Here is a 126,279-nt window from a genome sequence, read left to right as displayed (position 1 = left end):
GTCTTCTTCCTGCGGCAAAAGCTCTATCTGTACGCGCGACGAGAATTCGAACCATTCCCAGGTATCGAGGTTGGAATGCTCTGACGGAAAACATATGTTGACGAAACCCGCTTCCGTCCTGCACCATGAGAGCATCGGAAGTATGGGGTCCAGAGTTCATGTTCAATATGAGTAACAAGAGAAGACGGGGAGGAACGTACAATCCGAAGATAGAGTACAGGTCAAGCCCAAGCTTGACGATCTCGTCACCGACGGATTTCTCCATGGGAGCTCCCCCATAGGTCTAATTCCACAACTTGAGCACACAAATCTTTGAGAGGAAAAGTAGGGTGCTCACGATCGTGTGCACTGACTTCATGGCCTTGAAATTTGAAAGGTCTTGCGCCCAAGCCTGTTGTAGAGAGAAAATCAGATCAGCTCAGGTATTTACTAGTGGAAGACCATGCCGTACCTCGATGAATGAAGGCACGGAAAACACGACCTCGCTTTTCGTTCGGATAATATCCGCCATGAACGCTTCCGGAGTGGCGATGGTCGGTGGAGACGCAGGCTTGAAGACGGCCATGATCAAGCCAGACACGCACTATCGATCGAAGTGTTAGTGGGACTGCCGGTTCAAAAGTGGCGATGTAACAATCGTTGAGACTTACAGTCCAAAAGATGCTGACCATTCCCATGCCGTCTGTCCAAGAAATTCAGAAATTCATAGCACGGTAAGCCACGTATAACACATTCGGTAGCGGGTAGGTCATGGCGCAAGAGAAAAGAAAGACGCACGGTAAAGAGGGCATGCTTGCAGAGTCATTATGGTACCGCACATATCGCGCTGCCAGTACACTGGAAACAGAAAAGAAAAACTCGTGAGCATGATCGATACTTTCAAGTGATGCACAGAAACCTATACCCACATGGGTCCTTGCACCATGACTGCGCTATCACCCTATGGGAGAGGTAGACGGCCTTGGGAAACGATGTCGTCCCTACAAGATGGATTGGTAAGTACGGCTTGACGGCGACGATATAAATAGTATCCGTATACCAGAAGAATGTATTATAACCGCTGTATCGTTCATATTGACCTTCTGGAGCTTCAGCTCCTCCGTCAGCCTCGCCACATCATCGACCCCAGTACCTTCAAGCTTATCCTGCAAGTCTTCGAACCGGATCATATCCATGACCTCAATGTCGAGACCATCCCTCTTTAAAATATCCCTAGCCTCTGCCACGAGCCTCTGCATGGCCGGGTCCGGAGAAACAAAAACCTGAAGGAGTTGCGTCTTCTTGATCAGGTGCGCTACGGCGACAGGTGAGTTTCGGACCGAGAGCGGGAAGGGGGTGAGTCCGAGGCGCATGGTGCCAACGATGGTGCAGAAGAAACTGATCGAGTCTGACAATTACATGGCAAAACAGTGTGAGTGTCTTTCGTACAACAAGACGAAATGGAATCGAAGCCTGACCTGCGTTTGCTAGTATTCCGATAGCAGGCGGAACATCTTGTGGCATGCCGTAGACTCCAAGACTTCGATCCTGCAGCGCATACTTGTCCTCGAACCGTGCGTAGTGGCCTTTGACGATCCTGGCAGCTCTGAGAATCATACGCCAAGCCTCGGGGTACTTGATGGTCCTTAATTGGGCGTCCGAATCACCGGTATGACCGTCGTTACCGTCGAGAGATCGAGCGGTACTATCTGCGTACACAAACAATGGGTGCTCCGGACTGTGTTGTGCATGATACTCGAAGAGCTCGGGGACGCATAACGTCCCTACGATGGGCGGAGGATGGAACGTGGAGCTGTTGTGACCATGCGCAGTGGTAGGAGGTGAAGTCAGGGTATTCAAGTCAAAGAGCTTGGGCTCGGAAGTCATTGTGGTTATCAGTTCAGCTGGATGAGTGATGTTGAGGGATACAAGTGACCTCTCCAGGTCTTTTATAGAGGTCTATTAGGGATGTGTAATCGTTCTGTCGGAGTGAGTAAGTAAGAACAAAGTAGTCACGACGCAATTCCCGCGGTGCTTCTGGAGAAGCCTGCCCAATATGGTCAATTCAGCGGACGTCCACGAGCACAATGAGAGTTCTGGTAAATTAGGACTCACCTTTACTCCCACCCGTTGACCAACTCATAGCAAGAAATAACCCATCTCCGTCGCTAGCCACCACATCGGTTCGGATGTGAACGTATAGAAGAACATGAAACGTCACTTGTGATGTACAAATTGAGCCTGTAAAGCAGCAAAGTGGAGGTCGAGTCGAACTCAGCCGATGAAGAGCGGAGGCGTCTACAAGGATACGCCGAACGTCAGCGACAATGCCTTGAGCAAGCCGACATGAGGTTCTGCGGAAAGCTTCAGCGTGATCCTTAAGCCTAATCAGTCGGTCGTTCACTGAATGAATAGTGCTTCAATGGGTCATGAGATACTTGAGTACTAGTGCCATGGGAAAGCGCTGAGATTTCAACTGCAAGAGGCCTAAGCGGTGAGTGTACTGACGCGCTGAGAGCTCAGGAAAGGTGCGGGATCTACATTATCTCTTCGGTTCGACTTCGCTCCAACGATGATCACAGACAAGTCTTCTTCCGAAACTCATCGAGCGCCAGCGAGAAAGGAAGCTTGGGCGTGGAACTGGCCGCCAGACCTGGCAATATGAGCGTTGAGCTTTGTATATAAATGCTGATTTGCGTCCCGGCATGAGTCAAATGATACACAGAGCGGCAGACATTGATGGCGGGGTGTAAGCATTGAGGACACCCCATAACACGTGGACGCCGGACAAGAAAGAGAACCAAAAGAGAACGAAAGTCGGCTGCATAAATTGCGCTCAGCGCGCCGAGTTGTGGGTTCAGACTCCGCGACCATGCGAAACAGAGCGAAACGCGCATCCTCATCTTAAGCTTTCTCTGCCCTCGAAGAGCCTTCCCTTTTCCTTGATCCATCTTCATCAAGCTTTCCCTGCAGGTACCCGAACTCAAGCTTCTGCACATTTAAGTACTGGTCATTGGTCACGTCGCAAATATCGCTTACTATAAGGTAATTGTCATGACCGCTGTCTATGACACGCCTTTTTTCCCATATTTAATTCATTTTCCCTCTATTATCTCTACCATATTACTCTCGCCACCACCTACAAACCTTCACGTGGGTCCCATGACACGCTCACATTTTCCCCGGCATTTATCCTATTTTATTTCGTCCTCTCAATCCCGTCGAACCCGCACAGAGCGTCCGTGAGATCTACCCGGCAACTCCCGCCCTCGCGCGTCGCGTCCAAATTCTTAAGTCTCAGACCGCGCGAAATGTCTCCTGTGACATTTCCCCTATCAACACACGAGGGAATGAGTACCCGCATGGACCAATACATGCCAAGGAGACCATTGTAATTTTCGGAGAGTTTCTACGATTTTATCTGAGCCACGCAAGCCATCCGATTGCACTACGGAAGCCGGCACCGAGCTACCGGTTCCTGTAGAACAGTTCGAACTCCGACGCGCGACATTTCCACACACCTTCGGGCGAAGCTACAAGTCGCTACACTGGGACGTTCGACTCCAAATAAAATCCTAGGCTGTACTATCAATCGCTGGCTTTCTATCTATCCAAAAATCTCAGCGATTGAACCACTCCTCAATTTACGACAAGACGTTCTCCACCCAACTCAAGCCAGGGCCATCAGATAAGACTCCAGCTCGTGTTGCACGATCGGTAGTCGCTCAAACACCGACGATTCGTTATGGAGGGTTAGCTATTGGCTTGAAGTGGTCGTCGACGTTGTGTCTCGGTTTTATCTGTGCCTGAGAGGTCAAGGATAATTGTTTAAGTTCGTGTCTCTGTACCCATTGTCCTCTACATCTATTCTTCCTGTCCATTAGCTCGTTCCTTGTGTCTCGTTTTCTCGATTCGTTTTGGCTACCTCTCTTTGCATGCTACGAGTACGATACACGCGTCTCTCAGTGTTTCTTGAAGTGCTCATCCTTAGTGTACATTTCATTTGTCTTCTCCTTTGACCTACCCTTCCAATATTCGACTTTACATTTCGTTCTACTTACTAAACTAGTGGTATTGGAACTGTATAAATACTGGGCTGTCCCATCATGTATTTCTCCAGTTTTCTGGATCGTCTATTCCTGGGCCTTTCAATATACTCATTATTTCTCTTCCCCTTTTTCGATCCTCTCCCTCTTCGTTTCGTCTTGAGCCGTGGGGTAGCCTTACACCCGTATCGCCCGGTCGTGACAGTAATCCGGCGAATAGTCACACATTGGAACACATGTGGCCCGTGCTGGTGGGGCAAGAAAGAGGCGGAGTTGAACGGAGATGGTGCGATGATCCTGACGAAGTTCGCTGGCTAAGGGATTTCGGAGGGGTGAGTTATTTTACTCCTGCTTTCTTGGTCCAGGTGTCCTTTGGAACCACGACACCGACTGCGTTGGTTCTATTGTACGTAGCAATCTGGTTTCAGTGATCAGTTTTCATATCCTGACAAGCTATACTGTGAGCGTCAACTCTATACTGTGCTTTTTTGAAGTCGAGAATAATATGGCTCGGCTTTGATGGATGTGTTGCTATTTCTGAAGTCAACGGCGTGCTGTGGCGTAATCGGATACTTACACTAACGATGTGCTCAATCTTCCAAGTGACGAAGCGCAGCAGCCTTGATCTTTGGCTTCCCATATCTCCTGACACTGACTCGACATTCAAGGGTAAAAATACATTTGCTCTTGTGAGCAGGACGGTGAAGTTGTCTGTGTGGCACCGGAGGGGTACTCTTTGAATGGTATTTGAAAGTGCTGATGACATGCAAAAACGCCGGTTGGCCAATGAGATCCCATGTGGTTATCTGATTACTTTTCGGCTGACCCGATCAGACCAACATGCGGCTTGCGCCGAACGCGGTACGCGTCCTGCTCAACGAGTCAATGATGCTCAACGTTACCGTCGCCAGCGACCACTCGCAAAAGCCCTGCCGAAACTGCTATAAGACACGATGCCGCGCACACGTAGACCTGTCTTCACTTCAATTCTCCGGCCCCAACCCATCAGAAGTCACTCGAACCTGAGCTCCGTACACTGACCATTCAAGCTTATAAACGGAACGAGGTGCGTCCGATAGGCCCGCAGCAATTTCCCCCTGTTCCTTGTGGTTGTTTCAGTGTGGCATGTTTTTGACGTCGAACTTGACATCTCAGACGAGATATAAGTTGACCAACTCGAGATTACTGGGAAGCAACTCTTTCGCGTACATTGCTAGGTCTTTCTTCAGTACACCCAGCGGCAGGCAGATGGCACAGAACAAGAAGAACATTGTCGTTATTGGTGGCTCCTATGTTGGTGCGTAACTCGCTATCGTCATCGTCAGGGCTATTGACAATTCGCTCTACTTTGTGCTGATGCATGATTCTGTTTGGCGGACTTACAGGCGCGAAGGTAACCGAACTCATCGCGAATAAGATGCACGCCACACACCGGACAATCATGGTCGAAAAGAACACCCACTTCCAACATCTCTTCGCCTTCCCTCGTTTCGCCGTCGTCCCAGGCTACGAACACAAAGCCTTCATCCCTTATAGCAATGCTTTCTCGGACTCCACTCCGCCGGATTCCACCAGCATCGTCCAAGGCAAGGCCGTTGAGTTGCTCAAGGACCGCGTGGTCGTGGAGACAGGAAAAGGCGAAAAAGAGGAGATAGAGTACGAGTATCTGGTGTTGGCGACAGGGACGAAGTTGACGCCTCCTGGAACGCTGCATACGGAAGGGAAGGTGGATGGGATCAAGTATTTCCAGGATCATCAGGCGGCAATGAAGAAGGCGGAGAGGATTGTCATTATCGGCGGTGGTGCGGTCGGCATTCGTAAGTCTCGTTTATTTGCACGTCTTCCCCCGGCATTCCGGTCGTATCATCTCGTCACTGACATCAATATCTCGCTCGTAAAGAAATGGCGACGGATACCAAGGAATATTACCCCACTAAATCTGTCACTCTCATCCATTCCCGACCGCACCTGATGAACAAGTATCACCCGAAGTTCCATGAACTCATTCTAGAGCGCTGTAACGAACTCGGCATCGAAGTCATCACGAACGACCGCGTCAAAATCCCTGCCGAGGGCTTCCCGTCCGATAGCAGCTCGCGCTTTGACGTCGAGCTCACCTCGGGCAAGAAAGTTCCAGCTGACTTTGTCGTACGCCTTCCACCATCCCTTTCTAACAGATCCTCGAAACTCACAATAATTTTGAATGTTCCACAGGTCATCGCAACCGGCCAAACTCCCAACTCCGCCATCCTCGCCTCCCTCTCCCCTCAATCTATCACAACGTCCCCACCCGGCTTCATCTCCGTCAAACGCACGCTCCAACTCACAGATCCGGCCTTCCCTAACGTCTTCGCTCTCGGTGACGTCGCACACACGACGCATCATAAGGCCGCGAGACCAGCATCAAAGCAAGCCGAGATTGTGGCGAGTAACATCGCGAAGCTCGCTGAGGGGGGTGAAGGGGTGACTTTGGACGAGTATCCGGATTTACCGGCGGGTATTCACATGAGTTTGGGGATGGTCAGTGTTTTGTCTATTCTCTTTACTTCACGGTCTTGTCCCCGGAAGTAGTGTGCCGTATAGACTCGTGGGTGAACGATAGGCTGATGATTTCTTTTTTCCTCGTGTAGACTCGGAACATAGTGTTCAGGAATCCGGAGAAGGAGGGCGACGAGCCTGCATATAATTTGAAAGATGATGGTAGGGAGGACATGAAAATCGATAGGATCTGGAATATGAGGGCGCCTGGGGTTACGGACTATCATCTGTAGGCTACAGCATTCGACGGTCTGCTTTGATGTAGAACCTGGAAGTGATATAGAGTTGTTGATGACATTAATATTACGGTGTGTGAAGTCGCTTTCGAACGCTCCTTTTCATGACCGACTGCATAAGTCCTGTGTCAACATTGCCACCGCCACCAAGAAACAAGTAGATGGACCAGCAGAGTGGCCTGTTGTGTCCCTGTTCGCATTCCGCAGCCGTTTGGGCCCGAACTCTTCCAAGAGTTCTTCTCCCCCAAGTGGGAAAGCGTTTAGAAGTCACCTTCGCGACCTGACAACGACAACTTTGCCGGCTCCCCACTCTCTACCTCTGGTGCTACTGACTACGCCCATATTTGCAGAGGACATTGGCCAAAGTCATCCTCTCAGCGATGAACAATATCCGTTACGCGATTGGTTTGATCGACATCACCCCTCCCTCCTCGTCCGATGTCGAGCACGCTGAGTGCTTTCACGTCTGTGTAGAACAAATCCCTCGAGGTCATCGTGGGAATCTCCTTTGCCCTGTACCGTCCTGCCAACAAACTCGCAAGTCGTACAAGCAACTGCACAAGCACGTCCATATCGACCACCCCATCTGTCGTCTCTGCGATCCAGGTGCAGATGTAATACCCACTGCCCGATGGTTGGACGAGATTACCTTGGCTAGTCACATGCAAAGCGCGCATCGAGTGTGTATGTTCGAAGATTGTAAGGGGCGATACACATCTGTCAATGGACTGATAGTGCATTATCAGCAAGATCATCCTTTGCAATGCTGTTTGGAGTACGCCAGTTTCCCTTGCGTACTGAACTCCGTTTTTTGCATGCTTATATTATAACAGGTGCCACCGCATTCCTTTGCCATCTTCATATCACGTCCTTTGTGGAGACTGTGCACCCAAGGTCTTTGGTCCAGGTCCGTGCGCATTGCTACTCAGTGAGGTAGACCTCCGAATAGATCGTTGATCATTTCCTGCACGATATTGAGCAGCACCTACTCTCCTCGAGATCCCTGAAGGACATGAGGTCTTTCGCAATGGTGAGCAGTCCGATCAGCTGCACCGCTCTCGTAACGTAAATGAATACCACGCTGACCAGAACCTTGGGTGAACCAGTATCGAAGCAATTTGAGAGAGGTTGGCTTCATTCAGAAGTACCTCTGGTTGCAAGGGTAAAATTTAATTAGGCTATCATGTCTATATCCTCATCATCCGAACCATGCTCCGCTGCACAGATATGGAAGATTTACGGCCAAAAAGAATATGTGTACAAGTACATGGAATACAAGTACGTCGAATATCAAGATCCTCCTTTCCATGCTATGAGACGATTTATGAGACACAAAGGCAGAAAGTCATTCAGAGCTCTGGATACGCAGATGGAAATGCTCAGCGACGATGGCACGGGACCACTCGGACCTGCCGTCTTGGAGACAGCGTAAGTTCGACTAAAATATTATGTCGTGACTCTAAGTGTTCACTGTGTCGTATCATCGAGGTAAGTGACTTGATTGCCTATGTTACTTCCTTTGTGCTGTCGCTAAACGGCGATGTGCTCGCCTTTCACGTCAGACGAATTTTGATCTCCAAAAATTCGGGAGAAGAACTGGGTGGGGACGGTTTGGGAGAGGGATCTATACGTCGGCTACCTCATCAAAGGTAAGAAGTCTTCGCTATTGGTTGTCATATCCATAGAATACCGTGTAAAATATGGGCACTGACGATCATGGCCAATTTGTCGTTGTAGGCAGACTGTTACAGCGTCAATCTCAAAGCTTCGAAAGATTCGCCATACGACGTTATGCTTCTGAGTGCTGTTGTCCTAGGGCGAAGTAAAATCCTTACTGAGAATAGACAGAAGTTGGAGCAGGTAAGGGATATTTTATCATATTACTCTCATTGGTCTGACTTTGCAGGCATATAGCCCCCGGCAGGATATGAATCTGTGACAGGCATACCCGGGTACGACCTCAATTATGACGAGTGTGTGGTGTACGATGTGAGTAGTATGAAAGCAACGAAACTGTCTTTACTATCAGCCATCTGACAAACTGCACTAATAGAGCGATGCGATCAGGCCAATGTATCTTGTCGCCTACATATGTCTCTAGACTGGGTTTTAACTCGGAGCTTCGCGGTTGCTTGTAGTGAGTCCGGCCTTGAGTTGAACTGTGGTGTAACAATCCTGTGCCCGTTTAGTGTTCTACTTTGTTTTATGATTTTGCATCATCAAGTGTCTGGCTTTCTCTCGCTCTTGTTGGTGATCTGGTGTTGCTAAAATCATGTTGAAACTATTATACATGAATGCTTGAGCTTGAAGTGTGGCTCGGTAGAGAAGTGTGGCGTGCAATTGAGGCCGAGGAAATGGCGAAATCCCCGGCAGGTTGGCCTTGGGTTGGCCTCTGAACTTTCCAAGCCTCCGTTCCGAATTCGATATCTCTCAATGTTCCGAGTCAGGACCCACCCCCACGAGCCCTCCAGATCAGCTCATACTGCCCCCATTGATCCCCTCTATCTTCGTTCCATTACCTTCTCCACTCAATTTACTGCCAGTGGTTTGAATCCATGAGCGCGGTGGCTCGGAGCTTGCTCAGGAACAGCTTCGTGTCTGACTCCCCTCTCGAAGCCCCTCTGTCGGAGGGCGAGATACACGCCAACTGTCTTGAAACATGCGTCGATGGTATCCGGAGAGGTCATCGCGACCGTTTCTACTGTCCGTTTTCGTCCATGTGCAGCTCAGGCTTTGTGACACTTGAAGAACTACACCTTCATATCCACAAGAACCATCTCATATGTATGCTATGTCACGGAACTCCGGCTCTGAACGGTGTCCCTCGATACCAGGACGTAGATGCATATGCAGAACATTTTCGAACGAAACATAGGAAATGCGTGTTTACGGACTGTAGCCGTCATTTCCCTGACCACAACGCACTACTGCAACACTATAAATATAAACATCCTCTTCAGTGTTGTTTGCGGTGAGTTCATCTTTCCTGTATATCGAATGGATGGCAATCTCAATGATGAGTTGGTATATTGGATATACAGATGCCGCATAATACCTCTGCCAAAATTCAATGGCCTCACAATACGACAGGTTTTGTGCAAAGAATGTGCAGTTAGAGTCTTCGTCCGAGGTATGCGTCCCTCAATTCATAAATTTACTATATCGTTTCGATTTTAACAATCGGTTTGTGTTCATTTCTAGCCCCAATCATGCTCGAAATTCCCTATGGTCACGATGTCTTCGGAGACGGTGGGCATCTTACTGGTGCGGGATAAACCTGATTATCGGGTTGACCTTGTTCGCTCCTCAACAGTAGAGGAACGATTCTGCAAGGATTGGAGCCACCGATCTCCAACACCCACCGTTATAAAGGTAGCTTTATTGTACTCTCAGGCTCGTAGCACGTCCTCCTCCTGATTTTGATGCATTTTACGAGCAGGTCTGGAAGATCTTTGGTAGGAAGGTCTATGTGGATAGGTACAATGCCTACAAGTGCACTTGGTTTCTTCTGCTATACTACTTCGACCTTCGAATTCACATTTGTCACTGTCTCAGGAAACAGGTCACACAGGCCTCTGCTTGCATCAATGGCAATGCGCGTAGACGATGGCATGGAACCACTCGGAAATGCCGTCTCGGAGAGGATCACTCAGTGGGTATTATTTGTGATGATCCCCAATGTTCACTGTGCCGGATCATCGAGGTTTGTCTCCTCTTTTTGAGAAACGTCCGTATCCAGTCCGAGTCGACTGACGATCATACATCTGTTCTTATCTATCCAGACAAATTTCGACGTCTGGAAGTCTGGTACAAAAACTGGCTGGGGTCGATTTGGAAAGGGGGTATACACGTCATCGACGTCCTCCAAGGTACTGGCGTTCAGCCTGAGAGATCTGATACATCCGGGCCACCCATCTGAATATAATTTTTTTCCCGTAGGCGGACAGTTATGCCAATGACTTCGGTGATTCACCGTACCGCACGATGCTTCTGAACGCAGTAATCCTAGGACGTAGCCTGGAACTCGTGAGAAATGATCCAACCCTACAACAGGTAACGAATCTGCCACTCAACGGCTCTCTGGTAACTGAATATTTGGTCATATAGCCTCCGGCAGGATACGAGTCTGTTACGGGCGTACCGGGTGGCGACCTCAACTATGATGAGTGTGTGGTGTATGATGTAAGTGAGAACTGCAGAAATCGATCGTGCTATCCTGACGTTGTGATTTAGAATGACGCGATACGGCCCATGTACCTCGTTGTTTACCGTCCTTCAGCGATCTGAACTTCGCGGACATTGGGTCTACACAAAGGCAAGCCCATGAGGGTCGGGACTCATCTGGCGTATCTTGTTGTAACCAGACCACTATATATACAAGGACCTACAAAGGTAGCTGGAATTCGCACAATATCTACGGGTAAACAATAGGAGGTTGGTGAGACTTGGTGTAAGATAGGGCGTGTGTATGGTCCGTCAAGAAAAAAGTTCCATGTAACTTTTTCAACATGGTTGTATGCAAGCCCGCAATAAAATCTCAAGAAGAGGAAAATGGTTGAGATGTGGCTCGCGCCAATGAAACATTGAGCGGCATACAAGACTTCCCGTTGACCATGGGTGTGACAATATTGGTCGACTTGAAAGAATATTTAGTCTCAGAGGGAGAGAAGCGGAAGGTTGAGACCAAGAGGCAGAGGGCGATTTCTACAATGTCAATTGGGATGCACAGGTGAGCGAGCACCTAAAAGCGGTACAATAAAAACACGTACTCATCTCCAACTCGGAGAACTTGAAACCACTGTGATATAGCGCGAGAGAACCGAATATAGATATCAACAATTTATATGTCCGAAAAACCAATCAGTGTCGCACTTACATGCAGGCCCTGCTGCCTGCCAAGAATGTCAACCTAAACATTCGCTCTACAGTCAGCAATGAACCTTCTCGGGTGTAATAAGAGTTACACGTTGGCACGTAAAGCCCAAGAAGGGTCCATACGTACATGTTTGAGTATACTCCAGGGATTCCAGCACTTGTCACAGTTTCAGGAAGAGGAGAAAGCCACCGTTCGGGAATCCACTCATTAGCTGTTGAGCCCCAGATCGCCTGGTCACAATTGAGGGCTTTGATACCGACGATGACTGTAGTATTTTTTGGGATGAAAACTGCGGTCTCTTTCTTAGTATTGACGGGTCCAATGGGAAGGATGGCGTCTTGTTGTGTTCTGTAGGCAGATGAATCAAGGGACAAGGGTCCTTCATTAACCAGCGTCATACATAGTAGGACATAAAGCGGCGCACGTTCGGAACATTTGAAGGAAGGGAGGATGTCTGCGTATGATACACCCTAGATGAGGAAGTCCATTTGAATTGAAAACAGCGTAAGTGGCTCACAGGCGAAGAGTCTCGCGACAGACGGCGTCCAGATACGGCAGTTCAAGCAAACTGTCATAATCTAAGTCACCTTCTGCCACTTGACGCGCTTTGATGAGCTCCTCACGCAACTTCTCCTGAGCTTCTTGATTCTCGGCAAGCATATGGATGATCCTGGCCATTGCGCTGGACGTTGTGTCCATTGCCGCAAAGATGAGGGTGCTATGATATTCCCCCAGTTTAGCTATGTGGAGAGGAGAGAGCTCAGAGCGAATCAGGACGTACGACATCTGAGCTATGATCTCCGACTCAGGCAAGCGGTCCTCCTCAGCGACCTCCATATTCGCTTTCACTATCCGTCATAAATCAACTAGAGCCCGAAAATGTCAGGGTGAATGGACCCACTGAGGATACTCAAGATATCTTTGCCCTCTCCAACCTGATGCATGATCGCATCGTCGCCTTCTTTTAACGCAGCCTTCTTCGAGTCCAATATCTCTCTCGACATTTCATCCATAACATCCGTCAATCGTACTGCGCGATTGAGTCTCTTGATTGGAATATTCTTCGCTATCCAACGACGGACGCTAGGAGGCCCAACGTCGTGGAACCATGGGACCAGTTGGCGGAGAAGCTGAAGGGAAGCCACGGTAGGTCTGGTTCGAATTGAAGGGTTTTTGTCAGTGTCGTGTAATCGAGAGGAATATACGCTAATGACCATACAGACATAAAACCCTTCATCGCATTGCCGAAGTTGTTAGATGACTCCTCGTTGAGGGACTCAAAGGAATATCCTAGACCTCCTTGACCGACAGCCTCCAGTGCCAAACGAGTCATCCAGTCGAGAATATCAAGTCTTTGGGTGCCATCGCTGACCTTTCTCGTCAAAACATCACAGAGCTACAAGAGCACAGTTGCTCAATGAGACAGTCTGAAATGTAAAGGAGAATGACCACTGTACTTGGTGTGTGATTGTGTAGAATATAGGCACCATGCTTTTCATATGCTTGGTCGAGAATACGGGGTTGAGAAGTTTTCTCTGTCGTCGATGATGCTCACCACGCGTGGAAAGAAGGCCTGGTCCAAAAAAGAGGTTGTTTGACCTGTTCGTGTGAAAGGAAGAACTGGGTTAGATTATGTACCCAGACCACACAAACGGAAACAACGGGACCTACATGACGAACATATCCGACTCGTCGTAGACATCCTGTTCTTTGATCAGGATATGGTGTAATGCCTTTGGATCACTGATATGCAACTGCGTATCCTATCACAAAGGAGACGTCAGTGGCAGAAAAGAAAAGAAGAAAATGAGAAGTACGCCAAATAAACCGCATATACGAACAATCCTCCCATGCGATGCGATTTCTTTTTGGAATTCCCATGCATCTAGGTCGAATAATTGGTTCAGGTTGCCTATATTAATTAGAGACCGCTTCGTCAGCTCTCAATAGTCTCAAATCGCGGTGGGGTGCTCACCAGCAATAAGCGATGTCCGCGGCGGTCCGGGAAAAGCACGCAGGTGAGCCTGTCTGGACCAATGCCTCACGGCTTTCAACAACACGGACATGACACTCAAAACAGGTAGAGCAGCCAGTCCGAACAGGACAGTATGAAACATGGTACTCGGAAGTGATAGAGACCGCAGGCAGGTATATAGCTGACAATCAATGCTGTTTTCGGGAGGTATAGCGCAAGAACAGGGCCGGGATTTAAAAAAAACAAACCCAGGGATGAGAGCAAGGTTTTTAAGGTAGTCATCGTAATCGCGGGTGGACCGGTATAAGTAGATGACAGTAACGCCAAGCTGGAGAGCTCTGATCCCTCGAAATAGAGTATTGTGGAGACCAGTCGAGGGGCCCACGGGATAAGAACACGACTTCTGTTCATCACGTCGTTGGTGGATATGGAGCTCATATAGAGACCGCTGATGTAGCGCGCGTCCTATCAGCCTTGCGATTGGAGGCAAGACCCGATGACACGAGGATGATGGTAGTGTGCAGTTGATGTCACTAGAATGAATGCGTCAACGACAAACTCGATATTTCAAGGAATCCACTGCTATAAGCAGGAAGTGAGATACTTACCATGACACGGTTGCAGAAGCATCTCGGGCTGATAGCCATGCAAGAAGAGAGCCTACGACAAAGAGGATTACTTATCATACCAATTGTGCATCTATCACGATGGTGCAATAAAGTACGAGAATGGAATAGTACACGGAGCAACATGATGCTCCAGTGTATTCAGTAGCTTAAAAGGAAGACCTACGGTAACAACATCCTTCTATTAGCTAATAGCTCAGCAAAATGGTCCGTGAATGGCTTGATTAAATGAAACTAGACGTACTGGACCGATGCTGCCCGCATATTACTCCGACGTTCTCCACTTCATCCCCTCTTGCCTTCTCGTCGTGAGCCCTCTGACGACTTCGGTGCTCTTATTTCTATCTCTGTCTCTAACTGATCTAAGGCCGTGTAAGTTAGCTCACACTCAAACCTAGAACTCGTGCTCAAGGCTACTCCATTACCATTCAGGAAGAGCGTTCCACAGAACCGAAAGTGACATGCCTGAGAAATGATCAAACTTGAGGCAAATATGATGCCCGTCAGAAGCAACGGCAGAAGCGAATGGCGGGGTGTGTAGTGCGAACGAACAGCTCGTTTTCTGACCATATATACTCAACTAGCAAATATATCGGTTAGTGGTCAGTTTTCCATGCTAGCAGAAGCTATCTGCGCTCGCTCACTGCCTTGTCTATCGGATGGCCGCGGTGTTGAGTTTGATCTCACGGATTAGCTAGCTTAGTCTGAACGCTTGAGAGTTATACCTGTCCTGATAAATTTCTGGGAAGACCCGCCAATTCACACGAGAAATCTCATCGAAATTATCAGAGCGGGATCGATACAGATTTGTGGTAGAAATAGTCTATTCTCACGATGGTATATGAGCAGATGCTTGGCAAGCTAAAGAGACCGCAAAGTACGCACATATCAAGAATGGGACATTGTCCCTCACTACAATGATTAAGCCTTAGCGTGCTGTGATTGTGGCGGTATAGCCCATGGTCCAGATATAGGACACCCGTGAATCCCCTCCGCCAAACGCATGACTTCTTCATGACCATCTATTTTCAACCAGCGTCAACACGATGGAGCACATTCAGCAGGACGAGTGAAGGTGAAGGGACTTACGCTGCTCAAATCTCAAAGGGCCCTGTCGTGACAATAAGATTGTTTCATGATGAGTGATAGTGTGCGAGAGGAGGGATCGTGGAACGAGACACAACGTACAATCTCTTCCAGCCGGAACCCTTGAGACCTCAGCTCCGGACCTGGAACCGCATTGGGTTTTATTAGACCCACAGAGACGGATATTTTTTCCACGAGTTTCCAGATTCCCTTGGGCTCAGGCTTATACCATGGTCTAGCAGCAAACCTGGCGTGTCGGAGGTATTTTGGAATTAATACAGCACTCCTTGAAACTGTGCGGTTGAGAAGATCGGGGATACCGGGTGCCACTCACCAGGTCGGGTGCATACGGGGAAGAGAGCCTTCCTTAGGCAATTCTGCATCTGCGTCGTCCGGAATGAGCACGCGAGGTTTGATGCGTGGGAGGCAGAGGTAGTGTTGGAAGACGGATACTGCGGTCAAAGAGAAGTAGACGAAAGCGTGGATGATGCGAGGCTGTTCCGGAAACCTAGACGTATGTGTGGTACGGGTTGAGATTATTGACGAGACTACCGATCGAGAGGAAATACACACATCATAGCGACCCGTACTCTTTCCTCCAACAGAGAAAATGTCACACGTCTTCCAAAGTTCTTGAGGCCGAAGATGTTCGGGATCATGTCAAGAAGTTCTTCAGTAGTGGCGACGGCTACGTCGTGATTAGATTGAGCTGGAACCATGGTCTCCTTCTCATACGCCTGTGTCAGCATAGAAAATCATCAGCGTCACTCCGCGACCGAGACCTGGCAGTATGACAGAAAGGATACAGTAGGGCGTACCTCGCTCCAGTCCTTCAGCTCGTCCAACGTGGAAGGAATATCCGTCAACCCCATGTGATGACCAATGTCGCGCCAGAAGACAAAGAAAGCCTGAAATAGATTGTCAGTCTCACGTCCGGCGATGAACAGGAGGCTCTGACGATGAGCTTACCTGACACTCAAGGGGTGAGAGAGCGCGCCACCCCCAAAGGGCTGCCCATTTCTGCGAGAGGATTGTTTCGAAAAAAAAAATCAAGTCTTGGCCTGGCCCTTTTAGATATATGGCTTACAGGTGGCTCCAAGACGAATAAGGCCATCGTATAGAGGTAGTCTTCATTGCTCTGGAAGATGAACCGTCACCTCAGGTTGGAAGATGCAGAGAGGTGAGATCGAACTGACGATGTTGTACTTGTTATGCAGCCAGTTCATCCGGGCGAGCGCAATTGCGCCGCGTGGATCATCCTGTTTACCGCTGGTGCCAGCCTGAGCTTCATCACGACTGGTCCCAAGGGAACCCGAGACGACTGGACATTTCATGTAGGTACCTGTACCGATTATCAGGATTTCCTATCTGGGTCGGTAGGAGTCATGAGGGTTCGACGAACCGATTAGAATTTCGGTCTGTGGGAGATAGAAGTGGATGTGAGTTAGATCGACAGCTAATATTTCTAGCTGTTAATGGATTCACTCACATCGGCATAACGCTTCGACACCGTACCGCTCCCGCTGAGCTCTCCCGTCTTGCGCAAGAGGTCCGATATAGTGGGCTATAATTGACAGCGGAGTTGGTCAGTCTTGAAATCATAAACTCAGATATCAGGGGAAGACACGATGCAAGATTGGCTCACAATTCCGTACGTCTTGAACAGCGCAAATGACAACGAATACGTCGAGAGGTTGGGCATATCATAAAAGAAAGACAGCAACATGATCTCCTGCGCCTCGATCGGGGTGAGTGTCGCTGGGTCCCTGCCATTATACTTCCGGTGCAACGCGTTGTATCTCCTCCATCGAAAACACCTTACCAAGGCGAGATAACCTGCGAATGCGATGCCCCATGGTAGGATGCCCTGCCGAAGACTATCGGTGGTGAATGTCCAAGGGATTAGAGATGACATGGGTGGAAAGAGGATCGCGCTGGGAGGCGGCAGGGCATAAAGAAAAGACCTTTAAACAAGGTTCGCGGGAGCCACTCCCCGCGAGCGCCATGGTCGATATCAATCTGAAACCAATACCAAGTGGAAGGATAGTAAGAGCAAATCCAAATAGAGATCTCAGACGCCGCTCAGCGGAGATCTTCCCGAATCAAGCCCTCGACGCGCTGCGAGACAAGAGCAAGACAGAAGCCGAGGCGATCGTGCGTTTCGAAACGCAGCATGAAGCTAAGACCGCCACGAATGGAGATGTGGCATTGAAGCTGCTCTTGTATAAATATGAAAGGCTCGTAACTTTCTGAAATGAGCTCGAAGCTAACTACTTTGCGAGTTTTCAGGAAAGGCGGACGTTCTGACATGCCGGGTGGGCAAGTATTGGACGGCCCCATTTGACCAAAACCTCTGTGGAATTTGAGGTCTCGGTACAATCGTGGATACAGTGATTGAGTGACCAGGCACCGAGGAGGCGATCGCGCTAATGATACCATAACACGCAGCTGCAGCCTGCAAAACAGAGAACAAGAGCAAGAACAATTTCAACAAAGGTCACCACGAGGCAAGGAGGCGTACGTTCAAAGTCCGATTCTCACGGGAGACAGCGGGAGACAGCGGGAGACGCGCCCAAATTGAAACCCAGCTGATGGTCGATAGTGTGGCACCAGATCGCAGTAGCCGTAGGCAGACAAAAGAGCGACGGAAAAAAAGATGCAAACTCTGCGGATAAAAAGTTCCATCTCTGCACTTACACTTTACCCATCCTGCGAATAGACGACCTTCCCATTCCCATTCCCCACAGCATGCTTCATGGTGATCAACCTATCCAGCATCTTCTTTCCCTCATCACTCAAACCATTTTTGAACCTTTCATCCTTCTCCATCCATTCTAGCCCATGCTGCAGAACGTTCCGGGCGCGAGTGGACCCACCGCGAGTATCGCCTACTGAGGCATGCAATGTGGCGCGGGTGGCACGATGATTGTAGATGCCGGTGTGAAGGATGTTATTGTTGTAGAAGACAGTATCACCGGCTGTGTAGATCGCAAGACAAAGGGAGACGGCGTAAACGGGTTCGATGTTAATGGCCAAGGTGTGTGAGCATTTGTTTACGAGTTTGATTAAAACGAGCGACGCACGATAGAGTGTCACAGAGACCGCTCCGGGCATAATGTTAGGGTCCTCGGGAGCTTCAAGGCCCGTAGACTGAGCTCGCTGCTCAGGCGTTCGGGGAACCTTGTGCGATCCCGGAACGACGAACAGGCACGAGTCTTCATAAAGAGCCCTGTTCCCAGCGACAAACTTAGGACATTATGATGCTCGCGGCGGAGCAAAAGGACTGCACATACGTGTTCCATTGAACCTGCGGTTATTTAAGGCAGAATTAGCGTGAGGATACATGAAGGACTACGATCTATGGAAGTGAGGATGCATACCCCATAATGCCAGATGGTGAGAGCTTCGATTTCCTCCTCCTCAGTGGCCGTGCCCTTCACATCATCTCGGTGCCACCTCAAAGCGAACTCATGCGACTCTGGGTTGATCAACAGGTTGAAAAGTTCTGTGGTAATTGAAACTCTTAGCTCCATCCGTGAATGCAATATGAACCCAGAAATATACACCTACCCATCTGCAATTCTTCATCGCTACACTTCAACAATCCCTTTACGACATCCCTCACCTACACATCGATCCATGATCCTTGAACTTGACTGTTCACCACAACTAAACGGCCAGAGCAACATACCGCTTCCGAAGTATACCACTGCGCCAGAACCCTCCCTTCCTCCCCTAGATCCGGATGCATAACGTGCTGCACCCCCCAACTATCAGGACTATCATTCCCAAACGGCGGGAACTGTTTCCCCACGACCCTCCTATGCGGCCACTCTCCACTTCTAGTTTTCTTAATAATCGTCCCAGAGGCATCGCGTAGAGCTTGTAGGAGGTCTGGGTCGGAGGATGGTATGAGGGAGGAAGGCGAGGAGGCAGGGATTATGACGAAGCCTTGGTCATCGAAAGAAGATTTGAGGGACGGGTCGAGTATCATGGTGTTTGGTTTAACTTGCTGTTAGTGAGGATTCTAAGGAGGATGGAGATGGTCAGATTGCAGAAGGCGACGATGGATGCGTGCGAGTTCATGTTGACGATCATATGCAAGGTCACGATGGTGGTAGTAAGAAAGATAAAGGTCTAGAAGGTGCCAAGCGCCACACAACCCGACACGGCTTGGAGACTGTGGCGCACTCACGTTCTCGAAGTTCTGCGTACGACGGTAAGGACCGGGGGGAGCAGAGAATTATTCAGACAAGATCTAGACACGGTCTGCTTGGGTGAGGTCTGCTTCAGAGACTAACGGTCTGCAGGAAAGTCAACACAACGGACAACGACCATATATAAGTCCCTTCGTCTCGAGATGCTCGATTTCAAAGGCTGATAATACTGATAAGCATAAGCTCGAATCTTCGCTCAACCGAGCTGTAGTGGGTGAATAAGTGGATCACACCCAGAAACGGAACGGCTCTCAACTCTAGAAGAGAACGTTGACATGTGATACGTTGTACGTCGTGATATGGGTCACTACTGCAGGGAGAATTTGAGTCTATAGCGTATTGGCGTTGGCGATTTCATGCAAAGATGGAACGGAATAATTACACAGTGCACTATCAAAAACGATGTAAAGTACGTGTGCAGTTCGTAACGTGCAATTCGAGCGAGGAAGAGAGGGTAAGCAGGATGGCAACCAGAACGACATTCGTGACAGCGGTAGCCCATGTGAGAAACAAAGAACAGAGAAAAGTTCGAAAGGCAAGGCAGCCGATGGATGCCCATTTCATGTATCGAAGTTGAGCAAAGATCTCCTAGCCGGAGGAGAACGATTCAACTGCGATTTATGCGGTGGTAGCAGTCTCGACAGTCTCGATGACCGTAGTCGTAGTGATCTCTACTCCCTCGATAGGTCCTGCTATTTAAAAGATAAGCCTGTGGTCTTTCGAGCATAACAGGAAAGCGTCACATACCAGCATCCAATGAATTCATCGGCACAAGGCCTTCTGTCGCTGTCTCCTTCGTGAAGACGCCAGCAGCTTCATACTCACCATCCGGCTCACCCTCTGCATCTGCTTCGCCCTCTGCGTCGGCCTCTCCATCCTCCATCTCAGCATCTCCGCCCGACCCATTCTCGGCCAGCGACAGACCATTCACACCGCCATTCACACCTTCCTTCTCCTCTTCTTTCTCAATGTCCTCTTTATCTTCTGCGTCCTCAGCCTCGGAATCCTTCACCTTCTTTGGTCGGCCCCTCCCCTTCTTGCTCACAGGCGGGACCGACACCTCCGCCTTCTTCCTCCCTCGCCTCCCCGTTGGAGCCGTCTCTTTCTCCTTTTCTTTCTCGGCCGCCGCTGCCACTGCCTTGCTGCGTTTTGGACGACCCTCTGTGATGGGTTCTGTTGTTTCGTCGCCGTTCTCATCGTCCGTGGGTCGACTACGCTTCGCGCGAGGTGGTTTTGGCGCAGTTGTGTCTGCTTCGACTTCGGCTTCATGCTCTTTTAGGGCAACCTCAACTACAAGCGATGGAGGTATGATGAGGGGGAGATGACACGCAAAAGCAAAGCAATGTCGCGTCAGTAAATGCATGCAATGATGAACAAACGAGGAGTGGGGGCGAGAAGGAGCAGATTGTTCGCCAATCTCAGCCTGGATAATAGGGAGTGGGAAACACGGTGAGAATGGGTAGGAGGGAACAACAACGCACGTCCTTTTGTCTCCACCTTCCTCAGAAACTCGATAGCAAGCTCTCTCGAGCCTGTCTTCCTCGCGCTCGCTCCTAAATCATGGCATGCGCGACGGAGCGTCTCCGCTTTTAGCTCTGACCATGGAAATTCGAGGGACATGGCGTCAATTGGGACTTTGGGCGTCAGAGATGACTTTTACTCCGAGTGATTTCGAGAGTTTTTAGAACCGAGGTTTGTGTAGATGAGGATGGTAAGCTGAGGAGGAGACGGTAGAGGGGTCGAGCAGAAAGTGGGGGATTTGTCGGTCTGTCTTTGAGGAGGCCAGAGTGGTCCACCGCGGCGGATAATTCATCGGCCCTCGTCGTTGGTGGGAGAACCGGAGCGGCGGCGCAACGCGGATGTGGCACGCATTCACGTGCGTGGTGGTATGTATTGTGGCCCATTAGGAAACTGTCCACAGTGGTTGAGGGTAAAAGAAGAGAGGATCTGTGTGTCGACAAAACCCAGAGCGGATCTTTATAAGTGGTTGTATATTTACGATCTCATCAGATGCAGCGTCGATCATACATCATGCATCAACTTGCCTTCCCGTCATGCCATACATCCATACAGCCTCATGTAGCCCCAATCAGAGAAATCATCCTTCCGGATCCTCACTACAGGCACCAAGAGACCAAAGACAGTACGGTACGTAAAACGTTTACAGCACCAAGTTCCTATCCCATTCAAGCAAAGTTCCAACCACAGCGAGGCGAAAGCAAGAAGTGCACAATAACGGAAGGAAACGAAGCATGCAACCGGAACAAAATCTAAAAGAGTGTGAATGTATCATGAAGGTCCCAGACCACACGCCGATGAGTACCCGCCCTCGGCAGCCAGGTGCCACACCGAGAAAACCGGCTCTCGGGGTCTTTCGCCCTCAAGCCCAATCCTGCTGTTCAGAATCTTGGCCAAACCTATCCTTCTTCAGTCCAACCTGCAAGTTCACTCATCTACCACTCTCCTGCCTCCATCGCTCTATATTCCTTGGGCTATCACACCTACGGCTGTAAACCCTATGCCTATTCCAATTGCATTTCGACGTGTTGCTCGGGCAGTTGGCTTTGCGTAGGAGGTCGATACAGATGCGGTGATGAGGACTGCGGATGGTGAGAGGGTGGTAGTCGCAGACGTAACGGTCGAGTTGGCAGAGAACGTTACATTTGTGGCCGAGGTAGACTGTTACCACGAGTCAGTGTCATCGTCACGTTCTCACCACATTGTGATGAAAAGGAGAATTGGAAGGAAGTCAATTCACAGTCGCAGTAGCATTTCCCGTCGAGATCAGAGGCGGCAACACTCCACTATTCAGCGAGGTGATCAGCGGAAGAGAGCTGGTTCCCGTGCCCGTCCCTCCCTGCACCGTCCGTGTCGTCACAGTGATAGTAGTAGTGGTTGTGACGAATGTTGTACGGACGACTTCTCCTGACGAGGTTGTCGTTGCATTGGTGCCAATGAGCTCGCACAGCGCGATGCCGTCCTCCACCGAACATGACATGCCGAACATAGCATCGAGCGAGGTGTTGTCGTAAAGCATATACGAGTCAGAGGAGCCCGCGACAAGGGTGGCTGCGGTGATTCAGTTCATAAATTCCGTGGTTATGATTGATGAAAGAGGCGTACCTGTACCCGTGAAGGCTGATACAGCTGCCCCAGATGTAGGAGTGGCGGCAGCGATTTGCCACACCGTTCGTCCTGCCTCATCCGTGCCGACCGGTGAAGCACTTAGGGCCACACCAGAAGCCATCCCTGGGATCCATAGAGCGGTATCGGCACAGACATCTTGAATACAGTTGGACCATCAGCGAAGACGAAGGCAGGTGCCATTCCGAGTCGCATCGAACGAATTGAGCCGTGGAGACTGTCGTTAGCTAGGCCAAGACTGCGGAGTTGAACGTACGCGAATGCCGCACTCACATGTAGCCCTCAGCACAGAGACGATAAATAGATAACCCACAAGACGAGCGCGCATCCCGACAGACAGACGAAGACAAAGAAAGAGGACGTCGAGAAGTCAAAGAAAGCTTAGTGAATAGACCTGGTTGCGTGCACCTGTAAAAGAGCGTGCGACGTTGCCGTTTAATACAGTGACCAGCATAGACCAGGAGACTGTTGGACCGGCGGCAACGGCTGCAATTGCAGGAGATCCTTCGAGGATTCGAGAAATGTCTTATGTCGAAAACAGAAGAGAGTTGAAGAACTTTATATCATCCTGAGAGGTGCCGGGTGTTCCAGGGTCTAGGCGACGATTCGAAGGCGCCGAGGCGGGACAGGACGCGCGGATGTTGAACTTTGATGCGATGGAATATTCTGACGTGTGGCCCTCGCAGCTGCCGAGGACAGTTACAAGGGACGAACGCATGAAAAAGCTGGAAATCTGTGGCAGGCAAAGAAGGGTCAAATCAAAGCTGAGAGTTGACGTTAAGCTCGAGCTTTGCGGTTCATCGCGGAATTCAAGGCGGGATTCCGGACCAGAAAGATTCGGAAGGAGAAAAGTTGCAAGAGCAACGTCAAGATGATGCATGATGATGCGCTGATGCGCCCTATGTTACCGACCGAGTGGTAACAAGCAATTACAGCAGGGCGTGCGTGTATCGAGGTCATATTGTGTGAACAAATATATTTGCAATATATAGTGAAGAGCACTCAACATGAAAACACCTACTCCTTTCGATAGCGTTCAAGTGAAGCGCTCGCTCATTACAAATGCCCTCAGTGCGCGTTCACCTCCAAGTGAAGCGAGCTCACTGCCATCAGGGCATAGCATACTAGCTCTGATCATAGACGCTGTCTGCCAAGACTCATAAAGGGCGCCCCAAAGCCACCCCGTCGCTGCGTCAGCTCGTCATTTCCTTGGCCCAACTTATATTGCCCATGATGGTAGCTTCTCATGAACAGCACCCTCTTCTTTCCCTCCACCATCCTTCAGACTCCATGAGTTCTGTTCCTCCTCGCTCGACCCAAGCTCTGGACGACGTAGAGCAAGGCAAGGCAACCTCACTCTCCGAGAAACCAGGCGTCACCTCGCGACCATCACGTTCACGGTCAGTACGGTCGACACGCTCGGAAACTCAAGTGTCTGGAAGTTCAACATCTGGAGAAGCTGAGGTCGGTCTCCCTGGACAGCCAACAAGGCTGAGGAGCGCGATCGGGGGAACCCTGCGGCGGAATCCCTCTCCAGCTAAGAGATGGTGGGCAAGAGTACGGGGAAAAGATCGGAAGAAAATTGGATGGATGGCCAGCCTGAAAGCCATTGTGCTTTCCTCTTGTACGTCCATCTCTTGCAGCCTATATTGTATTTTGTGGTCTTGGGCGGAGTGAAGGACTGCTTGTTGAGGTCTATTTCGAGGGTACAAAAGTGTCCTTCTCAATCTTGGAGACGGGTTTCCGTTCTGATCTTGCGAACGAGGAACGTGTTCGGCGCTTGGATGTGAGCGCCTCCGAGTTGCCTCCGAGTTGCCGTTCGGGTGGCACAGGCGCTTGTTTGCATCCGTTCAAAGCTGTTTCTTCCTGTGGCCCATTTTTTATACTCCTCCTCTGAGCGAGCTGTTCCTAGCGAGATTAACCTCAAAATATCATTTTTTAGGGCTGAACATATTCTTGATCTTCATCCCTTTCGCATGGGCTGCTCACTTCGTGCAGGACTCAAATCCCGAAGCGTTTGGTGGACATGCAGCCTCCTTCGCATGTAAGTTTCATCATCTCCTGCCGTTATATGGTGCTGACAGATGTAATGTCCGAGAAGTCGCCTTTTTGGCCATTATGCCGCTCGAGAAGCTTTTTGATTTTGGGGGCGAGCAGTTGGCAATGTACTGCGGAGAGGACATAGGCGATTTGATCCTCATCACGTTGAATAAGTAAGGCTCCATCTGCCTTTGAGCATCGTTCTAGGCCGTTAATTCCTTGTGCAACTAGTGCTGTAGAAGCGACATTGGCTATCATTCTTCTGGTCAAATGCGAGTAAGTATTCGTCTGAGACCTTTCCCGCCAGAATTACTTTTGCTGATTAAATTGACAGGCTCAAGTTGTTGCAGTCTACGGTTGTCGGTATGTCGCCAACGTTGGCGTCACAAAGTACTTCCTGAACATCTCTCCCTCCACAGGAGTTGTTCTTCTCCATCTACTTCTTATTCCTGGAACTACCTTTTTGATCGGTGGTGCGAGGATTATCGAACAAGTAATGCCACCTCTTCAGGCTTCTACGTCGCTCCTTCTCACTGATCCAAACATTGAATTACAGCAACTTCATCATCAACGGACGCAACTGAACCACACTCTTCTCACATTTGGGTCCGTCCACCTTCCTTTCCGTAACTCGCTGGACATGTCCATTGATCATAATACAATCAATGCTGCAGAATATTGTCTCTTATCGTTCCAGCAGCCTTCTTCGCAGCCCTCGACCGAGGCGAGCCCAACACTACATCCACTGCGACCAGCGAAGATGTCATCACGGATGCTTACCGAGGCGACTTCCTCAAGATAAGCAGAGGATCTGCAATTCTTCTCCTCATCATATATGTCTTTTCACGCTGGTATCTTCACAACCCACCCGGCGAGGGTAACGCGCTCCAACTTCCACCGGATGCGCCTGCTGAGCTGAAAGAAAAAGAAGAAGAATTGGCTGAAGCAGAGCCGGAGGTCAACCCGTGGGCTTGTATAATATTGTTGCTCGTGGCGAACGCAATAATGGCCGTGACTGCAGAATTCGTAGGTGACTTCCACATGGTCATATCACAAACGCTGAGCCGTCGAACTATTATCCTCTTACCAGCTCGTCGAATCTATCGAGTTCGTGCGCGAATCAGGCAACATCCGTGAAGAATGGTTTGGACTCATCCTCCTCCCCATCGTGTCTTTCGCCGCCGACGGCGCCGTCGCTGTCGTCTACTTCCTCCACACCACCTGTCTCGTTCCCACCGTGACTGTCTGGCGTATGTATGGCTGGCAAAAACATGTCGACCACTCTGAAGAGTTCAAGCTCGCGATGGACCCACCCACGAGCGTGGCAGAGGCTAGGGCTATCGATCTGAGTATCCAGTTCTTACTGTTCTGGATGCCGTTCTTGGTGCTGTTGGGGTGGTGGACTCATAAGCCTATGAGTTTGCTTTTCGGTCGGTTGATCTTGCTATCACTCCAAACTCTCCATCCATGCTCATACCTTTTTAGACTTGTTCGAGGTCACGGTTCTTATTGGCTCTTGCTTCCTGGTCAACTACGTTACTGCCGACGCAAAGACGAACTGGGCGGAAGGAACCGTAATGATCGCATTTTATCTCATGATCGTGCGTCTTCTTACTTTCCTCTTGCCTACCCCCGCTCTGACACGGAACGTTTTCTCGAATATAGGCACTCGCTGCATGGTTCTACACAGGCCAACCGGAGATCGAGATCATGAATGTCTGCCGGGAGACCATTGCGGCTGCTCTGAGTTCGGGTGAAGTGCCCGTTGGAGAATGAGCTGGGAGTATAAGTGCCCACCTCGAGGGATGGTATCGATTACTGACCAAACGCGTTCAAAACCATGACCACGGACTCTGCATCGCATTTCTGACCACATCATACGGCTCAAATGACCCCTCACAATGGACTGCAAAGTCATCATGCTAGTATATATCTGAATCTACTTTCAATCTCTGACCGTTCACGCCTCATCATTTTCACTTACCCACTGACCTCCCATTCTCGTACATCCTTTCCGCTGCAATTCATATGCAAAGTTTGTTCGTGGTACACGTCTAGCATACTAATTCTACATAGCCCCGGAGGGAGTGGAGATCCTTATTTGCTTGCATTTCTTCTGTATATATATGACACCTTACGTTTCATGACCTATCACCCATCACGGCCGTGCGAGTACTTATGGCTTGTTTTATTTATACCCATGCTCTGCATGTTTTTAGATCCGGAGTCCCCGATTGATTGCACTCATCCCACAGAACTGATGCAGTCAGACAGGACACGCATATCAGTACGAAATCAGATGGCAGGTTCATACATGATGCCCCCGGTCCTACATACTTCGAGTCACCCGCTCACGACGTCGCCACCTTCAGAACCACCCTCACGAACGCCATCAAAATCAAGACAGGCAAGAACAGCAAAGCAAGCAACATCTTCCAACTAAACAGACCTTTCACGTCCTTGAGAACCGCCCATATATACTCGTTCCCCGTCGCACTGTAAAGTGTAATTCATCATCAGCCTCAGCGCGCCACCGCCACACCACGGCGCTAAAAACGGAGATCAACGCACCTCTGGATCCAAGAAACCCGCTTATTCATAACCTCATACACTCCGCTCTTCATAACCTCCTTCTCCAACCTCAACACTGGTCCGTCATCTAACAACAAATACGCAGAACCGCTCGTGGACATATCGGGGTCCGTGGCGGCGTTGAAGATTGCGTATGCGATGCGGAGGACAGGGGCGAGTGGGACTCCGGCGACGAAGAGCTTGGTAGGCGTGTCGAGGATGTTGGTATCTATCGAGTCGATGGGGTGGTCAGGTTATGAGAATAAAGAGAAAATTGGAGAAGAACGGACTGACCTGCGTACCAGGGATGTATGCAGGATACCCGGATGTGCTTCGTTTCGGGTTGTCCAGGGAGCGAGGCTGAGAGGTTACGCATCGTGCCCAACATGGCATGCTTAGATGCTCCGTAAAGAGGAGGACCGAATGGCAGGGAAATCCAGGAGGCTACAGAAAACAAGCGTAGTAAGTTGAACATGAGGTGGAAGGACTTGCGGAGGGAGGTCGATGATCACCAACCTAAGGATCCCATTACGACTAGAGACTTCAGATCCTGCGGGGTAGACTTCTTCACGAAATAATATAACGCGAGCCGTATGGCTAACAGAGTAAAAGGTCCTCAGTATACATGCTTGGTCGTGCATCAAAACAAGACAAGAAGGGAGAAATGTTCAGGCTCACTATACAGCGCTCCGTAGACATTGACGTCGATTACCTTCAGGGATGGTGGCTGAAGGCGTCCATCAGAGCCCTTCAGTTCGCCAGTCCACGAGTCCGTGAGCTTGTCGAGTATACCGGCGTTGACGACCTGTGAGTATAAATAACTTCAATTAGGGCCCAATATTTCGACACCGTGCGGTATTGTGATGGGAGGAACCTACGACGACGTCCACCGATCCATACCGCGACAGGGCGAGCTCAAACATGGACACCTGATCGTCCCAGCTGGTGACATCACAGCGTATAAAGACCGCATCACTATATTCCCGTCCAAACGACCAGAAAATAACGACATGAATGACGACAAGCATGTATGTAGACGTCAGAAGTGGACGTACCCTCCGGCGCTGGTAATGTTCTCCACGACACCCATGCCCGCCTTCTCGTCCACATCTCCGATGACGATTTTCGCACTACATGTGGTATCAAGAGTGTGTTCGAGGTGAATTAGACGTTCCAGCGGAACTCACTGTTCTGCTGAATAAATTCAACAAATGATGTACTTACCCATACTGTGCGAACAGAATGCACGATTCCTTGCCTATACCACTCGCGCCCCCTACGTATAAAAATCCATCGCATACCTTACTGTCAGCTCATGATCGGGGACTAAGCATACCAACGCACCCGTGACGATCACAACTTTATCCTGCACTCTATCAGCATGGACCAAAAGCAGGTCGTCTGTCAGTGTCGTCATCTATGAATCGCGGTGAATTTTAACAAAATCGACGTCGAAAACGTGGGGGTGGAAAAGTGTTGGAACTGACATCGTCCTAAGAGTAGTATACGAGGGCTCCTCGAACGCCTGACTCCCTCGTCTCTGTTTATGTATGGTGTGAGAATGGAGTGTAGACTGGAAGGAGTGCCGGCACAGGGGCCGAGGTAGGGCCGGATGAGTGGAAGCAATGCGATCTCTGTGAGGCACTGAGGCATAAATCAGTGACAGCAGGAGCCGAGGCGAGGGCGAACGTAGTGCGAGGGAAATGCGTTCGTTTTTAAGGAGTTGAGGCGTAAGTCCTTGTATACACATGACCATAATTGTGCAGGCGAAACAACTTCCACAAGGTTATAGTTATAGAACTATTCGGGGAGTCGAAGCATAGGGCAAAGGAGAGCGCCCCCGACGGACGATGAAGGTTTGAGAGCAGACCATGGTCTGTCCGGATTTGAGATAGTGAGTAATAATAACACTCTGTGCACACACTACCTCCTTTGACCGCGGTCCAAAAGTGCGAGAGACGAGATTTTACGTACTACCTTACCGCCGTCATGTGTACAGGCAGTGTGGACGATGAACCATATCGCAAGTCCATCATCGTCGGAAGGCCATGGAAGAGGAAGCTATCGTAAGAAGACAATAAATGCATCGTTGAGCGCTGAGCGCCCAGCGTTCCATGTTCAGCACTACCGGACTCAGTCGAGGTATCGCCTTGGGTCATGTTTTCCGGAGGGAACATGGATGATCCCAGACTCCCAGCATTGCGTCCAAACCCCACGAATACGCAAGATATGCCGTATGGCATCGAAGTGTTGTGACGTTGAATAACGCCCGACGCTTGCATCAATTGTTGCTGCAGAGGATTCGATGGGCACGGCAACACTGGATGATGATCGAAGTGGATGACGTCCTGTAGCGAAAAGTGCATATCTATTCCACGCTACCACTGCAAACGCGATCTGCTGGCCGATGTCGTCCAGCGACCAACCATTGGGATGCAATGATCACTTCCGAAGTCCGCAAGACAGAGGGCCGCGTCGAATAAACATCTCTCCCCTACGGAAAGTCATCATCAGCCAGCGGACGCATCATACTTACACCCAATCCATAAAACCCGCACAACCCCCACGTATCCTTCTCCCCCACATCCTACCTCCCCCCTCCCCCCCTCTCCATCTCCCTCCCTAACAACTCCCCAGAAACCTCCCTCCCCAATCTCTCCACCGCATCCTGCACGACCTCCGTGACCCTCTTCCTAATCACACCTCTCCTCCTCTCTTCTTCGCCTCCTAGATCTAGACTGAGACTGTCTGCCTGAACCTGTGATACGACCCAGCTCTGGCTATAGCTAGGGCCTCCGTCTATGTCCGATGAAGCTGCTGTGGGAGAGTGTTGCGGCTGGGACTGGCGTTGTGACTGGGCCTGGGATTGTGAGAGAAACATGGTCGCGGGGGAATGAGGGCCACGAAGCGCGTTCGTGATGTCTTCGGGGTTTATGGGAGTCCCAAACGTAATACTAATAGGAACAGGGGCGGCGAAAGGCGGTATGCGAGGGATGAAGTTGAATGGGGCGGGTCGGCCCTCGGGCATTAGTTTGTCGAACCCTGTTGGAGTTGGATGGTCGAATGAGTATGGGTATATTACGAGGGGGAAGAGTGAACGGGCGGGAGAGTAGAGAGGGAGAGGAGGAGGAGGAGGAGGAGGAGGGAGACGTACCGGTGATCCACATTGGTATTATCATGGGCGGACGGGGAGTTTCCATGATGATACGACCGCTGGACAAATATTACGCGCATCAGTATTGAGATGAAATAGATGGATGGACCAAAAATAAAAGGGAAGTAGAAAGGGAAGTGGAAAGGGAAGAGGAGGACTGACATGCCCCATTTAAATCTCCTCAGCTTCGCACGTCCGTTCTCGACGATATACGTCTTCGGCTGACATACCCTCCCCTCACCAAATAGATGGACCTGTCCAACCTTCGTCACGACATGCTCCTGCTCTGGGAGAACGGATAAAACAGACGTACCCAGTCACCCTGGCTCAGTTTTGAGATGGCTGTGTCAACTGAGGGTTGATAGACGCCTCTACCGCGAAAGGTCTCGAGTACTTGGCCGTTCCGAAAGAATGTGGAGAAGACACTTCCTGCCGACGATCTCGTCAGTACGTGCCATCCGAGGACGAATGCAGGGGATATGAAGGGGAAGGCAAGTGTGCTCACGGATTGGTGAACATGATGTCGTGAGCGCCGAGGGACCAACGGGTGAGACGCGGCGAGAGGTATGTTTGTGTTGGCATGATACCCCATGTTACAGGATCGTCCAGTCTAGTGGCCGTTTTCGCGCGTTAGTGTACTCTCTGCTATACCTATAGGAGGAACGAGTGACATACGTGGAAATGTGATTTGAGACTGAACACCAGCTGAATATCAATCAAAGGAAACGTGGGTAGCAGAAAGAGAAGCAGTAGACTCACCAGTAACGATACCCGTACCCTCCTTCCTTTTCTCCTCGTCTTTCAACGCGTCAAGAAGGATGTGATGGTTGTTGACGGTAAGCTCGCACAATCCAAGGTTTAAGAAAGCTTTGCACGTGAGACCGATGGTGGCCACCGTGGCAGTTGAAAGTAGATTGCGCATGTACCGCGCAAGGGAGATGGTCGGATGAATATTATATGGTCGTCTAGAGATATTCTAATGCGGCAACTTTTGAGGTAGAGTTCCAGGTAAGACACAGTACCTTTCGGTCCGTGTAAGGTGAGCATTTGGATGATGACTTCGATGATGGGCGTAGAACAGACACACACTTGTCTGGGTATAGTCTATAGGCTCCTACGGACAACGTAGAAAATTGGCGATGAATATTTTAAATAGCGTGCTCGAAGCAACCACTGCACGCCACACGGGCAGTTGGAAGAGGAGGAAGAGGTGACGTCGGAAGGAGCCGAAAGGGCTACCGCGAATTATAGCGCAAGCCGACATCAGCACCACTTCTATTACCGCCGTCTGCTATCCCCTTCCACCCATTTCCCTGGTTATGTTTTAGAGGTCCTAACAATGACACAAACAAAAGACAAGCACTACTGGACCCAGCTGAGGTCGGCCTTGACCAGCGGAGCATGGGGTTCATCTGCACCTGCTAAAGCGTACAACGGCACACCCACGTCCTGGCCAGAACTCTTCCGTAAATTCAATAAACACAACCATGGCTTCACCGAGGTCGTCGAGATCGCGTCTCAGACGCAGGCACTCGCGCTGCAGATTGCTGGAGGAACGGCAGACACGGACTTGGACGGCGAGGCACGACGGCGGAGTGGGCCACTCGCGCTGGACGAGGAGTGCATCGTGGACGAGGGCAGGAGGGACGAAGCCAGGGCTGGCTTCGAGACGCTGAAGAAGCTGGAAGCAGGCTCGCCCAAGTCGGACGTACGTCTTTCTCTGTGTTTTATGCGTTAGGCACCCATTCATTCATGCCCAGTCGTTGAAACTTGCGCTAGCGTACTATGCGTACGCGCTCGGACAGCCCGAAGAATGTGTCCAGTATATTCTTCAGGTGCGGGATTTGGCCGATTACCAGAGTCGAATGGACCCGGCCTCATCTGTCAGGACGACGTCGACGCTTCAGGTGCCGCCTTCGGTGACTGCGACCACGACCAGCTCCACGGCCTCGTTCACCGGCAGCTTCGTCACCTCGGACTCGACGACTACGATTGCGGACATCAACGATGGAAAGGCATGGGCCATGACCGAGCTTTTCCGCTCCGTCTGTCTGCAAGGTAGTCCATGAATCGCACTCAGTAGACATCACTATCTAATTTGTCCCTGCAGGAATGTCCTACGAGAAAACGGGCTCCTCGCCACAAACGATCCTCCAAACCTACCTTCCCGCCACCCAACTCCTCCCCGCCCTCGAAGCCGACATCTCTCGCGTATCCCCCTCCAACCCATCCAACCCCGCCTCAGGCCACGGCCATGGCCGCCTCGACGTGCCCTCCTTCACGCGCTACCGCGAGCTCTGGCGCTGGGTCGAACGACTCCTCTGGCGCGCCATCATCATCGCCTCACACTCCTGTCCCCTCGGTTCCCCCGACGAACAGATCCTCTTCCAATTATTCACGCAATATCAGAGCTGTAGTGCCCGATGGCCACCGTCGTTTCGTTCTGAGCATCGTTCGACCGTGTCGACGTTACATCTTCGCGCTCTCATCATCCGCAGCCGTTTACCGGGCTCTGCACCGTTATCTTCTTCCTCCGCCGCATCCGTCAGGACGACGAGCTCGCAGGAGACGGTTGCGTGGTTGCCTATCGCACGTCGGGTGGTGAGGGATTATAGGGACGTCTTGACTGCGTGTACGCAGTTCCCAAAGGCGGGGACGCGGAACGTGAAGGTAGAGGAGTTTGTCGATCTTTGTGTGGCGGTTTGGGAAGCTAGTGGCGCCGCGGGGGAACATGCAGGTTGGGTCATCGACGTACGTCTTTCCTCTTTCCGTGTTTATGCCGCACTACCCTACTTACTGAGACTGTTCTGTCCGTCCATTAAGGTCCTATGGTGGGCCACACGCCTCACATTCAACTCCTATCGCATATTCCGACACATGTCCCGTCTCTTTGCTGCCGCGGGCGACCCTGAACTCGCGAAACGGACGCTGAGGCTATACGCCACCGTCGTCGAAAAAGCGCGCGAAGCAGGAGAACAATCGGTCGCAGACGCTGACACAGATGAGAACTGGGTGATGACGCTCGTGGACGGGTCGAGGATGCTGTGTAGGCTTGCGTTGGCGGAGGAGTCGGGGCGGGATGTGAGGGGGATCGAGGATGTGAGGGAGGCGGGGAAGATGATTAGTAAGGCGAAGGGGAGGTTAAGGGAGGGTGACGGTGACGGTGAGAGGGAGAGGGAGTTGAGGGGGAGCGTGATGTTGGCGGAGGGCGTCTGGGAGACTGTTATGGCGATCAAAGGTTCGCTTTGCTTTATCTTCGCGTGGATCGAGGTGATCGTCAGTAGCTGATGTTTTCGCACTTCGGGGGTTGCATATAGAGCAGGATCACCTCACTCGACCCGAACGCCTCACAAACGCACTCACCCTCTTCGAATCCTCAATTTCCACTCATCCCACAGCACAGGGCTATTACCACCTCGCCCTCGCGCTTTCACAAGCCATACCCAACCGCGACCTCGACCGGGCCATCGAATGCGCGCGTGCGGCCGTCGAGGCGGAACCGACGGAGATGCGGTACTGGCATTTATTGGGTCTGTTGTTGGTCATGGCGGAGGATTGGAGGGGGGCGAATACGGTGTTGGAGGTGGGGGCGCAGATTGGGGAGGAGGGAGAGGTGTTTGGAGGAGGGGGTGGGGGTGGGGGGGTTGCTGCTGCTGCGGTGAATGAACATGTGCTAGGGAACGGGAATGGGAATGAGGAGGCAGATGGGACTACCACTTACACCACGGCCACGGAGTCGAGCACGATCGAAACGAACGGGGGAGAGACTAGCACTCCCAGTGAAGCGGAATCCACCGCCACCGCCACTCCAACCTCACATCTTCCAACGAATCAACCAACTCGACCTCCCGAACCCACAGCCACGTCCATACCCCTTCTAGACCCCAAAGCAACTGATATACCCCGCGCGAGCTCGCTACTAGCTCCCCTGAAAGGCCATCCGACACCTTCGAGGATGGAGCGGTTCGAGCAGGCGGTGCAGTTAAGGATGACGGAGTTGGCGCTGGCGGAGCTGAGAGAGGGAGCGGAGGGCGCGGGGGAGAAGTGGGTGGAGGTGTTTGGGTGGTTTGCGGAGAGGAAGGGGATGGTGAGGGAGCATCAGCAGAGCCGTACGTTCATTTCATTTCCCCTTCTCATCCTGATAAAAACTACATTCAGATTGAAGACTGATTCGGGTTGGTGTTGTAGAGCGAACCTCGATCGATACGACGAGGCGGTCTGTGGATATTAATATTAAGATCCAGACCGAGGGGTCGGAACATCATCAGCATGATACGGCGCACCAGACAAGCGATACGTATCCTGGACCCGCGCTTACCATCACCGTCGCCTCACCAGGACAAGCGGACGGTCAAATCGTAGCGGTCGATGGCTCTGAGCGACCTTCGATAGGGACGGACAGGCCGTCACTGGATGGAAGTGTAGGTTCGAAGGACACGACGAAGGAGAAGGGCAACGCGGGGAAGAAGATGCAGAAGATGTTGAAGAATGGGGTGCATCAGAGTCATAGGCGGATTACGACGATTAGCAAGAGGATCGGACATGGGGTGCAGAAGGGCGGGAATTTGAGGAGGCCGAATTCGACGCCCAGTGCGTATAACCCATTTCCTAAGATTCGCGGGTGCCGATGCTGACTATCTGTCGTCGAGCTTAGACTTCCAGTCGTTGCTCAGCCAACAGTATCAAGCCTCTTCAATCCACTCACGTCGGCAGTTCAGTCCGTTCGCGTCCACGCAGGACGTCACTAGGCCAGAATCTCCTCCGCCACCGCCACCGCCACAATCTGTGCCTCCGCGCGATCGCGGAGAACGTTCGAAGAGAGAGCGAAGGATGTTGAGCGATTTGTGGTTGATGAGTGCCGCGACGTTTCGGAGATCGGGGAAGATTGAACAGGCGAGGGGTGCGATCCAGGAAGCTGAAGTTCGAGACGACGAAAATCCTGGAGTATGGGTCCAGGTGCGTCACCACATCTCTCCTCTAACTCTGTTCATCTCGCAGCTCGAGTCTCACCCACATATCATATTATGTGTTTTTAGCTCGGCCTATACCACATGGCCCTCAACCACCCACAACGCGCCATTCAAGCCTTCCAAAAAGCCCTCTTCATCTCACCCGACCACATCCCCGCCACGATCCATCTCTGTCAAGTCTACCTCGGGCTCTACACCCCCTCGGGTTTCGAGCCCAACACCACCCACCCTGCCCCGAAACGCGACAACATCGACCTCGCGGCGGGGCTGCTTTCGGACCTGACGAAGGGAGTGGGCTGGGACTGTGCGGAGGCGTGGTACTTTTTGGGGAGGGCGAATGGGCTGAGGGGGATGAGGGAGAGGGAGAGGGAGTGTTTGAGTTATGCGTTGGGGTTGGCTGAGGGGAGGCCGTTGAGGGATTTGGGTGTTGCGGTGGGGTGGTGTTTGTGATGAGGGTGTCGGTGATGGGATGGACAGTCTGCTCAACTTACAGCAACAAATTATTGAGATACCCTTATACAGCATCGCCTCATGTCGCGTTGATTACTGAACGATCAATATTTTAATGTTCGTAAAGACCTCTTTGCATACAGGAGAGAACGATATGGAATGACGTGGCGACACGCAGCGCTCTATTAGGTCCAGAGTATAAAGGTTAAGAGAATCGTATTACTGTCTGCTGCTATTTCTGATTCGACGAAAAGAAGTGCATGGGTGGTTTCGCTTTGGAGGTTGAGTGATAGGTGTATACTGTGTGTGATACAACGACTTCTATATCTCTGTAGACAATGGGTCCGTAAGCAAATGGAGCAACCTAGAGAGTTCGGACATGCACGGAATTATCGACCTACCTTCTACAATACAGGCTCAAAACTCTCCACATGATCATAGAACTCTGGTTGTGGCTCTCCAGTATCTTCTTCCTGGTCATCCGACTCTGAAGACGTTGCTCCCGAGTCCCCGGTGGCTTCACGCTCGTCTTCGTCCGCAACCTCCCTCTCCGTCGTATCGTCTACCTCTGGTGACGGGCTTGGAACGAGAGAGCACACCCATTTCTCGTCTCTTCGGAACCACAGCTGTCCCTTAGGAAGGATGATGGTCTGCAATGTCGGGCATGCTTCATGCCAACACTCTGCCAAGGAGGCCTCATCTGGGCCACTTTCCGATTCTCCCGACGCCATGTAAGTGATATATCGGAGCGCTTTGAAGTGCTCGAGACTCGGGGCTGAGGCTTGAAGAGCATCCTGAAAAGGGTCCATGGATTAGAGGGCGACTGTATGTAAATAAACCATCAAGGAAACGGGAATTCGTACAGAACTGTCCATTCCGAAAGGCGAGACGACGTGCAAGGCTTCAAGGAGGGGCATATACTTTGCAATGTTGAGGAAAAGCTCTGATGGCGGTATGGAGCCCAGGATAAGCACGGTCAGACGTTTGATGGGCGCCGAGGTACGCGTCACAGCTTTGAATGAGTAACAGTAATCTTCGGGGAATATCGAGAGCGAAAGTCCTGTGAGTGGGCGTCCTTTGGTCAACTGAGTGGGAAAAAAGGTGAGTGCTGGACCGAATGGCGGCACTTGATTTCCTAAATACCTCGACGAGAAGACCGGGGCTAGCATGTACAGTGCGACAGGTCGATAGGTGCGGGAGGGCACCTGGGGCGAGCTTGAAGGGGAAAATAGTTTGACACCCTCGCAGAGAGAGATGTCGGATGGTTGGCTGCCCATTCAGGAAGTCTGCTAGGGCGGGCACGAAGCTGATATGAACCCGTGAGCTAGCGTTAGATTGCGCGCGGAGCGAAAGAACAAAGGAACACAAACTGTAACGTGGTCGTGAACGTCTCCAATTGGAAAGGCACGTCCGGCGGTAAGACCCAAGCGTATCCATTGTCCTTTGCCGATAGGTCAAGAACTAATGACTTGAGCTGTGGCAGCGTCCGTAAGGCTCGATAGATCAAAGTTGTCAGGGCCTTCAGTGTCGTTATATTGCCGAGATGGATAAGCAAACTCTTCACGAAGTTATGTGGTGGCGGGCATCGTGAGGGCCGATCCTGGAGATAAGAAAATACCAGAGACTGCAACAGGCGTACAGTTCTGGGAGGAGTCCACGGCCGTAGGTTGCGATAAAGAAGGCGGATAGATAGAGCGTGGAAGTGGGAGTTAACCAACAGAAGACGGTAGAGTTCTGTGTGTCTGGCAGTGTCTAGTTCAGAGAAGATGTGGTCCACTATCTCGACCGGTAGTCGAGACGTTATTGCATGTGCCATCATAATTGGGGTTCCTGCACGAACAATGGGCAGAGCCAACACTGGTATGATAATTATCATCAGAACTGGCTTCAAGGCAGAAGTGATCCAGAAAATACTGCCTCCAAAAAGACGCACATTGGGTGGTAGAGGTCCACTGACACTTTGTATTACCGCCTGATAGAATAGAGACAGCTAGAGGTCTAGTGTAAAAATGACTTCAGTAGAGTATTTATAAGGAATATATCTATCGGAGATCCTTGTTCAGCCACAAGCGTCGCTTGCCAAAGGCTTCGCCATCAACCACTAGTATGGAAGTCGCCGCTCGACTCACCGGAATACAAATATTTCGAGTTGCTGCTAGTAAACGGATGAATGTCTCAACGATCCTGAGCTGAAGCGATTTTTGGCATTCGATTAGGATGCGTAACTCACCGTCGGAGAACTGTCTACCTCAGTAGCAATGCTGAGTCCACAGCGTGGAGTGGGAAACCAGAAGCGACAAACGGTTTATGGATCAAGTTTTCGGGATTTCAAATGCCACAATCGGAGTTTCATTGTCCTATCGGTCCGTGGCGCTGCCACGGTGCCACCTGCCTCCTTGTCCTCCACCTTCATCTGCTCATCATCACACTGACTGCTTCTTCCGAATTCTCAATCACTCTCGAGCAGTCAAGTCTGGGAGGACTTTTGCTCTGTCAAAATACGCATCCAGCCTTGATTTTCTCGTGTCTACCTAAAGTGTTCCATCTACAGTGGCTAACGCGATGACGCAAGCTCACAGAAGGCCATTCGAGTCTGTTGCAGAGAATCTTATGAAATTGGGGACGCTAGCACTGGATCATTTTCTGTACTCTCCATCAGTTGACCCACCTCTTCCCGATCCTTCCATATTTACCAATATTCCGACGCGTGAGCCACTGTCTTCGAGTTCAGCAACAGTACAGGAAGGAAATGCGGCGACTGTGACGCCGCTCATGGTCCTACATCAAGTCTGTTCACAAACCTTCGGAAACCTGGATCCATTGAAATACGAGATATTGGCAGAAGGCCCTCAAACGAGTGAGTTGGCATTGTGTGTTCAATGCCCCTTAATATTCACCCTCTTTGCAGAAAAAGCTTGTATCCTCACCATCTCTCGTCCAAATGGATCTTCCCGCTCTTACACTTGCAACGCGGAATTCTCTCGTAAGGCAGAAGCCAAAGCTGCTGTAGCGTCCGCGGCAATAGACCTGGGTGCTCTCGATTTTATCAGAGAAGGAGCTCCAGACCACGCCAGCATAAAGAGAGGTCTCATTCTTGCCCCTCTGGATGCGCCGAGCACTCTTGATCATGAGACTTCTCTTGAGGGAGAAGTCCGCCAAGATGCTGAGACTCATGTAGCAGTGAAGCAGATAGAGGATTGTGCTAAGGAATGGCGTGCTGGTCGCGTGAAGCCTTATTGGGTTGAGCTCTCGGAACAGAAGCTTGTAGGAAGCAAGTTGGAATTTCTCCGGTCGGTGTCCTTCTTATGCTGACGTTTATGATGTTCCACAGAAAGAGGTTGCGCATTGCGCATCCAGCTTTCACCTCACTCGGTGAAAGTATTCTCGACCCCTATCCAATACGGCGAGTACGCAGACGCCAAAATAGCCTGTGCTCTAGAAGCGATCAAACAGGGTGTCCTGGAGTTCATCATGCACGGGAATGGTCAGACACGCCCGGCTGACGCGAATCCGCTTCTCGAGCCGGACGAAGAACAAAACGCCTCCACATCATTATCTGCCGCTGTCTCCCTCCAAGGCTTTTTCGATTCTTTACCTCGACCTTTCCCTGAACCCATCGAAGGCAAGACTGTGCAGGACATCAACGCTCCGGCTTGGCTACACGGACTCGTGCAAGCTGCGAGAGGTGCTCGCTTACGATTGAATTTTATCTGGACTATAGAACCCAAATATGGCTGTGCGTAGTTATATTGCATTCCCTTGAACCATCGACTAATCGATCCAACAGTGCATGGTGCTGTGCTCCGCGTCGAGAGCCCTCATGATTGCAAGACATTTATGGTCGACCCAGGTTTTCCGAAACGCGTGGACGCCAAAACTGCCGTTTGTCTTCTCGCCATGTCCCAAGGCGTCGGGAAACACATTCGCCAACTTGGCGAAGAAGTCGGCAGTAAGATCACACCTGAGATGAGACAAGACGCACAATCTATCATACCTCTTCTCACCGCCGAATATATGAAGATCTGGCCCGAAAAATGTCCCGACCCGTATTCATACTCGAGAGAGCAGGACGGTAAATTTCTCCGAGCCCCTGTCTTGATATAGCCTCTGACTATGTGTCCTCAGCCATAGGATGCACCTTAACACTCCGCCTCTCGGAAGACGAACATCGCTCATGGACAGTGCAGCCAGAATATAGAAAAAATAACGACGCCAAAATCGCCGTCGCCATATCAGCTTTTCAAGAGGGCGCCATCGAGTATCTACGCTTCCGAGGCCAGTCACCGCCTCCCGGATACGTCGTTCAATTGCCGTCGAGAGTGGGTAATGCAGACGGTGGTACGAACGAGGTAACCGGGAAGAAGCGTAAGGCTCCCGGAGATTTCAATGATTCCGCGCAGAATAAGCGACAAAAGGGAGATTCTCGCGGCCATTCCTCTCGTTCGCCCACAAACCACCGTGACTTTAAAAAGTCGAAATACGACAGACGTGTTGGCGGGAAAGGCGCTTGGAGCAGGCCCAACCATGCCGGTCCTCCCTCAGGTAGTCGTGCGTCTGGTTCTTGGAACAGAGATACGCGACGACCTGACTGGGGACCCGCACACGGTGGCCCTGGGTTCGGTCAATATGATTCTCGTCCGGGACCGTCGGGTGGTTTGAACGGCGACACTATTCCCTATGTGCCTAAGCCCTATGGTGGCTTGCCTCCCCCTCCCCCTCCCGCTCTTCCGGCACACCTGCCTCATCCTCCTCATCTTGCTGTCCAGACTTCGAAAGAAGACACTCGTGCTCCGCCACCCAAGGCAGACCCACCGCGAAACGAAAGATCAGAGCGTATTTGGGAGCCTGGTCCACATGCTTCTGTTCCGCCGCGTCCACATCAGCCTTCGAAAGGCCAGCGTGGGCCTGAGACTAAACAGGGCCCTGCATCTACCCCGCACATGTATCAAACTGCGTCGACGAGGGAGCAGAAGAGGGACCACTCGCAGCATTATAATGAAAAACAGCAGCAGCAGCAGCGGACCTCTTCTTCCCGCCTCCCCGATGGTCCCCGTCGGAGTGTAGTTCCCTCGAAGCCTGTTGTCATTTCCTCTACTCCATCGACGAAATCGATGCCTGCTTCAAAAGCATTAACTCATACCGTTCCTGCCTCAAAATCAATGACTCCAGTCGTGTCCACGTCTAAAGCCGTCCCTCCTAGTGCTCCTCCGGTTGTAAGACAGCCCATCGCTCCACGGCCTGTTATGAAAGCTTCTGTGCCTCATACCACACATTCGGTAACCCAGGAGGCTGCAAAGAATAATTCGGCTCCGCCCGTCGCGTCTACCAGCGCGCCCTCAGTCCCAGGGGCAGTTCGACCTAAGCAGAGGACGATCGCTGCGCCGAGGGTCTCTGTACGTCCAGGGACATCTTCTGCAGACCGGCCCACTGCGACGAAACCCTCGGCGCCACAAGCGGTGTCTACTAGCGCGCCCTCAGCGACAGTTCCACCCGCGAAGGTGACGGCCACACCTATACCATCTCAGGCAAAGACCTCGTCATTCAGATCCGCTCTCCTTGGTGCGTCTAGTTCCCTTTCCCCGTGCTCTATTGGCATCTTTTTAGCTCACCGAGAGTACATGCCTCGGTACAGAATACTGCTCGAAGAACAGCCAAGCGCAGCCTCAATTCTTCAGTGCGGAAGATACTGGTAAGGCAGATGGTGGGAGCAAGCAGTACAAACTCTGGGCCGTCATGGGCAAGGAGAAGATGGAGCTGCCGAAGACGTTTCCGAATGTTGCGGAGGGCCACGAGCGGTTGGCGAAGCAGATTTTGAAAAGGATGCATGCGCAGAGTCAGAAGCCCAAGGCTTAGGCTTGATGGAAGGAAGGGATCTCGAGTTTATCCTCTATACTTTGTTTCGACGTTTTCTTGGATGCTGTCTTCGCCAGCAGTACTCTTGCTTTGAACAACGAATATTTGCAAGGGTTGTGGACATACTGCTACCTTTTCTTGAAACTTGACATGACGAGGTCTGAGGCTGGCTTACTTGGCGTTTCTCCGTGTTACCTGCATATACGCGCTATCGCATAGGTCCAAATGCATACAGTATTCTAGCTTACCTTCTTGGCTATTGGATGGTTTGAGGAGAGAAGACGCAGTGGATCGTGGCCCTAGAGACAGGAAGAAGGGCTCGAAGGTGACCGGAAGCAGGAGTGGAGGTGGTGAATGATGACGAGGATGATTGAGTGCAGCATTCATCGTTTATACTGGGAACAAATTTGTAGGATAAGAAGCCAGCGCAGGCATCCGTTTGGCTATGTATCAGAAAAGACTGATATACAGGAGTGTGACAGCAGAGTACATCTGGGAGGTGAGATCTGTCTCAACTCCCGGGCCCTACGGGCACACAGACATTCTCGCCATACAACGTATCGCGGCGAGGCATCAGTTTGCACATCCAAGAAATATTCAAAGTGGAACCTGGGAGATCACATCTCCTATCCACCTCTCTGCCACCACCACCACCTCCTCTTCGTCGTATTCGGCGTCAATCATGACAATTTCTTCAACTCATCCTCCACGGCCCCATTCCTCAACCAATCCACCGTCACGTCCTCCAAGTGATCATCGAAATCTCCAAACTTGTCCTGTAGGAGTCCTGGTGCGCGAGCCAGAGCCATGGACAAACGAAGGATATTTGACGAGAAATCCAAGGTGGAAGTTGATGGACGCCAGGACGCAGGAGTTGAAGATGAAGAGGGTAAATAGGGCTGATACGGTCGAACGGGAAGACACGATGTCAGATGAAGAAATATGTATCATGGTCCAGAAACACATACCACCAGAGGTGACTCCTCAGTAGTCAGCTTCCCGCCATCAACCTACGCAACCAAAAGCACGACGCTTTCAGCAAGCATTCCCGACATCACTGCGCCACAAGCCAACAAACACGTACCACAATGGCCACAGCGTCAGCGAATCCATCCCTAACACTCGACGCCACCCTCTCCCCCACAGGCTGTAATACGGCCTCCGTGATGCGGTCTGTGGCTTGATAGTACCCGACAAGTTTCAGGGCGCGACCTTCAGCATGGCTTCGAGCCTCCCTTCGCAAATAAAACACTCAGTCCTCAGTGTTTGTACGTCATGACGCGCGTCCAACGCGCCGAACGCGTTGACGGTAAAAGAGGGAAGTCCAAATGTGAAAAAGGGGTATGAATATACTCACCAAATCCAATCCAATTTCCATCATAGGGCTTAAGCTCGTCCAATGATGTAGCAACGGGATCGTGTCCACAATTTCTACCACACCTGACGAAGACGGTGATCCTAGGAGAACACCATTCACGGGCTGATGTGGGTGTTTGAGCGCGTGAAGAATTATTTTGGTGTAAGCCAAATCAGACACGGCATACGATGGTCCTGAAGACATGGTGCTAGAAGTCGACTCCGGGTCGATTCCGGTTGGGACTTGTGTAGATGTAGAGGGTCCTGCGTTGTCTAACTGCTGAGCGGTACCCTGGGTGGCGTCTGTGGCGGCAGTGGTGGCAGTCACGGCTGGAGTATGAGTTCGACGACGAGGGGATGGGGTAGGTCTGGCTGGTTGAGCGGTTGAGATGAGCATCTTCGTCTTGCTGTGCTTGTGGGAGGCGTGGGACTTCGGCATCTTCCTGATTTTGAACGGCGACGTCGACGGGAACAGCGAGCAGGTTTGCTACTGACCACTAGCTCCAATCCTGTCTGCTTCTTATACCATCTCGTCGCGCCTATATCGACACCATTATGCCATGCTCCTCTTGGACTGAAACTCGCCCTTTAGTTCCACATCCGAGTAGTTCGCTACTATCACCTTCTGGTCACCAGGAAACTCACCCCCCGCTAATTTCCGCTAAAATGCCTAATCGGGACGACGCGTCGAACCCGTGTGGCTGAGCGTTGACCGCGGGGTCATTCGGTCCACTGTGACGACGTTTTCAGTTGTTTTCACAGCTTTTATCCTCATGTATGTGAATTCTACGAGACTTTAGAGTGCTATGAACCTATATGATGTATTTAAATACAATGATGCGAGGAAATCTTTCGAAGCCTATCATACAACTGGAAGTCGAGTGCAAGACTGCCACGGTAAGTGTCACGGCCGGACGAGATGACGCCCAATCCTGGGTAAGCCTCCCTGGCAACGTGGGGTTCTCTCAAAGAGCGAGTGGGGTGTCCGCGCGCTAGCTCAACACACTAGCGTACCGACGGGGACGATCGAGAGCTCCGAGGCAGTGGCTTCCGTAAACGTCGGGCCTGGTTACCTTAAGATTCACCTGGAAGGTTGCCCAGCGCGAGATCGAAGGACTAGCTAACTACGCTAGCAGCGACGTGAAGACGTGAGGGTGAAGAGGATGAGCCTCTGTTCTGAGTTGTTCGTCCAGGAGTTGACGATCTCGAAGCTGGGGTATGTACATGCAGACTACTCTACCTATATACCCAAGCTGAGAGGGACGCGTAAGCCATGACGAAGGGAACGCGTAAGTGGGGGACGCGTATGCGTATCGAGTCATAGTTCGTAAGAATGAACGGATGGGGATGACGAAGGGCCGCGCGTCGAGTATGAAGGAGAGTGAAGGGGAGCCGCATCGTAGAGGAGAGAAGGTAACGGATGGAAAAGGAAAGGGATGCGTAAGCTAGGGGTGACGCATACCAGGAGTCCGGGAGTCCGTGGGGGACGCGTAATCATAAGAGTCATCGTCGGGATATCGTAGGTGTGTCATGAGGGTCGTGATGTCATGGGTGCTTCGTAAGGGGACGATAAATGGGTGGGGAAAAGGAAAAGGGAAAAGGAAAGTGAAAAGGAAAAGGAAATGAGTGTGGCGAGTGTGGCGAGACATACGAAAGAAAAGAAAATAAATTGTCCATAACCGGCCGTTCCTAATAGTAAGACGTGATCTTTCTATACAGTTATGACTAGAACATCGGTTTTGGGTACCATTTTCTGTCGGGCACTATTACTTTAGTGTCAGGACATATGTACGTGGCATATGCTATAAAAGGTGTACATGACAGGTACGCTATGGAGCTGTTCATGTGTTCACAGCACAAACATCCGTCACCAACGAGTTTGCACCAAGTCGTCGTCCGACCCAATTTGGCGACGCGGGCAGTCGGTCCGGGAGCGCCGCCCTACGTCATCAGAGGGCGGGCCGCATCACCATTGGTCCGACTATATAGTTCGTCGCGTCTGGGACATTTTTCGGCGAGCACTTTTCTCCCCTTCCACCATGTTCGCGTTCTCCTCCATAATCCACTCGCCCGCCCGCCCGCCCGCCCGCCCGCCTACGTACCCGCCCACCTATGTACCCGCCAATATTTCATTCACGTCGCTCTTATTCCTAACAGTTCGATGAACCCGCCGCCACCATCCTTCGCCACCCATACGTTCGCCCGATACTCAAACCGCTGTCCACCCGCCCGGTTTCTTACACCGCTATACGGTCTAGTTGAATAGTGTGCTCTCTCATGTACTGTAAACTCGCACATTTATGCTGACCTTTTCTTCAACATTCCTGCTATGCCTCAGAGATTGGACGACAGAGCTATTAGAGCGGGTTCAATGTTGCGGAGTAAACCTGCAGGTGAGTGTGCCGTATTCGGGCCTCTCTGATCATGACATTACTTGTCAGCGTGCAGAAGCCTCCATCCAGGACAGGTTCTCCCCCTCTCGTAAGTCCCTCTCTTTACGAGCCGCTCTAATCACTTGTCTCCATATGCAAGTGATCTTCATGCCATGGTCTGAGTACTGTACATTATATACTGCCCGCTGCCTGACAATCTTGTTTATTTTACTCGATAGCCTCCCGGCATATGTCTTCCGCTTGCCGTGGGACCTGGTGCGCACGCTCTCTCCTCTATCATGTCTTTTTTGTTCTCGAGACGCGAGCTGCCTGTTTGTATGCGGTGAAAAGCTGGTGGCGGTAAGGGAGGTTACGTGGGTTGTTCAGATTTGACAGAAGGTTGTGTGGGGGTTGTCTGGTGGCGGGTTTGCGTACTTCTGCATGGTGTAGGCTGATCGTTGTGCAAGAATCTGTAGTCTATAGTGTACAGTAGTTAACATGTATAGTACTGTACATTGGGCTCCGATAAATAATATGTTTATGGACCCCCTATCATATCCGAGCCGTGCAGCGTGAACAGAATGACAACCTAATCCATGCTAGAGGAAGGTAGGGAGCCAGCTACTTACGGGCATTTTAGCTGGAATTAGGACTAACCACCGCTATTTAGCAGCCCATTAGGAGGGCACAAAACTTCTGACGGCTAAAGCCGTTTAGGGCTAACGAGCCTCGTTTACCCCAAATTAGGAGGTCTTAGGAGGGGAGTGGTTTCCTGACGGTCACATTCTTTCGACCGAGGTTGATGGACTGATCGTCACTACCTTTCCTGGTCGTATGTCGACACGATCACTGAGTCTACATCGTCCGGTAAATTTTACTCCCGTTGAATTCGGTATAACCGACGATGAATGGGAACCTTGATTGACTCGGATGGGGAGGAAGACCGTTGATCGTGTGGTACATTGATGAGAACTTGCGTGTTGGATTCGTCGTGGAGGGACCCGAGAACTTTCCGGCGAACTATCTGAAGGGGTTTTTCTCTCCATTTGACAATTTTGTTCCTGTCTTTAGGACGTCGAAGTCGTTGCGCTCTGGCCGGCCTGTGATGGATACATCGCTGCTACATAGATCATGTTTCAGCACTGCAACGGGTTCGGGGACGCTACCACTTTCTGATCGACTACAGCTGTAGGTCCTTTGGCGCTTTGAGGCTGGTGAGCCTCGATGTCTAAACTCGGGGCCCTCGCTGCAGATATATAAGTTATTCATAGCTATAGCGCACCTTGTGCTGGCTGGCACAAATAACATTCGCCTCGATCACTACAGCTGTAGGTCCCGTTTTAGCCATAGCTCGAGTTGTGTCCGGTTTTTCTGCCTCTTCTTATCAACAGCCTCATGAGTGTCTTTCTTGCCCGATCTGTTCAATGGTGGCCCTCCTCGCTGAGTCTGCAGCGCCGCTCTGTCGGACAGTGTGGCGCAATAGGGGCAACTCCGCCACACGTGAAGCCGAACAACTTTTATTAGGTTGGTTTGTTGTTTATTCGTATATTTCATTGGCCTAACCAGTATTTACCTCTTCCCTCAGTTGAACCGCAAATTCTCAAGTCGAATGAGCAAAATGCCATTCTTCCCGTTGTGGAAAGAGCATAAGAAACATCCAGTCTCCAGTCTGCAAGACCTGCCCATAATTATCGCATTGACGTGGGCACTCGTATTTTAATTCGTATTCACAGAGCCTCATCACAATTTCAATCAGGCGTCAGATGAGATAGCGAAGCAGGAATGAGTACATATAACTAGTACTACTCGCATGGAAACGATAACTGCTGGTACTTTTTGCGTAGGTGTCATACCATCTGTCCATCATTTTGTGTGCTGAACGTACAGATAAATAGCGCATATGTTAGAACACATGTTCATGCGCGCAAGAGCGTCTATTTGTGATGGTGCAAGTGAGTCCTTATGATGTCCTTGAGAGGGACACGACTCTAGTTCTTCAGAGACCCCGTGCCGTCGGATCTACCGACAATGACTCAGAGACAACTTTTGCTGACCTTCACCTCCGTTTATGTAGGTAGGTGGGCTTCCGGCTCTACCTGATGCAGGACGTGTCACTGTTGCCGATTTACGTTCGAGGGAGACGCGTCCTTAGGCCGGAGTTTTGCGGAGTCAGCATCTACAGTGTTCGCTATACTTGACTTGTGTGAGGTTTGTGTTATAGAGTTTGTTGTTGCGCCACACAGTGAGAATGCGAGGCCTACCTCAGTCAGCGTCTGTATCAGCATCTTCACATGGCTTTCTTTGAATGTCTTACAGCAGCCGTCATGGGCAAGGTTAGTATGGAAGAAGTACGGCTACCAAGGCTCATGCCTGAAGTCTGGATTCGATCTGCGTTTGAGGAGCATAAATACTAGCAGAGCTCACCCCCTGTTGATGCTTCAGCGCTCCATTTCCCTCTTTCGTTTCCGCCAGCATAAACAAGTCGAACGTACTCTCGTGGAAATATGTCTGATCCGATCTCGCAGGACTACCTCTACACTGTCCCGCTCGTCTCTACTGGACAACCCAACATTCCTGGCCCTGGCCATAACAGCACTACCGTACTTCTGAAGAATCTGAAGCATTGCCACACAGCTTGGCATATCTACTTCAATGACAGGGGCTTTCACAAGTACGTCCTCATAGCCCTCTCATCTTCCATATTCAACTGGGGTTGATGTCTTCGGCGAATATGGTACCCTTGCGTAGCCATGCGACGCACCAGCTGTTTGCAAATTATGCTTTAGGTGCCTCTGGCGAGTTACTCGAGGAAGTTTATGCCTCTCATACGGCATATTTACTGCCTGCTAAGCCGAGTCCTGAGGCTATCACTACTAAGAGCTTTTTCAACCACCTCGAAGACCCCGAGTACGTCGCTTTCCCCTACTCTCCTACCGATGTCTTTGTTTCAAAAGTTCTTGCTCTTTTGATTCTCACTGATACGAAGGAGTTATGCTGATAACGTATTGACATGATTAAAGATATTACAGCGGCTACGTCGCGTTCTTCGATGACTACCTTGCCACCCACTCGTATACCGAAGCAATTGAACACTTCATCTTCTCCGATGAGTTTAACTACGGCACCACCATCAAGTCCAGCGCCGGCGGACAGGCAAAGCCTGAATATCCTGAGATGCTTAACAGACTATTGGGGGGCATCTTCCATCCGATGATCCACGTTGGTTATGGGATCGAATTCGGCGTCAAGGGACAGCTTGCGGAAGGTCAGCCATTCTTACATTCTGGTGCCCTTGAACCTCAGCTGAGAAATACGACTGATTAGGCCTGGGTCATACTGCCGTTCACATCAAGCACCAGTCGTCCCTCATCCCCCCTTCTCTCTTCACATCGGCAAACAACTCCGATGACACGCTTAGCAAACTCACTTCCTCGCTCTCGATCTCCAACGGCACAAACGGAACCAAGGCCTTCTCTCCTACTCCGAGGCCCACCCTTCAAATCTTTCATCGCATCCTGACTGACCTACGCATCACCACCTGCGTTTCCGAATTGGCCTCCGTGAATTTGTTGAAGCGCTATGTTCACGTCATCGACAACTATGGAGAGCGCATCCACGAACTCGTAAGTGAGTGGCATGAGGGCTGGATAAAGGACTCTACAAGTGAGGCTGATGTTGAGAGGAGGCTGGAGGCGATGGTGGAAGAGGTTGTTGTGGGTTGCACGCTTTGCTTTGGGGTGGGTGGATGGGCTGGTCGTGGGGATAAGAACGACGCGATGAGCGCGGATTTCTTTTTGTATGTCCATTCACTTTCACTTTTACCTTTTTGACGATCAGTGTATCAGAAGCTGACTTGCGTTGTGCGGATACCTGTGATAGGAATCACCTCGTCACCTCAGCCCTCTTCCTCTTCCCCTTCCTGCTCCCCAACACCCCTTCCGCCTTCGACCCACCCCTCTCGCTCTCGAATCGTCTCCTCCTCCTCCGTACCTACCTCTCCACTTGTCTCGCATGGTACATCTCCCGCGGCCGTCCTGCTCTGCCCATCTCTGCATTCTACACCTCTCCCCTGACCGCCAAATACTTGACCGCCCCCCCTTCTGCCCCCTCTCCCGACACATCCGAACCTACCATGACCTTGATCATGGGCGCAGGAAGGCAGGATGTCGGACCACAGAAAGCATTCAAAGCTGGGGGAAATGCATGGAATAGGATCGTGCAGAGTGCGCTCGTGCATCCGGACGAACATTTGTGTAAGACACAGAGGGCGTTGGCTGAGTTCGCGAGGAGGTATGGTGGGAGGGCTCCTGGGTACTATGGTGACAGTTCTGGTAAGGAAGAACAACTGGACGGGGTGGAGAAGTTGGATGGGACGGTCTTTGTGAGAGTGGCAGGGCTGTGTGGCGAGAGGCTGGGGTGGGCTTATGAGGGGGGTGAATTGAGAAATTGGGATCGCGATGGGTTTTTCTAGGCATCCGATAATTGTACGGTAGTAAAATATCGTCACCTGCGAGAGCTTTTGCGTATGTGATGTGTAAACCAGTAACTTGGTACAATGAAAGACACTCCATGCCCCCACTCTACTTAATCTGTGTGGCACCCTCTCGGCGCCACAATTACGTACTGCTGTATGTTACCAACTTGATCGTTTTTCAACTTCTGTCATGTTCGTTGATGCCCGTTTTTCACTCAGTGGATCACATTATTTTATCTCCGTCCATAGCAGGAACTAAGGACCATCCCAGACGACCTGCTACCCAAAGAAAATGGTTCTTAGGGAGATTTCGCGACTGGATCGTCTATATCTAGGCTTCCAGAGACCGAAATAATCATTGCTGCCAGGGCCAGTGGTTCACGAGACTTATATGGTGGAGCGCTCGTCCGATATTCTCAGGCCGGAAGATGTTTGCTCAGGGCTTTCTCAGCGAGGTGAACCAGCAGCTACAATCGTCCGACGGTATGTTACTCGGCTGTAATCCTCAAACTCTAACGTGTACACTTATATCGTTGTGTCTAGTGCTCATAAACCTCTAACAATAGGCTCTCATTCCCCGTTAACGAAAGCGCATCGTTGGCTACCCGCTGGACACTCCCACATCCTTATACTTAGAAGCCATATAAGCATCGAACGACACTGAGAGAAATGGCGTCTGAGCTTTGGACAAAGATGGCGGGAACGTATCAGTCGACGCCATTGGAAGGAAAACTAGTTCTTATCACCGGGGCGACGTACGCTCATCGTCCCTTTTGTGCACCGACTACCTTGCTAACCATCAGGACCTTTGTTTGCCTTCGGTCCTTATCCTCCTAAACCCACAGTGGAGGCATCGGTCAGGCCACAGCACGTCTCCTCGCATCTCGCGGCCTCAATGTCGCAATCCACTACTTCTCTAATTCTGCCGTCGCTGACTCGCTCGTCTCTGAGCTCACATCGCCAGCCAACACAGCCCTTGCACATGGTCCAGTCAAATCCATAGCCTTCAAGGCCGATCTGGGCGACATGGATCAGGTGAGGAAGATGTATGAGGAGGTGGTGGAGAAGATGGGGCACATAGATGTGCTATATAATAATGCGGCGATGAGTGGCAAGAATTTGGGGATTAAGGGGCGAATTGGGGATATCGGGTTGGAAGAGTTCGAGACCGTCTGGAGGACGAATGTGCAGGCGAGCTTTTTGGTGAGTCTTATTCTTCCGGTTTGTGGCCCACTCGAATTAGGCAGATAGGGGCTTTGTGGCGAGCCATTGGCATAGTGCTGATCATAGATTTTCTTGGTAGTTGACTCAGTTGTGCATACCCCATATGGAGGAACAGAAGTTTGGACGGATCGTGTTCTGCTCTAGTATTGCTGCAGGTTCGTGGCTTCGTGACATCACCCTGCTTTTCGCGCATCCTCTCATACCCTCTTCTTCATCCTGTTAGCCACAGGAGGCGTTGTCAGCCCGGCCTACGCATCAAGCAAGGTACACCTTCTAACCTTCTGACCTTCTGGGTTGCACTTAAACTGTAGTCAATCTTCCTGTCGTATCAACAACAGTCTGCTCTCCACGGCATCATGCATTGGGTTGCTAAACAATACATTAAATGCGGAATCGTAAGTACTTACACTCTGATCCTCGGAGTCACATAATTTATACACCCCGACTTGCAATAATCTCACCTACTTACCCCTCGCGAATAGACTTGCAACGCCGTCGCGCCGGCCCTGATCGCAAACACTTATATGTTTCCCGATCCTACCGAGGACCACAAAGTACATTCTCCCCACTCCCTCTCCTTCCGCCAGACACATTGCCTAAATTACTCCGTGTGTGTAGAACCTCATCCCAATGGGCCGATTCGGTATGCCTGAAGAAATCGCGGCGGTGGTCGAGCTGCTGATTAGTAACTCGTACATGACGAACAAGGTGCATTTCACTGACTCTTTAGTCCGTCCATTCGTATTGCTGACCAGATTATGGACATGCATCGCGCTCGACTAGATCATAGTCGCCGATGGTGGGATGCTGCCTTCAGCCCTGGCCTGAGAATCTATCAGCACGGAGAAGAGTGCGTACGATGCCGCATGCTGCTAAGTGTAGATGTGTATTGTAGGAGTAGCGAATAACCTGGGATGCTGTGGTACTTATGGACTTCAACACGTTCATTCGATAGATCATTGTAGTAACTATCTTCGCAACTGGTCCCAACCAAAGGTCACTGAGAACCGAACTCCAACGGCTCATTTTTATTCGCAAAGCCAGGGTAGTAGCATGATCGGAATGGCCGGTATGACTATGCTGGCAGGGTAATGTGATCTGAAGCCAGACGAATTATGTCCGAGGTAACATCTTCGAGTTCTGTAAGTGTCTGGCAGGTGAACGTCATGTACATAGCACAGATGCCATTTGCGATATATCCAGGAGACATCTGTTTTCTCTTCTTAGAATCCATGTCGCGCTCGTCAGCTTGAGGAAGCCAGATTATAGCCAGCTGGGCCCTGGCAGTGGTGGTATATGAGTCGGAGGGAACGTGAACATGCACGTGCACTTGAACGAGCCAAAGGTCATTGGCAGCGACTAGCGCTAGATGATTTACGTAGAGACGCCCAAAAGGTGACATACGCATATACGCACACAGATACAAGCACGAACATCTGGTCAACGACTGGCGGTAGCCAAAGGCTCTTTTCATGCCCAATCTAGCCTGGTTATCAAAACCACGACCCAACTTTACCCGAGACACAGATCTCCTTCGTATCCTTTCGACGAGCCAATACTCATACCAAAGAAATGTCGAGCGGCATGCCGGGCCTTCCATTGAACATGGGCGTGACGATACCGCTCGACTTGAAGGAATACTTGGTCTTCGCGGGAGAAAACCGGAATTTCGAGATCAAGAGGGAGAGCACGACCTCTATGTAGAGTACACAATCCAGACGCAGTGAGCAAGCAGTGTTTGGAAAAAGTAGTGAGAATCAATAGTACTCACTCATCTCAAGTTGCGAAAATTTGAAGCCGCTGTGATTGCGAAGGCATTCTAGAGTGGTCAATATCTTTCAAAGGAAATAGCCGATATTCTGGCAACAGAGTACTTACATGCACGCCCGTCCTCCACCTAAAAAGGTCAATCTGCACATCCACATTATCAGCATATATCCACAATATGATACACTTGTAGGCAGAGGGTACACGCACGTATTCGAATAAACACCCGGGATTCCGGCGTTCGCCACACTCTCAGCAAGAGGCGAAAGCCATCTTTCAGGTTTCCACTCATGAGCGTCCGGACCCCAAATCGACTCGTCGCAGTTAACGCCTTTGATGCCGACAATGACGTTGGTGTTTTCTGGGATGAAGAGCTCGGAGACTAGCTTGTCCTTCATGTGGATGGGGGTTCCGACGGGTAGCACGACGTCCTTTCGTGTCCTACGAAAATTTGAAACAGAGATTATAAGTGAGCATATAGGACCGTCATAGAAAAACAAAATGATGGAACATACGTTCGGAACATGTGGAGTATGGGAGGATGTCTGGAGAAGTTGATGGTCAGCAAAGAAATCATCAGCTACTCAAGAGTAACATAAGGTCGTTACAGGCGAAGACTCTCCCGACAAACGGCCTCCAGGTATGGCAGCTCGTGCAGAGTGTCATAATCCAGATCACCATCGCTCTCCTTATGTGCGTTGGTAATCTCTTTGCGTAACCTATCCTGAGCGTCCTGATCTTCAGAAAGGGTGTGTATCATCCGTGACATTGCGTTGGCTGTTGTGTCCATGGCCGCGAAGGTGAGGGTACTATGTCGTCGGTAGGGTCATGTCTTCTACTGTGGTAAGAGCAGTCGGAGAAACAGAAGACATACGACATTTGAGCTGTGAGCTCAGACTCAGGCAAGCGGTCCTCTGCAGAGGCTTCCATGTTTGCCTTGACTACATATCATACAAACTTCAGCCCATCTCGGAAAACGAAACATAGTGGTAGTGAAGTGCTTACGAAGGATACTCATGATATCCCTTCCTTCCCCCACCTGGTGTATAACCGCATCATCTCCCTTCTCCAATGCCACCTTCTTCGAATTCAATATCTCCTTCGACTTCTTGTCCATAATATCGGACAACTCGATCAACCTGTGGAGCCTCTTGAAAGGGATGGTCTGCGAAAACCAACGACGGAAGCCTGGAGTTCCAATCTTGGAAACCCAAGGGAGGAATTGACGGATGAGATTAACGGAAGCCAAGGTAGGTCTGCTCGAATGAAGAGGTCGTCTCATCGTTAGTTCAGTAGGGAAAAGGCAAGGTAAAGGGATGGTACTGACACGAAATCCTTTAAAGCATTGCCCCATTCGTTGGATGAATTCTCGTCAAGAGACTCGAAAGAATATCCCAAGCCCCCTTGACCAACGAGCTCCAACGCCACACGAGTCATCCAGTCCGAAACATCGATTTCTTGAGAGCCATCGGCGATCTTTCTCTCGAATATATCACAGAGCTATCAAACATTAGTCAGGTTCATAAACTGGAATGCATAGGGATGATGTCTTACATGGTGCCCGATGCCATAGAAAATCGGTAGCATAGAACGCATGTGCTTGGTCGAGAACACAGGATTGAGGAGCTTTCGCTGTCTACGATGATGTTCACCACGGGTAGAAAGAAGGCCCAGACCGAAGACTAGGCTATTGGATCTGTTGATATCGTCACGGTAAGTATCTGTGTGCCCTGACAACAGCGAGAGGCCGATAACTTGCTCGATGAACATATCAGACTCGTCGTAGATATACTGATCCTTGACAAGGATGTGGTGCAATGCTTTCGGGTCACTGACATACAACTGCGTATCCTGTGGTGATGATGGCGAAGATGTTGACACTGGTCAGCTCCAAAGAAGTCCCAAGAGACAAAGAAAACCACTCACACCAAACAGACCCCATATGCGGACGACCTTCCCGTACGTTCCAATCTCCCGTAGGAATTCCCATGCGTCGAGATTGAATATCTGTTTAAGATTGCCTGGATGCGACACATAACGCTTCGTCAAACGATATATCCTCACGGTTCTGAATCCGCAAACAGCCACTCACCGGCGATGAGAGACGTCCGCGGTGGTCCAGGAACGTCATGCAAATGGGACTGTCTGAACCATTGTCTCACAGCCCTCAACACCAAGAACAGACCGCTTAAAATTGGCAGAGACACTAGCCCGAGCAGGACCTGAGACATGGTGGGTAGTACAGCTGATGGAAGCAAAAATAAAAGGGGGGGTCAAAGCTACACGAAGCACTCGATGGTGTTTATAAGAGAAGTTCGGGCAAAGTTCAAGAGCGAGCGAGTTCAGGTGAGGAAGGGAGAAAGGCCCATTGAGCGGTGCAATGGATTGTTGAGGCCCATCTCGACACGTTACGATGTGCCCTGCTTCGGAGTTCGTCTGAGGAGAGAAGGGCCCGGGGCATCGCAATGAGAATGCTACAACAACTGGTTGAAATGTCAGCGTTTGCCGATGACGAGCGGAGTCCAAGAGCAGTGTAGAGGCCAATGACAAGTGCACTGTTGTGCAATCGGTGCGAGACGTTGCAGCTTTGATTCTCGTTCAGGTCGGGCTCCAGGGCCTCGTGACGAGACAATTGAAGGCCCGACGTTGTTTCGAAGGTGGACTGTTGTCAATGGAGCTGACGAGGGGGAAGGAGATGTAGGCTGACGGACGGGATGTGGTTCCGGGTGAAGGATGGTGGTGCTTTCTTGGTGACCTTTCCTTGGTGACCTGCTCTATTCAAGGGAATACCTAGGGTTATCGATCATCTACCATGGTTGGTTTGAAGAAGTGCAATGAGTCACCAGCGGTGCGAAGGAGGTAGAGGCGAGGCACGGAATCGCAGTGCCACCTACCATGCATACCGTAGATTACCGTAATGTATTAAAAGTACGAGAAACAAACAAGAATACACGAAACAAATACAGACGCTCACTCAACACAAAGCGGAGAAAGCGCAACAAAGCAAAGTCCTGTCTTCGATAACTTAGCACGCAAATCACTCGAACTGTTTCATACTGAAAGGTAAAACGACGGCACCGCGCATGTCATCACCGGGGACTTGCGGCAGCAGCAAGTCGCGCAAGCTCTTCACTACCCCCGCTTCCCACCCGCTCATACCCTCTTCTCCGCCCAAATCCGGCGTTGTCTTCCGACGCGTGTTCCAACTCATCCCACGTACTGTTCCTCTTCGGTGTCGCAGACTGGAACACACCACCCTCACGACCTCCCTCCTTCATCTTCCCGTAGCTCACCGCGTCTTCATCTACGACGATCGCTCCAGTCCTGTCGTCCAGCTTGAATCTCAATCCCGCAAGTTTGGACCTCATGGCTGCTTCATCGTCATACGGGAAGAGCGCATCTCCGAACCCAGAGTGCGACGTCTGGGAAAGAACCGTGCCGATGGAGCCGGGAGGATGTGTGAGATAGACTCGGCGGCGGGCGGAGTGGTGTTGTATGTGTAAGGCAATGGTGCTCGTTCCAAGAAGAAGGAGTAAGGCCGACAGGATGTGTGCGGATAGAGGCCTAGAGTCATGGACAATGGATGGGTCAGACTTTGAACATTCAGATTGAACATAGAACTGTACGTACTCGATCCAAAGACGCGGAGGTAACTGGGTCAAGATCGCCGGTACACTTTCGTTGACGGCTACGAAGTAATCCGACTTGGCCGCAAGAGCCAGATGTTGTGTCTGTAAGGTGAAAATATCAGCAGTCAAGCATTTGAGTCACGCTGTCCATGAGGTCTGAAGGCATACATAGACAGATTCAGTCAGAGCCAAGAACCCAACGTCGTCGTCGTTGTCGTCGCCATCGCCAAACACTGTCGTGAGTTCAGGGTCAATCTGTAAGGCGGCTCTGAAGATCGCATTCACAATCCCAGTTTGGATGGATATCGCTCTCGCTGCCACGCTCGCATCATAGTTATCCCCAAGGTCGAAGACCACCCTGTCCGAAGGATCACAATAAGGATATAGCACATATGAATCATCTACAGGAACCCTCACCCATTGGGAACATATCCTTTGAGAGGGCCATCGGCGCTGGTGACGTTGTTATCCTGTGAGAACTCTGCAAAAGACTCCACTGCAATCAAACTTCCCGTCGCAATATCTGCTACCGCCACGACGTTGTGCGCCTCGAGCGTCGGGGCGCAGAAGATCCCCTGAGCTTGTGGTCCCGCATCGGTGGTAGCATCATAGAACCAAAACATCACGGGCTGGAACTCGACAAAGCTCGGTAAGGGGTTTGGCGACATATTACAACTCGCATAGGACATGTTTGCGACTCCGTATTGCTGTGGGCCGTGGGAAGGGTCCAAGGTCGATGTGATGGTACAGCCGTCATATCCGGCGAGCATGGTGAAAGCGTTAGGCGATTTGGTTACCAGCTTCAGTACGGTTGGTTGTGAGCACCCAGGGGAAACCTTGATGCCTGTTGTGTTGACGGCGACGGTGCCGTTCCCAGAAGTGTCGCTCGGGACCTGCAACAAACGCGATGAGATACGAAAGGGACGATTCACAGTCAGTGAGGCGTACAACAAACTGAGCGACTGCCCACCCTCCCAGCACGAATGGAGGGTCAGGAAGGCCATTGTAGGCTACGAACGAGTATTAGCCCACGGTTCAGGATGGGTATGGCGATGGAAATACCTGATGCTTCGGCAAACTGAAGATAGCGAGATGAGGCATTAATAGGCAAGGTATTTAAATGGTGAATCACATACTCCGGCCGCGGCAGAGAAGGCGGTAAGGTCTTCGAAATTTGGTGAGAGCCCGATAGCTCGAGTGCTAACAACTTCCGTGACTGAAATAAGGTCCACACGGTCAGTACATGGAGTATCTACGGGTGCTAGTAACTCACAAGAATTTTGCGGACGGTTTTGTATTGAGAATATCGAGCCAGCCAAAGGTTGTAGGACATAGGAGCAGAGCGTGGTAAGCGTCGAGACAATGACGAGTACATGTCTCCATTTCCCGGCGTTCCAGAGTACGCGCACGCGACTGGGTGGATGCGAATGAACTCTAGAGCTTATATCGTGATGAAAGGGAGGTGGACGCACTTCATAGAAATCTGAGCTTGGAAACATCAGAGATCAGGAGATATCATTAAATCGCCGACCGGTCCCACTCACATAATCAAGGAGAAGGGACTCTTCTGCCCGGACACGTCCATGAGAAAGGAGAAGATACGGCTACATGCCGGGACGCTCAATAGGTGCCGCGAGGAAACTTCAGCCACACGACATACCTGCCACCACCGAATGGCCCAGTCGAATGCTTGAATCAGGAAGACGAGCGGGATGATGAGCAATGTAGGGAAGAAGGACTATGTGGACAGCCGTCAGCGCCACTCTAAGCGCACATCATGAGAAGTCCCTACCAACAGAAATTGCTGTGACACAAATGCGAACACATTCTTAGGTGGTACAGAAAAGCCTTGAAGAATACCATGCAACATAGGTTAGACACAGTGAGACTTCATGCCCGCCCGACTGACCATCTTGTTTCATTGACAAGAGCAGCGCGATTTCAAGCGCAACTGCAGTCGCGATCATAACGCTCGCTCCTCCAATGACCACCCCGAGTCTCAACGTCCATGGTTCCTATCGTACATCATACAGGGTCAGCAATCATCAGTCCGTTGCTTGTGCCCAAACCTCGATGAAACACCCACGTATCGTTCCAGCCTTTTTGATTCGACACCTGGCGTCGGAATGAAGGCCACAGAACTTCTGAAGCTCGACCTGACACTATTGCGTTCCGTCGCGTCCGTCTCTTTCGACAGAATGGACGCTGGAGGGGATGCTGGAGGAGATTGAGGCCTCAAAGAAGACCTGTTTGGCACATCCGAATATCGAGGTAGACTAGACGACAAGCTCGGGCCACCAGCTGAAGACGCGCTTGATCTACTTCGAGAAAGATCCTGAGCGGCCTGAAGTTCATTGTTGTCTTCACTCGGAGGCACCTTAGCATCGCCCTCGATAATCATGGTGCCAGTAAAGCTCGAGTGTTAGGCCTGTAGCAGGCAGCTGCTCCGACGCTGGTGGTCGTGGAAGGAAGCAAAGACGAAGGATGATGCATTCGTCGGAGGGATGCCTGCTGGCCGGCTGATCAGACGCTTGGAAGGTTCATGGCGGTGTGGCGCTTCCAAGATTAGTAAAAATTGATTTATAGACTTTCCGACAGGATGGCGTCATAGTCAGTAGGACTCTTGGCGGGTCTCACGAAGGTCTCGATCCGGGATGGAAGGCGGTGGTGCCTGAGAAAGTATCTGAGTGAGGACTGCAGCACCCAAGCATTGAAGCAGTACTGATGCGCTCTCGAGCTCTGTCTGATTCGGACAGCATTTCAGTCTCTCGAAAGGATGCATGCGTACGCTGAGGATGAACCGGAAAAACTAACGATATTGACCTGGGAAAGCACTATAAATCTATGAATACAACAATGGTACGTAGGATCCGAAGATATCCAAAAATAGCTCGCCGGCGATGGCGGTTGAGCCTGAAAGCGCCCCAGATAGGGCAGAAAAGAAACAGACATAGCAGAACGATGAGTGTCATCTACGCCTCTATTCCAAGGACTGTCCAGAAGGGCTATGCAGAAGGAACCGGTATGGAGAGAACGCGAAACCATTAGAAATCCAACCCGTTAATTGCCCTCAGCCTTTGCATCGTCCACGAGCTCGAGGACCTCCTTGGATTCGTTCATGTTTACGTTCCCGGGCATTAGTCGTGACTCGTGATGGGCTCGGAGGAGGCCTTCTTCTAAAGCAGATTCGCCAGGATACTCGAGTGAGACCTGAGTAGATTTTGTACTCGACGAAGTCTCCTTCGTCAACTAGCGTCGTCCTCGTTAGTTATTGTGATTTCTAGAACGGACGATGCGATGAGATATCTGGTGGGCACGGACACTTACAATGATATAGGTTGCACAGGCCAGGATGACGATCATCCCAGCGATGGATAGGAAAGGTGGTGTGATATGGAAGAAAATGTGCTCGAGGGCAAGAGCGAATATTATCTGCATGATTCCATTAGCGACATGGATTGCGATGAGGATGCTGCTGGGAAACATACCTGAATGTAAACACCCATACTTCCCCGCCCAGCAGTCTCACGTTGAAGTCCCATTACTAGGAGGCTCTGTAAAACACAGAACGATGAGTCAAGAACGAGAAGATAGAAGCAAAAAGGACGAACCTGGGCGATAAAACCGAATATACCTATCATGGCGAGCATGGCGAGCCATTCCGGCCGCGTAGGGACGACGAAGTGTTCTTTCGTGACAAGCATCCTGTATTTTGGACGTGATTAGACGAGCGTCTGTCGTACTGTACAAAGGATACTCACGCAATAGTAGCGACGACGACACATTGTGAGGCGAATGACGTCAAGGAGTGGAGCGGATGGGCTCTCTTCCCGATGGCGGCCATCGAGGTATCTGCACAAACACAGTGTTCAGATGATGCACGAGCTTAGACGAGGCGAGTGCTTACAAGCGCCAGTAGCGCCCAGGACACCGATTAAGGCCACACTATGGGAAACGTCTGATGAGCATGAGACTATGGCGCCCAAGACAACGTCATACTCACCCTACAGCAACCAACCGTTGTTCTGGAGTGCCCGTGTCGCCAGTCGCACATCGTCCTGCACACTCAGCAACGTCACTAGGTAGGGGAACTTGGTGTTCTGACGCTGCTCCAAACAAGAACTGCGGCCGTGCGATGAGGACGACACCGAAGAAGCTGCCCACTACACCAGTGTCGTCAGATGAGGTTGACAAAGAATATGATCAAAATTGGGAACGCACATCCTGCCAGACCCTCCTTCAGAGTGAACTTCTCTTTGAGGAACAGTGCACCGGTGACGCCCGTGAAGAGCGGACCAAGGAATGTGAGCACCGTAGCGTCTGAGAGCGACAGGTACTGTAGGGAGTAATAGACACCAAAGAGACCGAAGAACCTAGTGGGGTATAGATGATGAGTGGGTAGTAGAATGCATGTCGTGTGACGCAACGTACCCTGAGAATCCACGAAACAGCAACCATAGCCTGACGCCTTTCGGACCCAACATCATATCGGGGACATTCATGAAATACCTACACCATCGTCAGAACATCGAGGAATACTCATATGAGAAGGCGTCATACATATAAGTCATGCAGCATATATATGTGATACCCTGTGCAACGACAGTCCCATTCAATTGAGTCTGTGTTATTCTTGTTTCAGCAGCGAGTGTGAATATCTCACCATCCTAACCAGCACGAGCTAGGGCGCAAGTCAGCGCTACGCCCGTATAGGATGACAAGATCGACTGCATGACGCACCTCTAGTGTCGACACCGGTTCATCCAGGCTATTCAACTTCTTCACCGCGACGTTCATCAGCGCAAAGAAAAACTGAGACGCCGCGACCAACAAGATCCCAGTGTTGCTCTTGAACGTCGTCACAGCTCCTCTCCACACGACCTTCGCCCTCGACAAACATCTCCTCTTGCTCCCACTGCACTCCTCAATCTCAAACGATTCGACAGGAGACTGAGGCACGGGGATAAAAGTGACTCCTCCTGGACCGGACGTCGTGTTCACGTTCCCCGCTGTTCTCACAGTTGATGCAGGTGGTGGAACAAATGCCTCATTCTGCTGTAGAGCCGTGTACCCCGAATGTATTGAAGGCATTAACAGCGAAAGAAAGGCGTGTTATCGTGAACAAAGAGCGAAGGAGCGCCAGGAAATGAATGAATGACTGGCTAGAGATGTGGACTCGTCGTCGAAGACGATGTGAGAACGGCTCCCCGCTTAGCCCCCTTGGCCCATATAAGATTGGTGCAGGAACACCATCGAAAACGTAAATAACACATCGGAGCAACATCGGTGGGGCCCAAAAAGGCACAAATAGTCATCATCGTTCTCGGCCCGACCGATCACGAATACTATTTCGAGTGGCGTATTCGCCGTTTTGTAAAGCGACGAAACATTGTGCTTGACCTTGAGAACGGCTGAGGAAGTGTGGGTAGGTCGTAGACAAGGATAAGTCAACCCTAGCGTCTCTAGAGAAGTTGTAGTGAACTCGGGTTTTGCGGGCAATCAGCAGGGCTAATAATGACGGAGCAGTACAATATTAGCACTACACTGTGAGACGCAGTTGAACTTGTGCACCAATCGCTTTATATCACAAAGAAATGAGAGATGTACAGACTGAGCTAAAAGCAGCGGACTTCCGTCTCAGCAACCGTGAATGAAGAACTTCAACGACGAACAATCGGACTGGGACGATGGTGCCACTGGGTTTAAAAGACGTAGTGGCGATCCGTTGAAGGGGCATGAACAGTGATCGGAGAGTTGTCGAAATGGATGAAAGTCGCTGTTAGTGTAGGATTCATGAGTAGATATACAGGAGCGAGAGGGAACACCTGGAATATCGTGGTGACCGTCACTCGCTAAACGTTATAGACCGTAGACGTGGCGGTACATGGACGTGGCGACATCGTGGGAACACGACTTGATCCAGCCGCCCGCTTGGGCCACGTCTTTCATCCTGGACATCCTGAAAATTTCCGTATCAATTTTCGTTTCTATTGCTGCAACCTTTATCTAAGGCGAGGGCAACGACGTCGTCGTGCCCTTTTCCTTCCTCTTCTACATCCTCTGTCTCTCGCTGGCCGCTGACAGCCTTTCCTCCAGGTTCGTCCATCGCAGCCGAGTCTTGTGTCAAGCTCTAGGCTCTGTAAGTTCGTATTTGCTTCCATTCTTGTGGCTTTCCCACTCCCTGAAGTTCGAGGCGGGAAAGACTATCACCATCAGACCCGCCATAGCTGTGTTTGTGGAGGACTGTCCGCATCAGCTTTGTGGCATGTTTCTTGCCACAGGCACGCCACCCGCTAGGACAGGTACAATAATTGCGCGTTCACCTTCGCCCACAGGTCTGTGAGGCCTCCCGCCTACTTGCTCTTTGGCTTCGAGATACTAACTCGGCCCAGCCTGTAGATTATGCACACTGGCATACTTATTACGTGCAGTTGCTCGTTCATGTACTCTCAGTCTCCTGTGAAGCCTTGTGAAGACTGGTCCAAGAGTGTACTAGCTTCTGCGCGATTGTCGGTGTTATTGTCTCTCGCATACAGTAATACTGTGCTTGCACCTGGTCATTATGCATCATTATACTCGGCCGCCTTCCACGCTACGTCCACTTGTTCCGTTGCTGTGGCCATGTCGTCTCAGCCGTTGTCTATGACGCTGGCCGCACCAATGTGCTCTTCAGCGTACCGTACCCTCCCGAGTACAGCATGCGTCCTGGCGCAGAGGACAGCATAGCGCTTCGAACCGGTTCGTCCGAATCGCACTCATGGCGAGGACCCCGTACACCTTATTTTTCTGGAATTCGTGATCCCTCTTGATCCGCGCGGCTCATCCGTTTACGAAGGCGAATCATCGTCTTCTCTTTCTTGCGCAGGTTTCTTTTGCGCTCGTACGACCTGTTTGTTGACCTGAAAGCACGGAGATTCGAGTCGAGCGCCGTGAGCTTTCTCTGTGCGTTTACTTGGACGGACGCTGTATATCATGAGGTTACCTTGCGAGCGTGTAAAGCAGACTAAAATATCTTTCGACTCGTCTCGTTGACTCCTTTTGTGTCCGCGCGGAGCCGTCCACTGTTTCCGAAGAGCACAATTACCCACCGAACCCTGTATTGACCGCCTATTCTGGCTAGCGCTAGCGTCGTTGCTACCTCATCGACCTCATCGGCATTCGCCTCGAATCATCTTGTACCACACACCCAGTCTTCTCGCTGCCCTGCGCGACGACTGACATCGGCCGACTAACTCTGTTACTCCGCCAACTCCAATGGCTAACCGTCCCCAAGCCATCCTGCACATATGTTCGGCCATTCTACCCCAGCGAGTGTTCTTTGCCATGAGTCTTAGCGCTTTCTACCACGAAGCTCCATACGCAGAATGCCGATAGACTCCGCCCTTCGTCTCTGTTTCTTCCCTTCGCACACTCCGACGCCGTCCTTGGCTCATCATCCCATACTTTGTTCAATCAGATTAAGATAGTCGACCCTGATGCGCTCACTGATTCCATCGCATTACGCACGATCCCACTCGTCCTGACCTCGGACCAAATATACAGCAACCAATGTCTGCTTGTGTCTGTTGTGACGATGCATCGCTACGACTATGATTAGGTTCCCTTTGACGCTCGGCGGTGCAGTTTGTTTCGAACTTTGTCTATCATGGGTCCTGATTCGTTCTCCGAACTGAGACGGCCGTGATCCTTCCTCATCGTGCGATGATTTGTTCAAGCAAGCTCTTTGGTTCTTCCTGGCATCCTCTCGAAACCATTCAGCGATGCTCTTTGATGCTCCACTGCTGTCGTGCTGCTACTGCAGTTAGAGGGTCTCGAGGCACATTAAAGTGGCATATGGTCTCGGACGCGTGGGCGGGGTCGGGTATGGATTTAGGGTCGGCGTTGCGATGATTGTCATTAACTTAGCATCATAATTGTATGGGGCTACGGAACGGATGGGTTCGGACTTCCGATACTTAGCTTGAGGTTTAGCGCGGAGCACTCTGGAGCATTGTTCAGGAACCTTCCCGAGGGAAGCGCGAAGGTTCCAATTTGGGATGATGAGAAGCATATATTCTAGGAGGCGTCGTTGATGAAGTTCGCGCATAAACTTATGCGAGGTTTGTTGAAAGGGAGGGCTGCGATGTGGCGCAGCGTATGCTTAACTGCGTTCATCTCACGGCTCAATCTCAGCTCATGTTGAACGCTTTGCGAAGTTCCAAGATACCTTCCAATAGCGGCCTCATGTTCTGACACTCCCATGCACCTGATTCTTTTGTGAGCGCATTGCGGGCTACATGGTCTGACACACATTGACCGGTCTCAATCGTGAACACCCGTACGTATATGCATCCATTCTGTCACGGTGCCACCTATTAGCCTTCTCCACCTCCTGCCTTCCCGGCCCATGCCCAAATCCGTCCACAATACACGACTGCTCCTCCCGGCACCCTCGTTCCGTGACCCATCCGTGGCCCACGACAATCTCATCCTCCGTTGTAGTACAACAACACGCATCGCCCATAACTGGACCCATCTTACGTTCGTGCGGCCTCCGCTCTTCGCACACCCATCCTCGCGAACCGTTTCAGTCTCCCATCGACGTCCGCATGCATCACGAATCCCAACCCCGTATTCAGTGGCGTGTTTTCTGCCTCGTTCCCCGCTCTCTCCCTCAATATGCACAAAACACACACCGATGCCTAACTTACGTACCACGAAAACAAAACCTAAACAAAACCGACCACACAGGCCGTGTTAGGCCTTAAGCAAATGTCCAGCAACTGTAACAGACGCACAGCTTCGAGGGACCTCGACTCCCGGCCTGTTTACGAGAACACCTATCCAATCCTATTCTTGGTCGCAGCATTGTTCGCCGGCATCGTCGTCTTAACGTCGTGCCGGCCGACATGCGTCCATTCTCCCCCGCAACTGCACTGCTCCGTACCTTCCAGTCGAGTTTCGGAACCGTATGCTTTACGGGATAATATGTTGTCCGCCTACCTATCTGCGAGACTATCGGATCTGTTTCTTGTGAAGGTTTATGATGGCGCGTTTTAATTATTGTTACAGTCGCAGGAGAGGCTTGTACTGACTGTGTGCAGATTCTACTCGAAGGGCTTAAACCATACGGCATCTTCAGGCATTTTGTCTGGCCCGTTCGCGTGAAAGATGTGGTCTTGGCCTCTCATCGAAACGCGAAGAAACACTAAGCAGAGCTTGGGCACGGACTCTTGGTTCTCAGGGTCTTGAAGCTCGAAGGCTGGACCTCTTCGTGATGGTGCATGTCTCACCGGTGACTGCTCACGGTGATCTTCTGAATCTGATACGTATACCCTCCTCGGTGGGCTAGACCTGTACCATCAAATTCTTCCTTGTCGAATTCTTCTCTGCGACCCACTGCCTACTCTCTTTGCAATGACTGACTGGACGAACTTCTTCGAATCTAGGCTCTTCGAACATCGACATTTCGTTCGCTCGCCACCATGATTGTGGCACCATCGCCCTGTCCGAACCTTCGCATCTTTGCTCCTCCTCATCTCCCAACCTCCTGAGCGTATCTCTCCCTCCACACACGTACATAGCTCGCTCGAGGTTCATCATAATCCTACGTCACCGCACGACCCACGCATTCAACTCCGACTTGCCCGTCAATGATTCATGATCAATTAATCTACTGGCACTGACCTGACCATCCCAACCGCCGGTAAGTACGTATGTCCAGCCTCTCCTGTCTTCACTTGAGCCCCAGAGCCACTCGGACCCGTGCCACGGCCAACTGAGGCTCGAACTTCAACGGCACCGCTCCAAAGCCCATAACTCCACCCTCGGAGTGTCCTCCAGGGAGTGCTCCTATCCAACACCCACTAACACTTTAAACACCGCGTCCAAGTCAGTTCAAGTCAAGTCAGGTCAAGTCATGGTCCTATCCTTCCTGCGCGCACGGGCGGTGACGACAGCTCCTCGTCCGTGACGGATTTTAGACTTATTATTATCCGAATCCGAACCGAATCGTGACAGACACTACCACCGCGTACCTCTTCTAAATCCTTCCTCCACGTCAACGCCGTCCAACGTCCAATGTCCAATCCCATTGTACTTACCAAACTGGCGCATATGGACAGATCATACGTAGATGATCGTCGACGTCCGAGTCGTCGCCCTAGCTAGAAGCCTCGCGACACCAGCCATGGCCAGTCTTCTAGCTTCCAGAGCGAGCAACGGACATTTGCATTAAGTTACTTAGCATCGAGGACCAAGCTGTCAACCTCGAACGTCGCGAACCGTCACTTTCAAACTCCTCTCGTTACCGCCGGCATCCTCGAGCTACGCCACCCTCGCCACACGCTTCCACTGCGAAAGGGTTCCATACTGCACAATGCAATGATCCAGTGGCCTGGGCCTGAGGGTCATCGAGTTCGATTTTTGAGTCAATACACGGTGGGTGTTTTGCCACAACCAGCCACTTGCGGAGGCTCCCACGAATATTTTCAAAGGCATACCTGCAATCTCGAACACACACGCACGCAACTCAGAATGTCAAAAGTAACAAGGTAGCATAGTAGCATAAACGAATCGCAGCATACAATTCCAAGGCAAGGCAAGGCATACATCCTACTCTTCCTCCTCCTCCTAGCCGTCCCCTCCTGCCCTCCCTCGCCAACCGTCCAACCCACCTCAAAAATCCTCAAACCCTCAAATCCACCACCACGCCACCACGCCCCATCGCATCCACAAACGGACGGCAAAAACCAAGCTCCAAGCTCCAAGCATTGATCACCAAATCGAAAGAACCCCGTTCAAAGCCACAAAGAAATCGAACCCCACCACCAAAAACAAAAAAAAGCAGTAATGATCGATGAATCATGATCACAATCACAGAACCGGGGGAAAAAAAGGAAAGAGGAAAGAAAATATGTACGACATACGACAATAATATATGTACTTTTTATCTGAGTGGGCGTCCCTTCTCGCTTCTCGCTATTTTGCGTATACATACGTGTGCGCGGGTGGGAAAAGGGGACGCACTGGCCATGAGTCGGAATCTATGTAAAAGTCGAGACGAGATAGAATCTGAGAGGTGTGACACGAAAGACGAAAGACGAAAGACGAAAAGACGAAAGACGAAGCTTATGTACTTATTGCGCAAAGGGGAACAAACACCAACAACGCGCGAAGTATAGCATAACTTTATATGTATCTAACAAAAACAACAATCGAATTACGAAATTTCGAATGGAGGACACGACACAAGGGGTAGGAAACAGGGGGGTAGGAAACAACAACAACAGTAGCAGACCACGGAGCATCAAGACACGAACAAGCACGGAGCACGGAGGGACACACGGATGAGAGGTGAGAGGGGAGGAGGGAGACAAGCAGACACAGACAAGCAGACACACATCGCACCAGATAGCGGTACGAGTAAAAAAGAAGAAAAAAAGTAATAGTAGAAAATAGCTGTAGTACGCAGTCATTGGTCCAATCCGAACGGGAACAATACTTTTGGGTGGGGGGTGGGGTGTTTTTATGTATGTCAACCTCGCAGCGTCCATGGGCATGGGCGTGGGCGACGGATGACGTCTACAGCGAACGAAAACGAGCAGAGAGAACGGCAACGAAAAGGCCGAAGGAAAAGAGGCCCCGAAAACGAAAACAACGATCCACAACAGCACAACAGCTCACTCAACTCATCATTGCTGCTGCTGCCCATACCCTTGCTGCACCTGCACCGCCTGCGCATATCCCTGTCCGCCGCTCCCTCCCACCGGCACACCCTGGGCCTGGACGCCCTGCCCATACTGCTGAGCATACGCCTGCTGAGCCTGCGGACTATACTGTTGAGCCGCTTGCTGGGGCTGAGCCGGTTGCGCCGTAGCCGCGACCTGTTGGGCGGGGAACGAATGCTGATACGCCGTGTACGACTGTGGCTGCTGCTGACCCTGCTGCACCTGCTGCACCTGCGACTGAGCAAGTTGTTGTTGAGCCGCCTGTTGTTGCTGCTGATGTTGCTGCGCCACGACCTGCTGCTGCATCTGTGCCCAAGCGGGAGGCGCAGCGCCCGTCGTAGGCGTGCTCGGTGCAGTCGAATGCGGCGTCCCGGTCCTGCTCGTCGACGTCGATGCAGACGCAGAGTTCGTTCGGGAGTGCGACGAGGAACGGTGCATGGACGAGGCGTGGGCTTTTGAGTTTTGTAGGCATTCGTGTTGGCCAGAGGCGAGGAGGGCGAGACCGATGGCGCCGTGGTCACCAGAGTGTTGGTAGTGGTACCCTATACGTACATGCCGCGTTAGTTAAAAGCTATCGAGAGAAAAACAATCAATCATTGATACTCACTGAGGCCGTTCATATTCTTATATCTCCTCTGGCACTCGCCCACCCCGCACGCAAAAGGCCTCAACCGCCTCTCCGCCTCCCTCTCCACCTCCCTCATCTCCCCCTCCGTCATATTCATCCCCATCCCCAATCCATTCACACCCTCCACGACTCCACCCGCACCAACTTTCACCTCCAACCTTCCCCCGGCGCCTCCCGCGCCATTCGCTCCGGCGCCTCCGTTCGCAAGTGCCTGCCTCTCCGCCCGTTCCGCCAACAGCGCCTGTAGTGCCTCGAGATCCTTCGGAGGCGCAAAGTTGCACGAGCCGTGCGTCATGTGATACTTGAGCCCGTTCGCCTGCTTGTACGACTTGTTGCAGTTCGGCTTCGGGCAGCGGAACGGCTTCGAGAGAAGGAGAGAGGCGCCGGGTCGGGAGGCGATAGAAGCAGCGGCAGCGGCGGACGCATTAGCAGATGACGACGACGAGCCAGAAGCGCGTGGCGCGGGCGACGACTTGCCCGATTTCTTGGATGCCTTTGCCGTAGACGACGACGCAGCGCTGGAGGACGAGGACGCCTGGGGCTGGTACGTCGCCGGGGTAGCGGTCGCAGAGGCGGACTTCGGGGACCCGTCTCGCGAGCCGGCGGGAGTGCCGGCCGGGGTAGTGTGGTTGGAGAAGAGTAACGCGGGCGGAACGCACCCGTAGGGCGTCGAAGGCTCGCTCGCAACACCTTGGCCGTTTGCACCACTGGCACTCCACTCGTCTGTCGACATCGAGGCCTGCTGTTGCATCATACCGGCGGCAGACATGCCAGCGGAATTAGGAGTGTTGTTGTACTCTGCGTAGGTGGAGTAGGCATTGAAGGCGTCGGCGGGTGCGTTGGAGCGCTGAGCCATGGAGGGAGGGAAGTTGCCAAGGGGCGACGAACGAGAGGGAAGGACGGTGGTGGTGTCGAAGGCGGAGACGGGGGACGGACATGATGAGGTGGGCTGCGAGTGGGGAGAATTGAGGCTGAGCGAATTGAAATTGAGGTGGGAATAATTCGGGTGCGGTTGCGAAAGTGGGAGGTTGGTCTGGAGATTGGAGAGACCGGCGGGAGGATATGCCGAGTTGGAAGGGTAAGGGGTGATGGTGGTAGAGAGTGGAGTCTGTGGTGGCGAAGAGGCAGAGGAAGAGGGTGATGAGTCGAGGTCAAGCTCCATGTCGTCTGGATCAAAGGCACCGACTTGGGACTGCTGCTGCGGATGCGATGAGAGATTCGATTGAGGAAGGGACTGCTGCTGATGGTGCTGATGTTGCTGTTGCTGCATCTGTTGTTGTTGTTGCTGCTGTTGCATATCGAGCTGTAATCGGAGATGTTGTTGCTGCTGGAGACTGAGTTGCTGCTCTGCGGTCATGTAATTATTTGGCTTGACGGTCGTGCCTGGTGCAGGGGATACGTATGCGGCTTGCTGGGTGTATGGGTCTACGACGACGACGTGACATTCCTCGAAGTGGTCAACGAGAGCGTGGAGATCGGTGAGATTAAGGCCACAGCAAGTGTAATTGCGGCACTAGGTACGACGCAAGTCAGGCGATGAGACAGCCGAGCGAGGTATGAAAGCAGTACTCACGAATTCCTCCTCGCGTTCCATGGCGCTGAGGGCATTAATGAGGGAGCCACGGTCACTTTCTAGCGAAGAGGAGAGTTTTCCGGCTCTGAAGTCGGTGGGACTGGGCGAAGGAGTTAGACAGGAGGCGAAAAGAGGAATAAAGGAGGCTGATACACACTCTAATGGGCCGAGAAGCTGACCAGGGGAGTTGCCTGGGTGGTAGAAACGGCTGCCAAAGGAGCCAGCTCTCCAGGAGATGGGGGAGCCGAAGAAAGGACGGGTGTATGAGGCAGGGTTGGCGTTGAAAGAGCCGTTGTTAGTGTAGGACGAAGAGGCCATTGTGGCGTCCTGGTCGACGGGGAGACGGATGGGGCGGGCGCTGGAGGCCATGATGAGCTCGATGTTGTGAACGACGACGAGGGGGCGGGATGTAGCGTCGGGGGAGGGTGTAGACGCTGTGTGCGTCGAGTCGGGAGAGCGTGTTGGGGCAATGGATGGAGGCGTTGGGTATATAAGCGTGCCCGGCGCTCGACTCTCCCTCGGCCGTGCGAATCTCAGTCCAAGCCTCTCCTCCGATCTCCGGTCCGATCACCTCCACGCGACGCCAGGCGCCCCATACTCGGCTCCCCGCCACATCCCTCCCCGACCCCGAACCAGCCAATCACTGTCCTCTCAAATCCCCAAACCGGTTCGCTTCGTGCCTGCTTGTAAGGACCCCGGCCACCGCCCACAGCACCCGCCACCCGCTGCCATCCCGCCGTCGTCCCACATCGCCGCACTGCGACGAAACACAGCCCGCGCAGCCTCCCCGCCCTCGTGCGCCTCCCGCACGCACCGCCCCATCGTGCGCCCTCCTCGTCGTCCCCCGTAACGCCCCCGTCTCTTTGTCTCTCGATGCGGACAGTTTATTCGTGTACTTCCTAGCGGTATGTAAAGTATGTGGCATTATGTATTGGCGTGCATCCATGCTTTCTGTCCAGCGGAACCTCCTCGTCGTCCATAAGCGGATCTTATCCTTCCTGCCTCAAACGCCTCAACCACACCAACTTCATTGCATCGCTTTATCCTCCGAACGTAACCTGCCGTTACGCACCTGAATCTGAATCATCCATCCATCCATCCATCCACACCACTCTTGCGCATGTAGCACGCATACCTGTGCTCACCCTCCCGGCTACCCCCATACCCGCCTTCGTCAGCTCATCCACTCTCACTTGCTTGGCTTGCACTCTCCCTCTGCGCTCTCCCTCTCCGCTCTATGTAGTACGCAGTCGCAGTCGTCCATGCTCCGAAGGCGACCGTTCGAACACGGACCTCAGGAGCACCTACGACCGTCGATTGCAATCGTCGATGATCGTCCACGATCGTCCCTCGCCCCGAATCTTCCCAATCTTGTCTCCCGAATTAGGCAATCCGTAACTTACCGTCTCAGACTCGTAAGGCGCTAACGGCATATATGCAAGATCCCCCTTTGACGTTTCGACGCGTCCAACTCTAATCCGAATTCGTGCGCTCGACCTCGACCCGACTTCGCCGCTTCGTGGCTTAGGCTTATGTAGGAGGTGTACTCGAACGACGACGACAACGACACGAGTCTGTCTACGAGGCGTTTTGTGTTCTAGAGTCAGCGTTCGTGTTGTTATTCTTGGCCGTCTCTTTGATGATCTGATCTGTCGCCTCCAACCTTGCGCCGTTCGTAGACGACTGAGTTGGATCCACCCGTAGAGTCATGACGCCGCGAGCAGCGCTGCCTACGTGCTCTCCTGGACATCGAGTATCTCAATGAGGTATACATGTATGGCAGCGGCCGTACAGCTCGGCCGTGCTGTTTGAATCCCGGATCGATTCCAGCGTCTGCTTGTAGGTGGCGTTCCAACCGGTCACGTGAGTTCCGTCCCTCCTCAAGCTTTATTCTCTGCTTTTGATTGACTAATCACTTCACATTCGTCGTGACTCAAACAGAGTGAACGGCCAACATACAGTAAGTCGAAGAACTACGCATGCTTAACTTACATATGTAGAGTGAAGCTCCGACTTCACGGGTAGTTCATATGTACCCCGTCGTGACTTACTGTAAGTTAGACGAACTCCTTCGAGCTCCAACTTGCTCCATCGAAAAGCCCGGCGCATTTCATCTCCGTCTCTCTACTGCACAATCACCCGTCGCTCGTTTCCCCAAGCTTGCCCCATTACTCCATTCCTTCGTTCCTCTCAGTGAGTCCCGAAAGCTTCGGGCTTCGTGACATTATCCTGGGATCTTAAAGTCTACTATGAGCAAGTACGATCACACCGGAATGCTGTGTAGGTGTAGTAAGGCCACTGTTTCCGTTTTCCGTTTTTTCGTTTCTGTTTCTGTTGCGGGTGGGCTTTGTTAACCTATAACACAGATAAATCGATGCGGACGATGTCAAAGCTATATTGTGGCTTTCGTACCTTACGAGAGGTCGACGCTTTGACGCTTCAACGGTCGCCGGCGAAAATAAAATTGTAATATAATATATTAAATTCACCTTTCACCAGCCGAGACGACAGGCTCGACTCTTTACGAGGAGACTCTGAGTCTGATGATTGACTATCCCGACCGCGACGACACTGAGCTTCGTGCGGTCGACTCCGTATGGCTGGTACTAGACGTAAGTACGCAACTTCCAGTCAATGTAATCTATTCGTTCTTTCTATCTTTTTGAGATCTGACATCGACGACCAGAAGCGCGGTCGTTCGACTCGGACACAGACGCAGGCCATTATTCGGATTCCGATCTTTCTCTCGAGTTCGTCCCCTTTCGACCGTCCTATGGCTCAGCGCTCAACCTCAAGCCCAAGTAACCTCACTAGATCTTTCTCCTTTCGAGTATGCTGACTGTGTGCCTTTTTGAACATTTGGATCTTGGTCCTTGGTCATCGGTCGGTCGGTACGGATGGATATTTGCGTCCTGGTTGAATATATTTACATAACTTGGGATATGCTTTTCTTTTTTGGATGATTTCGGCTCGACGGTCGACGGTCAATGGTCTGTCTGTAGGAGTGTCTCACCCGCTCGGTAAGGCGAAATATGTCCATGTAGTACAGCCTTGGACCTCAGCCACTTTCGCAACTCTCCTTTTCGCAACGTTTATGATCAGACTGAGACCTCCGTGCAAACGTTCGGATTTCGCTCCAGTCTGATACTACTACTACATGTGCGAGCACATATAGGAGGCCGGGAAGTCCGATTATTTACGCTCTGTTGTTGGCTGGTAGTCACCTAGTCTGGAGGGCGAGGTTCCAGGCGAGCTTGCAAGGATAGCGGTAATACAGAGTGGACGCAGACTGACGACTGTGATTATTGATTGCATGAGCATAAATTCCCTGCTATGCATTCGTTCATACATTTGCCCTATGAGGTCCTAGACGTGAACATTTAATGACATCAAAAACATTAACATCGCAGACGCCGCTGAGCCATTATTATAATATTGTACTGTAGCCCGTCACTAAGTATGGACACAATCATGGTCAACTCTACTGGAGTCTGGGAGCTCCCCTCCCCTCCATCGTGATTCGATTCGTCTCCAGTCTCATCCAGAGATTCGCTTCCGCGTACGATCGCCATGGGCCGTGTCATTCATATGTCGATCATTGACATCGGTTCTCGACCCACACTCGACTCTCGAGTGCTCGAGGGGGTGGAGGGAGGAGGAGCGGAAGAATATCATTTCCCCGACTCGGTCGGGTCGGTCGGTCGTTCGGTCGGTCGAGAGATCCAGATCGTATGCCAGTGGTCTGCGGTGGAGTCTATTGGTAGTATGAGGCCTGAGGGCTGCTGCAGTTGCGAGCAAGGCCGCTGAAATTAACCTCGTAAGTAGATGGGCTGAGGAAAGCAACGAGAGACTTCCAGCCAGATTCTCGCACGATGTTGAAACGCAAGTAACTTAGGTACGCACGAATCGCTTCCGTCGTCCGATCCCAAGTTGCAGGGCCACTAGGTCGAGCGGAAGTAAAACTGAAAGCTTGTTTGAAGGTCGCAGCCGCAGCTGTGTGGCGGTGGCGGGGTGGTGAACGGGCACACTGGCAGTAGCGGACTCGGAGGGTACAAGGTAAGTGGAGGAAGGATCCCCTGAGGCCGTGGAAGATTTCTGCACGGTCAGGGATTGAGCCTCCCCGAAAGCACGACGGAGAGATATCAGCATCGGATAAGATTTTACGTGTTGCCCTGTAGAAAGTCTATCGCAAGTCGACAAGTGAGCATAGATGAGAGAGTATCCGAGGCGAAAGCTCGCAAGTGGCATATGGCTGTGGTATGCCATTGTGAGAAACGACGAGCGTCAGGTGGCGGAGGTCCATGTCCGGAAACCACGGGTTGGGATGGAATAAGACTTCTCCACCACCTTCTCCGAGCTGTGTATCCCCTTCGCAGACGTCGAGATGAAGTTCCTCCTCGCGCGGATCACAGCTATAGCTCTATACATCGACGACTCTATCAACAACGGGAACGCATACGAGGACATGGGTCTCGAGGACTTTGCGCACCGAATCTACGCGGGCGAGGCTCGGTGCTCAGTCTGTTTTATGAGACTATTAAGGAGATTTGTGAGGTGCATGAGGGAGACGCAGTGTTGAGAAGTCTTGCGGTCACGTCGTGGATAAATTATACGAACGCGTGTCTTTTGGAGAAGAGGCTTTTGACGTTCGATGAGGAGGTGCGGGCTAGTCCGTACGATATGGGATACGAGCGGATTTTGGAAGGGAGGAGGGGCCTGAGCCCGGGTGTGGTCGTGAAACCGGAGACGACGCCAGAAGAAGCGGAGGTCAAGTTGTGAGTCTATTGTTTGATGACGCACCGTTTATTTACCACCTTACTGACGGACGGACGGACGTCACGATACCGGTACGTTGGACGCGACTGCCTTATGTAGTCCCCTTTTCCTCCGTAACAGGAATGGCGTCGGAGACGCTTATTCCGCCGCGGTCTTCAAGGCGACTAGGAGCCAGAGATTGCCTTTGACGAGGTTCGTCAAGACCATCCCGGACATGACATACTACATATACGGTGAGTAAAAAAACCATCTACGTCCGGTCGTATATTACAGTAATATGTGAACTGAATATTGCTCACTGTTGCATAGGAGGTCGTCAATGACATACTGTCGTTCTATAAACAGCAGTTAGTAGGCGAAACAGTCAACCTGATCAGTATCCAGCAGAAGCTGTGGAGGGATCGTCAAGGCAGCACGGGACCCGCGGGTGAATGGATACGTTCGGCCTTTTATGCGATGAGATGAGATGAGGGACGCTATCCTGAGGGTCGATAAACATCTCAGGATGGACGTATGCGAGAGGATCGAGAAGGGGGAATTGAAGTGTGAGGATGTGGGTCTCGAGATGGAGGATGTGGCGATTGCGAAGCAGTGGAGGGAGGTATGTAGCGTGGCATCTGGAGAGTCCGCGCTATAAGTTAGATTTTATGGATCTTAGTAGGTATCAGTGAATACAGGAAAACAAGAAGCAACGCTCGCCTGCCGCCTGGCTCTTTGTCCTCATTTTATGATTTCCGGGTAAGTACCAGGCGCTTCAAGTTGAACCAGTCCCCCAGTGAAAACCGAGTCGGAAATCAGGCCTCAGGCACGTCCTCGAACGAATTTAAACTCATCTTCTCTAGATCTTCGAGTACGGCCCACATTGGACAACTCCTGAGGCCTGATTCAGAGGACATGGGGGTCGGTTCGAGTTCAGTGACGTGTTCGATGACTTCAAGTCAGACTGTTTGGCAGGTGTACATATCATATTATGGAAAGGAAAGGATGATGATAAGTACGCTGAGAACTCCACACATTGACACGAGCGAAGCAGGCCATAAGAGAGCTAGCCCAAGCCCGCATCATAAATCGACGTCAACGTCTACGTCTACGTCTATGGTTGAGGTCGACGTTCAGGAGCTTCACATAGCTCGCCGTTCCTTGGTGCAGCGGCGAGTAACATCTGACCGTCGACCGACAGCATCATGATACCGCCGGCAGTCATTATACTAGTATACAGTGTCGTCACAACTGGAGTTCGGGATGTACGAGGATGTGATAAGTGTCGATGTCGAGGGTAGATTGCAACAGGTTTCGAGTCAGCTGCTAGGCAAAAGTCCGTACTGTCGTAGCCTGAGGTCATAGAGGGTCATAGACGATTGATTTTGACTGATAGCCCAGTAGTACCGCCGGCAGTGATTGGACTGAAGTCCAGTGTCGTCACTGCCAGCTGTGGTTCGAAGGCAACAAATACGATAAGTATCCATGAGTCGACGATGGATGCTCCAGCTTTGAGTCAGCGGCTAAGCATACAGTACCCTGGCCCGAGTCGTAGCCTGGGGTCATCGAAAAGTAAGATTCCAGTTAGTACGCTCCACGAAAGAAACGACGGAGAGAACATCCAGCTGAGATCATACCACTGCATTATCTGGCTTTAGAAACTTCGATAAGTCCTATGGAAATATACGTAGACGCGTCGGAGGGCACCACAAGCACAAGTCGAAGAAGCGGGCATGCATATGGGTGGATGAGTCGAAAGACACTGAGAGCGAGGTGCACATGGCTGCTGTATGCCATTGTGAGAAGAGTGCGGGGGACCGACTCCGAACAACACGGGATGTATGGGGTTTGAGGAGAGTTTCATGCCCATTGTGGGTGTCGACGAGAGCAAGCTGCAAGAGCAGGTATGCAGGTAAAAAGGCCAAGGGGAAAGCCTATGAATTACTTATGTGGCGGCGAGTAACCCCTCCGGAAACACCCGAAGACGAGAAAGAAAGACGGAGTACTTGAAGAATACTTATGAGGAGTAGAGCTATGCAATCCAGCATGTCCTATGAGCTCCCAAGAAACGATAAACCCAGTGCACGTAGTAGATGACCGAGTGGAGGTAACAAGAAACGCTCGACGCGGACTTTGCCCGAACTTCTCCGGATGGCAAGGCGCCATCAAATCAAGTTCGCCTAAACCGACAGGGGCAAAAGAAACGAACATACTCTTCATCTTTCTTGTCCACCTCGACCTCGACCTCGAGGACGCTGCCCTCAGCAACCACAGAGCCCGTCCATCCGTCGACGAATGCAGCGACAACAACGTCCGCGATGTCCCGAACCATTGAAGCGCATGGAAGATCCTCGTTCCACGTAATCGAGCCTCGGAGGCTGACCGTAACCCGTCGTGTGCCCATCCTGCAGCTGCAGTAGTACCCACCCTCTTCCTCTCAGACCGGCCTTCTTCCAACGGACTTCGACTGCGGTTCACTCAGCACTCGACCTTCTTTCCTTTCGTCCTTCGTCCTTATTATCCTGCTGCTAGTGCTTCCCTTCCCACTTTCCCTCCCACCCTCCATACGTCAATCGTTTGAGCGGTGAACCCACACGAACATTGACACGCTGCGCAGGATGCACTCCTCCTCCCTCGCACGAACGGTCGTCACTACCCTCGGATGCACGGTCAGTGTGGCGAACGCAGCGGGCACGCTGAAAGCTTCGTTCTCTTCGCATCTTGTTCCCCATAGCGGGAATGCACCGAGCACGAACACTTACGGTGCGTCCGTTCCCTCCTCGTTACGCGACTGAGAGCATTGACGTACGTTGTAAAAAGGCCTGTTCAGTGCGAACTCGACGGCGGATGCACCGACGGACAATGCGGTTTTGAAGGTCGTTACTACAGGTGCGCACTAGCATTCCCCTTCCCCGCAATGCATACTGAACCTCTTTCTTCGGTTTGGGCGAGCAGTTCAGGCAGGAAACAATCAGACTTTCTCGCAGGTCTTGGTTGATACGGGTAGTGCGATTCTATGGGTCGGCGGAGAGGATCCGTATGAAGTTGGGCCGAATACTGTTTCGTACGTTCTCCTTGTCCATCTCCCCCTTTCGCTCCCTCTCCCCATCACATCCCTCTCCATCAACCTGCCGTCTGTCCAACATGACCCGCCACTCACCTCCACTTCCACACATCCCTCCATCCGCTCATCCGCCATATTGACTCTCTCCGTCTCTCCCTCCCTCTCCGTCTCCCTCCCTCTCCGGCGCCCTCTCCCTCTCCATCCCACCTCGCCACTTCACCACACGCAGGATCAACAAAACCTTCAGCGTAGGCTACGGCGCCGGCGGCGTGAACGGCACAGCCTATAACGACACAGTGACCATCGGCGACGCCACAGTGACCTCGCAGATCATCGGCGCGGCGGGGTATTTGACGGGGTTTACGCTCGTTAGTCCGATTGATGGGATTCGTGCGTTTATTCGTCTTTATTCTCTCTCTCGTCCACCCCTCCCTACCCTCCATCCTCCATCCTCCATCCTCCATCCTCCATCCTCCATCCTCCATCCTCCATCCTCCATCCTCCATCCTCCATCCTCCATCCTCCATCCTCCATCCTCCATCCTCCATCCTCCATCCTCCATCCTCCATCCTCCCTGCCCTTTACTTCCTATCCACCCCTCCTCACCCATCACCCTCGAACGTAGTCCGACTCCAACAACTAATCCACATCCATATCCATATCCCGTCCTCACACAGTCGGCCTCGGACCCCCCGGCTCCAACGCAGGCGAAGTCCTAGGGTTCAATGGATCCTCTACACCCACCTTCGTAGAGAACTTGCTCTCCCAGGGCGCGATCGACGAGCCTGTTTTTGGGATTTATGTTAATTCTTTGAATACGAGCGAGGGGAGTGGGCCGATTAATGCGACAGAGGGCAGTGGGAGTGGGAGTGGGGCGCAGGAGATGGGGAGGGGAGAGATCGTGTTTGGGGGGTGGGATGAGGGGAGGGTGGATGGTGCGTCTTTTTTTTTCGTCTTTTCGTTTTCGTGTGATTCGTGATTCGTGATTCGGAGTTGGGGTTGATTTATTTTGTGTGTAGGTCCGTTGACGTGGGTACCACAGAACGAACCTTATAATTTTCATTGGGAGTTTAATGTGCGTGCTTACTAGTATTTTAGTCGCCTTGTCTACTTCGTGCTTATTCCAGTCGCCTTGTCTACTTCTACTTCGTCGCTCACACACTATATATGGATACGCATACGCATACAGGTCTCGAGTTTCGACGTTGGGAATACGACGCTCGTGAATGAGACGACGCCCGCGCGGACGGATACCGGGGTGTTGTCTATCGGACTTCCGATGTACGTTCTATACCCATCCTACTCATCCACCCTTTCTTCCTCTCCACTCTCTTCGAACGCATTCCATCATTCATTACCCTCATCTCACAATCCCCGAACCTTCGCATATCCGCTCACTGTTATAACGTTACAATGATCACAGCGACGCGATCCTAAGCATCGTCTCCTCCACGAACGCGACCTACGTCTCCTCGAACCAATCGACGACATTCCTGGGTTATCTCGCGTTTCCGCCTGCGCCTTCCAACATCACGGACGATAGCGACCTACCTTCATTCACCTTCTACCTCGGGTCCTCATCATCATCATCCGCCTCGTCTTCTTCGTCCTCCTCGTCGTTAAACAGCGATGTCGACATCGACGTGTCAGTAGACGAGGGAGGGGACAGAGGCGAAGCGTTCATCATCCCCCCCTCGCAATACCTCATCCCGCCCTCCCTCTATCCTTCCCTAAACCTAACCACAACATCTGCAACTGGAGCACAAGAGGGAGGAGCAGGGATAAGATACAGCTGGGTGACAAGCGCGGGGTTCGGGGCGTTTAGTCTGGGGCAGAAATGGTTGGAGGGGGTGTATACGGTTTATGATATGGGCGGGAGGAGGGTTGGGTTTGGGCATTTGGTTTGAGGGGGGGTGGGGGAGGGGTTTTGGTTTGAGGGGGTGAGAGGGTGGTGGGAGGGGGGAGGGATGAAGGATGGATTTAATTGAGTCTGACAGACAGATAGATAGGTATACATACCCGCACATTCCTGGACTCGAACAAGGCTCCCTTCGCATTCGGACTGTGTTTCTTGTTTTTGCTCTCCGGTCTTTCCTCTTACCCGCTTTTGCTTTCACGGTCAAATCCAAGGCCACCTTTTTTTCTCTTCTTTGCGGACTTCGTTCGGACCTTTTCACTTTTTCGTTCCATTCCATTTGGTTACTATAAGTACTAAACCCGCAGACGCAGACACATACTTAGGTTGTCGCTCGTCGTTTGGTCCACTATCCGATCCGATACATCGACTCTCGAATAATATGTACCTGTACTACTTACTCATGCAAGAACTCGAAAGAGAAGGAGGATCGCGAAGAGACAGGATATAAGTATTGTGGACTACAATACAAAACGAGACATTAGACACGAGACATTAGACACTAGACACTAGACACTGAACACTAAACACGAGACACGAGCACTTAGACTGGGCGGAATAAGTACTGCGACTTGTGGAAATTATGGGTCGAAAGCATAAAATCATGGAATCGTGAAAATTGAAATCTGAGAGCAAGAAAGCATAAAATCATGAAAATCATGAAAATCATGCAGAACAAGTGGATCAAAATCAAGCGAGATATCCCAATAAAAGCGCCGTAGCGAGCGATGCGACGAGGTTGACCTATATATGTGAGATGTAAGATGGGGGGTGTGAGTTGTGAGTTGTGTACGACAGACGGAAAGAAATACGGCCTCAACACTTCCGTCACTCACCTGATTATTCGTCAATACGTCGATCCCACTGACCACTTTGATCTCCTCCTCCTCCTTCTCCCCCTCCCTCCCCCTCTCCTTATTCCTCTCCTTATTCCCGTCCTTCGAGGTCGAGCCCTCGTCGGTGAGGATCCGATGCGTAGATGTGGAATATTGTGTGCGTTGGAGTGTAGCCCCGAGGAGTGAATCGAGCTACATACAATCGTACTGTCCATCAGTAAGAGCCCCTATCCTCGCCACAGCGGGCCACAACAACTGGAACCCCCCGTCAAACTCAAGTACTCAAGATACTACTCACCATAGACCCAACCAACCCCGCCCCCGCTCCCCAGCCCACCAACGCCATCCCTCCTGATCCTCCTGCTCCTCTTGCTCCTCCCATCCCAAATCCCAGCACCTCCCTACAATTCACATTCTCAGCAACTAAACCGATCCACATCACACCCCCCATAATCGCGCCCCCGCCCACCGAAGCCGCGGTTCCGAGTATGGAGAGACCACCGTTCGTACCGGGGGGAACGGTGCGGAGGGTGGTTAGGAGGATTGGGGGGGTGCGGGAGAGGATGCCGAGTTCGGAGGCGAGGGTGTCGCCGAGGCAGGTTGCGAAGTGGCTGTTGGACGTTGGTGGGTGAGTTGGACGGGGATAGGGGGTGGCGAGGTGGTGTGGCGAAGGAAAGAAAGGAGAAGGGAGAAGGGAGAGAACGTACCCAAGGACGACAAACATCAATTTCCTGCTCAACCCTCCGTTAACGCTCCCATCCACCGGACACCACTCTCCCCTCGCATAATCCCACTCCCCTCCTTCCCCTCCCTCCAACCCACCCAACCACCCCCTCACCACACCCCCCAACCCAAACGGCCATCCCTCCCCCGCCCCAAAAATCACCCCCCAAAGCACACACGCCCCCACCGCCCCCGCACTATTACAAAACACCTGTCCCGCCGTCCTATACCCCGCCCCACCCTCATCATGTCCCTCCTCCAATCTCGCCTTGCGTTGTTTGCCGAGCTTGGTGGCGTAGGATCCTGTGAGGTAGAATGCGACAAGGGAGAGGCCGGGGGTGACGAGGGGGCCGGGGAGGGAGAGGGTGAGGAGGCCGGTGAGGAAGGCGAGGAGGGCGCCGGAGGGGGAGAGGGAGCGTCTACGGAGGCCGGAGAGGGAGAGGTAGGTGGAGAGGAGGAGGGGGATGTAGGGGAATGGCATTTTCGTTGGTGGTGTTCGTGTTGGGGGAGGGAATTGGAGGAGGTCGACCTACTCTTGTAGTGGACGATCTAAGTATACGAGCGCCTTGTTCCATTCCTGAAAGGACAAGCGGCCGTCCGTCGAACGTTTCACATTCATGATGGTTCATCGGATCCACCGATAATCTTATTTCTTCCAGTCGGTGCCCAATCGCGAGTCGTCGTCATGCCCAACTAGTGAGTCAGATAATATCGCGGTGAGCTCGCTATCACCGTCGTCGTTGCGCCCTCACCGCTTTTTTTGTAGATAAATCCATTTGGGCGCCACCGCACCTCGCTGCGTTGCCACACGCCCCTGAACGCAAGCGCCGCCGGCGCTTCTTTTCAACTTTGCCTCGAGCCTCGAACACGTTTTTTACGATCTGCTGTGTTTCTTCGAATTCCTCGCTTGTTCCTCGCCTGCCTGCGACTTGACCGTTCTCGCTCTCGAGCCGGACGACTTTATTTGCCAGTGGACGATCTGCTCGGACTGTGCGACTCTCGACGTCTGACCCCCTGGCATCCATCCATCCATCCATCGGATCCACCGATATAATATAATCTTCTCAATTCTTCTTCAGTTGTTGCCCAATGTTGGCGAGTCGTCGTCACGGTCTGCCAGGTCACCGTCGTTCTCCTTGCACCGTCACAGCTCGTAACTTAGATCCATTCGGGACCTGAGGCCTGAGCTGAGATCGCCTGCGCTTGTTTTCCATCAACTTTGTCGTCGAACACCGTCCATACACGTTTTCTGCTGTGTCTCTTCCGAACAACTCTCGCTTGTTACTGTAACGTTCTGGCTCTCGCTTTCAAGCTCGTTCTCGAGCCGGAGGTCTCTTCACGACGGATTCGAGTCAGCGTCGGGGTAGAGATGCTACGATTTGTACTTAGACGAGTGTCTCGTCCTCGATTTCTCCTTTGGCGGACGATCTGCTCGGACTGTCATTGTGTCAATGCGAGCCGTCAGTGACTTTTTAAACTCGCCGACTGACCCACTGGTATCCATCGGATCCACCGATATACCGTATTAGAATATTCTCGATTCTTCTATGTACAGTCGCTGCCCCATCGCAGGTCGTCGTCATGCTCGAGCTCGCACAGTGAGTCAGATATGGTTGTACTTAGGCTCGCTATTGGTTCGACTTCACCGTCATCTCCCTACGTATCACCGTCCGTTGCACACTCACGTCTTTTTCTTTTTCTTTTTTCGTGGATAGATCCATTTGGTGCGCCACACACCCCTGAACGCAAACGTTGGCGCTTCTTTCTCAACTTTGCCTCTCGATTCAGAACACAATTTCTTCGGTGTCTCTTCCTTCCTCGCTCGTTCCCCGCCAGTCCTGGACCTCTGAAGCCTAACTCTCGCTCTCGCTCTCGAGTTGCAGGATTTTCTGAACGATGGGCTCGAGTCGACGCCATCAACGTAACCCTCAGATAGTACTGGTCTGAGGCTGATCGTCGTCGCCCTGGATTCAGACGGCGACGCGTTCTCGAGTACTCTACATGACTGGGAGTTTCCGTGTCTGCAGCCGCTGTGCCTACCGACCTGATACCTGTTAGCATTGCGAGAGTAGATTATCACTGTGGATGGATGGATGGTACTTATATTGTATCGCACTTGTATAGCTCGGCACTGTTCATGCCCATCCTATACTGGAAGGCTGGACGAATAAGCTTAAGTTACTCTGTCAAGTACTTCTACAGAAATCTCTCTCTCAGGATGGACGAGTACGTAACCTTCAACAAAGCCTGTCCAGATGCTATGTGCTCACACTGGCGGGACAACACGTATGGAAACGGCATTTTCAACGCGAGTATAACCGTGCTGTCCGGTGTCGATGGCCTTCTTGTGTCCGAGTCGTGAGGAGTTACAGTTGGAACTTTAATCGTAGGAACGGACGTCGAGCGTGATCATGAGTGGCCACTGGAGGGATTCTCGCGGGCTAGTTTTTGAGTAAGTACTCTATCGTTCGCGGGGGATGACGAACGCGGACGAGGATGAAGAACATGATGGTGGTGGTGGGTATGTGGGACTCGTTGTCTATGCTTCTGTACGTGGTTGATATTTATACTTATACAGCACCACGTACGGCTCCTCCGGCTGAGTCGGTCTTCAAATCCTGTCGACGTTTCATCTACTGGGATGTCCATCGGGAAGCATTCATTCTTGATTCGGAGGTGCATCCTTTCCGACGACGACCGACAGATCCACCCCTACATACGAGCTTACAACTTTCCCGCCGCAGCACTTTTCGGGGATGAGTGCCACTGCGGCATCGGTTTCAAGCGTACTCCCTCCCGTCGTCACACATCCCCCGGGACCGTAACTGTCGATCCTTTATGATTATTTTTTCTCACTCTATGTAGGACATCTGGATCGCTGTGTCGTCCGTGGTGAGTCGACGCACCCAAGTTACATTAAACCTGTGCGCCATACAGCTCTGAATCATGTTACTTTTCGTCGAAGCAAGAAGGGCCAGCATCTTTGCCTTCGACGTATACATACAATGCCAGGAACCCTCCCGACGTCCTTCATCCGCCGGGACGTCCATCGGAATGTAAGTTGTTTCTCAGGCTCAGGCTTGTGGACGCGATTTTTTTTTCGTGTATACAGTACGAGGACGAGACAGCTACGAAGATCGTAGGATTGAGGTCCCATTCAAGTTATCGACGGCTTCAAATCAGACTCTTCGTGTTCGGCCTCAGGAAGCGAAACGCTTGTTGTATTTCTTACCTCTCGACGCACGCCGTCCTCCACTTCGCAAAGATCCTCTACGGTCCGTACTTTCTGGTGAGTCGATCCTGCCTTCTTCGCACCGCCATCGACCTCTTCCGACGCCGCTTCTTCTTCAGCCCGATTACGGTAGGTAAATCACAATTGTGTACATCGTTTCCACATTCGCCCCGAGCACACAAAGTTCGCCCCGCCCGCCCGAGGAACGTCCGAGCTTATTCTAACAGACCCTGTGTAGATCTTCGGGACCATGGCTTCTGTCCGTCAGCACCTCTTATGCAGTGTTCACACATCCTCTCCCCACGACCACTTTCGAACTTCGAAGCCCCACGGCATCGGACCTTGTTACTCTGCTCTGTCCGTGGGACAGCATGCGATTGGGCCCTACACTTGACACTACTCGTTCCATTTCCGCTCTTCATCGGGGTTTGCTTACAAACGAACTTTTCGACCGGCGACCTCTGTGACGTTTTTGCTCTGGATCTGACCCTGTGAGTGCGATGCTGTTCGTCCGATGGACTTCGGGAGAGGGTGCAGGATGTGGATTGAGCGAGTATCATGTGGTAGAAGTGCAGTGCACCACAGGACCTTTGTCAAACTAGTCAGCCAACCCACGGACTGGTATAAATAGTAGTACAATGACCGTTCTGCTTCTTCAAGTTCTTTATTCCCCTCTTCTCATCTCACTCTTTGCTTCCCCTTTGCTTTCATCACTACTTGAAAGTTGATAGGCCATCAAATCGAACGATGTCCCAGGTCCTTCTCGGGCTGTTCTCTCTCCCGATATTGGGAGGCCTGTTTCTACTGTTGAGGGCGATCAGACATTGGGTTAGGCAGGCGCATTTGAGGGCTGTTGTTCCGGGGCCGGCGCGGACGTCGCTCGTCGCTGGTGAGTGTTAAACGTTAGGACTTCCATCCTGAGGCCGATTATGGATCGTGGATTGTGATGGGAAACTACAAGTAAGTATATACTGACGAGGATTTTATTCCAGGCAATCTCAAACAACTGTTCAATCTGGACGCGTGGGGATTCCTACGGGAGATCGCGACGTATGGAAAGGTCGTGAGGATATTGGGTTTGTTCGGCGTGAGTTGGCGCATGACTTTTGTCATCTCATCTCGTGACTGTTGGGCCCAGGGCTGGATGTTTCAAGTTGCTCGATGTTGACATTCGTTCAAACTGCAGGACACGCAATTGTACGTGAGCGATCCGAAAGCCTTGCACCATATCCTCGTCAAGGATCGATACATCTATGACGAGACGGACATGTTCATCACGTGCGTATACGTTCGAATGTGTCCCCAGTCCCCACTTCTTCTCGATGAAAGACTTCCTCTGATAACCTTTTTGGGTGTGCATTATAAATAGTTCGAATAGCCTCGTGTTTGGCATGGGCCTGCTTTCGACCCGGGGTGAACATCATCGCAAACAGCGTAAACTCCTGAATCCGGTGTTTTCGATTAAACATATGCGATATATGTTGCCCATCTTTCATGGGATCTCACACCAGGTAAGGCCGTCCGAAGTCTCCGCTCGTCGAACTGACTGTCAACTTGGCTAACGAACGTGATATGTGCGTGTATCTGTGCGGTAGCTCTGCGACGTCTTCCAGAAGAAGATCGCAAGTGGCACTCAAGAGATCGACGTTCTGGACTGGATGACCCGTGTTGCGTTGGAACTCGTCGGACAAGGAGGATTAGGTTATTCGTTCGAGTCTCTCGATGAGAATTCATCGAATTTGTATGGAAACGCGATGAAGGATTTCGTGTCCGTACTTTCTCCTCTTATTTTCCCATTCTCTCGTCTCCTCTTCCTTCCTACTCATTTGTATACTCCATCATTGACCTCGCTCGACGCTGACACCCCCGAATAGACCCACCGTCGCCTCCATCCAGCTCATCCGCCAACTTCTCCCCTGGTTCTCCAACATCGGCACCCCCACCTTCCGGCGCTACATCGCGCAGAACCTGCCATTCAAGCGTCTGAACCGCCTCGTCGAGTTATCGGATATCATGGACGAGACGTCGAATGCGATATTGAGCGCGAAGAGGAAGGCGTTGGAGAAGGGAGATGACGCGGTCGTGCATCAGGTAGGAGAGGGACGGGATATTATGAGTATTCTTAGTGGGTTTTTGTTTTTACGTTTCGGCGTAGAGCTCTGAATAGGGATTGAAGTGTGACTGATGCGAAAAACCTTTGGTGGGGGTATTTTTCTAGTGAAAGCGAATATGGAGGCTTCTGAAGAGGATCGCTTGCCCGATTCGGAGCTCACAGCTCAGATGTCGTACGTCACTTTCTCCTCTTCACTTCGTCTATACCATAATAATGATGATTGACCGCGAACATGAACAATAGCACCCTCATCTTCGCGGCAATGGACACGACTTCCAACGCCCTCTCGCGCATCATCCATACTCTGTCCGAGAACCAGGACGCACAGGACAAGTTGCGCGCAGAGCTCATCAAGGCGCGGAAGGAGGCCGATGGTGATTTGGATTATGATACTCTGCATGAGCTGCCGTACATGGAGGCGGTCTGTCGGGAGACTCTTCGTCTGTAAGGACCTTTTGAGTTATTTCATGTAGATTTTATCAGCGCTGATTCGAAGACATCTGCAGATATCCTCCCGTGCTTCACATGTTCAGGACGTACGTCGTTCGCCATACCGCCTCTATTATACGAATCATAGCTCACTGACATCACACAAAAAAATTGGCTTTTTTTCTTTGCGTCGTTCCGCCACAGAACCCGAAAGGACGTCGTGCTCCCACTCGGAACTCCCATCGCCACCAAAGACAGCCTCCTCTCCGAGCTCTTCATCCCCGAAAACACGAACGTCATCGTCGGGATCAAAGCCGTCAACTGCGACGAGACGATCTGGGGCCCGGACGCGAACGAGTGGAAGCCTGAGAGGTGGCTTGGGCCTCTTCCGGAGAGCGTGACCAGCGCTGGGATCCCGGGGGTTTATTCGAATACGTGCGTGTTGTGTTGCATGCTGTGTGCATTCACGTCATGTTAGGTTACTTACTTATGGCAATGTGGACATGTAGGTTGACGTTTTTGGGTGGAGGACGGGCGTGCATGTGAGTTCTCCTTTCCATGATCACTCGGTCAAGTTACTGACCGACCTATTGCAGCGGGTTCAAGTTCTCACAATTGGAGATGAGTACGTTTCCTTTCATCGTTCCCATATGTATCCTTCTTTTGAGATTGAGAATAGCTTGCTAATATATATTCGTCATGCAGAAGTCGTCCTCGCCCTCCTGATCTCGACATTCCGCTTCTCTCCCGGGAAGACGAAGTATTCATTCAAGTCGAGCAATATCGTCACGCCCATGGTGAATGGGAAGCCCGGCATGCCTCTTCACATTGAGCTGGCGTGAATTGAGTTTGAGGAGTTAGGGAGGGATTGAGGAGGCAATGAGTAATGTTGGTACGGATGAGTTGAACGATAAATCCGGATGTCTACTCGCCTTGTATATAATATACGTATGCTTTGCTTCGATAAAGAACGTGGGCATTTTGTGATATCTACTACATATTTTCCTGTGAGGTAAATGGACAGGGTAAGTATGTGGATATATCGGCAAATATATGCTATGGGGTACTCGTGGAAACATATATATGTTGTTAGTGTAGATGATTGGAGTGTAGCGAGGAAGGAATTGTGATGATAAGCACGTGAGGAGTCAGCAAACAGTTTTTTCTACGCACAAAAGAAAAACTGGGTGCCCGTTGACTTACCCTGTTCAAGAGTGAAACGAAAACCATCATAAGGGTAGCGTTCATCCAATTCTCGACTTCTCGGTGACCTTGGCTCTCGCAGTCTCCTTGTATTTGTTGAGCAAGAAGTTCGACTCCGAGTGAACAAACAAAACTTGGATGGATTGGCCCAGGGGTAACTCACGCGCAGGCGTGCAAATGAAATACGGACATGTTTTATCAGTAATTGTTGATACGAACAAAAGAACTTATAACTCACGTATTCAGAGACGCCCATCCACGGCTCGATAGATCTCACATCAGAGACCGTCGTATTTGTTTGAACCCTCGTGGCATCTTGTTCGGAGACGTCCTTCAAGGACAAAGATAGAGAGACATACGTACGCCAAACGCTCCCCTATCACCCCCGCCACCGACACAGAGCGCGGCCCATCGCGAGCTTTCGTCGACCAGAAATCGATTATTCGCAACACGTAGGGTCAGGATATGAGCGGTCCCCAGAGCCCAGCACCCACAAGCACTCGAGAGTACACACAAACTACACCGTATGTTAGCCTCGGATGGACGGACCATCGTTGGTTATCAACTAAGGCATATAATGCAATAGCTGACCACGGGTGGCTCATCTGCATGTACCACCCACACGTCGAACGAGCACACAGAGACGTACGAGCCATGAGTGACGAACGCTGAACGTCCGAACACTGGGCATAGACGAGTCTGCGGAAGTTGAGAGGAGTGGGTGTCGAGGTTGTGGGCTTTAGTGCTGAGATGGAGTAAGCAGAAGAGTAAGGGAGACAGGATGAGGAATATCTCGCGATTTAGTGAGGGTTTATATGGGCGAGAGTGAGAGTTGTCTCAGACTGGCGGGCGCAGGCCAGTGTGGACGAGAAACTGGCAGGAACCGCCGTAGGTGAGACATCGAGACAGATCGAGACACTGAGACCCGAGTAATATATCTGCGCCTAGATGAGACTAACAATTTAGTGCCTCCGGTTTCTCCGAGAAAGCCTCAATTGAAAACATGACATTGCAACTAGAGGCGGGAAGAAGTGTTGAACGTGACGATTCGAGTTGAAAAACACACAAGCCCGGCGGGCAGCATCGTGAGGTATACACCAGGCACACTTACACCATTTCAGATAGAGAAGTCAACGTTGAGGACGTATCCTCAAAGAAGTATCAGATCAGACAGCAGAGTCCAAGGGCAGACCCTTGCAAGCCATGGACAAGGAGAGAAAGTCAAGAAAAACTTGCACGAACAGAAAGTTGATATGCCCGGCTAAAGCCGAAACCCGAGGGGTAGGCGTGCGCCACTGCATGCATGTTGCCCGCGAGTCTTGTGGCGTTCAACGTTCAACATTCACCATGAATGTGTCGAAATGCGACATGATAGTAGAGGCCTAGTTCATCAATTTATCCATACGACTGAAATGCCATACGGCATCATATAATTCTCGATCATTGACTCTAGCCACATTCAGACAACGCCAGAAGGACTCGAATACTTGCACCACATCTTAGACTTCACCCGAATCAGTACAACGTGTGCTACTTCCCTAGCTACCAATATAACTCCGCGCTACATGTGTATCGTGATCGCCACCGATGCTCACATAGCCGAGACAATCAATGGCAAGGAAGGCCGACCATCCAGGAACGGAGCGGCAATACTGCTCGATTTCCATTCGATGTGGGTCTCTTTCTCCGATGGTGAGTACTTAAAATTCATGATAAGGCACGAAAGGACGACCTCTGTTAGAAAGTCCATCAGCAAGAATCTACCTGAGGTGAATTCCGGGACGGAGACGTACTCATTTCCAACTCTGAGAACTTGAATCCACTAGAAATACAAAGAGTGCGGTTAGCACAAGCGGTAGCATGGAGCGAAATCAAACTCACATGCAAGCTCTTCCACCTCCTAAGAATGTCAAACTAGAAATAAATACGAGTATTAATTTATATATTGAGCCACAGGTTTAGATTAGTGACGCACGTATTCGCATACACCCCAGGAATTCCAGCGTTTATGACATTCTCCGGTAGCGGTGCGAGCCATCTCTCAGGCTTCCATTCGCCTGCATCAGGGCCCCATATATCTACATCTCTGTTGACTGCTAAAATGGAGACGATTATGTTCGTGTTTTTGGGTATGAAGAGTTCCGAGACTAGATTTCCCTTGATAGTGATCGGGGAGCCGAGGGGAAGGATGACGTCTTTGCGAGTCCTGTTGAAGACATATATGTGGTGAGCAAGGGAGAGAACCACAATTTTAACGAATCGGGCATACGTTCGTGGTATCTGCGCAATAGGGGGATACCTAGCAGTGAAGTGAGATTAATCTTGCGTGACTTGCGTCAGACGTTGATGAGGTCGACTTACAAACGAAGAGTCTCACGACAGACGGCCTCAAGGAACGGTAGCCCCATGAGATGTTCATAGTCGAGATTACCATCAGCTGCCTTGCGGGCATCTACCAACTCCGCACGAAGACGTTCTTGAAGTTCTTGCCTCTGCGACAGGAGATGTAAAATCCGAGATAGAGCGGAAGATGTTGTATCCATTGCTGCGAAGGTGAGTGTTCTTCGATACGTCCGTGAAGTGTCAGTACTGGTTATTCATACGAATGGGGAGCGACATACGAAATCTGGCCCAATATCTCCTCCTCGGGCAAGCGATCCTGCTCCGAAGCCTCCATGTTTGCTTTTACTATAGCCAACCATATGAGTCAACATCTGATTTCGTTGGGGACGAAAGGGGAAAAGACTCACGTAGTACACTCAAAATATCTCGACCCTCTCCGACCTGATGTACGACCGCATCGTCACCTTTTTCGAGCGCCGCCATCTTTGAGCCCAATATTTCCCTCGACGTTTCATCGATAATATCTGTCAGGTATGCTAGGCGATTGAAGTCCGGCCAGGGAATGTTACGAGCGACCCAACGACGCATGGTCGTCGTGCCCAAGTCAGATACCCAGGGGAACAGCTGACGGAAGACGTTCAGTTTGGTCGTGGTAGGTCTAGGAGGGGGAAAGACGAGCCAATGGTATTAGATAGGGTGTTATAATAGTGTATGAGAAAGTCCCAAGGAGGATGGGACGAACATGAGGTTTTTCAGAGCAGAGCTATATCGGTTCTCAGAGTTTTCGTCGAGACTGTTGAACGAATATCCTAGGCCACCTTGGCCAATGAGTTCGAGTGCGACCCGAGTATTCCACTCAAGGACGTCAATTTCAGCTGACCTACTGGCGAGTTTGTCCTGCAGTACATCTACTAACTAGATGCAGCAGTAAAAGGGTAGTATTTATACGTCAGACTCAATGGCAGTAACACTGGTCTGAAGAAGACCCACCTGATCAGAGATCTTGTAAAAGGTTGGAAGCATGTAACGCATATGCTTGATCGAGAAAACAGTGTTGAGGAGCTTCCTCTGGCGACGATGATGCTCTCCTAACGTACTCAGCAACCCCAGTCCAAAGATTGCTGCATTGGACCTAGACATGAAGACGACTATCGTCAGTGTCTTGTAGACTAGAAATCATACATAACTTACTTAAGGAATACCTCGCTCTCCTCGAATATATACTGATCCTTGATGAGGATATGGTATAGAGCCTTCGTGTCCCAGACATACAACTGTGTGTCCTAGGTGTGCAAAGACGATATGCATCGATGAATTGATACCTTGTATAGAACGGGTCTGATGCCTTACCCAAAACAAGCCCCATATCTTGACAACCTTTCCGTACGTCTTCGCGATTCGACTGTGGAACTGCCATGAGTTCAATCCAAAAAGTGTCTTGATATTACCTACAACAAATGGATGCAGACTTAGTTCGAGCGACAGTAGGTGAAAATGAGAGTCGGCGACATACCAGATATCAACGAATCTCGTTTCGGACCAGGAATATCGTGCAAAGAGGCCTGTCTGACGTACTGTCTTATGACACGAACAGCAACAAAGAGTAAAAACTGCAAAGGGAGAGATAACAACCCCAGGAGTACTTGAAGTGCCAGCGACATGGTAGAGGGGCTCGTGATGTTGGCAGATCGGAATGCGTGAACGCAATAAAGAGAGGAAGTGATGCAACCCACAGGGTTCATGGTCGCTTTTATAAGTAAAGCACCGGACGGACAAGGATACCCACAGTCTGTTCAATAACGGTAAATCAGGTTCTGGGCCTCGCAACGAGTCAACACTCACTGAATTGGCTTCCCTAGTCATCCATCGTCCAATATCTCCATCACCAAGATCTCAGCTAGTCTGTGTCAACGAAGTTATTCTAGCCGTGTTTTTCGCCATGATCTCCGTCGCGAGAAGCTGGTCCCGGAGTTGTTCTCCGCGCTCCTCCGCAAAATACGGGAAGCGTTGAGATGGTGTACTAAGAATTGCTGACGATTACTGTGGCGCGTCGTGTACAAAACACGTAGAATGACTCTTGTCGACCATGACTCGACTGGAACAGATGTCGATATCCCCTTAAGCTTTTGGTGTATATAAAGAGAGAGAAAAGAAGGTCGCTAAATCATGAAAATCTACTTAGTCGTTCCCATTAGTCGTGCCCAGAAAGCGTGTCGACAGAAGTTCAAGTGTCGCGACACGGTGTGCACCGTTGCAGATGCGGAAGCCAGCATGGAATATGAGTCTTCAAGCAAGGCAGTAGATTTGAGTTTGAGTAGACGATAAAATTCAATTGAAAATGAAGAAACCGGCGTGCAGGCCATGGACGAGGGGAGAAAGTCAAGAAAAGTCAAGAAAGTTGGAAGTCGGAACAGACACGGCACCCCCGGCTGGAGCCGAGAATCCGAGGGGTCGGCGTACGCCACAGGGATGTGACTTAGGTGGCGCTCACCATCGAAACTGGTTCTCTTTCCTCCATCCATCTCTCACTTATAGTTACACTCGAAGCTCGGGCACTTGGGATCTCGGTGCGATTATTTGTTCGATCAGACGAGCGTAGAATGGTTATCAGGATCGAAGCTGGTACCTCCGCTTGTAGGACATTTCTGCTTTACTAGTATGAAAATTCCTACGTGTTCGTATTCAACTACTTGCTATATTCATTACAAATATCCTGCGACTTCGCTCATACCAGTCACCGCAGACCCCCGGAGTTACAATCCTTCCACCCACGCCTCCAACTTCTCATTCACCTCCTTCGCATGGCTCAAGATCACCCAATGGTCGGCCGCAAACTCAACCCTTGTCATCGGTCCCTTCGCGAACTGTTGGAATCCGCGATCGAAAAGAGCGGGAAGGCAAAGGTGGTCCTGGACCGCAGCACCATAAAAGACGGGCTGGTTAATGACATAGGCTTCTCTGGGGATTTCTGGTGACGCAGAAAAGCAGGGTTAATTGATGCGTGAGGAGAGAGTGAGGAGATGGACTAAGAAAAGAGTGGAAGATACGAAGGGACAAAACATACGTTTATCGTCCTCGACCACGGCGTCACTCGTCATTACCTTGTACCAGTACGTCGGCGCTTCGAACCCCCCGTTGACGAATGCCTTCTTGATGTATTCCTTGTCCTCCTCCGTGATATATGACGGAAGCGGTGTTTGTTTCCCGCTCTCGATCCAAGCTTTCGCTGCTCCCGCAGGCCCGAGGTGTTCTGCCCATACTTTCGAGTCGGAGGGAAAGAGAAGGCTGAAGAACGAGTCGAACTACGAGAATAGAGACAATATGAGTAGCTGGTGTGAACGGAATTGCGTGAGATACGAACCTTGTCCTCGAGAACCTTGGCTGTATCATCCTCAGAGAACCAAGTCTGATAACCCGTAATGTCACGCTTCACCAATCCTTTGATCATCTGGTTCGTTTGCGTCCAGTTCGCTACCACGTTAGGCGGACTGTAGCCTACTGCGAAGAACGCAAAGGAAGTGAAACGGTCCGGGTAGAAGTTTGCGAGGCGAGAGGCGACTCGACAACCCCTGTTCATCGCTGCGTCAGGACTGGCGATGACTTTTCAGGGAGATACAAAAGGACGTTGAACCTACCAGTCGTGTGCCACGCAGACTGCGCTCTGTACCCCCTCACCATCCATCAAATCTACAATATCTTTCGCCAAGCCACTTCCGACGTACGCCTTCACTTCGAGCGGCTTGTCCGTTCCTCCATACCCCAGCATATCGGGAACAATCAGTCCATAGCCCTTCGCTTTGAAGTACGCAACTTGGTGGCGCCAGTCGTTCGATGTCGATGGGAAGCCGTGCAGGAAGACGAGCGTTGGTTTGGAGTCGGTGGGCGCAGAGTGGTAGTATGAATAAGTGTAGCCTCGTGAGGTCTTATGGGTCTTGTAGGATGCAGGGTCGAGGTTTGGGGTCATGTTGCCAGAGTTACTAGGCCAAGATGACAGTCGGATCAGGGAGATGAATGGTGGTAAGCCCTTGCATGCTGAGGCTTATAAGGACGAGCGTCAGATGGAATGGAGCCTGTCAGAAGGCAGTGGTCCATTCCGGTCGACGCAATAGCCCGATGCAGTGCCCAAGGATAGGCGCACAGGCGCTCACGTTACCAGGCATCAGAGTGAGCGATATGCTACGATATGAAGTAGCTCAGTCTATAGCATGGAGGTTTGATGAAGGTCACGGTGAGAGACAGAAAACAAAACGAAATCAGAGAATGTGAATTCGAACCCCGAAAGCCCCTATAGTAAGTATACGACTTCATTGAGTGGCGTTGCGTGTGGACCTGTGGGCCACACGATACACTACCCTCCTCGCATCATCATATTCACATCGACGTCTCATCTTACAACGATAACTTTCCTATACATAAAATCGTTCAACTAGGGTACAATGATAGCGACTAGTCATCTTTGCTGACACAGCCTGAGGTTCACTCCCTCACGGTGAACTTGTACCCATCGCCCCTGTCCAGATACACCACCTTACTATCTAGTCCCGCATTCGTCATCGCTTTTTTGAAGTCCTGCAGCAAATTATCATCTCATAATCAAATCGGTTCTGTTCCGAGTCAAGCAGAAAATAACACGCACCTCCAGCGGACTCAAGAACAGATCTACACCGTAGAGGTGTTATAAATGAGAGGTGTCCGTGGACGGATGCGAGGATCTACGACGCACCATAATCATCATAATGAATCGGAATCGTCACGTCTGGCTGAATAAGATGAACGAGCTGGATGCCCTGCGTCGCGTCCATAGTCACCATAAGCAATGGCATCGAAGGCCCCGGGATCGTCGTTCCGCCTAAGCACCCACCCATACGGACACATGTCATAAATCACAGAAAATATATCGTCCTCACAAATGCGACGAGACGTACCCAGATGTATGAGCATCAGATCCACATGCGGATACCTCTTCGGTATATCCTTCAACTCATCAACGAACAGCGTATCACCGCTCACATAAACCCGATATCCCACACCATTCCCCTCTCCTTCTCCTTCTCCCTCTGCCCTCTCCCCCATAAACTCAATCATCCATCCATTAGTCGGCGGCACAGCTTTTACAATCTCATTCACCTTCTCGATCAAATCGCCAGGTCCTGGAGGAACATGTTTTCCGGGCATAGCCGTCACTTTGATTGTCTTCCCCGTACCAGACGACGTAGACGACGAGTCGGCGACGTTGAGGAGGGCCGAGTACCAAGTATCGAGCGGCGTGACGGCCGTGAAGTTCTCGAATGGAGGTGTTTTGGTCGTTAGAGCTTTGTGGGCATGTGGGGTCGTGAGGATGGGAAGATCGCGTCGGAGGGTTGCTTCGACCTGGACCCGAGTAGGGTTATATATCATGATTAATACCCGAGTTAGGTTGGGGTGGGAAAACATGCACGCGTACATGTTCGTCAAAGTGGTCTGCATGGTAGTGCGACAGCAGAACAAGGTCGATACGTGGAAGGTCGTGCAGATCGACAGCAGGATTCGTTCGACGGGTGCCTGTTATGCCTGGTCCAAGATGGATGTGATCTACATGCATATGAACGATTAGCCACCCGTTCCAATATGAAGTATGAAATCGTTGTTTACCTCCGGCGTGAAGGAAGCTATTCCGGTCCCGAAAAAATTCATCAGAAGTGGACTTTTATTGGAATAAGGATAAGTATGGATGGATGAATGCTACACACTTCGGATCCGTCATTATCCTCACCCCCGCCCATTCAAGTATCGTCGTCGCAGTCCCAACGAAATAAATGCTCGCATTTTCCTTTCCTGTGTCTGCTCCAGAAGGATGGCTCTACAGTCAAACAAATATCAGCATCACCCATCTAGTCAACAACGAGAAGGCCGCGGGGCATGATTTGGTGAATTGAGAGTGTACTAATGCTTCAAGGCGTACCTTGAGCGATTTAGGCTCCGGAAGATTTTTCGCTAGATCATGCTGGTGATGGTGGTGGTGCACACCCGCTGCGTCTGCGTCACGGTAAGGAGCCTTATTGACCGACGGGTCAAGGGTGATCGTCGTCGTAGTTGTATCGGATGTGGCGGACATGAGTACTAGCTCTGATGTACAGATTACTGTACTTCACAAGTTGGCTACAACAGTGAGTTCGCGCTGGGGACCAAGGGGGGAGCCAGTGGTATATCAATACCAGCGTTCATATACACAAAAAACGTCAGCCCACACAGGTAGGCCTTTGCTTCGAAGCAGCTCACGCAGCGGCGTAGACGGCCATGATGAGCATTACGGTGACGTCAAACCTCCACCGAAAGCAAAAATAGCAACAGCGCAAGGGTAGGACCATTTCGGTCCATGAAAGTCGGAGCACCTTGAAGGCTTGAAGGATGCCCCAGAATGTATGGGGATATTTGGGTGGATGCGGGAGGATAGGGAGTCGGCGGGGAACGGAGGGTTCAATCCAACGTTGGCTTCGTCGGAGAACCGGCAAGTTGGCGAAGAGGGCCACAGTGGCGCAGAGTGTACGTGCTACAGGTCCACAACATCGTCGAATACATCGTGATAGCAATACAGGATATCTGTAACATGTAAGAAGATTGTCAGGAAGGTCAAAACAGGATAGAGCATTGGCGCACTGTTGAAACGTAGAGCAAGACATGCGAACGACCTGAGTCTTCGACGCCGACAAGACAAGACCCATCCAAACGGCTATCACACAGCACAGCAGATGGAGAATCCGAAATATATGCAGTTCATGCGATTGTGTATAGTACCATACCAAAATATAAGTATCCTCCCTCGTCACCATTACCCATCTAACAATAAATCACCCCAGCCCCTACCTCGACCCCGACCACACCCATACATACAACCGAACACTCTACTGAATCTTCAACGACTTCGCGCCTCCCCACTTCGCCCTGCTCTCGACCTCAGCCTCAGCCTTAACACCGTCGATCTCCGCCTGCTGAATCATTTTATCCTCGAGGTCCTTCATCTGCTGGAGCGTGAGGCCCTTCGCCTTTGCCTCTTTCATCGCGGTGTTGAGGCGTTCGCGGTATGCACGGTACTTGTCGTCCGTGCCGAGCATACGGTCCCACCAGCGGAAGGAGGTGGAGAAGTTGTTGACGAAGGCCATGTGGTGGAAGTCGTGGTGCTCTGCGCCGGACCAGAAGGGGAGGATGTGTTGGAGGGACCAGGGGAAGTCTGTGCGACGTAAGTCAGTAAAAGAATGCACCTACCCGAGATGGTAGCGAGGAGAAAGCGATTAAAACGTACCATAGCCGGAGTGAGCGTCGATGGCCTGAAAGAGACGGAGGGCGATCCAGATGTATACGGTGAAGATATGGAGGTTTCGCGTGAAGTAGCACCAGAGCAGAGGGCCGGCGATAGTGCCCGTACCGAGGATCATGACTTCAGCTGGATGAGCGTACTCGGCAGCAAGACCGAAGGGTGCGGAGTACTTGTGGTGGATCTTGTGGATGTGCTTGTAGAGCATGGGGGTGTGGAGGAGGCCGTGGGCGAAGTAGTGGAACATGTCCTCGAAGAAGAAGAAGAATGCGATTTGGGGGGCCATGATTTTCCATGATGGGAAGGGAACCTGCCAGGTGTCCATGCCGATAGCCTGGGCGACTGGGTGGAAAAGGAAGATCTATACCACAGCGTCAAGTCAATAAGATGAACCGCAAAAGGAAGAGGTGAAAAGACACGTACAGCAGGACCCTCGATGGTGAAGTGAGAGAAGAGGACGAGCTTGGTGCATTCCCACTGCTCCGCTGCCGTCGGAATTTTGCTTGGTTGGAGCTTCCATCGGCGGAAGTAAGGCATAGCGTCGATGATGATCCAAGGAATAGCGCGTCCGAAGTATACTACCTACAAGTTCCAAATAAGAGCGGCCGTTAGGACTCGTTCTCCGCACAACGCGTCGCGCGACTTCAACCAAAAGATGGTAAACATACCTCGTGAAGCAAGAAGCTGGCAAGACCGGTCGCGATGACAGGGTTGTCAAAGTAGAGGTACCATGAAGCCCAGAACTGCTCCATCCAGTTGAGCTGCGAGAAGTCTGTGCCGGCGCTGGCATAGAGCTCAGAGGCCGTCGGTTCATGGCTGCTCGGCGATGCGAAGGTCGCGTTGAAACTCATTTTGGCGGCGACGAGAAATGATGAACCGGGTCGAGGTCGGGGGGAACGATGGCGACCTCAGACGGGGACAGGGAGCTGGTATAAAAGAAGGGGAGGAGGTGGTGAGACCGAAAGAAGGTGGTCGTCAAAGTGAGCTGAGGATTTTGCGGACTGAAATAGTGGTGCCATCTGCGGGCAACCGCCGAATATGGCATTTAGGTAAGCTCCTCTCATGGTGCGCTTATTTCCTATCCGCACCACTTCCCTCGTCTCGCAGCGGACGGGCCAGCCTTTCAACTATCCTGGTCTAGGACCCCCACGGGCCCCCATCCAGGCATATCGAGACTTTTTCACCCGACTCTGGATTGTGCTTGACATTCTGGACGAATTTATTGCGGCGGCGCGAACAGCGAAGGTGGCGTGATCCCCTTCGTTCGATTTTCGGTGTGCTCCTCTTCTGCGTTTGTCATTTCCGCGGACAAAGATTTTGAGAATGGCATGTGTTCAGTTGGGTGCGCGAGCAGCCCTCGCCAAATGACAGGCAGCTGACAGAATTCATTGACTTTTCTGTTTCTTATTCAAGGGAGGTTGTCTATCATCTCAGCGAACGTTGAGACCGTGCTCAAATATACTCCTAGACCGTAACTGCAGCTCAAACATGAGAGATTTCTTGACATCAAAATCTCTCATTTTTCAGCTGAAGGACTTGAGAATAACCGAGGCTCGACGTTCAAAAGTCATCGGAAGCCGGAAAAGCACCGTTTGCGAGTTGTGATTACCTTTCGCCGCCTCGGATTGCCATTTGAGACCTTGGCTCCACGCTTGTTTTGTGGCTCGGAAGTCTCAAATTTTCAGAACAAAGGTTGATATTTTCAGATCGCAGATACGGTCTACTCAGGGTGTTTCCTTGTCTTCGAACTCGTGACTCCTGGCACCTTCCAAGCCGGAGCACTACGACGTGTAGCGCCACCGCGGCATAGACATCGCTTTCTTCTACCTCTCAGAAAGTCCAGCTGTTCCTCAACGGGAACGTGCTGTGTCTGTGTATCAATCTAATCTAATCTACTACGGGCTTTGGTTCTCTACCATTGTGGCGTTGTATCTGCAAGTCAGCCACTATATCCACGTTACGCAAGCCTGCCGAGACGTCTCCCGGTGGCTGATTCGTAGAGTCCGTTTGTCGTCCACCTTTCGTGTGAGGATGGACATGGATGGCAGGCTCGGGATAACCGTAGTCCACGACGTTCGATGGTGGCTTGAATGGCACTCCAGTCGAAGTGCCCAGTCCAGGAGTGGATCTCTTGCATGTTCAGTCGAAGATGCCTTGTCCAGCTGTGGTCCATCTAGGTCCCAGTTCGCCACAACATCTATATGGCAGAGTGGATATGAGAGTGTGGGCTACCCGCAAACCAAGCAGTATAAAACAGATTGATTGTCTGTGTCGTTTACACTCAAGCCGGTCTCATAACTCGCTATCGATTCTCCTCCTTCGGGTCCTTCCTCGTTGCCTATAAGATGTTCATACTTGTAAGTCACCGGCTCGTCCCACAACCATCCTGCCGCCGTGAATATTTATTAACTGACGTCCCACATCGACAGGTAACCGGTGCTTCTGGCTTTCTCGGCTCACATGTCGTCAAACAGCTCCTGGAAGCAGGTCATAAAGTACGAGGGTACGTCTTCCTCATGCATCATCCTACCCCCTCCGTTTTCACGAGGACATGAAAATGACATAAGTCTATGCGTTTGCTTTTTCATCACAGAACCGCTCGAGCGAGTAAAGCCGAGCATGTTCGTTCTGCGTACAAAGCTTATGGCGACAGGTTCGAGGTCACTGTCGTAGAAGACTTCAGTAATTCGGATCTCAGCGATGCTTTCAAAGGTCCTCCTCGTCCCCCTCCATCAACGCTCCACAATATAAAATATACTGACGATATTCATACTTGTCATTCTATAGGCGTTGACGCTCTGGCGCACGTCGCGTCACCGCTCAGTCAGATGTTTGAATTGAGTGCGGAGGAAGTCTTGAAGGTATGGAACGCACTGTTTCTGGTCAATCGACGGCTGATAATGACATGGCACGCTCACTATGGACTTGTCTGAATCGTCTGGGGCGGGTCTGTAGGGGGCTATTGACGGGACGATCCGAGTCCTTGACTCCGCCTCCAAAGCCGGCGTGAAGAAGATCGTCGTCACGTCCAGCACCTCGACACTTTCCCATCCTAACGATGTGTGGATCAGTCGATTCTACGGAGATCAAGGTGAGCTCAAATTCTATCTCGTCTTCTCCCTCCTTCCCCCCAAATGTGAATGCTCATCTGGTGTGATGACTATGTCGCAGATTGGAATCCGCTCACATACGAAGATGCGACGAAACCTGGCGCGAATCCTATGCATGTATATGCCGTGTCGAAGAAAGTGGCGGAAGAAGCTGTGAGGAAGTTCGCGAAAGAACATCCAGATGTGGATATCGCTACCGGTGGGTCCAATCACTTGTATCGAAATTCTCGTCATCTAGCTCTCTTACCGCTGCTTTCATGAAAACCTACTCATTCTGTATCCCTGTGCCTTTTATATATATAGTCCATCCCGCCCTCATCATCGGCCCTACCGGTCCCAGCCAGGTCCTCCCTACAGGACAGGCCGCCGACGGCTCCAATACCGCTATCTACATGCTCCTTCAAGGATCCCGGCAACCGCTCCCCGAGCCCAAATCCTTAATGTTCCCTCCTGTGTTCATCAACGTAGAAGACACCGCAAGAGCACACGTATTACTCCTCACCGGCACTAGCAGTACTCCTTCCCTGCCGGCAGGACAGGTCAAGAGAGTGGTCCTGTACGATGGGCTCATGAAGTGGCATGAGGCCGTACGTTATTTGGAGGAGACGAGGCCGGCGATTAGGGAGAGGTTGTTTGTGGTTCCGGAGGGGTATGAGGGGGATGAAGGGTGTGCGAGGTCGGATGGGACGAGTTCGGAGAGGTGGGTCGGGATGAAGAAGGAGGATTATAAGGGGTGGAAGGAGACTTTGGATGCGACTGTGGATTGTATTTTGAAAAGGGAGTCGGAGTTGGGTGGGGAGAAGTAGACGTCCGACGGAGAATAAGGTCCACGGGACTACCGCTAGACCACTCTAACTTGAATATCTTCTCGGATTTGTGGGTCATGACGCGCACCTTGCTGTTTTATAGGGATAGCTTATCTCTCCGTAGAGGTAGTACACTAATTCCTAGTCACGACATTTGTGCTATCTTGCGGTGATCTCAGAATTTGTCGTCCACAACGCCACACAACATAATTCACACAAGGTCTCCGCCACTTCCTTCACTCAGCCTATACCCACACTCACCCGTTGCTCACCCGCATATCGCCTTTTGGTCTTCCCCTTTCCATACCAAGGTCACCAAAGATGAAGCGAACATACCCTTATACAGCCGCTGTCGAGTGAGTTACCTGGTATCGCCGTGTGCCTTTACATCTAGAAACAACCTGGCCGGGAAGGGCCGCAGGCTCTCGCGCCTCTTTCCTTGCAAGTTGCGCTCTTTGACTCGTTGCGTTCTGATCATTCGGAGTGTCCCCGTGGTCCGCCTATTAGTCCCATTCTCGTCCTCCCTCGGTACGAGCTCGATGACATGACGTGCTTCAATACCATACATGTCTCCCGAGCACGCGATGCTTCCGAATAATAATAAAGACCCAAGCATATCCTCGACCATGCCGTGTTCGTCTTCCCCATCTTCCACTACTCCGTTGCCCACCTGTGTTTGCTGTGCTACTTCAACAGCGCCGAACACACTACTTGAACAAGTGGACATCTACACATCTAGAAATTGCTAAGTCGGACATGTCTAACACAGGGAACTTCTATCGGTGCGTGTATCTGCTTGGCCGTGCGTCGTCCTTGAGGAAGAGCTAACATATTCTCGTGTGTGGTACTGGATGGTTTGGCTCGCCTCGGGTTCTACGATCTGCAGGGAGCCGGACTTCGAGACGCTGCAGTTACACGCAGGTCAAGAGCTTGACTCGACCAGGGCTCGTGCCCCTCCCATCTATGCCAGCACTTCGTTCGTGTTCAATGACTCTGCGGTGCGTATTCTAACTTTTATATTCCTTCTACCCACTGGGTCACTTGGCCAGCACGATACTCTGGAGACATACTTCCGCTCTTCCTTCGCTAGGTCCGTCAATGCTGGCGTGTCGTACTGACGGCCTTACTTCCTGTTGCAGCACGGTGCAGACCTCTTCGGTCTTCGCACCTTCGGGAATCTCTATTCCCGCATCGGAAACCCCACCGTCGTACGTCTCCGCTTCCCTCCAAACGCACTCCAGCTCTGAATCTCCCACCGATTCTGGCTGGTACTGCGGTGTGGCGTGTGGCGTGCACGTAACAGGATGTTTTCGAGAAGAGGATAGCAGCGCTCGAGGGCGGAGTGGCCGCTGTTGCGACGTCGAGTGGACAGGCGGCTCAGTTTATGGCTATCGCTGCCATTGCGGGGGCTGGGGATAATATCGTTTCGACGAGTTACCTCTATGGTGGCGTAAGTGTTTCTCTGATATTCCCCATCCTACCGCCGCAGATACTGAGTTTTCAATGTGACTTTGGCTCTGCGTTTTGCTCGAATTAGACGTACAATCAATTTAAAGGTAAAGCCCTTCCTCTCTCTTGTCATAAATCAGAGCAAAAATAAGGAATGTGTTGATCTAATGGTTCAATCTCTGTGTTCCTCTTACTCTCCTCAGTGTTTTTGAAGAAATTCGACATTCAAGTCAAGTTCGTCACTGAAGATGACCCGGCCGCTTTCGCGGCAGCCATCGACGAGAAAACGAAGGCGATATATGTCGAGAGTATCGGGAACCCGAAGTATAATGTCAGCCCGATTGCAGACATCTCCAAGGTTCGCTGTTCACATTTCTTCGGCCTTCGTATCTAATACGAATCCATCATGCAGATTGCACATGAACACAAGATCCCGCTGATCGTGGACAACACATTCGGAATAGGAGGTAAGCGTCTCATCCCATACATCTCAGCTAAGCAAGCTATCGAGCTCAAATGACATCGTCCTCAGGATACCTCATCCGCCCCATCGAGCTCGGCGCCGACATCGTCGTCCACAGCGCTACGAAATGGATCGGCGGGCACGGAACGACAATCGCGGGCGTCATCGTCGACTCTGGAAAATTCGACTGGACATCCGGTAAATTCCCCTCCTTCACCGAGCCCGCAGAAGGATACCACGGCCTCCGTTTCTCCGAAACCTTCGGCGCCATCGCCTTCGCTATCAAAGTGCGCGTCGAAATCCTCCGCGACCTCGGCGCGTGCCAGAACCCGTTCGGCGCTTTCCTTCTCCTGCAGGGCCTTGAGACGCTGTCGTTGCGCGCGGAGAGGCATTCGGATAATGCGCTTGCTGTTGCGAGGTATCTGGAGGGGCATGAGAAGGTGAAGTGGGTTAGTTATCTTGGGTTGGAGAGTCATAAGAGTAAGGAGTTGGCGGATCAGACGTTTAGGGTTAAGGGGAAGTATGGGGGCGTTTTGAGCTTTGGGGTTAAGGGGGGCGAGGATCCGAAAGTGGGGAGTACGGTTGTGGACTCGTTGAAGTTGGCGAGTCAGCTGGCGAATGTTGGTGAGTACTCCTAGTGTCAGGGGTATCTAGCGATAGAGGATGCAGACTCACCTTGGCTGGTCTGGTACAGGTGATGCGAAGACGCTTGTCATCCATCCGGCCACGACGACCCATGTACAACTGACGGCGGTGGAACAGCTCGCGAGTGGTGTGACGCCAGACCTAATCAGGGTATGCATGCCTCTCCTTAAGCTCGAGTTCACTTCTGACAATCCTGTCCTATAGGTTTCGATTGGCATTGAGAACAAGGACGACATCATCGCCGATTTCGAGAACGCATTGAAGACCGTTCCTTGATCGTGATATAGACACGCGTTGTGAGAAGAACTTGAAAGCTGTATGTTTGTACTGGTATCTTTAATGATGTATGCTCGACGGGAGATCCAAAGTGACGGCGTTATTCGCTGGAGGGGAAGAACGATTCGGTTGTGAATATTGATGGATCGAACTGATGTTCAAGTGCCACAGGGGCTACTGGCTCAGGCAGTCCGGCAAGCTACTGGTGAGGGTGCAATGAATGAGCGAAGATGGTCTAGATACTTTCGCACCCTATTATCTAGCTTCTAACGTAGCATTAAGTGGACAACACTCAGCCAGATTCCACATACCAAAAAAGACCTGAACCGTGAACGACGATGTTACGGATGTGCCACAGAACCGGCAACTAAACCGGCATTTTTATCCCATGTGCGCTTCCTGCTTTGCTCCGTCCGCCGGTGGCCGTGGGCCACTCGGTCGCTCACTGCATCGTGCACGATATCGCTCGCGATAATGTTGGTCTTCGAGTCGTCGAGGCAGAACCTACGGGCTGCGGTACAATCGCCTCTCGAGAAACTCTACATAGCTCCAACCAACCCTCCTTAAAGCCTACCTCCTTACACTCGAGTATTTACCATTAACGTTGACCAAGGCCAATGGGAGGTTCAATCCACAAAAGCGCTGCAATCCTCGTTGTTGGAGGAGGTGCGTAGAATACCGCCCATTACTTCCATTACTCCGAGGTAAAGGTAGTAATTTCTGTGTCGAATATTCAGGTACTTGGGGATGTTCGACCGCATTACACCTCGCACGTCGTGGGTATACAAACGTCGTCGTACTCGACCCTTACCCAGTACCATCGACCATATCAGCCGGAAACGACGTGAATAAGATCATAGAACAGCGTATGTAACAGTATTTTATCCATATGATCGAAGTCTCGTTTACCATTTACTACTTCTTGTAGCCCTTCCACCTTCCGACGACGATAAAGGCGACACTCACGTCTGGGCTCAACTCCTCTACAAAGCCGGCCAAGCCTGGTCCTCAGATCCCGTTTTCTCTCCCTATTATCACCCTACTGGCTACATCCTCTCAGCCCACACGCCCTCCGTCATCTCCGAGCTCCGGAAACGTGACAACCTCGACAATGATCCCTCTTTTACTCCGCTTCACTCTGCCTCCGACTTTCGCGCAACGATGCCGGAAGGGGTCTTGACGGGAGAGTTTCCAGGGTGGAAGGGCTGGTGGAAGAAGGAAGGGGCCGGGTGGGTTCACGCGAGGAAGGCGATGGTTAGTGCGGCGAAGGAGGCGGAGAGGCTGGGCGTTAAGTTCGTTGGCGGCGAACAGGGAGAAGTGGTGGAGCTGGTTTATGCTGGAGGACAGGAGGGTCAAGGCGACGTCGTGGGCGTGAAGACAAAGGATGGGAAAGTTCATCTCGCAGAACGGGTCATCCTCTCCGCTGGGGCGAACAGTCCAAACCTCATCGACTTCAAGGACCAACTTCGACCTACGGCATGGACGCTCGCGCACATCAAGATAAACTCTGACGAACTTTCCCTGTACCGCGATCTCCCTGTACTCTTCAATATCGAAAAAGGCTTCTTCATGGAACCGGATGCGGATAAACACGAGCTCAAGATATGTGACGAACATCCGGGCTACTGTAACTGGGTCGGCACAGGATCTTCACGCCACAGCGTTCCCTTTGCGAAGAAACAGGTCCCTAAAGCATCAGAAGACCGCGTGCGCAACTTTCTCCGCGACATCATGCCCCAGCTCGCCTCTCGTCCTTTCGTCTCCGCACGTCTCTGCTGGTGCGCGGACACACCGAACCGAATGTTCTTGATCGGATATCACCCGGATCACCCCTCCTTGTTGATCGCTGCAGGAGGCTCAGGACATGGATACATGCATATTCCGACTGTAGGAGGGTTTATTGTGGATGCGATGGAAGGGAAGTTGACGGAGGAGTTTAAGGAGAGTTTTAGGTGGAGGCCGGAGACGGCGGTCAACAGGAATTGGGAGGATACTCAAGGAAGGTTTGGAGGCCCGAACAAAGTTATGAACCTGGCGGATGTGACGGAGTGGACACATATTGAGGGCAGCTTTGAGGACTTGTCCCGATAGGGTGCTTATTTGCTGAGTATATGTATTATTCATCAGTTACATCTGCATATGTGGACCTGCAAGCCTTAGAAGAATCAGAAGAACATGTACGATCTCGGCTCTCCTAGCGAAAAAGCCTTTCGCAGATACACTCCATAATGTCTATCGCGATAAACCTATACAGTTCTCTTTCTGACAATGTATCAATAAGAAGAAAAATCTGTACTCTTCACTAACACCTTACCGTGACAGGTGCCAGCGAGAAAGTGAGCGTTCCAGGAGGCCCACCCAGTATTCTGCTGCACAAGAAGACGGGTAGGGCGAACTACGTTACAACACTCTTGCGGATTCGGGAACAGTCGGAACCAGCGCAGGATGCCGACGGGCCAATCGTAGTAAGCGCCACCCAAGGCAGCGCCACACTTGATGCGCTCTTTCAACATTTCAGATAATGCAAGTACGCGTCTATATTGAATGGTAAACATCGAGGCCGCGGCTGTGAGCCTCAAGGTCAGTAAGCGTAAGTAAACATGCAGGTCAGTAAAGTATATATGCTGAGAGATCTCTAGATGCGAAAAGTGTAACTCCGTTTGTGGCGATGTGGTGTAGTGAGTGGAAATGTGTTTATGTGCACCAACCGTGGACTATTTTGATGGTCCCCGTCATATGTCCCTCCCTCCAAACCCTCTCCAACCAACTCGCTCCACCATCTTCTGCCCACTTACTCAGCAACCTCAGAACCTCCCCCAGAAGCTCTTCAGCACCAGATGCCTCGTCGCACACATCAGCACCACCGCCACCATGATGGAAGTACCGGCATATATTCCAACAGCCTTATAGCCTCCCGTGGCTGTATTGATAGCTCCTGAGATCGGCGGACCCGCGAGAGCACCGAACGAGAGCAGCGTCATGTACATCCCGGAACGCCGACCGACGTCACTCGTATCACCCATTGCGATCATGGGTGCTATGAGGAGACCGACAAAGGCACCTGAGGCAAAGCTATATAATAGTGAGGGCGGCAAGTGATCAGCGAGTGTGTTTCCATCACCGATCCCAATGATCCCAATGACCAGAATTAGGAGACAAAGTCACTGACCCATAGAATACAGCGATAATAATGAGGGCGGTCTGACCATAGACAAACGGCCAGATGAAGGTGAACACTGCGGCAAGCACAGTGAATGGTATCATGATGTTCAGTGCACCTGTTCAGATCACATCAGCACGGGGTCCTTTGAGGGCTAGAGTATACAGCCAAGCAATCGCTCGGTGTGAACCTACCAATCCTATCTGCCACAAACCCAGCCATCAGTCGGCCGAATCCCGAGGATGCATTGGCGATGGCGACGAGATAGAACGAGAAATCCGAGCTAACACCTTGCGTCGGGCCGCTCGCGTCAATATATGTGAGTACTGTATACGTCCCCACAACCGCCATGAAGTAAAACCGCCACGGATATACCATAGCGGATAGCAAGGCAAAAGCATAAAGACAAAAATAAAAATAGGCTGTCAGCAAGATTGTTTTGGAATTGGACGGGGCAATGTTAAAGCAAGGCTATCTGGCGAGAGGATGGGAATAGAAGGTGAGATATAAGGGCAGTACGGACCGGTATAAAGTCCGAGGAAAGCGACGAAGCTGGCGATGGTGTAAACGGTGAACGCAGGCGAGCGAAAGACCTTGAGGTTCAGTAGACCGCCCGAGACGTTCACAGGGGGCAACCTTCTCTTGAGCGTCTGCCACAAGGAAAAATCGATAGAAAGGGCGGTGAGTATGGCAAGGTCTGCTACTACATCAACAACCTGATGTGTCGACGCACCACGTTCGCCACGCCGAGCGTACATATCAGGATGAATCCGAATATGCGCATCGTCCATTTGAACCTAACGAAAAATCTGTGAGCCTCCTCGAAATATGGTAGCAAAATAGGGTGGGACATACCCCACCGTGGCGACAAGATTGCGAAACGCGATGGGAAAGACGGTGCCACCGATACTAGACCCACAGGCGATAATCCCGAGCGCCATTGCTCTTCGCCGCTTGAACCAATGTGAAATAATGCCCATGACAGGACCAAAGATGAATCCGCAGGAGAGCTATAAATATAAATAGTGTGGTGTGTCAGCATGGTGCAATAGGTCGCTTGAACAAGTGAAAAGCGGATGTGGAGCCATAGCGTAAACCGAGGGTGAAAGATGGGCAGACATATGAATGAGAAGAAGGATATTTACACCGACGGCGAAACCCTGGCACAGAAGGAATTGCCAGTACTGAGTGCATTGCGCTATGAGGAAAGTCGCAACGACCAGTAGCACACTAGCGGCGAAAAATGGGATTTTGAAATATCCGAGGTCGAACATCCGACCCGTGAGCAACGCAGGCAGAAACACGAGAGCATACTGTGAGACAGAAAGGTAATGATTAGCGTCCAGGCATCCTGCCGTGATGATCTGATAGAGAAGAGTTGGTCTCTACCTGGATGGAACCTATCCAGGCGCTGTTGATTGATAGAAGACCGTCAGCGGGAGATCAGCCAAAATAACGCATAGTTACAGGGAAGACGAGCGGAGGAAGTTGACGCACATCGTTGATGGCGTGGTGGTGGTGAGAACAACGCTCTCGTAGTAAGCTTGAAAGGCCTTGTCAGAAAGGTCAGCCGGACGGATTGCAGTGGGTAGGTAGGAAAGAGAAAGATGATACGCACTCCCCAACTATTGACGTAGCCAAATCTAAGCGTGAGAAGTAGAAAAAGACAGGGATTTGTGTTACCATCGCTCTAATCCAGAAAAGAGGTCGGTCATACTGGGAAGCTCACGCTGAAATATTTGCGCACAAAGCCTGTATGAGCATGAGAGAAGTGTCGGTCAGCCAGCCCATAATCATGTAAATTGAGTTCAAGAAATGTGACCAACCCCGAGGACGACCAACCACGCCTGAGTTCCACCATCTGGAAAGTCACCGTCTTCCAGCCGGTGGTCGCTTTCTTCAGGTGGTGAAATCGGAGCCTCGGTGCCATACTTTTCCATGTCCAGATACCTTCTTTCCAAATCTCGACCGTCATTCAACGTAGCGTCATAGCCCGCCTCCGCAAGTGAACCTTCTCGTGTTGGTCCTTGCACTGGCTTGCCGACCGTGGCAAGTCCTTGAGGTTTTTGCTCCTCCAGAGACATGAGCAAGTGTCAAATGGAATGAACTGGGTGTCGTGAAGGTCGTGAACAAGATACAAGAGACGAATCACCGAAACAGAACCAGCAGCGAGCTTTTCAACCCCCTGGGAGTCTGAGTAAGTCGACCGAGGTGTGACCACTGGCCAAAGAAGCCCTTGAAGCAAAACATGACTCCGGCCCAAGGACAGTCCGGTGAAGCAGGTTTATTGACGTGTTGGTGTGGCGGCAACAGTGGCCCGTGGGCCGGCGGCAAATGAATTTTTGCGACGCGATCGTCTCATGATCTTGGCGATCTGACCGCCGGCTCTACGTGGGCCCATCCACAGAAGGCCACGAGTTCGGAACACCGCAAACCAACCGCAAACGTCTAAAAATGAAAGGTCAGGTTGAGGTCAGTCAAAGGACATCGTCTTCAACTTGTACAGCTCGAGGATATTATGATAGGGAACGTACAGGTTCGAGGTAAGTAAACCTCTGCAGCCTAACCATCGATTGCTACTACTTACTTACCGGATGTTTGATCCTTCAGTGTCCGAAGGGATTCTACTTGAACGTTGACTGGGGGAGCTACCTTCGGTAGCAGCAACCTTGCTGGGAGAAGAATATCGTTTGAGCTCTCGTCAGCCCTCAGTGCCACTCACTCAGTTGGTAATTGCGATCGCCGGCTCGAACAATCTCATCTATAATATCTCCGCATGACCCTTCGTACGAGCACAGTTCCCTGCGGGCCTGTTCGTCTACTATGGAAGACACGAGACATTTTCTCCCCCAGTTGATTTACTCCAGATGGTCTCTCTGTCTCTCAAGATCAAGCTTGCAGCATGACTATTTGGTACTAAGTATACTAGCGGCCATACAATTATAGTACAGACTTGCTGTGTGCTTACCGTGGCCATGCCTGGTAGGCCTGTTCTATAAGGTCTGTGGCACCCCGCTCATATTTCAGGATAGTAGCCACTGCTCATGAACAGAGTCATAGATTACAGCCTGAGTCTCACCATCAACTTTACACTGTATTGATTCCGAGAGGTGGAGCCACACAGAAGTACTATCACCTGTGGCCCGACGTGAAGTTCAAGCACGTTCAGCATTGTACTTACACCATGTCGCACCCTACAATAGCAATTTTACTGCATCGCAGCCGCTCACTCTACCGTAAGTAATTGGGCGACTAGAATTACAAATCGGAGAGCCTCCGGATACATCCACGAAAGACCAGCAGAATACTAGACTCGTCGCATGCGCATGGGAAGCTCGAGAAGTGTAGGTACCTCAAGTCGTAGTATTTACGCAGCTGAACCTACGGTCTCATCTCTAGCAGCATTGGAAATGGAGTGCGCTAATGCTAGCTATACCATCGAGCTCTCCAACGCACAGGACAGCGAGAGCTGCAAAGATGGCAATCGCGTAGAGGCCAGGTGTTCTAAGTACCAAGGTCATGAACATCTTGCCCGAGGAGTCACTGGCGTGTCATCTACCACTCCGTCTAACGACTTGAAAGACGAAATTACAATTCAGGACATACACAGATGGTCATTCTCTAGCTTCACCAAGCCCCACTGAACCTCCATGCTGGGTTGTCTTACGGTGCGCGCATGCTTTTCATCGTAGTAATCCTGCAGCGTATAAATAAATGATTTGCCGCAGCATTCCAAGAGCATGCTGCACCAGTAAAGGACTGCCGTCCGCGCTCACGGTAGGAGAACAAGTTCAAGCCTCTCGATTTCTCGAAACCTGGCATGCGACAACGTCGTGTGGCGGCTGCTTGACTGACATCATGCCCGCATACAATACGCGCTAGCGCTTTTCTTCCCAAACATGTTCAATGAAACTAACAAGGTCTCAGTTCTACTAATAACTCGTGTTCTCACTACTCTGTTACCAGCGTGATTGAGTACGGCCAGCGGTCTCCATCCTCCTTAACGCTGGCCCTGCAATTCCCGGTGCCTACCTCGTTCTCCTTGTTCTTTGGAGGTACAAGTATTTTGCCCTTGAGATATTACACGCTTACTCATGCTGGCATTTTTTTTTTGCCAGCTTTACTAATCCCACCATCTCTTACCTGTTATGCTTCGAACAGAGCACGAGTACTGTCCCCTTCCTAACGTTTCCGTCAGAGTGACACTTCGAGCTGCATTGTGACTGGCCAGTGGCCATTTATAGCGAGAGATAAACAGATCATATAGGTTTCAGAAGATCGACTCGTCTTGACTCCTCTCTTGCATGTCGGACTGGGCCGAACCTGAAGGATGTAAGAAGACACCGAAAACCTTTGGGGTCATCATGAATACCGTCCAGTTTTTGGGTAAGCATCTAGCTTTCAGTCCGTGGAAGCATCCTGGTCGGAAACTTACTTCGCGTTCAATGGAATCTCGTCGGATTTTCTGGCGTCGTGGATGGTGATGAATGAGCCCTTCATTCTGAGACACAGCCGGAGCTGTTGAACATGCGGTGCAACCTGAGGGCAAACGGAACCTGTTCTGAAGGCGTATATCCGTTCAAGGCACGATACTGCCTAAACGTTGACCTCCAAATGGGCTTGACACTATGGTTCACGCCTCTCCGAGAAGCCTCACAACGCCGTTTACTTTGACAAGAATTTCACCTGCCATACGCTAGATTTGATCTTCGTTCCCTCCGTTCCACGGCCAATCACATTGAAGCTGCATCACGACATCTTGGAGCTTGGCCTGCTCAATCTCTCTTGCAGCGGTAGCCTTGAGGATCTTCTCCTTGATATCAGCGTCCGATGGTGCTCGCACACTTTAAAGCTAAACTGAATGTGGACCCTCGGCGAATTTGTGATTCAGAGAGGGGATCACACATGATCATCATGGGAATGTGCCCGTCGGCCCCCAAGGGTCACACATCAGCGAAGCTGACAGCCCCTTGAGCCCCTTGGCGAGCCTTGCAAGCGCTAGCAAGCTCCTCCAAGCTTCGGCTAGCTCTCCAAGAGACTATCAGCTTCGCTGATGGCAGCGAACGAAAGCTGTTTCACAACGCGTTATTTCAGCACTCCATCATCATGCGGACCCTCATGTTCTCGGAAATGGATACCCTTTCATAGCATATCATCTACTGCGCAATGCTTTCTTTGTCTCTCACCATCGATGATGCTGTTTATTTTTCTTCTGTTCGTGTTCTCAGGCTGTGGGATGCCGAGCTTCAAATAGCCATACTGTTTTCTCAGAGCATGCACGGACGATAACACAGGCTACAGCGTGACGAACCTCAGACATTCTCTTCCTCAGGCTGTCCTCGTCTTGATCATATGTACATGCAGGATCCGTCTGCCGAACCAAAGCTAGAAGTTTGTTTTCAAAAATTTCGCGTCTAAATTCGTCGGCGTTCGCTTAGTCCTTGGGGAAAGGTTGTGGACGCAACAGGTATCGACGAGTAGAAGTAGCTAGAGAAAGCGCCCGTTCCTTTCCTTTTATATAGCAGGTGAACTAGCAATCCCGTCCTTGAGAACTTCGCTGGACTTGGGGCCATGATTGAGCTCTCTAGCGCTCTCGTTCTCTTGTTCCTCACATTCGCACCTCTTGCTGCCCTGCGCACGTTCCGTCGCCTCCAACACAACTCCTCCAGGCTTCCTTACCCACCAGGACCACCTCCCCGTTTCATCCTGGGAAACCTTTTTGATTTACCGAAGGCCCGCACGCATTTAATATTGGCGGAATGGTCTAAACGCTATAACAGTAAGCTCATTCGCCGTCGTTGCTGCTACTCCCTTGATCATAAAATCTCCTGTTCTAGGCGACATCGTGTCGTATCACGTTCCGGGCGAGCATACAATCGTCATCAACTCTGCCAAAGCGGCGAAGGAGCTATTTGAGCGACGATCGACCATTTACTCGGATAGACCGCACTTCGAGATGGTATATCTGTACGCTATTCCTCCTCTGTTTTGTTTGGTTCCATATAGTACTTACAGTGCTTTCCAGTACCGGCTGGGACTTCAATATTACCTGGATGCCTTATTCTGATTCATGGCGCGCCCATAGGCGTGTCATTCATCAACACTTCCGCCAAGAGGCCGTAGTAGGCTATTATCCTCTTCTTACCTCGCGTAACAAGCGCCTTTTGCGGAGTCTTTTGGCAGATCCAAACACAGCAGTGGAACAGATGAAGCAGTGAGTACCCATCCGCCTACAACAAGTCACGTCTCGTGCTTATTCAGTCTCACCCGTTGTGGTAGCCATACTGGCAGCCTATCGTTGAAGCTTGCATATAATCGTGAGGCCAGCCTCAACGGAGATCCATTGATTCAGAAAGTGGAGAATGCAGTGTCTGTGCTTGGTCAAATCGTCACCCCGGGAATCTTCCTCGTGAATACTTATTCGTTTTGTGAGTATCTCTTCGACTCTTCTCTATAGTCGCTCTTTCCGAGTTCATATTGACCAACTTCTCAGTGAAATACTTTCCCGAATGGGTTCCCGGAATCAAGGACTTCAAGGATTACGCACGAGAGTGCAAGGTATTGACTACCGAGATTGAGTACGGGTTGTTCAACGAGACGAAACAAAACATGGTGAGTCTGATGTCCACCATCGTAGGATAAATCTGTGCGAGCCACTCACCACAGTCAACGTTCATTCAGGGAAATGGAAACCCTCCGAATTCTCTACTCGCAAAGGTTCTCGACAACAACAAGGATGGTGAGTTTGGAGAGTATGTGATAAGGCGCAGCTTTGCTACCATACACATAGGTGCGTTTTCGTTGAAGAATATTATACAGTAGTCTTGCAACACCGTCTGCTACTTTTTAGCGGCGGCGGACACGGTATGTATTTTTTGAATTATGTCTCAAGTCGGGGGCACTAAGACCGCGCCCGACGCTCAGTCTATGGCGGCTTTAACAGGCGCCATCATGGCCCTGGTCCATCATCCAGACGTTCAAGCCCGGGGTCAGGCCGAAATGGACAAAGTAATCGGCAGAGATAGGCTACCCGATTTGGCCGACAGAGAACAACTACCGTACATCTCCGCGATCTGTAGAGAGGTGATGCGATGGAGGTTGATCGCACCATTGGCAGGGAGCCATGCCACATCAAGTGACGACGTTTATAACGGCTATTTCATCCCTAAAGGTATGTTCACCAATACGTCATCAGGAGTCTCGTCTATCCCATTGATCGGGTTTACTTACCTGTACAGGTTCTACAGTTGTTGGAAACGCTTGGCGAGATCAAGTCCCTTCTCTTCTACCGCCATCTATCTTGATCTTACCGTGTTTCTGGATAGGGCCATCCTGCACGACCCCGAGGTCTATCCTGATCCAGAACGGTTTCTTCCTGAGAGATTCATCACACCCGAAGGGAAACTCTCAAAAGACGAAGTACTAGCGTCCTTTGGTTACGGACGAAGGTACGCATTTTCGTAGTCAAATGTCTCATCTTCTTTATCTCATTAGTTCTTGCATCAGGATATGTCCCGGAAGGTATCTAGCATTTGCTACGTTGTGGTCTGCAGTAGCCTGTATCCTAGCCGTGTTCGATATAGTGAAGGCTAAGGATGAGGATGGGAATGAGGTCGAAGTTAATACCGAATACGTCGACAGTGGTGTCAGGTGGGTTTGCTTCATTCTTCTTTTTATGTCTCTTCGTGTCATGATGTTTGTTATACCCTCCGTAGCCACCCGGAGCCATTTGAATGCGCTGTACGGCCAAGAGACCCCAAAGCCGAGGATTTGGTGAGGAATCTCGAAATTAGTGACTCAAACTTGTGAAAACATGAGCAGCGACTAGCTTTAAAGGCGGGTATTTGCATCTATGTATAGTGCAAGTAGTGCTGAGGCGGCTTGTGAACTCGACTGGTTCGGAACGTCAATACAAAATACCTACATTCGTCTCTGGAAATATAGCGGCTGTGTAACACCACAGTCTCAACCGAAATGGCGCCCGACGCGACTAGTTGTGCAATTCACATACATGGAGGCACTGGACAAGTTATCCGATAGCAAACACCGTAGCGATGAAATGAGCGATATGTAAGACAATAAATAGTGTAGAATTGCCACGGAGTCCGTTCATGTCAGTCAGTCATCCACCGGAAGAACGTATCTATGAAAATTCCACCATTCGCCAACGGATGTTCACGACGATATCCGAACGACAGTTTACTATCTTGGCTACAAGTGATCCACTGTATAGACGTTGGACACGACATGAGCAACCTCTTCTTCTCGAATTGGTCTCGGTCTCGGAGTCGCTCCAAGTCGAACCTGCGCGGAGTTCGAATTGGGAAGAGGTGCATCCCACAGTAGATCGTTTGGCTTAAACTACTGCATGGACATGGCAGCCTTCCTCCTCGTCTCCCTATTGGAAAAACTCAGCAGCTATACTAATTCACGAGACCATATAATCAGAGTACCCTCTAAGTATGTTCGGTACAACATGTTTCATTAGCCTCGGAGAAGACAGTATGTATCCTCGTAAAGGAGAAGGATATACGCGTCGAATCATATTCATGTGACCCCTGATTATCCTGCAAAAATGTAAGCGGCAAATGTCGAGAGTACGGTTTGATTCGATCGGAACGAAAGTTCGTCTCCTAGTCACATCATATCCCAAACTCAAGCCCCATCACAATCTATATCAAGTACTCACGAGCTGTGGAGCTCAGACCGGTAGGCTCCAGCTCATTGACAGACGGTGCAAGAGACATGTTGGTCACGATAAACCCTAAAGTCAAAGGTTGGAGCGTTATAAGTATAAGTACACCAAGAGATGTTGATTGCCCCCGGAGAAGGTGCTACTGTGAAATGGCACGGTCAGACTACTGCAGCTGGCAACATCGTGCATGGACCCGAACCGACTCGAATCGAATCAGTCTCCATCGATGTCCCTGATATATGAATAAGGACACACCTGTGCGACACTTGTACCATGCATGCGTATTTGGGTGTTGGCAAGACAGGTCTGTTCGCTACAGCTCCGAGGATGTGTGCATGAATGATGCACTCTTGGATCAACGTATATTGGATCCGCGGCAGTTTACTACTGTCAATCCTGAAGAGGCCTAAAGACCTGATGCATCAATATAGTTACACACCATTGGGATACTTTGTTAGTACTTCGAGATTGGGGCGGAACAGATGGCATATCATGCACGTACACATCCAGATACCCCAGTCCCAGTACGACCCGTGCACAAGCCAAGATCCAGACATCCCATACTTGGGGATGTAGGATCAGAGACAAGTAGAACCAAGATAGAACGACTGGATCATCAACCGCGGTAACCAGCCGCGATAGTTGATGTGAGGGCTAGTATCATCGCCCATTTACGGTGGAGTAAAGTAAGGGTGACGAGAATTTGACCTGAGTCAACTGTTTGCAAGGACGAGGTTTGAAGGATCACCGAGTACACCGATAGGCGTAGTAGCCAGTTTGACAACGACACAGGAGAATTCCCTTTGTGGTATCGTTCCGGGTCTAGACATATAAGACAAACTAGAAAAGGGAGGCCTGAGGATGTGGTTAAAGGGGGCACCGCTGTTGGTTTCATGAAGACAGATGATAACGATGACGCCGTCGTCGCAGCACTCCCGATCCGCTCAATGGTGACTGGATGAAGAAAGCCTAACTTGGATCTATCGGTGACAATGATAAATGATCTACAGCTGTAGGCACTATGGGAGGGATTTCGATATATGCCTTTATATTAATTGCGTCGATCTGGAGCCCGGACGGAGGATTCAGATGAGCGATGGGCTATGACTACAGCCCTTCAAGTAGTACTTGATAGCTTTGGTATGGGTCGACGGAGTCCCTAGAGTAGAGCTGTTATGTTACACTTAGGCGTCGTCAGGGTCAACACACGTCCAAACCTTGATTTGTGAGGAACACCTCAGTGGAAGAGGGACAGGTGGTGGTTCCTTTACAGCGATTTGCAGAATCGTAGTCGCACCTCGATTTCGCGCAGAGAAGCTCTGCTCCACACGAAGCCTTACCCGACGCTCCCGACGGGGCTGCCACGAGCTGGGCCACATCGCTCTTGCAGGCCCTCAATGCACAATACGAGCTCATTGCGCATTGTCGATGAATGCCATTGGTATAGCGAGACCCCGCGAGTCAGGGGCCCACTCGGCCAGATTTTGTCCAATATCCTGAGATGGAATGCTACTCAGTGGTCAATTGTGGCCACGCCATTGAAATGTGCCGGGGGTGGCGTTCGCTTCTCCAAATGGCAAGCGGTTGCGTCAAGAAACGCTGGTCGCTCCATCAAGAGAAAAAGTGGGAGCGACTACGATTCTGCAAATTGCTGTAACGGATGTGGAGAGTTGCTTTATTAGGTGGCATCCAAAAAGGGCAATATTGTGTCGGGCCGTGACCTGCCGTCGCCGAAATGTGTACGGTTGCCACAGAGTTCACGGTCTATTGACGCGCGTCGCGCGTTCGAGCCATTCTCATGCTCGCCAATCTTGTGCCCCTCTGACCGATTTTCTGAATCATTCTCTGCTGTTATGAAACCTCATGGGCCATTAGGATGCTCGTGAATGCGTATCCAATGACATCCATCCCTTTTTATGTAGTATAAACCGACTTCAGGCTACGAAAACGCACAAAACGCACTCAGCGGGCAAAAAAGCTAAAAAAAGGCATTGCCGGATCCGGGATGCACCCCGGAGGTGGCCCAGCCGCAACCCGCCGCATGGGACCCGCCACACCGCTTCAACTTACTCTTCTTCCAAGTACTTGGTGGACTGGTCTCATTGAATTCACTGGGGAAACTATAGGTAGGTATGTTATTTGTGATGTGTCTATACCCAGACGTAGCTTCGGATCATCGTATGCACGATCGAAGACACTGTTCTGGTTTGGTCGCGACAATCGAGTTGAACGCGGCACCTTAGACTCCTACACTCCTCGTAACGAGTAATAGATACAATGGATGGGCCACCTTGCGGGTCTCCTTATATGCACGGTAAATTTTATATAGCATATATATTTCCTGGGCCATTTGATGCGTGACAGCTTCAGTCCTGGATTTGGGCCACTGGATTGCCACACCACACGAGAGACCGGAGTGGATACCGACGCCGTCTCATTTCCGGCCGACCTCCGGGATATCCCGGATTTTTTTTGGGCTGGCCGAAATGCGATTTCGGGCTCCTGTGGTATAGGTTTGTGCTCTAGGCAGCAGATATGAATTATGGAGACCAAATGAGCTATTAGGGGTTTTATGATACGGCCCCAGAGCTCATTTCTGTCTGGCCAGAGAATGCTCCACCTCGAGCGCCGGCCCCGCATATGACGAAGGCAGCAGCAGCCGGCGTATTCCGCCTCGAGCTCTCGGATATTGCTGAAGGTGCTACAGCACCTCTTCGTTTCAAACAACTTTATGCCGGGCTTTGGAAGCGCGATTGAATAGCATCCCGAGAGTTGTACGAGAAAAAATGGCAATAAATAAAGAGCGGACAAGACGCAGAGGCGGCGCGAAGTCGCTCGTGAGAGAATGGAACCGGGAGCCACCTCGATCTCTGGGCTCATAAAACTCTGTCCCCAGGTCGTCGAAGCGCCCGTATCATAAAACCTCTATTCAAAGCACTTCTGGGTTCTCCAAAATGTGAAAATCGGCGCAGGAGAGGCACAAATCGAAGTTTGACATCGTCTGCATTCGAGCAGCGCGAACGCGCGACGCGCGTCAATAGACCGTGAACTCTGTGGCAACCGTAAATGTGCCTCCGGATCGGAAAATAGATTGATCAGAAGCGGAATTTGTCGAAGAAAGGCAACGTTCATTCGTTTCTCCTTGAACGAGTGCTCTTGCCTCTGCCCTTGGTTATCATAAATTCTTTCGCGTTCCCATCTACTAGCTAGCATTCCCACTGCTTGCGCCCGACGGAGCCCGACGGGCGAAATAATGGGACGAAGAGATGAGAAACGAGGGCCTGAACGGGAAAGCAATGCGGAAGGCAGCTGGGGAAGGCTAACGGATGGCGACGATCGTGACGGAGTGTTCACTTTATCTGCCTTAGCATCTTGACAGCGCTCGCGTGCGTTTCCATCCTCCTTATAAGAACCCATCGAGCATGCATATGCTCTGTTGGTCTGTACCCCCACGTTTGTCCTCACAACGTAACTTACTACCCGGTGCTATCTTGCCGATTTTCCCCTTGCCGCCGCAGGCCGTCCTCGTCGTCCTCGACGGTGAGTTCGAGTGACGAACAAGTCGGGTCCATGAGCGCGCCACAACAGGTCGTAGCCTCGCCCACAGTCTTCCTCAAGTAGATGTCAACGGACCTAGGACGCCAGTTGTACGCGCCTCTTTGTTGCACCCTCTTCGTCCTGTCTCTGATATAATCGTTTCGCGGCAGACAGATCAACTATGCTGGTACACTTATCGCCTTTGGTTTGTTCAGCATGTGATTTTTTGTGGGTCACTTTCTTGTCTTGACGACTTTTGCGCAGCGATCCTCTACTACGACTACGCTCTCACCCTCATCAATGAGATCACATTCTTCTGGCCACCGAAGAACCGTATTACTTGGCCTTCACTGCTCTACTTCATCACCCGCTACTTCGCTATCCTTGGACATCTCCCTGCATTCATCGCCAGCTTCGTTTCCGAATATAATTCCAAGGTACGCGCTCTTACTTCTTCTTGGACATGCGAGACCACAGGCACCCGTTCACACGAAGCGTCTTTCCAGGAGAACTTTTGCCATGGCGTGCACACCTACCACTTCATCTACATCATCCTCATCCAATTCTTAACCGCAATCCTTTGCATCCTCCGCGTATCAGCGCTCTACTCGCATTGCCGCGCCGTCCTCACCGGGCTCGTGCTCGTTATGGTGGCGACCTTCGTCCTATTATGTGTACGTCTCTTCTGTTCAGCTTTGTCTCTCTCCCCTTCTGTCCACAAAATGGCCCGAACCTCGCTCGGACATACACTCCCGTTTCCCACTCTATCTTATGCGTTCCCGCGCCGAGACCTTTCTGCAAACTCTCCCAGATTGACGTGCTAACCGATACTTCTAGTGGAGTCTATTCATGCCGCATGACTCTATCAAGTTCCTCGACGTCAACATACCGGGCTGTAATCCGATTTACTCCGTCGCCGAGTATGTCTTCTTCCCATACTTACTGCAATACATTTCATTCACTCACACTATCTCCATTCGTGATATAGCGGCCGACGCTATGCGGTAACCTGGTCCGGCGTTCTCGTCTTCGACATCGCCATATTCGTCTTGACGCTCAACAAGGCGCTCAGAATCGGCTGGCACAACCCGTACACGCTCTGGCATGTCTTGTTGAGGGATGGAACGGTTTACTTCGTGTACGTTCTATTACTTCCTTCTCCCTCCTCCCCTCCCATCTACGTGCCTCTCGCACCCTATCCCCATTGCCCTATCACCCTTTCACTGACGCACCTATATGACCACAATCATCCACACAGCGTCCTCTTCTTCTCCAACGCCCTCAACATAACCCTCTTCCTCCTCGGCCCCGCGCTCCACAAAGGCGTAGGCGCACTAATCACAAACGCCCTCTCCGCGACCCTCGTCTGTCGTCTCATGCTTTCTCTGCGCGCCGAATCGGACCGGCTGGGTGTTGAGAGGGCGAGAGCGGCGGCGGAGGGACAGCCGGGGATGAGTGCGTTTGGGGAGGAATATATACTAGGCGATGAGGACGGGGACGGGAGGGATTTTGAGTTGGGGGAGTTGGAGTTTACTGGGATGGCTGGGAGGAGCTTGAGTTTTAGTGTTGATGGGTGTATGGGTAGGAGTGGCGATAGGGACAAGGATGAGGATGGGGATGGGGATATAGAGTCCCGTGGGAGTGTGAGGCGTATGAAGGTTTTGAACGGGAAGACGTCTGGAGAGGTTGAGTCGTCGTTTATGGATGCCAGGTCGGGATCGGAATTTTTGGGACTTGGGACGGGGCATACGGCGCAGACGAGTGAGAGGAGCAGTGCGAGGTTGTTGCCGAATTTGGATTTTGAGGATCGTCATGAGCACGGAGTCAGAGTCGTTTCTTTGCCGGTCCTTCGAGCGGATGATGCGGTGGGGGTAGGGCATGGCGGGGTAGTAGAGGTACGGAGGGAGAAGAAGAGTCTCGATGTTTGAAGGATTAGGGGGTTGAGAGATCGGCTGTCCGATGTGGCAGGGACACTGACAGCGCGGTTCGCTCTTATTCTCTATTCTACTGGGTTTAGGTTACGGTTTTTGCGCTAATACACACGCATTCTGGTAGGTAGGATAAACAATACGCATATGTATTTTTTCCATACCATACATCACTGCCAATCAGATCTATAGCATTCTGCATCAATATTCTTTTCCTGAACAGACGTTGGGCCACAGCGCCACCTTGCACTTATTTGGCATTCAAACTCCGACGGTGGACGTCGATTGTGGCGCCAAAAAAGAAATGTAAGATACAATAAAATAAAATAAGTACTGGGTCAATGGATATAATCTACTTGCCGTCCTACTGCTCGAAATGACAACATCTCTATGCTTCGGTATGTGTCACTTCGTCCTGCTTGATACACGATAAAATATCCGCTGATTTATGGGACACAATTGATTTCAAACTCAGACGAAACAATAACTCGCCACACCACGCGCTTTGACCCGCGCGTGCTTGTGTCTTGTCTCGTCTTTCCATCTCCTCTTCCGAACCATCACATCTCAAACTGCTTTGCACGCACAGCTCGGCCTGCTCCACATCTGCAACTTGTCATCTGCGGATAATCTTACGCGCCTCTAGAATATCGAAGCGCGACACGACTGTAATTCAAGAGCACGACACGGCGATATCTCGAACAATAAACTTTCACCAACATGATAAAGACGCGCTCAGATTTCGCAAAGCTCAGCGATGACTCGGTCAGAAACGTCGCGTCAATTGTACGTCCCGTGCGTTGTTCTTTCCCCCTTCTTTTCCCTGCCTCTTCGAATGCTGAAGATGTCGAACCGGTTCACTTGGTTTGGTTTGCCTAGTTTGACGACTTCCCGGACGATACTCCAAGGGAGGAAGTCCTCGATGCTTTGTTCGCGGATTCAGAGGAGCTTGAGATCCCAGAGGAGATTGAATATACGTGGCCGGAAGAAGAAGGCTCTGAGGCTGGGCCTGGGGCGGGGAATCAACCAGAGCGAACTGCAGATGACCCTACTCCTACTACTGCTAGCGCTGCTGCTGCTCCGAGGGCGAGCGAGAGTCGGGGCAGAGTGGTGTCGTTTGCGCCGATGGTGGAGATGGTGGATGAAGAGTATGATGCGCCGTACTACGACGGAGGACCGTCAACAGAGGAAGGGGAAGAAGAGGAAGAGGAAGGGGAAGGAGAGGAAGGAGAGGAAGATATAGTCCACCGAAGGTGTGTATCGACTGACATAGTAGCATCACACTTGATGACCTAATTAACTGAATGTTCACCACGTCAATGTACAATAGACACCCTCGGCCCATCGGCCCTATCTATAGAGCATCCCTGAAGAGTCTTGTTGATCGTCTCAATAGTAGGCTCACCCGTCAAGCTGGAGCGGGCGATCACCCAGCTGCAAATAATGGTGCTCCTGCTCCTGCTCCTGCTCCAACTCCCACGGCGGACGAGGATCGGGACAGGGTGGTGGCGCCTGTGGCGAGCATGGTATATCCGGATGATGAGTATGATGGGCCGGATTATGACGAGTGTGGAAGTATGAAGGCGGACTACGGAAGCCCGAGTGCAACAGAAGAGAAAGGAGAGGAAGATGAAGATACAGGTCACTCGAGGTGTGTGTCGACTGATATATCATCTCCATGCACAGTAGACACTCACGGCGCTTCAGCCCTAGAGTCTCCCTCAAGCCCATTCTTGATCGCCTCGACGAGTGGAGCCGTGAAGCTGCAGCGCGCGATCGGCCAACTACGAATGATGGTACTCCCGCTGCCGCAGCGAGGGTGGACGGGGGTCAGGGCAGATTTGTGGTGCCTGTGCCAAAGAGGGTAGGGATATTGGGTGGTGACTACTCTGGGCCGGATTACGACGAGTGTGGAAGTACACGGGCGGACAAAGGAAGTTCATCAGAAGGAGAAGGGGAAGGAGAGGGAGATACAGTTCATTCGAGGTGTGTATCGGATGATATATCATCTCAGACGATCCAATCCGCTAAATGCACACCATAGACACTCCCGGCGCCTTAGCCCCAGAGTCTCCCTCAAGCGTTCTCTTTGTGGAGTCGATGGGCCCAACGATGACGATGACAGTCCATCCAAACGACACAAGTCCTCCCATTCGAACAACTCGCCTTCGAGAGAGCGACATTCCGAAATCAGTGATGAGGATTATGAGCTACCACGAACCCGGTCCCAGGGAGCACCTGTCGATTGTCGTCCTCCTGTACCGAAGCTCGATGACGAACCATCATCGTCGTCACCACCCCGACTGTCCCCCGAATCTTCACGTCCACAACCTGCGACACAGTCCGGCTCTCGTCACTCTGCGACCCCAGCTCCCGACTCTCATCCCCATCCCACGACTTCCAACCATCTTCTTCATGACCCTCAATCGGTTCCGGACTCTCAGCACCTCGATCGTGAAGCTTGGGATCCCTCCTCGGACGATCGTACCCAAGCATTAGAAGACGCCGACAAGGAAGAGCACGTCTACAAACCCGACACCAGCAGGTACAAGGATACCTACGGAGTACCTCTCGAGATGCTGCAACGCATCATAGAACAAGCGGGCGGTAGTAAGACAAAATTCAAGATCATCCTTCCGTCCGCTCGGCGAAGCTTTGAGCAGGATCTGATCGCAGAAGAGATGGAGAGGAGGATGGATCCGTCGAATCGTCGCGAGACTATGGAAGGGACCATTAGTGAGTTTTTGGACCTCGATGATAAGTTGGAGGATGATGACGACCCGGATTCGGTGATGGGTCAGGACAAGGGCGACGACAATCCTCCTGAGGTCTATTTCACGGAAGAGTTGGAGAAGGCGAAAGAGTTACAGGAATGGAGACGCGCGAGGTTGCAGCATGAGGCGAAGAAGAAGAGGACTGCTGGGACGTGGGACGAGGGTAAATACCTCGCATTAGGAACCAATAATGGGGAGAGTGATTGGGAAAAAGAGGTTGAGGTGAAGTACCGAGAGCTGAAGAGGTTGACTCCGAGGAGGAAACCGATGGCGGGTGTGGAGCCGACTTGGACTCTTCCTGGCAATCGGATTCCACATGTTGTACCATGGGGTCCTCAGTTCAGAGTGGGCGTTCTTCCATTTTCTGCGCATTGGGACCTGTGCTAGATGCAAGCTTGTTGTTTGGGCGCTTTGTAATGTTTTGACTTTGCTTTTTTTGTATTGTGTATCGATGTACGCGAGCATCTGCCTTATTGTTACTTTATCGTCTGGGTTACGCGTTGTACTTGTACCAATCACAAAGGCATAGCATAGAATCTGCGGCTGTGAAGCTCTTCTTCATGCCTTCGAGGGCGCCACAATCGAACGTGCTGCCGGTGTGGCGACGGCATTCGGCATTCAGCTTCCGGCCCGAAGAACAAGGTCATTCGAATTTGATTTTTTCTCCTTTTCGTCCTTTCTGTTCCCCATGCCCATGCATTCTGCTCACAAAGTCGGAAACTAATTCGACTTTTGAGAGCATTACAATTTTCTCTGCTTTTCCGTGTGGACGTGTCGCTGCCAGCACTTCATTGACACGTCGGTGTCCACTGACCATTTTGGGCGTCCCCTTCCCTTTGTGCGCCACCCGGCCGTGTCGCGCCTCCGAGTCGGATTCCGGCACCCTGACCTGGAACAAAAGAACCTCAGCATCATTCATCTCATCGTGTCGCGAATCTCCGATCAATTACCGGAATCTAATCTCAACAAAGGACTCTTCTGTTTTGGCCTTTGAGTCCGGTAGATAAGCGTCCGCGCGTTGACCCTCCCCTCTTGTCTCC

The 126,279-nt window shown here is 51.3% G+C and overlaps 39 protein-coding genes across 39 annotated transcripts in view; 17 read left to right on the top strand and 22 right to left on the bottom strand.

Annotated features, from left to right (window-relative positions):
- The window catches only part of STEHIDRAFT_169810 (acetyl-CoA synthetase-like protein), a gene marked incomplete at both ends in the record, with an annotated part of 4,618 nt that extends 2,752 nt beyond the window's left edge, over nucleotides 1-1,866 (bottom strand). The window contains 9 exons of the mRNA XM_007306031.1: nucleotides 1-118; nucleotides 201-283; nucleotides 338-391; nucleotides 452-583; nucleotides 651-682; nucleotides 778-837; nucleotides 909-980; nucleotides 1,040-1,387; nucleotides 1,458-1,866. The exon at nucleotides 1-118 is cut by the window's left edge and continues 39 nt beyond it. Of these exons, the coding sequence (XP_007306093.1) occupies nucleotides 1-118; nucleotides 201-283; nucleotides 338-391; nucleotides 452-583; nucleotides 651-682; nucleotides 778-837; nucleotides 909-980; nucleotides 1,040-1,387; nucleotides 1,458-1,866 (1,308 nt within the window). The remainder of the gene's footprint in view (nucleotides 119-200; nucleotides 284-337; nucleotides 392-451; nucleotides 584-650; nucleotides 683-777; nucleotides 838-908; nucleotides 981-1,039; nucleotides 1,388-1,457) is intronic.
- Nucleotides 1,867-5,178: 3,312 nt separating this feature from the next.
- On the top strand, nucleotides 5,179-6,796 carry STEHIDRAFT_148213 (FAD/NAD-P-binding domain-containing protein; the record flags this gene model as incomplete). The annotated part of the gene is made up of 5 exons (XM_007306030.1): nucleotides 5,179-5,322; nucleotides 5,411-5,842; nucleotides 5,926-6,173; nucleotides 6,240-6,545; nucleotides 6,656-6,796. The coding sequence occupies exons 1-5, from the start codon at nucleotides 5,274-5,276 to the stop codon at nucleotides 6,794-6,796; spliced, it is 1,176 nt and encodes a 391-aa protein (XP_007306092.1). The 5' UTR covers nucleotides 5,179-5,273.
- Nucleotides 6,797-9,344: 2,548 nt separating this feature from the next.
- On the top strand, nucleotides 9,345-11,206 carry STEHIDRAFT_169808 (ADP-ribosylation). The gene is made up of 10 exons (XM_007306029.1): nucleotides 9,345-9,770; nucleotides 9,841-9,929; nucleotides 10,001-10,048; nucleotides 10,113-10,171; nucleotides 10,239-10,291; nucleotides 10,355-10,502; nucleotides 10,582-10,668; nucleotides 10,739-10,852; nucleotides 10,907-10,981; nucleotides 11,033-11,206. Exons 1-10 carry the CDS (start codon nucleotides 9,355-9,357, stop codon nucleotides 11,084-11,086), a joined length of 1,143 nt encoding a protein of 380 aa, XP_007306091.1. The 5' UTR covers nucleotides 9,345-9,354; the 3' UTR covers nucleotides 11,087-11,206.
- A 130-nt stretch (nucleotides 11,207-11,336) lies between these two features.
- STEHIDRAFT_158654 (cytochrome P450) lies at nucleotides 11,337-13,741 on the bottom strand (the record flags this gene model as incomplete). Its single annotated transcript, XM_007306028.1, has 13 exons — nucleotides 11,337-11,503; nucleotides 11,569-11,597; nucleotides 11,676-11,708; nucleotides 11,802-12,023; nucleotides 12,100-12,129; nucleotides 12,193-12,393; nucleotides 12,457-12,523; nucleotides 12,577-12,827; nucleotides 12,899-13,071; nucleotides 13,133-13,274; nucleotides 13,347-13,438; nucleotides 13,517-13,587; nucleotides 13,651-13,741. The coding sequence occupies 13 exons, from the start codon at nucleotides 13,739-13,741 to the stop codon at nucleotides 11,337-11,339; spliced, it is 1,569 nt and encodes a 522-aa protein (XP_007306090.1).
- A 1,300-nt stretch (nucleotides 13,742-15,041) lies between these two features.
- On the bottom strand, nucleotides 15,042-17,277 carry STEHIDRAFT_99857 (uncharacterized protein; the record flags this gene model as incomplete). The annotated part of the gene is made up of 13 exons (XM_007306027.1): nucleotides 15,042-15,099; nucleotides 15,162-15,298; nucleotides 15,366-15,387; nucleotides 15,465-15,609; nucleotides 15,697-15,870; nucleotides 15,936-16,099; nucleotides 16,181-16,270; nucleotides 16,332-16,382; nucleotides 16,450-16,500; nucleotides 16,559-16,704; nucleotides 16,765-16,780; nucleotides 16,852-16,926; nucleotides 17,008-17,277. 12 exons carry the CDS (start codon nucleotides 17,275-17,277, stop codon nucleotides 15,198-15,200), a joined length of 1,305 nt encoding a protein of 434 aa, XP_007306089.1. The 3' UTR covers nucleotides 15,042-15,099; nucleotides 15,162-15,197.
- Nucleotides 17,278-17,953: 676 nt separating this feature from the next.
- STEHIDRAFT_122876 (uncharacterized protein) lies at nucleotides 17,954-19,598 on the bottom strand. The gene is made up of 7 exons (XM_007306026.1): nucleotides 19,558-19,598; nucleotides 19,054-19,389; nucleotides 18,933-18,987; nucleotides 18,743-18,867; nucleotides 18,663-18,669; nucleotides 18,446-18,598; nucleotides 17,954-18,340 (listed from the first exon to the last, which is right to left on the bottom strand). The coding sequence occupies exons 2-7, from the start codon at nucleotides 19,354-19,356 to the stop codon at nucleotides 18,063-18,065; spliced, it is 921 nt and encodes a 306-aa protein (XP_007306088.1). The 5' UTR covers nucleotides 19,357-19,389; nucleotides 19,558-19,598; the 3' UTR covers nucleotides 17,954-18,062.
- Nucleotides 19,599-19,895: 297 nt separating this feature from the next.
- STEHIDRAFT_148209 (uncharacterized protein) lies at nucleotides 19,896-21,495 on the bottom strand. Its single transcript, XM_007306025.1, has 3 exons — nucleotides 21,061-21,495; nucleotides 20,327-20,869; nucleotides 19,896-20,271 (listed from the first exon to the last, which is right to left on the bottom strand). The coding sequence occupies exons 1-3, from the start codon at nucleotides 21,197-21,199 to the stop codon at nucleotides 20,198-20,200; spliced, it is 756 nt and encodes a 251-aa protein (XP_007306087.1). The 5' UTR covers nucleotides 21,200-21,495; the 3' UTR covers nucleotides 19,896-20,197.
- A 464-nt stretch (nucleotides 21,496-21,959) lies between these two features.
- On the bottom strand, nucleotides 21,960-22,826 carry STEHIDRAFT_158650 (uncharacterized protein; the record flags this gene model as incomplete). The annotated part of the gene is made up of 4 exons (XM_007306024.1): nucleotides 21,960-22,016; nucleotides 22,085-22,258; nucleotides 22,338-22,648; nucleotides 22,703-22,826. The coding sequence occupies 4 exons, from the start codon at nucleotides 22,824-22,826 to the stop codon at nucleotides 21,960-21,962; spliced, it is 666 nt and encodes a 221-aa protein (XP_007306086.1).
- Nucleotides 22,827-24,013: 1,187 nt separating this feature from the next.
- STEHIDRAFT_60432 (uncharacterized protein) lies at nucleotides 24,014-26,539 on the top strand (the record flags this gene model as incomplete). The annotated part of the gene is made up of 12 exons (XM_007305691.1): nucleotides 24,014-24,347; nucleotides 24,666-24,743; nucleotides 24,822-24,936; nucleotides 24,995-25,039; nucleotides 25,098-25,126; nucleotides 25,183-25,256; nucleotides 25,320-25,369; nucleotides 25,438-25,789; nucleotides 25,854-26,006; nucleotides 26,061-26,193; nucleotides 26,249-26,364; nucleotides 26,429-26,539. The coding sequence occupies 12 exons, from the start codon at nucleotides 24,014-24,016 to the stop codon at nucleotides 26,537-26,539; spliced, it is 1,590 nt and encodes a 529-aa protein (XP_007305753.1).
- Nucleotides 26,540-27,031: 492 nt separating this feature from the next.
- On the bottom strand, nucleotides 27,032-28,979 carry STEHIDRAFT_81714 (NAD-P-binding protein). Its single transcript, XM_007305756.1, has 10 exons — nucleotides 28,822-28,979; nucleotides 28,679-28,751; nucleotides 28,559-28,610; nucleotides 28,390-28,464; nucleotides 28,213-28,309; nucleotides 28,013-28,139; nucleotides 27,851-27,931; nucleotides 27,629-27,778; nucleotides 27,335-27,563; nucleotides 27,032-27,259 (listed from the first exon to the last, which is right to left on the bottom strand). Exons 2-10 carry the CDS (start codon nucleotides 28,749-28,751, stop codon nucleotides 27,115-27,117), a joined length of 1,029 nt encoding a protein of 342 aa, XP_007305818.1. The 5' UTR covers nucleotides 28,822-28,979; the 3' UTR covers nucleotides 27,032-27,114.
- A 942-nt stretch (nucleotides 28,980-29,921) lies between these two features.
- STEHIDRAFT_61093 (acyltransferase-domain-containing protein) lies at nucleotides 29,922-31,410 on the bottom strand (the record flags this gene model as incomplete). Its single annotated transcript, XM_007305736.1, has 7 exons — nucleotides 29,922-30,376; nucleotides 30,489-30,547; nucleotides 30,651-30,742; nucleotides 30,802-30,913; nucleotides 30,994-31,098; nucleotides 31,164-31,182; nucleotides 31,248-31,410. 7 exons carry the CDS (start codon nucleotides 31,408-31,410, stop codon nucleotides 29,922-29,924), a joined length of 1,005 nt encoding a protein of 334 aa, XP_007305798.1.
- A 376-nt stretch (nucleotides 31,411-31,786) lies between these two features.
- On the top strand, nucleotides 31,787-36,037 carry STEHIDRAFT_140442 (uncharacterized protein). Its single transcript, XM_007306023.1, has 8 exons — nucleotides 31,787-32,196; nucleotides 32,249-32,546; nucleotides 32,599-33,239; nucleotides 33,312-33,726; nucleotides 33,806-34,597; nucleotides 34,677-35,078; nucleotides 35,143-35,444; nucleotides 35,525-36,037. Exons 1-8 carry the CDS (start codon nucleotides 31,828-31,830, stop codon nucleotides 35,906-35,908), a joined length of 3,603 nt encoding a protein of 1,200 aa, XP_007306085.1. The 5' UTR covers nucleotides 31,787-31,827; the 3' UTR covers nucleotides 35,909-36,037.
- A 275-nt stretch (nucleotides 36,038-36,312) lies between these two features.
- STEHIDRAFT_60224 (uncharacterized protein) lies at nucleotides 36,313-37,724 on the bottom strand (the record flags this gene model as incomplete). Its single annotated transcript, XM_007305677.1, has 4 exons — nucleotides 36,313-36,702; nucleotides 36,772-36,993; nucleotides 37,052-37,214; nucleotides 37,279-37,724. The coding sequence occupies 4 exons, from the start codon at nucleotides 37,722-37,724 to the stop codon at nucleotides 36,313-36,315; spliced, it is 1,221 nt and encodes a 406-aa protein (XP_007305739.1).
- A 956-nt stretch (nucleotides 37,725-38,680) lies between these two features.
- On the top strand, nucleotides 38,681-41,857 carry STEHIDRAFT_169798 (uncharacterized protein; the record flags this gene model as incomplete). The annotated part of the gene is made up of 6 exons (XM_007306022.1): nucleotides 38,681-38,765; nucleotides 38,817-39,198; nucleotides 39,244-39,644; nucleotides 39,696-39,980; nucleotides 40,034-41,467; nucleotides 41,541-41,857. 6 exons carry the CDS (start codon nucleotides 38,681-38,683, stop codon nucleotides 41,759-41,761), a joined length of 2,808 nt encoding a protein of 935 aa, XP_007306084.1. The 3' UTR covers nucleotides 41,762-41,857.
- A 584-nt stretch (nucleotides 41,858-42,441) lies between these two features.
- Nucleotides 42,442-43,322, bottom strand: STEHIDRAFT_60287 (UPF0172-domain-containing protein; the record flags this gene model as incomplete). Its single annotated transcript, XM_007305680.1, has 4 exons — nucleotides 42,442-42,660; nucleotides 42,724-42,771; nucleotides 42,846-42,992; nucleotides 43,119-43,322. 4 exons carry the CDS (start codon nucleotides 43,320-43,322, stop codon nucleotides 42,442-42,444), a joined length of 618 nt encoding a protein of 205 aa, XP_007305742.1.
- Nucleotides 43,323-47,993: 4,671 nt separating this feature from the next.
- On the top strand, nucleotides 47,994-49,960 carry STEHIDRAFT_60186 (uncharacterized protein; the record flags this gene model as incomplete). Its single annotated transcript, XM_007305670.1, has 5 exons — nucleotides 47,994-48,160; nucleotides 48,238-48,396; nucleotides 48,510-48,775; nucleotides 48,814-49,285; nucleotides 49,369-49,960. The coding sequence occupies 5 exons, from the start codon at nucleotides 47,994-47,996 to the stop codon at nucleotides 49,958-49,960; spliced, it is 1,656 nt and encodes a 551-aa protein (XP_007305732.1).
- Nucleotides 49,961-50,806: 846 nt separating this feature from the next.
- On the top strand, nucleotides 50,807-51,970 carry STEHIDRAFT_60314 (NAD-P-binding protein; the record flags this gene model as incomplete). Its single annotated transcript, XM_007305683.1, has 5 exons — nucleotides 50,807-51,184; nucleotides 51,267-51,342; nucleotides 51,411-51,451; nucleotides 51,526-51,582; nucleotides 51,806-51,970. Coding segments are annotated over 5 exons (717 nt in total), but the record flags the coding sequence as incomplete, so codon positions are not given.
- Nucleotides 51,971-52,567: 597 nt separating this feature from the next.
- STEHIDRAFT_122867 (cytochrome P450) lies at nucleotides 52,568-55,220 on the bottom strand. The gene is made up of 13 exons (XM_007306021.1): nucleotides 55,047-55,220; nucleotides 54,881-54,975; nucleotides 54,714-54,805; nucleotides 54,509-54,650; nucleotides 54,282-54,454; nucleotides 53,960-54,210; nucleotides 53,829-53,895; nucleotides 53,563-53,763; nucleotides 53,470-53,499; nucleotides 53,165-53,395; nucleotides 53,066-53,098; nucleotides 52,959-52,987; nucleotides 52,568-52,883 (listed from the first exon to the last, which is right to left on the bottom strand). Exons 1-13 carry the CDS (start codon nucleotides 55,183-55,185, stop codon nucleotides 52,747-52,749), a joined length of 1,620 nt encoding a protein of 539 aa, XP_007306083.1. The 5' UTR covers nucleotides 55,186-55,220; the 3' UTR covers nucleotides 52,568-52,746.
- Nucleotides 55,221-55,810: 590 nt separating this feature from the next.
- Nucleotides 55,811-59,118, bottom strand: STEHIDRAFT_148200 (uncharacterized protein). Its single transcript, XM_007306020.1, has 14 exons — nucleotides 58,670-59,118; nucleotides 58,493-58,598; nucleotides 58,376-58,431; nucleotides 58,244-58,321; nucleotides 58,128-58,187; nucleotides 58,056-58,066; nucleotides 57,857-57,996; nucleotides 57,720-57,799; nucleotides 57,646-57,661; nucleotides 57,532-57,593; nucleotides 57,001-57,476; nucleotides 56,752-56,941; nucleotides 56,585-56,685; nucleotides 55,811-56,518 (listed from the first exon to the last, which is right to left on the bottom strand). The coding sequence occupies exons 1-14, from the start codon at nucleotides 58,982-58,984 to the stop codon at nucleotides 56,044-56,046; spliced, it is 2,166 nt and encodes a 721-aa protein (XP_007306082.1). The 5' UTR covers nucleotides 58,985-59,118; the 3' UTR covers nucleotides 55,811-56,043.
- A 525-nt stretch (nucleotides 59,119-59,643) lies between these two features.
- STEHIDRAFT_158638 (DUF6-domain-containing protein) lies at nucleotides 59,644-61,674 on the bottom strand (the record flags this gene model as incomplete). The annotated part of the gene is made up of 12 exons (XM_007306019.1): nucleotides 59,644-59,832; nucleotides 59,911-60,015; nucleotides 60,072-60,137; nucleotides 60,195-60,288; nucleotides 60,345-60,435; nucleotides 60,491-60,528; nucleotides 60,587-60,746; nucleotides 60,805-60,956; nucleotides 61,015-61,092; nucleotides 61,144-61,175; nucleotides 61,247-61,264; nucleotides 61,324-61,674. 12 exons carry the CDS (start codon nucleotides 61,672-61,674, stop codon nucleotides 59,644-59,646), a joined length of 1,374 nt encoding a protein of 457 aa, XP_007306081.1.
- Nucleotides 61,675-67,100: 5,426 nt separating this feature from the next.
- Nucleotides 67,101-70,942, bottom strand: STEHIDRAFT_148199 (uncharacterized protein). The gene is made up of 4 exons (XM_007306018.1): nucleotides 70,650-70,942; nucleotides 70,493-70,592; nucleotides 68,899-70,432; nucleotides 67,101-68,833 (listed from the first exon to the last, which is right to left on the bottom strand). Exons 1-4 carry the CDS (start codon nucleotides 70,859-70,861, stop codon nucleotides 68,256-68,258), a joined length of 2,424 nt encoding a protein of 807 aa, XP_007306080.1. The 5' UTR covers nucleotides 70,862-70,942; the 3' UTR covers nucleotides 67,101-68,255.
- A 19-nt stretch (nucleotides 70,943-70,961) lies between these two features.
- Nucleotides 70,962-71,342, top strand: STEHIDRAFT_158636 (uncharacterized protein; the record flags this gene model as incomplete). The annotated part of the gene is made up of 1 exon (XM_007306017.1): nucleotides 70,962-71,342. The coding sequence occupies one exon, from the start codon at nucleotides 70,962-70,964 to the stop codon at nucleotides 71,340-71,342; it is 381 nt and encodes a 126-aa protein (XP_007306079.1).
- Nucleotides 71,343-72,522: 1,180 nt separating this feature from the next.
- STEHIDRAFT_112450 (uncharacterized protein) lies at nucleotides 72,523-73,297 on the top strand (the record flags this gene model as incomplete). The annotated part of the gene is made up of 3 exons (XM_007306016.1): nucleotides 72,523-72,685; nucleotides 72,992-73,108; nucleotides 73,179-73,297. 3 exons carry the CDS (start codon nucleotides 72,523-72,525, stop codon nucleotides 73,295-73,297), a joined length of 399 nt encoding a protein of 132 aa, XP_007306078.1.
- A 2,109-nt stretch (nucleotides 73,298-75,406) lies between these two features.
- Nucleotides 75,407-77,579, bottom strand: STEHIDRAFT_158634 (uncharacterized protein; the record flags this gene model as incomplete). The annotated part of the gene is made up of 4 exons (XM_007306015.1): nucleotides 75,407-75,490; nucleotides 75,568-75,603; nucleotides 75,708-75,885; nucleotides 77,461-77,579. 4 exons carry the CDS (start codon nucleotides 77,577-77,579, stop codon nucleotides 75,407-75,409), a joined length of 417 nt encoding a protein of 138 aa, XP_007306077.1.
- On the top strand, nucleotides 77,472-80,235 carry STEHIDRAFT_169792 (acid protease). Its single transcript, XM_007306014.1, has 8 exons — nucleotides 77,472-78,010; nucleotides 78,068-78,136; nucleotides 78,203-78,311; nucleotides 78,541-78,701; nucleotides 78,989-79,246; nucleotides 79,331-79,386; nucleotides 79,501-79,592; nucleotides 79,735-80,235. Exons 1-8 carry the CDS (start codon nucleotides 77,866-77,868, stop codon nucleotides 80,216-80,218), a joined length of 1,374 nt encoding a protein of 457 aa, XP_007306076.1. The 5' UTR covers nucleotides 77,472-77,865; the 3' UTR covers nucleotides 80,219-80,235.
- Nucleotides 80,236-80,523: 288 nt separating this feature from the next.
- On the bottom strand, nucleotides 80,524-82,266 carry STEHIDRAFT_169791 (uncharacterized protein; the record flags this gene model as incomplete). Its single annotated transcript, XM_007306013.1, has 4 exons — nucleotides 80,524-80,970; nucleotides 81,063-81,254; nucleotides 81,361-81,673; nucleotides 81,770-82,266. The coding sequence occupies 4 exons, from the start codon at nucleotides 82,264-82,266 to the stop codon at nucleotides 80,917-80,919; spliced, it is 1,056 nt and encodes a 351-aa protein (XP_007306075.1). The 3' UTR covers nucleotides 80,524-80,916.
- Nucleotides 82,267-84,542: 2,276 nt separating this feature from the next.
- Nucleotides 84,543-85,074, bottom strand: STEHIDRAFT_122860 (uncharacterized protein). The gene is made up of 2 exons (XM_007306012.1): nucleotides 84,755-85,074; nucleotides 84,543-84,677 (listed from the first exon to the last, which is right to left on the bottom strand). The coding sequence occupies exons 1-2, from the start codon at nucleotides 84,833-84,835 to the stop codon at nucleotides 84,588-84,590; spliced, it is 171 nt and encodes a 56-aa protein (XP_007306074.1). The 5' UTR covers nucleotides 84,836-85,074; the 3' UTR covers nucleotides 84,543-84,587.
- Nucleotides 85,075-85,716: 642 nt separating this feature from the next.
- STEHIDRAFT_122859 (cytochrome P450) lies at nucleotides 85,717-88,546 on the top strand. Its single transcript, XM_007306011.1, has 13 exons — nucleotides 85,717-85,906; nucleotides 86,010-86,104; nucleotides 86,204-86,295; nucleotides 86,387-86,528; nucleotides 86,613-86,785; nucleotides 86,892-87,142; nucleotides 87,236-87,302; nucleotides 87,374-87,574; nucleotides 87,637-87,666; nucleotides 87,764-87,994; nucleotides 88,069-88,101; nucleotides 88,156-88,184; nucleotides 88,265-88,546. Exons 1-13 carry the CDS (start codon nucleotides 85,765-85,767, stop codon nucleotides 88,399-88,401), a joined length of 1,623 nt encoding a protein of 540 aa, XP_007306073.1. The 5' UTR covers nucleotides 85,717-85,764; the 3' UTR covers nucleotides 88,402-88,546.
- Nucleotides 88,547-90,353: 1,807 nt separating this feature from the next.
- On the bottom strand, nucleotides 90,354-92,766 carry STEHIDRAFT_169789 (cytochrome P450; the record flags this gene model as incomplete). Its single annotated transcript, XM_007306010.1, has 13 exons — nucleotides 90,354-90,496; nucleotides 90,556-90,584; nucleotides 90,644-90,676; nucleotides 90,738-90,968; nucleotides 91,032-91,061; nucleotides 91,124-91,324; nucleotides 91,384-91,450; nucleotides 91,513-91,763; nucleotides 91,848-92,020; nucleotides 92,096-92,237; nucleotides 92,297-92,388; nucleotides 92,456-92,553; nucleotides 92,619-92,766. The coding sequence occupies 13 exons, from the start codon at nucleotides 92,764-92,766 to the stop codon at nucleotides 90,354-90,356; spliced, it is 1,638 nt and encodes a 545-aa protein (XP_007306072.1).
- An 8-nt stretch (nucleotides 92,767-92,774) lies between these two features.
- On the top strand, nucleotides 92,775-93,456 carry STEHIDRAFT_122858 (uncharacterized protein). Its single transcript, XM_007306009.1, has 2 exons — nucleotides 92,775-92,894; nucleotides 92,948-93,456. The coding sequence occupies exon 2, from the start codon at nucleotides 93,272-93,274 to the stop codon at nucleotides 93,428-93,430; it is 159 nt and encodes a 52-aa protein (XP_007306071.1). The 5' UTR covers nucleotides 92,775-92,894; nucleotides 92,948-93,271; the 3' UTR covers nucleotides 93,431-93,456.
- Nucleotides 93,457-93,776: 320 nt separating this feature from the next.
- STEHIDRAFT_122857 (alpha/beta-hydrolase) lies at nucleotides 93,777-95,103 on the bottom strand. The gene is made up of 4 exons (XM_007306008.1): nucleotides 94,741-95,103; nucleotides 94,467-94,674; nucleotides 94,170-94,407; nucleotides 93,777-94,073 (listed from the first exon to the last, which is right to left on the bottom strand). Exons 1-4 carry the CDS (start codon nucleotides 95,067-95,069, stop codon nucleotides 93,859-93,861), a joined length of 990 nt encoding a protein of 329 aa, XP_007306070.1. The 5' UTR covers nucleotides 95,070-95,103; the 3' UTR covers nucleotides 93,777-93,858.
- A 478-nt stretch (nucleotides 95,104-95,581) lies between these two features.
- STEHIDRAFT_148194 (Metallo-hydrolase/oxidoreductase) lies at nucleotides 95,582-97,199 on the bottom strand (the record flags this gene model as incomplete). The annotated part of the gene is made up of 8 exons (XM_007306007.1): nucleotides 95,582-95,674; nucleotides 95,742-95,764; nucleotides 95,829-95,954; nucleotides 96,031-96,475; nucleotides 96,549-96,676; nucleotides 96,737-96,753; nucleotides 96,835-96,944; nucleotides 97,047-97,199. 8 exons carry the CDS (start codon nucleotides 97,197-97,199, stop codon nucleotides 95,582-95,584), a joined length of 1,095 nt encoding a protein of 364 aa, XP_007306069.1.
- Nucleotides 97,200-97,837: 638 nt separating this feature from the next.
- On the bottom strand, nucleotides 97,838-99,375 carry STEHIDRAFT_122854 (C-4 methyl sterol oxidase). The gene is made up of 4 exons (XM_007306006.1): nucleotides 99,065-99,375; nucleotides 98,820-98,978; nucleotides 98,385-98,757; nucleotides 97,838-98,312 (listed from the first exon to the last, which is right to left on the bottom strand). The coding sequence occupies exons 1-4, from the start codon at nucleotides 99,245-99,247 to the stop codon at nucleotides 97,987-97,989; spliced, it is 1,041 nt and encodes a 346-aa protein (XP_007306068.1). The 5' UTR covers nucleotides 99,248-99,375; the 3' UTR covers nucleotides 97,838-97,986.
- A 1,304-nt stretch (nucleotides 99,376-100,679) lies between these two features.
- Nucleotides 100,680-102,461, top strand: STEHIDRAFT_169785 (NAD-P-binding protein). The gene is made up of 7 exons (XM_007306005.1): nucleotides 100,680-100,753; nucleotides 100,826-100,899; nucleotides 100,990-101,108; nucleotides 101,184-101,257; nucleotides 101,352-101,487; nucleotides 101,568-101,705; nucleotides 101,810-102,461. The coding sequence occupies exons 1-7, from the start codon at nucleotides 100,742-100,744 to the stop codon at nucleotides 102,310-102,312; spliced, it is 1,056 nt and encodes a 351-aa protein (XP_007306067.1). The 5' UTR covers nucleotides 100,680-100,741; the 3' UTR covers nucleotides 102,313-102,461.
- Nucleotides 102,462-102,963: 502 nt separating this feature from the next.
- Nucleotides 102,964-105,260, top strand: STEHIDRAFT_169784 (O-acetylhomoserine ami). The gene is made up of 10 exons (XM_007306004.1): nucleotides 102,964-103,094; nucleotides 103,199-103,310; nucleotides 103,452-103,520; nucleotides 103,616-103,762; nucleotides 103,850-103,868; nucleotides 103,965-104,119; nucleotides 104,174-104,228; nucleotides 104,294-104,848; nucleotides 104,919-105,019; nucleotides 105,074-105,260. The coding sequence occupies exons 1-10, from the start codon at nucleotides 103,069-103,071 to the stop codon at nucleotides 105,143-105,145; spliced, it is 1,311 nt and encodes a 436-aa protein (XP_007306066.1). The 5' UTR covers nucleotides 102,964-103,068; the 3' UTR covers nucleotides 105,146-105,260.
- A 367-nt stretch (nucleotides 105,261-105,627) lies between these two features.
- Nucleotides 105,628-107,320, top strand: STEHIDRAFT_169783 (FAD dependent oxidoreductase). Its single transcript, XM_007306003.1, has 3 exons — nucleotides 105,628-105,811; nucleotides 105,883-106,011; nucleotides 106,074-107,320. The coding sequence occupies exons 1-3, from the start codon at nucleotides 105,763-105,765 to the stop codon at nucleotides 107,234-107,236; spliced, it is 1,341 nt and encodes a 446-aa protein (XP_007306065.1). The 5' UTR covers nucleotides 105,628-105,762; the 3' UTR covers nucleotides 107,237-107,320.
- A 629-nt stretch (nucleotides 107,321-107,949) lies between these two features.
- On the bottom strand, nucleotides 107,950-110,245 carry STEHIDRAFT_60488 (MFS general substrate transporter; the record flags this gene model as incomplete). The annotated part of the gene is made up of 12 exons (XM_007305696.1): nucleotides 107,950-108,217; nucleotides 108,315-108,423; nucleotides 108,500-108,631; nucleotides 108,829-108,955; nucleotides 109,039-109,102; nucleotides 109,161-109,315; nucleotides 109,451-109,618; nucleotides 109,695-109,716; nucleotides 109,803-109,858; nucleotides 109,924-109,948; nucleotides 110,035-110,057; nucleotides 110,132-110,245. 12 exons carry the CDS (start codon nucleotides 110,243-110,245, stop codon nucleotides 107,950-107,952), a joined length of 1,263 nt encoding a protein of 420 aa, XP_007305758.1.
- A 3,631-nt stretch (nucleotides 110,246-113,876) lies between these two features.
- On the top strand, nucleotides 113,877-116,114 carry STEHIDRAFT_132449 (cytochrome P450; the record flags this gene model as incomplete). Its single annotated transcript, XM_007306002.1, has 11 exons — nucleotides 113,877-114,084; nucleotides 114,143-114,272; nucleotides 114,331-114,519; nucleotides 114,597-114,733; nucleotides 114,799-114,917; nucleotides 114,987-115,095; nucleotides 115,198-115,476; nucleotides 115,544-115,568; nucleotides 115,631-115,753; nucleotides 115,812-115,955; nucleotides 116,021-116,114. 11 exons carry the CDS (start codon nucleotides 113,877-113,879, stop codon nucleotides 116,112-116,114), a joined length of 1,557 nt encoding a protein of 518 aa, XP_007306064.1.
- A 4,340-nt stretch (nucleotides 116,115-120,454) lies between these two features.
- Nucleotides 120,455-122,672, top strand: STEHIDRAFT_122850 (uncharacterized protein). Its single transcript, XM_007306001.1, has 7 exons — nucleotides 120,455-120,647; nucleotides 120,708-120,742; nucleotides 120,802-120,974; nucleotides 121,044-121,211; nucleotides 121,375-121,457; nucleotides 121,526-121,675; nucleotides 121,796-122,672. Exons 1-7 carry the CDS (start codon nucleotides 120,622-120,624, stop codon nucleotides 122,463-122,465), a joined length of 1,305 nt encoding a protein of 434 aa, XP_007306063.1. The 5' UTR covers nucleotides 120,455-120,621; the 3' UTR covers nucleotides 122,466-122,672.
- The last annotated feature ends 3,607 nt before the right edge of the window (nucleotides 122,673-126,279 follow it).

This window comes from Stereum hirsutum (genome assembly GCF_000264905.1).
Source record: "Stereum hirsutum FP-91666 SS1 unplaced genomic scaffold STEHIscaffold_10, whole genome shotgun sequence".
Lineage (NCBI taxonomy): Eukaryota > Fungi > Basidiomycota > Agaricomycetes > Russulales > Stereaceae > Stereum > Stereum hirsutum.
This window is presented reverse-complemented; position numbering and strand designations above follow the sequence as displayed.

Excerpts from the sequence above, each read along its gene's own strand:
- STEHIDRAFT_169792 (XM_007306014.1), top strand. The coding sequence starts at position 77,866 with ATGCACTCCTCCTCCCTCGCACGAACGGTCGTCACTACCCTCGGATGC. Across the intron at positions 78,011-78,067 it reads ACCGAGCACGAACACTTACG|GCCTGTTCAGTGCGAACTCG; the intron begins GTGCGTCCGTTC and ends CGTTGTAAAAAG. Across the intron at positions 79,593-79,734 it reads TTGTCTATCGGACTTCCGAT|CGACGCGATCCTAAGCATCG; the intron begins GTACGTTCTATA and ends CAATGATCACAG.
- STEHIDRAFT_81714 (XM_007305756.1), bottom strand. The coding sequence starts at position 28,751 with ATGACGACACTGACAGACGACCTGCTTTTGGTCCATGCTGATAGAGTG. Across the intron at positions 28,465-28,558 it reads ATTCTGTTCGCACAGTATGG|TGCGAAAATCGTCATCGGAG; the intron begins GTAAGTACATCA and ends TACCACATGTAG. Across the intron at positions 28,310-28,389 it reads AACATTACCAGCGCCGGAGG|TGATGCGGTCTTTATACGCT; the intron begins GTACGTCCACTT and ends ACGGGAATATAG.
- STEHIDRAFT_122857 (XM_007306008.1), bottom strand. The coding sequence starts at position 95,069 with ATGACCCCAAACCTCGACCCTGCATCCTACAAGACCCATAAGACCTCA. Across the intron at positions 94,408-94,466 it reads CCAAGGTTCTCGAGGACAAG|TTCGACTCGTTCTTCAGCCT; the intron begins GTTCGTATCTCA and ends CTATTCTCGTAG. Across the intron at positions 94,074-94,169 it reads CGTGGTCGAGGACGATAAAC|AAATCCCCAGAGAAGCCTAT; the intron begins GTATGTTTTGTC and ends CTGCGTCACCAG.
- STEHIDRAFT_122876 (XM_007306026.1), bottom strand. The coding sequence starts at position 19,356 with ATGATACTCGACCCGTCCCTCAAATCTTCTTTCGATGACCAAGGCTTC. Across the intron at positions 18,868-18,932 it reads CGATGAAGAATTGCAGATGG|AACTTTTCAACCTGTTGATC; the intron begins GTAGGTGTATAT and ends CAATTACCACAG. Across the intron at positions 18,341-18,445 it reads GGTCTCTGTGACACTCTATC|CCGGTGATACTGTCTTCTAC; the intron begins GTGCGTCGCTCG and ends CGATCTACACAG.
- STEHIDRAFT_140442 (XM_007306023.1), top strand. The coding sequence starts at position 31,828 with ATGACACAAACAAAAGACAAGCACTACTGGACCCAGCTGAGGTCGGCC. Across the intron at positions 32,197-32,248 it reads CAGGCTCGCCCAAGTCGGAC|TCGTTGAAACTTGCGCTAGC; the intron begins GTACGTCTTTCT and ends ATTCATGCCCAG. Across the intron at positions 32,547-32,598 it reads CCGCTCCGTCTGTCTGCAAG|GAATGTCCTACGAGAAAACG; the intron begins GTAGTCCATGAA and ends TTGTCCCTGCAG.
- STEHIDRAFT_169808 (XM_007306029.1), top strand. The coding sequence starts at position 9,355 with ATGAGCGCGGTGGCTCGGAGCTTGCTCAGGAACAGCTTCGTGTCTGAC. Across the intron at positions 9,930-10,000 it reads AGTTAGAGTCTTCGTCCGAG|CCCCAATCATGCTCGAAATT; the intron begins GTATGCGTCCCT and ends GTTCATTTCTAG. Across the intron at positions 10,669-10,738 it reads CGTCATCGACGTCCTCCAAG|GCGGACAGTTATGCCAATGA; the intron begins GTACTGGCGTTC and ends TTTTTCCCGTAG.
- STEHIDRAFT_148199 (XM_007306018.1), bottom strand. The coding sequence starts at position 70,861 with ATGGCCTCCAGCGCCCGCCCCATCCGTCTCCCCGTCGACCAGGACGCC. Across the intron at positions 70,593-70,649 it reads CAGCTTCTCGGCCCATTAGA|TCCCACCGACTTCAGAGCCG; the intron begins GTGTGTATCAGC and ends TCCTTCGCCCAG. Across the intron at positions 68,834-68,898 it reads TAAGAATATGAACGGCCTCA|GGTACCACTACCAACACTCT; the intron begins GTGAGTATCAAT and ends ATGTACGTATAG.
- STEHIDRAFT_122850 (XM_007306001.1), top strand. The coding sequence starts at position 120,622 with ATGTCAACGGACCTAGGACGCCAGTT. Across the intron at positions 120,648-120,707 it reads ACGGACCTAGGACGCCAGTT|ACAGATCAACTATGCTGGTA; the intron begins GTACGCGCCTCT and ends GTTTCGCGGCAG. Across the intron at positions 121,676-121,795 it reads GATGGAACGGTTTACTTCGT|CGTCCTCTTCTTCTCCAACG; the intron begins GTACGTTCTATT and ends TCATCCACACAG.
- STEHIDRAFT_169785 (XM_007306005.1), top strand. Across the intron at positions 101,109-101,183 it reads TCTCAGCGATGCTTTCAAAG|GCGTTGACGCTCTGGCGCAC; the intron begins GTCCTCCTCGTC and ends GTCATTCTATAG. Across the intron at positions 101,258-101,351 it reads GTGCGGAGGAAGTCTTGAAG|GGGGCTATTGACGGGACGAT; the intron begins GTATGGAACGCA and ends GCGGGTCTGTAG.
- STEHIDRAFT_122858 (XM_007306009.1), top strand. The coding sequence starts at position 93,272 with ATGAAAATCTACTTAGTCGTTCCCATTAGTCGTGCCCAGAAAGCGTGT.
- STEHIDRAFT_148200 (XM_007306020.1), bottom strand. The coding sequence starts at position 58,984 with ATGATTATCGAGGGCGATGCTAAGGTGCCTCCGAGTGAAGACAACAAT. Across the intron at positions 58,599-58,669 it reads CAAAAAGGCTGGAACGATAC|GAACCATGGACGTTGAGACT; the intron begins GTGGGTGTTTCA and ends GATGTACGATAG. Across the intron at positions 56,519-56,584 it reads CCTCCGCGTCTTTGGATCGA|GCCTCTATCCGCACACATCC; the intron begins GTACGTACAGTT and ends CCATGACTCTAG.
- STEHIDRAFT_169784 (XM_007306004.1), top strand. The coding sequence starts at position 103,069 with ATGTCTAACACAGGGAACTTCTATCG. Across the intron at positions 103,311-103,451 it reads TCGTGTTCAATGACTCTGCG|CACGGTGCAGACCTCTTCGG; the intron begins GTGCGTATTCTA and ends TTCCTGTTGCAG. Across the intron at positions 105,020-105,073 it reads TGACGCCAGACCTAATCAGG|GTTTCGATTGGCATTGAGAA; the intron begins GTATGCATGCCT and ends CCTGTCCTATAG.
- STEHIDRAFT_169783 (XM_007306003.1), top strand. The coding sequence starts at position 105,763 with ATGGGAGGTTCAATCCACAAAAGCGCTGCAATCCTCGTTGTTGGAGGA. Across the intron at positions 105,812-105,882 it reads AATCCTCGTTGTTGGAGGAG|GTACTTGGGGATGTTCGACC; the intron begins GTGCGTAGAATA and ends TCGAATATTCAG. Across the intron at positions 106,012-106,073 it reads GAATAAGATCATAGAACAGC|CCCTTCCACCTTCCGACGAC; the intron begins GTATGTAACAGT and ends TACTTCTTGTAG.
- STEHIDRAFT_122860 (XM_007306012.1), bottom strand. The coding sequence starts at position 84,835 with ATGGACGTCCCGGCGGATGAAGGACGTCGGGAGGGTTCCTGGCATTGT. Across the intron at positions 84,678-84,754 it reads AGGCAAAGATGCTGGCCCTT|CACGGACGACACAGCGATCC; the intron begins CTTGCTTCGACG and ends GCGTCGACTCAC.
- STEHIDRAFT_122867 (XM_007306021.1), bottom strand. The coding sequence starts at position 55,185 with ATGTCTCAGGTCCTGCTCGGGCTAGTGTCTCTGCCAATTTTAAGCGGT. Across the intron at positions 54,455-54,508 it reads TCTATGGCATCGGGCACCAT|CTCTGTGATATATTCGAGAG; the intron begins GTAAGACATCAT and ends AATGTTTGATAG. Across the intron at positions 52,988-53,065 it reads GGTGGAGGACGGGCGTGCAT|CGGCTTCAAATTTTCGCAAC; the intron begins GTAAGTACTCTG and ends TCGCAATCACAG.
- STEHIDRAFT_122859 (XM_007306011.1), top strand. The coding sequence starts at position 85,765 with ATGTCCCAGGTCCTTCTCGGGCTGTTCTCTCTCCCGATATTGGGAGGC. Across the intron at positions 86,105-86,203 it reads GGATATTGGGTTTGTTCGGC|GACACGCAATTGTACGTGAG; the intron begins GTGAGTTGGCGC and ends TTCAAACTGCAG. Across the intron at positions 86,296-86,386 it reads GAGACGGACATGTTCATCAC|TTCGAATAGCCTCGTGTTTG; the intron begins GTGCGTATACGT and ends CATTATAAATAG.
- STEHIDRAFT_122854 (XM_007306006.1), bottom strand. The coding sequence starts at position 99,247 with ATGAGTTTCAACGCGACCTTCGCATCGCCGAGCAGCCATGAACCGACG. Across the intron at positions 98,758-98,819 it reads TCACCATCGAGGGTCCTGCT|ATCTTCCTTTTCCACCCAGT; the intron begins GTACGTGTCTTT and ends GCTGTGGTATAG. Across the intron at positions 98,313-98,384 it reads CGACGCTCACTCCGGCTATG|ACTTCCCCTGGTCCCTCCAA; the intron begins GTACGTTTTAAT and ends TACGTCGCACAG.
- STEHIDRAFT_148209 (XM_007306025.1), bottom strand. The coding sequence starts at position 21,199 with ATGTCCCTCGAATTTCCATGGTCAGAGCTAAAAGCGGAGACGCTCCGT. Across the intron at positions 20,870-21,060 it reads GAAGGTGGAGACAAAAGGAC|TTGAGGTTGCCCTAAAAGAG; the intron begins GTGCGTTGTTGT and ends CATCGCTTGTAG. Across the intron at positions 20,272-20,326 it reads GATGAATTCATTGGATGCTG|CAGGACCTATCGAGGGAGTA; the intron begins GTATGTGACGCT and ends TCTTTTAAATAG.